The following is a 112,084-nucleotide window of genomic DNA, read 5'->3' as shown; positions in this document are numbered from 1 at the left end:
TTGATTGACAGGTCACTGCACGTCTTGTTGAAAGATGCGTGATTATTGGAAATGCAAACAAGAAAGGCAGAATAAACATCTTTCAAGTGAGTGACACATTGAGAGTATACCCACTTCTCCAGGGACCACTACACCACCGGTTGGTACTAACCACTGCAGACCAGGAACATCCAACAAGACCTGCAGTTGTGGAGATGCTCTGACGATGGACCTGGTCAAAGTCACTCAGTTCCTTAAATTGCTAATTTTCTTGCTTCCAACACATCAGCTTCAAGGACTAAATGTTAGTATATGCAACCAAGTGAAAGGTCTCGCTGTAATGAAATAATCAGTATTATTTCCACTTCCCTGTTGGAGGTCATAATGTTATGGTTGATCAAAACATCTACTACAGTGGTTCCCAACCTTTTTTGGCTCATGATCCCATTTTAACATCACAAATTTCTCGCAACCCCAGACATTCAAAACGGAGACATTTGTTTGCTGAAAGTAATTTGTTTTTGATCATGTAACAGTTTGCTGTAGTATGCTGCAAATAAACGTTAATTTTAGACAACATTTAGGCTATATAATCCTACTATAATGGACGGTTTGCGCGTCTTTGTTTGTCCATCCCCATCTGCGCGTCTTTGTCCGATCGATGTTGCATTCTGCGTCATCACATAAGAGGGCGTTTGTGCCTTTTCCTCAGCCTTCACTGGCCCAATCGCTGCCAAACTCGCCAAATACACAGAAACATTACCTGACTATCTACTACGCACAATTTTATGTCAAATGTTGTGAGGTATACTGGGTGATTTTACCTGGGTGACTGGCTCGCAGCTAACCACAGACAGGGTCCCAGCTCTGACACAATTTTATGTCCGTATTCAAGTGTTGAGAGGTATGCTCAGCGATTTTAGCCTCTCGCTACTTTGAATTCTTCATCCCTGCCGCCATACTCCATTTTCGGAAGTGTTTATGCTGCCGTTCATGACATTTCTACTGCTAGCAGTCGATGCTACAATGTGAAGGCTGCAGTTCACTACCGCTGTATGAATTTAATCATGCTTCACAGACCAAACAAATACATGCTCTTCCCTTCATGCCTCACATGTTGGCTCAAATTATTACCAGCACAATGCATGATTAAATGGTAGTTTACAAATGGATAGTGGTGGCAGATATGTTCTACAGTCTACTCTCGTTAAACCACCCGCCGTTATACCGCCATTTTCGCTCACCGCCGACCAAAACCATTGCACAAAAATCCCCAATGCATTATTCCATTAGCGACCGCCATTTCCGCCTATCGCCATCCGCCAGCCCAGTTCCATGCACAAACAACACTTATACCATTGATTTCCCGACCGTTATACCGCCAGCGTGATTGCCATCAAGTACACATAAATTTTAACAATGCACTGAAACAAACGCGCCAGACGCTGATCGCGACAAGCTACGAGTAGGTCTATGGAACGGCCACCGTTCATTTATCGCAGAACACTCAGTAGGTCAGGATGTCGGGAAGAGGACGTGGGATTAAGCCAAAGCCTCAAGATGATGGGGTGTCATTTCCCGACACGGTATAATAATGCTTAAAATGTTTCCCCACTTTAAATGATCCCTTACAACATAACAGAATCAAGATTTATTTAGAAACGCAATTAGAACGGGTTAACAGAGGCAGCATAGACATCATATAGTAAAGACATGCACATTATGGACGCAACCCGTTGTAACGCCATTTTCGCTATACCGCTAATTTGGCCGTGAACGGAAGTTGGCGGTATACTGAGAGTAGATTGTACTTATCATGCTGTCATACAATGGCACCACGGGTACAATGCTGCTAGTGTATATGATGTACCGTTTTTGGTGTCTGCTACTCAGTTTCTCTTGGAGATGTCTTTGCGGGGCCATGTGGGTGAAGAAACCTTTCCATTGTCTGTTCGGTCTGGTTTTCTGACTGCGACTGTGTCAGGGCAGGTTAAAGCATAGTAACGCATGCGGTCACATGATCGGGTAAATCAAGATATGCCCTCTCAGATATTATATCTTGCGATTTAAATGAACTTCAGTTTTATTAAGAAAAGCGTGTGGTGTTTTAACCCTTTCATGCATGAATTATGAGAACCTTAATCACGATTTTTTATCCCTCTTTAGGCACAAAAATAACAATTCTATTGATTTTTGTTAGCCTATTTTTATGGAGTTACAGAAATGTCCACTCAGCTGGACACCATGCATTTAGTTTTAGAACCAAAGTAACATGTATTTACTGATATACTGTGTCAAAACGATGAAATAAAAACATTTTTAATGCTGCTAATCTGATGTTTTCTCACATTTTAACATACCTGCATGGAGATAATATGAAAAAAAAAACTCGTTAATTACAGTCTAATAACAATGAGCAGTTTTTTTTACTCTCAAACATCTTACTGCAGATCAGGTTTATCTAGACCAGCAAAGTTACAGTAATGGTATGAATGTCAGTGTATGGGATGATGCATAAGCGTCCACTGTGTTGGCTGATATGGAACTAAAACAACCAAATCCATGAATATACAAGAGAACACTTTTGAACAGCTGTCCACTGTAGTGAAAGGGTTAATTTGAATGAAATACATATTGAATCATTAAACATTTTTATTAGTAACTTTTAAATATTTTGATCAATTACTAGAAATTTCAGGTGACCCCATTGGAATCCCAAGTGAACCCCACGTGGGGTCACGACCCCAAGGTTGAAAAACACTGGTGGACTATGAAGTGGGTAAATGAGTAATTTACAATGATTGAATTCTTAATCCTACTTACTTATTTCCTAAAGGACTGTGTGTGTTTTTCAGTGTTCAAAGCTCAATCATTGTTCTAACCAAGAGCTCAATATTAAACTTGGCATTAAACATTACTCATTTCCTCATTCCATGGTTGTGTTATCCTCCTAAGACCCAGGACATGTCAGCAAAGTACAAGCTTTTTTGTTTTTTATGAAGTAAGTGCCTATAGTGGAAACATCATGATGCAACAGTTTTTTCAGATGCAGTTTTTAAAATTTTTATGGAATGTCCTTTGCGGTGGACAGTTTTCTTTTCTTTTTTTTTGTATAAAGTTATGAAACTCTTGTCCACTAATCCTAGGAGGTCAAAAAAGTACAAGGACAGAGACAACTAATCCAGTACTGCTGAACTATACACTATATTTGCTAAGGTTTTTTTGTTTGTTTGTTTTTTTGGTCAAAATATCTTCATCTGCACTGTAAGCCCGGAATTTGTATTTACTAAAATGCTTTAATTACAATGCACTTAAATGATTTAAGTTTTATGATGTTACTATAAAATGTTAAGTATATTCTACTAATTTGTAGACATAGTTGAAAGTACGAAAAAGTTTAAGTTGAATGGAATTAAATCACTAAGTTTTAGTCATGACCACACCTTTTTATCTTTGCATTGCATTGTGGGTATTGGGCCTGTTGTTGAACATGTGTTATTTTTATGTGCAGGGGTTCAGTGGGGTTGTGGTGTTAGTGTTAATTTGGATTTAATGTGTGTATGGCAGTGTTTATTGGCCTTTTTGTGTTTGTTTTTGTATTTTTGTAGAGCTGCACCACGAGTCAGAGCCATAGGAAGAACAATGGCTTTACTGTTCACAAAAAAAAAAACTGTCATTGTGAAATGGGAAACTCAATTGCATGTCAAATTAAAAGCATTTCCTGTACTGGCAATTGTCATCGAGCTAACCAACATTCATGCTACCATATATTAAGCTGAATTATTTTGTAAGTATTATGGTCAGGAATAGGATTTTGAGTTTGATTATTTTAAAAAAAATGTTGTTACATCAATGATAAATTAATCTGGCTGTGATTGAGAGACTAGTCAGTGTACCTAAAATGCTGAGTTGAATGGTTGGATAGTGGGGTTGATTTCACAACAGATTTAATGCACAAATAACTTGTCTTTTAGTGTTTTCTACTTAATAGTTTAAGTTCAATACTTTTAGCTTTAAAGTTGAACCTACTTAAACCAATTGATTAGTCGATCATTACTCAAATCATTTAAGTGCAATCACTTGCCTCAAATTTTTGGAGTAAACTCTGCTTATCAGGGCTTACGGTGTAGCAAAAGACAGGAAATATTTTGTTTCCAATTAAAAAGCCATTACATGTCTGTTAGTTGAAGGGTTGAAAACGACAAATGGGGAATATGAATATGATGCAATTACAGGCACAAAATTCAAAAAAAGACAAGAAAATGTCCCCCAGTGTCAAAAAAAAAAGGCCTAATATGATTATTTTAGGCTTCTTTGGAAATCGTTACAGACAGGAACCAAAATATTGAAGTGAAACAAACAAAAAAATGTGTGTGGTGTCACAGTTGTACAGTACAGCAAAATACTCATTACACACAGCTGAAATACACAACTACATGCACTTTTCACACATCATTTAGAACTTCCTAACACCTTCTCATAGACCATTAACAGGTTTCTATGGACTGAGATTCAATGTCTAAACTGTAGATAGACACAACATTCACTGCTATCAGTCAGTAACGGCTTTTTGATCAACAACAAATACACTGTTTTTAACAGAGCTGGAATAATTTCGTATTCTTCTTTTTATTCCTGTTTATACACATCAGTATTCACTTTTGTCCAGAGTACAATGATTACATACTGAGTCCCAGTTACACTTTATCTAACAAGAGTAAATCACATTGTCACAATCATTTCATGAAAAGAAGTGAAAACCTTTTTTTCCAACTTTATGGACAACAAGTGTAGAAGCAAAGATGAAAACTATTGTAACTTTTCATGATTAAGAATGTCTGGTTATTTTATTCTATGTTTCTTATGATTTTTTCCAGATACTATCAGATAACATGGTCTGTGCAGGCTGAATATTTGCTACTACAACTCTGACGTTGCTCATTTTCTGTTTTTGTGCGGTGCCAAACTATGTTAAAAAACCAGGTTATATCATAAAACCGTAAAACACCTGTGAACATTAAAATAAAAAAAATAGGACCCTGTTTCTCACTGACATGTTCTATCAAGAATCAATAACAAGCTGAATTTGTGAGGTTGGAAGCTTTTCCCCTCTTACTCTGATAAAACATCTATAGAAAACATAACAGAATAGAATAGGTATAACACTTATAATTAAGTGAATGTGGACCAATGAGGGTGGAGGGTGGGGCGGTACTTCTTTTGTCCTTTTTTTTTTTTTTAAGTTAAAGTTTTTGTTTATTAGTTGTTTTTTTTTAAACTGGAAAATTGGACGTCCTGATACCAGTGCTGAGAGGATATGTATATTGAAAATGTGTCCTAATAAAAAGATTATAAAAAAAAAAAAAAACCAATAGAGTCAGTTAGGGAATATAGGATGCCAAGACACAGATGTTTTTAGCATGACTGTAAACCACTACACCAAGTAGTCCAATAAACTCTCTATATTTGCGCAAAAAAAAAAAAAAAAAAAGACGTGGGTGGTACTTTCACTAGAGGAGAACTCAACTAATTAAATCAAAATCCATAAATATGATTTATATCAGTGCTCAATAGTAACTATATTGATACCTCTGACCATTTACATGTTATAAGCTGTCAAAATATGGACCATTATAAGTAAAGGAAAATTTTTTATATTTCAAAACTGTCAAAAATGTCAAAAAAAAAAAAAAAAGGTCAGGGATCAAACCACCAACCTTCCTGTTTGTGGATGACCCTGTGGACGTCAGAATTAAACCACATGGAGGTGGTTTGAGTCAGAAAAGTCTGACTCAAGAGACACCAGAAATTCAAGCACAAACCACATTCAAACACCACTGACCTCTTTCATCACCTGTTCAGAAATCGTGTCAAACATCACGACAAGTATCTAAAGATGAGAAACCCAAAAATACAGCTGCACTAAAAAAAAATGTATAGCTACATATTTTGTTCTCTCCTCAACTGAAAATTTGCACAAATGCTCTAAATCCTCCTGCCAAGGAGGTTATGTTTTTGTCGGCATTGGTTTGTCTGTTTGTGTGCAAAATAACTCAAAAAGTTGCACTGTCTTTTCTAGAAAAGCACTTGGAGAGCGCAGACCTCCGCCAAGGCAGATCAGTGGGCCCCTGTGGCCCCCCCACCCCCGATCACCACCAAAATTTAACCATTTGTTCCTTGTGCCAGTATCAACATTTCCTGAAATTTTCATCCAAATCCGGGGCACTGATCTGCCTTGGCAGAGGTCTGCGTTCTCTGAGTGATTCTAGTTTTATTTTATTTTATTTTATTTTATTTATTTTTTGTTTTGTTTGTTTGGAACAGTGCATATTAGTGAACATCTACAGCAACTGCAGCTGTAAATATGCCAGATTGTTGCTACAGTGCTAATGTCCATCTGTAGTCCTAGGCAGGTGACAAGAAAGACAACTGATCCTATGATCTGAAGTGGGCCAGACCAGTAAAGTAACAGCAAGAAAGGAAAATTACAGTATTAAAGTGTTTACATCTACAAAGCATTCTTTAAAAGGTGAATAACTTGAACAACCTGAAATTTACTAAGAAAAATAAGTGCAATTTTAACAACATTCTGCCTCAGTTTATCATTTACACACATGCATTACAACTGACAGAGCACAGTGGATCTACAAATACACAAAACATAGAGAGTAAATTAAATAAATTATAGTTACTTCTCTTAAAATATTTAAAGTTGTTCATATTTCTTCAGGTTATTGTCATTTTTTGTAAAAGGATAGTTTGTAAATGTAAACATTTTCATGTACTTTTTTTTACACTAAAACTCAGAGAAAATTTTGTAGTTTTCATTATTTATAGGTTATTATAATGGTATTATACTACTCTGATCCACTTTAGATCATATTGGTCTGAATGTGGAACCTGAACTAAAATGATTTTCACACCATTGACTGTTAAAATCTTCAGTGTCATTTTTTAATTTCCCAAATTTATCAAGGGGCCAGAATGGACCCTGTGGTGGGCCAGCTTCGGCCCACGGGTCATATGTTTGACAAATGTATCTTTTATTTTTCCAGTTTATAGAAATAAAAAGCGTTAAATCTAAAATGGCCAATATTAAGATATGAGATTTTGCTTGTATCACACAGTTTCTAAATCTATTCTCTCTTAATACACATGGAGACACTGACTCTAATACGTGTTCTATTAATAAAAACTAAAGCTGACAATGAAAATAAAATAACTGTTTTTTTCCCACAGCATTCATTCAGTTTATGTAGAAAGAGGAAGCTAAATAAAACTCATGATACACGAGAAACTGCATCACCAAGAACTTAACTATGTCATCTCTTAGGTTTTTTTTTTTTTTTTTTTTTTCTACAGCCACAGTGACAGTGGGTTCCTGTGTATGGAAATCTGCTCAGCCACGTTTGGTTTTCAACATCTGATGACACATGCCATTGCCTCTGATGCTAAAACCTTTGAATTTTCATTTAAATGCCTTAAAAACTACTGGAAATACATCCTACTTGCTGTATTCCCAGTTTTGCTCGTTTGTTTTATACATTTTAGGACAATCATCAGTGATAAATGAATAAATAAAGCTAGTAAAGTTGGAATAATTTCCTTTTCAGACACATTCTTCTTTTTATTCGTGTTTATACATATCAGTATCACCTTTGACCAGGTACAATGATAACATGCAGTCCCAGTTACACTTTATCTATCAAGAATAAATCCCATTGTCACAATCATTATCACAATATATATTTCATTCCAACTTGATGGTCAACTGTCTAGTCAGCTGTACAGTGTATATAGCTTAACCCTTTCATGCATGAATTTTCCTGAGTGTTTTTATTCCTCTTTAGGCTTGAAAAAAGCAATGTGATTGAAAAATTTTTATGAACCGATTTTTCATGGAGTTGCAAAAATGTCCACTCAGCTGGATACCATGCATCTAATTTTTAAAGCAAAGAAACATGTATTTACTGATATACTGTGCTAAAACTTTAAAATACATATTTTTTAATGCTGCTAATTTGATGTTAAGTCAGATTTTTGCATACTCTATTGTAAGTTATTAATCACTTTATGGAGATAATATGAAAAAAAAACATTTTGTTTAAGAAAAACAGTTAATTACAGTCTAATAACAATAACAAGCAATTGTTTTGCACTCACACATGTTACTGCAGATCAGGTTTATCCTCACTAAGAACAGCAAAGTTGCAGTAATGGTATGAATGTCAATGTATGGGGTGATGCATAGGTGTCCACTGATTTGGCTGATATGGAACTAAAACAATAAAACCCATGAATATACAGAGAACAGCTGTAGAATAGCTGTCCACTGTAGTGACCAGTATACATGAAAGGGTTAAAGTCACTGCAGCAGCTTTTATGGGTGGGAAATATGGCCAAAAGGTTCTACAAGTATATGTAATTTTCTTTTTTATTTTTTTAATTTCTTTTTTCTTTTTTTTATGGGCTCAGCTGGCTGACAGGCAGCTGTCTGTACTGAAAGGGCAGCAGCCGACACCAACTGTACTCTCAGTCATCACTGCCCACTTTTCTGACACCTTTACTTCTGTACCCTCTTTTATTTGGACATTTACCCCCTCGGAGTATCTCACACTACTTTTTTTTTTTTTTTTCCCTACATGTCTTGACCAGCATCCTAACATCAGGATGGTAGTCTGGCTGCCTTTTGGCACTGAACAAACCTGCCTTGCCAAGGGTAACTTCACAAAGTATATGAAGTGCCCCTTGACATTCTACTGTGTTTATTATGAGTTTTGCTGAACAACATTTCAATGTTGGATCCGACATGGGGGGGGGGGGGTAGAAGGGGAGAGAGCAAGGGAGAAGAAGGTGGCGAAGACCCTCACAAGGACGTATCAACAATACAAACAGTAACAACCATGGTGATAATTATAATGGAAACAGTAACTACATCCAGAACTGAGTAAACTGGACAGAAGAGAGAAAGAAAAAAAAAGAAAACAGAACAAAACTGCAAAAAAACCAAACGGTGAAATACATAAGACCTATGAGATGATAAATATAAGAAAAGAAAGCGTGAACAAAATATCGTTTGCACAAATAATACCAGTAACATATCCACACAACATCAGTTGTTCACATTAATCTGCTGTGACAGAGTGAACGAGGCAAAGAGACTGAGGTGAAGAACACATTTATAACATAATATAATTTTATAACATAATGCGTCATGTGTCTCTAAATTCACATTTGGACAGATTTCCACTGGTATAAACTCCCTTTTGGTATTAGCTCTTTCACTCTTATCAATGTTTTTTTTTTTTTTTTGGTTTTTTTTGGTGTTGTTTTCAATTTCCTTTCTGTGCCCATAAGGAAGAGCCCAAAATGTCATCACAGGGATGACAACTATTGATGATAAAGTGTAACACAATGATCTCAACGATAGAACATATTATGAAACTTCACTGTACACCTTCTTCCATTGTTACACAACACACAATATGAACAAAACTACTGAGACACATTGAATTCAGGTGTTTCATTGCTAGCAGAGGTCTGGACTACAAAATTAAAATAATAATGTTGTAATATAATTATATACACTGAACAAATAAGCATTTTTATTTCATGTTTAGAGTTAATTTTGTTTATATTGTCATTTACACTGATAAAATACTTCAGAGTTTGTAGTCACTTAATTTTATTCAACATTGGAATATTTTTTTTCTTCTTTTTTTATCATTATATGATTGTTATTATTAAGTGTTTTAAGTGTTCTACCTTTACATTTGGAACTATTTGTTATCCTCTGACCATAAATAATCATTTTTAACCATGTGATTGTGACAACTCTCACTAAGGAAAGTAAAATCTGCCTTCAACTAAAAGAAATATCGATTTCACATTTAATGGGATAATTACTGAGGACATCTGTCCACAAAAATCATGGTACATTTTTGCTTTAAAAGGTAAAAAAAAAAAAAAAGTCATTACATCATCATATCACAGTCCTACTGGTAATCTATTTGTTTAAGAACTGATTTCAAGAAGTCAGTGGCATTTATTTGGTGATGCACTGGAAATAAAATTGTGACATGGTGAAATTGAATTATAAAACAGCACCTACTGTTCCTGTTGTGTAATGTACATTGTGATGTTTTTGATTCTTTTAGTATGACACAGTCTCACTTTGTACAGAACTGTTTCCTGTATTGCAGTGGTTCTCAAACTTTTTTATAGTGGAGTACCACCTGAAATATACTTTTTTAGCCAAGTACCCCCAACTCCTGCTTCAGCATTTTTGATTGAAAAAAATGAGGCAAAATTTGTTCCTGTGCCAAAGGTGTCTGTTTATATTTTCAAAACTTTATAAACAAACAACATATATTTAACTGTAATATATGAAAAAAAAAATTAACAAAATTTTGTTTGCAAAATATAAACTGAAACACTGATAAGAAACAATTGGTCATTAATTAATAAATGAACCTTTCATCAACAAAAAATAATTACTTATCTACTCAAGTAAACTCTTTTTAAATAATATAAAATGGAAATGTTCTTCAAATGTTACCAAAGCTTAAACAAGATGATTGACAATGAAACTATTATATGAATGTATTTATTGTGTTTTATATTTCAGCATTAATTCTCATTATTACCTCTGCCAGGGGGTATTGTGATCGCTTTGCTTTGTGTGTTTGCGTACGTGTTTGTTTGTTTGCGTGTTTGTTTGTTAGCAAGGTAACTCAAAAAGTTATGGATGGATTTTCAGGAAATTTTCAGGAAATGTTGATACTGGCACAAGGAAGAAATGATTAAAGTTTGGTGGTGGTCGGGGGGGGGGGGCAGATGGCAGATCTGTCTTGGTGGAGGTCTGCGAGGTCTGCGCTCTCTGAGAGCTTTTCTTGCATATTTTGTATTCAGTACATCAGTACTTTTGTATTTTGTATTCAGTACATCAGTACTAATCAGTACTCATTTAATGTATTTTTCCAAAAAAACTTTCAAGTACCCCCTGGGCTTCTTCCAAGTACCCCTGGGGTATGCGTACCCCACTTTGGGAACCCCTGCTGTATTGTATATTGCCTTGTATGCAACTACTGACCCACAGGGTTAAATAAGGGTAAATAAGTAAATAAATAAACATACCATTAACAAATACCCAATGTGCTTCAGAAGAAAAGATAGACTTTAGATTCTTTAACTTAAACGGCCTGATGCCAGACTATCGCTCAGACAGAAAATGGTCTTTTAGATCTCCTCCTGGCCTCCAAGTTGTTGGGGTTTTTTTTTCTTTTTTCTCTCTCTCTCTCTCTTTTTTTTTTTTTTTTTTTTTTTTTTTTAACTTGTCTTGTCCAGCATCCTAACAGCAGAATGGTAGTCTGGCTGCCTTTTGGTGCTGAACAAATTTGCTTTGCCAAGGGTAACTTCACAAAGTATATGAAGCTCAACCTTGACATTCTACTGTGTTTATTATGAGTTTTGTTGAATCACATTTCAATGCCGGACCTGACATGGGGGGGGGGGGGGCAAGAAAGAAGAAGGTGGCGAAGACCCTCACAAGAAAGTATCAGCAATACAAACAGTAACAACCATGGTCATCTCCTGGCCTCCAAGTTGTCTCAAACATCTTAACAACAATATGGAGAATGTCAGACTTTAGCCGCCGTGGCTGTAATCGTTGGGACAGTCTGCCTGATGATGATGTATATTCTTAAAAGAAACATTTATAGCTCTACTTTTACTCCAAATGCCTTGTCATTTGTTGCCTTAGTTTAGTTTTATGTGCGCATCCACTGTAATTTCCCTCATTTAGTTTTAACATCGTATTGTTTCATTGTATTTCTAAGTCTGGCAAAAGCTGTTTTTTTCTTGCCCTGCTTTCTTCAGTTACTTTATACTGTATATTTGGTATATGAGGCACTAAACTTGAGAAGAACAGTAAGAACCGTTTGAGAGACGAGCTGTTGTTTCACCAAAAATGCAGAACCAGAACAACAGTAGAGATTCTGACTTTGGTTTTCAGTGCGGTTGGTCACTGACACAGAGGGACGATTGTTTGTTTGGGTCAAGCCCTTTATGAATGGAGTATGGTGAAGTGAATGAGTATCATAAACATGCATGGACAGAATTTATGGGCAGTGTTTGCATGACTAAAGTAGGTTTTCAAGTGATACTAAACATGCCTAAATATCCACGGGATGATTTATGTGTCATGTAAGGGACAGACTGAAAAAACACAGAGATGATGACGGTTAAAAGTGCAGAGGTTTTGCCCCATCTGTAGCATATTAGGAATTACTTTTGTCGCAGAAAAAGCAACAAAAAGTGACGCTTTCTATAAACGATAGTGTCATTTTGGGTTACTTTAACTCCACCTACTGAGCCACACACTGACTCCGTGTCCTGAATTGTCCCGGTCAGCCGCTGAGGGAGCACACACATTGGACTTATTGTCTTCTGACGCTCTATCTCTGCTCTGGCTCCAAGCATGTATTCAGTGGGTGAGGGACGGAGGGGCGGATGGAGTTCAAGTTTACTGTCTTTATTTGGCAGATGTTGTGAAACTTCATGGCGAGGGGTGACGACAGTGTGACAGGTGATGTTTGTGGAAATGACCATATGAGTGAGTCAGTCAGCTTTAAACTGGAGTCAAACTGCTGATTTGTGGTATTTGTGAGGAAAAAAAGGAAGAAGAAGAAGAAGCATCTGAAACCAGCACGCGGCAAAAGAAAAAAAAAAGGTAGGACTGTTAAAACTACAACGAATTACACAGACTTAGAAGTTAATGTGGGAGACTACAAGTTAAGCTTCGCCCAGAACACTCTCTGTGGAATTCTTCCTCCATTCCTAGAGGAAACAGGGGCGGGTTCAGACCTGTTGTGTGCGAGCTGTAAATTTGTTGTCAATGAGGAAGTGCTTGTGACAGGTCGAGGAGGCCGGGGGAAGGCGTGGTCTAGTGAGCAAAGCAGCCCGGCGTGCAGGTAGAAGGCATAAAGGCTGGTGGGATCTGCTCTGTTACAGTGACTGTCTGCACTCGGACAATGACGGGTATGCTTCTATTGTGGATCCTCATCCTAAATGCCTCACTGAAGCCCTCAGGTAAGTCACTGGATACTGCTGCCTCCTCTCAACACAATGGCTAATTAATAACTAAAGCCTAGGTTTAGTCTAGCCTCTTCATTCAAAGCACTCTCACTTGTGTTTGGAGTGTCATGTGGGCTTGTGTCACTGGTAAAAAAAAAAAAAAAACTGCTCTAAACCACAAGAGCAGATATAAAACAACATTACAGTTTTCAGAGTTAAACTCAACATGTGTTTTTTGTCACTATTTCAAAACTAGAGGAGTGAATCTGACTCACTTGTGATGTGTTTCGGAATAAATTTACCTTATTATAAGTGATTATGGAGCAAAATATTTGTTTGGCCAAATGCATTTGCTTGTGAAATGTTTTGTTTTTGTTTTGTTTTTTAACTTTATTGGCAACGTTTGAGTATACAGTAGAAAAATTTAAACAAACAACAACATGTCAAAAAGGAAAAAGCATTTGAACAGACAAGTTGAAGAAAATAATGCATCGATTTAAAGATACAAAGCGTAATAAACAAATAATAGTATTAAAAAAAGTAAATAAATAAATAAAAATAACAAATCTGACAAATATAAATACATGCAATAGAGAGTTCAGTCAGTATTAAAGAATTGTGTATAAATAGCCAAGGTGTTAGAGCTTTTTTTATTAGAAATAAATTCTAAAGATTTAATAAAATTTTCAAATTCTAATAGGAAGATTTTAAAATGTGGGTGTGTTTTAGTATATTTGTTTTTATGTATATGAAATTTTCCAAATAATATGAACAAATTTACAATAAATTCTAGATAGTTAGTATCATGTTTAAAATATGTAATTACATTTTGGGATGTTATATTTATTATATTGTTACTTTTAGATATGATATAATTTTCAATTTTGGACCAGAAATTAGAAGAACGTTCACATAAATAGATATGATATAAATATAAATATAATATATAATAATAGATATAAATAAATTGATATGTAAAGCACTTTGTGCTACAGTTTTAATGTATGAAAAGAGCTATATAAATAAAGATTATTATTATTATTATAAAAAGAATAAGTGTAGAGTAGTTTTGTATTTGCTTGTGAAACGTGTGGTTTAAGGAAATACATCTTGTGACATCAGACGACTTTTGTTACATTTGGCAAAAGCAACAACTGGTGTAAATACTGCTGTACACTGTAAATACAGTTATTACTCGGTCACGGTGCTTAACAAGTTACGCAAAATGACTTGGAGTTACTTTAACACACTGCTGATGTTGAGACACAGTTTTGAAGTTGTACTTTGGATCATAACAAAGGCACCACCCACCCAGGTGCCACTGCGTACCTGGCCACAATGACTCAGTGTGATTTAGTCATTTCCTGATCAGGAGTTTTTAGTATGTGTTAAGTATCGTTGTACCATAAATACCTTATAACATCCGGTGAATAGGCTGGTGAGGGTGTTAACGAAACTAGGCAAAAAAAGGCAACAGAACCACAGAACAGACACCTAAATAACAGAGACTCATGTTGCCACCAAATAACCTTAATATGACTAGAGTGATTTAATCTAAAGAAGACAGTCTGATCATTTCACAGTCAAAATATAGTGTAACATTGGTCCAGTCTGGTGTAAAGACACACATGCTGTCTCACACACAAACGCTTTTGTGCAACTGCTGATAAAGGCTATCAAAGGATCCCTTCACCGATAACTGAGACTGTGTTGATACTGTACACATTTCATATTAACATGTCAGAGGTTACTAAATGGAGTTGAGAGTAAATCCCATAATTACTCTACAGGTTGGTTGCACAAGTATTTGAGGAGAGCCAAAAACACTGGAGGGCATGTAAGATGTACTGAAAGTATTTAGCACTAATCTGACTGCATCTTAACCTGCAGTGAAAGATGACATGAGTAGTTTTTTAGTCACTTTCCTCTGCAGATTTTAAGACATACTCAGTCATTTCCTTAACCTGCAGTAGGTTATATATGTCTTAGACAGCCACTGATATGGATTTTCTTTCACTCAAATGAAAAGTTCCACATAAAAAAAGAGCTCCAGCAATGTTTCTCAACCTTAGGCTCTAGGTGCAAAACAGGATCCCTCAGGATACAAATGGGGTCAGAAACCAAAAGACAATCCGGTCTATCACTCTTCAGGTTCCTACTAGTGTTGTAGTATTCAAGATCAGTCTTGGTCTCAAGGCTGCTTTTTTATTTTTTCCTCAGTCTCAGGTGCATTTTTACTCTCGGACTGTGCAGACTCTGGATTTTAAGGCGAGACTGGTTGAGATCACCACTGTTAATTTATTTGTTCAAGCCCACTGATTAGAGTGGGAAAGGATCTATTTCTTTTTTTTTTTTTGAACAAAATTTTATTCATATTTATATTTCAAGCTTTACAATATGTACAATCCTTACATATTCTTAATGTAGAAAGCTACATATCTTTTATAACATAAAAAGAACAAAATAAATAAACAAATAAACTTAACTTCTCGGCAAACTGGTACCTCAAATCAGTGTACTGTTACAAGGTCTTATTTGCATACCTAATATATCTGCCTACAATTTTTTTAATAATTACATAAAAATACAAATAATATCCCCCCAGCGTCAGACTCTCAAATGCTACAAAATCAAATCCAAATGGATTATCAAAGGATTCCACCTCTTCTTGAGGAAAGGATCTATTTCAAAGCAACCAGTTATTGGTTGCTTGATTTGTTTCCTACGGTTTCCCCAGCAACAGCATGGAAGCCCCCCCCCCCCATATAATCCCTGAACGGACCTGTCCAGGGGTGGCAAACATACAGCCTGCAGGTCAAAACCGGCCCGCCAAAGGTTCTAATTTGGCCCACAGTATAAATTTAGAAAGTGCAAAAATTATACTAAAGTTATTAAGAGTCAAAGGTGTCTTATTTGTTTTAGTTCAGATTCCACATTTAGCCGAATTGTGATCTCAAGTAAAATAATAGCATAATAACCTATAAATAATGAAAAATCAAAATTTCATAGGAAAAAGTATCGGTATTGGATCAGTATCGGCAAAACTAATCATAAAAAAATTGGATAAGAAGCAAAAAAAATCCAGAACGGGACATCACTAGCAGCGAGCAATAAAGAAAAGAAGAATATAATATCTGTAAAACCACATGCAAAACCAAATGGAACCAAAAACTGTTCCAAAAAATAAGGCTTGTATATTCATGGGTTTGTTTTGGATGGTGAAGACATTTGAGTGTTTTGTCATTTCGTTGTATTCAGGCTTGGTATGTTTCCATCATTTTAACGCTGTAATTCTGTGACTGAAACAGCTGCTGTTCGGTTGATGGATGCTGGATTTGTGACACAAAAATAAACAAAGAATTGCACTTTCCTGCATTGTGGTGCTTTGAAAAAAGTGCAGAGACTGTTTGTCATTGTTACTGTTTCTGTAAATCAGTCTTAAAATAGAGAATTCTTACCGTGTCCACTCTTCTAATCATTTTTCATTGTATGTACGGTCTTGGTCTTGGTCTTGTCTCAGTCTCGACCTGCCTTGGTCTTAGTCTTGACTTGGTCTCGACCTTTAAAAGTCTTGGTCTTGGTCTAAGAACCCTCTGGGCTCTGAAATGTCTTGGTCTCGGCTGGTGCAGTCTTGACTACAACACTAGTTCCTACATTAACATATTTAATCTGAAAAGATTACACTGGGTTACAAAAAAATGTTTTTTGCAAGTTGTCCAGGTTTTTCAACTGAATTAGGACCATTTTGCACCGCTAAATCCAAAAATGACATCTGTTTTTTTCAATCAGGTCAGGTTTTTTTGCTGATTTGATTTTGAAAAATTTGATCTTCTCACAAAATATAATAATTAATACCAAAATAAGATTGGTGAGCACACTTTATGAAACTTGTGACTTGATTCCTGTTAGGTACAATGATGTATTCACCGCAGATGTAGCAGAATACGTCAGGCTTATTTTTGCAAGATCTTCTAGTCGAAGCCATTTCATTCACCTGTAATATTAAAAAAACCATTAATCATAAATTGGCAAAAGTAAAATCTTCAGATTGTAAGAAATATGAAAGAATTTTGTATCATATGATGTGAAAATGCCCATAAATGTAAGCAAAAATGTTAAAAAGCCTATATGTAGCATAGTTCAGAAAGTTGACCTTGATTGAGCAAAATTAATGTGATTTTTGGATTCAGCACACCAAAATTATCCTAAATCAGCTCAAAAAACTTAAACAATAAATTTATTGTTGACCAGTGTTAGCAACAGCCCGCGAATATTGTTATTAACCCATAAAGACCTAAACATCCACCACTGAAGAAAATCATCTACTGATCTAAAATATTTAATACCTGTTGATCCATTAATCCTATTAATACATGTAAATAATTGGTGTAAAATACAGTTTGCCATCTTTTCATGGTCATCAGATATGACCCATTTGGACGTTTAGAGGCTCCGTAGTTACCGTGGAAACATCATCTTCGACAACACTGATTCACCAGGAAAACCCATGGAGTTGGATCAATGACAGTGGATGGAGACACTGAGTTTATGATAGATTTTGCCACAAAAAAAAAAAACCTCAAGTTTTCTTCAGTTTTCTCTGTTTTTGATATAATAACCCTCAACTTTAATCTGATCTTAATGAACATTTACAAGATCAGCAAATTAAAAATAGGAAAATACCTGATTTTCACAACAAAAAAAAAAAGCAAAACACAGACATTAATATTATAATAAATGCTTAAGAAAGGTTAATTTTATTATTTTTTTTAATTCACTTTTTCATTGACATTCTGCATCAATTTTGACAAAGATATTCATTTTAAATGTCATCAACAGTATATTAGTCTAAATGTCCCATTTTTTAACAATGAAACAAACAAAAAGAACATTAACAAGTAGGGAGTGAATTGCAGTTATTGAATTTACTATATTTAATCTTCTAAACAAAAATAAAAGCATCAAAGTCCGGTCTGCGTGGCATGATGTATTCCATCCAAAAAATTTTTTTAATCTATTTATTTTACCTTTATTAAACCAGGATAACCTCTGAGATTAAAGAGTGTCCTGGCCGAGATGGGCAGCAGTACATTAAATAGTTACAGATACAAACTTTCATACATAAAATGAAAATAAGTTTTCAGTACATAAAAACACATTGTCAAATCAAACCTTCCAAAGTCAACTTTGCAAAAAAATTGCCCACAGGATGAAGATAAGGTGTGTCAGGCAAAACATCTGCAGAATATAAAGAGACATTCAGTTGGGAACTGACATAAAATTAGCACTGGGTCTTTATGGGTTAAGAAAACAAGGATATCAGTGTAATTTCTGCATCAAGGACAAAGATGATTAAGTTTAGCTGTTTGTTCACACGCTTACCACAGTCCATGTTTACCTAAACAGCTTAAGTAACTTCAGTAATGGTGCCACAGAATCCTAGATAAGGCCAGGGCGGACGGCTGAGTCAGAAAACCACATGATTTCTGCATATGTGAGATACTGCTGAATATTCATCCTAATTTAACCACTAATGTGCTTATCTTATCTTGGGGAAAAAAAAACAAAACAGCGCTTCCAAAATCCAAGCTGCAATCTTAGAGGCAACCTTTTAGAAGTACAATCTGGATTTGTTCTTAGCGGCTGTAGACACATGTTTAGTCACATGTTTAATCTGATTTAGAGAAACCGTGAGAATCCAGCAACACTGTAATGTTAAACTGACCGCTCCCATCACATCTCCACAGAGAGCCACGGTCCTGAGTTTGATGAGGGGAAAGACTATGAGGTGGTTCGACCTGTGAGACTTCACACAGTCAGAAAAAGAGATGCAGAGGTATGTTGCATGAACGTTGATGTAATAATATTTATGCACAGAATGAAGACGGCTGCAGCAGAAATAAAGGACATGCATGAATTCTGTCTTAGTAAGCACATTAATATAAGGCACAGGTGTTAAACATAAGGCCCGGGGGCCAAATCCGGCCCGCCAAAGGGTCCGATCCGGAGCGTAAGATGAATTACACAATCAGTGGTGTAAAAATCATTTTAATTCAGGTTCCAAATACAGAACACTTAATCTCAATTGGGTCAGACTAGTAAAATATTATCATAATAACCTATAAATAATGAAAACTGCAGATTTTGTCTTTGTTTTAGTGTAAAAAAAAAAAAAAAAAGTCAAATTACATGAAAATGTTTATATTAACAAGCTATCCTAAAAAATGTGAATAACCTGAAATGTCTTAAGAGAAGTACATGCAATTTTACCAATATTCTGCATGTTATTAAATGTTTTGTGTATTTGTAATTGTAATGTAAGTTGTAATGTACGTGTGTAAATGATAAACTGACAAACTGAGGTAGAATATTGTTAAAATTGCAATTGTTTTTCTTAAGACATTTCAGGTTGTTGATGTTATTCAGATTTTTTAAGGAAACGTTGTAGATGTAAACATTATCATAATGTAAATTTACTTTTTCCACTGTTGTTATTTCACTGGTCCGGCCCACTGGAGATCAAATTGGGCTGAATGTGGCCCCTGAACTAAAATGAGTTTGACACCTGTGATATAAGGCGTGGTAAAAATGTCAAATATTTCTCTTCCCCACAGAACCTCAGGCCGAAGACTATTAAATACGCAATGAGACTGGGAGGACAAGATATTGAAATGCATCTAGAAAAGAACAAGTGAGTTCCTGTTTGCTTCTCCTTTCATTTAAAAGGTCATTTTTAAAGCGTTACTAAAAAGGGTGAACAGAAACAGAATATGAGAGAGGGTTTTAAACTTTGCCATTTGCAGAGCGCACCATGCAAACCTTGAGACTTTTAGACACTTTTCTGATGTGATGTAACATTACCAAGGTCGTCCTCCGCTGTGAGATTATGCACCTGCTTATCTTCAAGGATGTTCAGAACATAGAGGACACCCTGCTCTTTTCTCTCACAGAAAAAATATTAAATCAAAAACACTGTCATTCGAGTCACACTACTTCGAGTACCTCAACACATGCGTTTTCTCAACGTTGACGGTTATAAGTTCATTGAATCTAGTTGCAAAAGCCGGTCTCGACATGATGGGACATCTGTTCAGTATTTCAAACTCTCTCAGTCCAACTTCCTGATTTCACTTCATTTTTTCTTCAGAAAATCTGCACTATAGTTCTGTTTTCATATCACATTCACCTCTGCTCAATGACATTTTGCAGGCATCCATGTCTTTCTTTGCTTATTTGTCAGGCTTTTGATTAAACCAGGGCCAAAAAGACACCGCTACAATTTGGAGCAGATCTATAAATAAATTGCAGATTTTTTTTGGCCATTTTTTAACATTTAATTAATGAAAAAAGGTAAACGACACGCACATCCAAAATTAGAGGTGTGCAGGATCCCAAAAAGTAGGACATGAAAAAATAAAGGAAGGTCCGCACAACCTGTGAGCTCCCAAACCATTTATTTAGTCAAAAGCAGTTTGATCACTAAAAATTCTGTATATTTGTAGACATTTGAAACATTTTATGATTTATGATTGATTGTATGTATGATAAGGTTTAATAAGTTATTTTCTGCTCTTCTAAGATGACGTATATTGCATGTCACGTGCTATTGTGGTCGGACACTGCATATAAAACACCTGTGTATTTTGTATTTGTGGATACTTGGAAATGTTTGACTCTTGATCACTTATAATTGATCATAAGTTTGAAAAGTTTTAATAGACTTTTTTCTGTTATTCCAAAAATGACATATAACGCAGGTCATGTGCTGTGATTAGAAGCTGCATATAAAACACCTGTGTAATGTTGTCTGTCCTCAGTCTGATGAAGGGCCTCGGCCCGAAACGTCACTAAATAAATGGTTTGGGAGCTCACAGGTTGTGCAGACCTTCCTTTATTTTAACATTTAATTAATAATATTAATAATTATGGGACTGTGGGGCCTGTGCAGAGGTATTCGTACCCTTCCAGTTTGAGTTTCAATGTGGTAGTCATGAGGAGATAGGAAATAAGGGCAGAGAAAGAAAAGAACGAAACGCAATAAACAAAACCCATATAAAACTGCCAATGTTGCAGTTTGTCACTTTTAACAGCTCAGCTCCAGGCCATGATGTAAAGTCACTGTTTTTCATTTACGGTGCATTCAATGTCTGATGATCTAATGACTGGGTGATATTTTTAGGGCTTAAGTACTGTAAATGTGTGACTGTGTTTAGAAATGTTGTGATTCATCCTCTGACTGAGAAATACAGTGAGTTAAAAGTTACTAACTCGAAAAAACATCAGCGAGGCTAATTCATGTGACATGGCACATTGTTCTTTCATTCTTGCCTTTCGATCATCAGCGAATTACTCACCAAGGACTACACCGAGACACATTACCTACAGGACGGAACTCGAGTCACCACAACTCCGGATGATATTGTGAGTACAGTGCTTTTCTAAGCTAAATTCACTTCCTCATTTATGACAAAAGGACATAAATCATATGTTACATGACTGTGTTTTGTTAAGAAAATGTGTTATACCCTAGTTATAAATTAGATTCCAGATCAAATTCCATGAAAATGTCAGATTTGATGAATCGTAAGCCTGTGAATGCATCCATCCCCATCATCCATCTCATTCCTCAACAGGATCACTGCTACTACCAGGGGAAGATAGTAAACGACAGCGCATCGTCTGTCAGTATCAGTACATGTGATGGACTCAGGTGAGATTTCTGCCTTTTTTTTTTTTTCTTTTTTTTTTTAAAAAACATGAATCAGACATAGAAGAGCTCACACTATTAGCCACTACTTCCAGAAGTCTGGGTACAAGACAGTATGAACACAGGAGTCATGGGTTTATACACAGCGTCAAACTTTTAATGATTCAGTCAGCTGATAATACTTGTCATAGTTTTTAATTTTCCTTTGGGATAAAAGAAAATAGTGTTCCTCATAAGGACTCAAACACACATATCCCATGTGGCAAACCTGCAACTTATCCACTTGACCGCCACTCAGATATTAAGGTGAGGTTCTATATTACCATCATAGCTGCCAAATAGCATTTGGCCTCATATTCTCACTGTCATTGTTGTAATGTATTTATTTATTAACTATTTGCTTTTGTAATTGTTTAACCTTGTTTTTACTTCTTACTTTTAGCCTCCTCACCCCCTTCCCCTCAAGGAGCCATTGCTCTTTGATCAGGCTGCATTTGTAAATAAGAATCTGTTCTTAATTGCTTGCCTGGGTAAATAAAGGTTAAATAAATAAAATAAAAATATTCCATTAAATTAAAGTCTTTATGTAAAACCTAGAGGTGGAGGAGGCTAAACTGAAGTGTAATGGCCTGAAAAGAGTTGTATTTTGTTACCTGTGACATCTGGAACGGATAAATGATCTGATTCGTATCCGTTCTGGAGTACTCAAAGTGTCTGTATGTCACTCTAGGCCAGACTTTCTCAAATAGGGGTATGTGTACCCCCTGGGGTACTTGGAAGAAGCCCAGGGGGTACTTGATATTAAAAAAAAAAAAAAAAAAAAAAAACATTCAACAAGTGGTGCCAGGCACAACAAACCTCGCCCCTCACACATATTATAGCTTATTTTGGCATCGATCCAGCTGATGTCAACATATCAATTACCTCTATATATGTGCCAAGGTTGAAGTAAATTGACACAAACTGATTTTTTTTTTTTATAGACATTTGAAATTTCACCCATAACAAGTAAATGGAAGAAATAAAGATTTAAAAAATGTATCAAAGACTTTAACTTTTACCTATTTTTCCCAAAATGTAACCACATCTATTCTGCATCACTGGCAGTCTATAAACTCAATATGGTTTGAATTCAGCTGATAGTTTTGCTGCTAACAAACAAACAAACAAACCCAACAAAAAACAATACTCCTTGCCTCCCGTTTGGGGGGGGGGGGGCGGTGTAATGATGAGAATTAATGCTGAAATATAAAACACAGTAAATACATTCCTATAATAAAATTGACTCTCCTGACCTTATTTCATTTCAATATTTTTATTTTTAAATTATTTTTGTCTGTCATGTTGTTTAAGCTTTGATAAGATTTTAAAAACATTTCTATTATTCTTATTCAACATGAGTTTATTTGAGCAGTTAAGTAATACTTTTTTTGTTGATGAAAGGTTCATTTACTAATTACTGACTATTCAATTGATTTTTCTTATCAATGAAAGAGGGCACTTTTCAGTTTATATTTTGCAAAAAAATGTACTTAATTTATTAATTTAAACATATGTTAAAGTTTAATATATGTTGTTTATTTACAATGTTTTTAAAAATAAAAACAGTCACCTTTGGCAAAGGAACAAATTTTGCCTCATTTTTTTCAATCAAAAATGCTGATGCAAGAGTTGGGGGTACTTGGCTAAAAAATATATTTCAGGGGGTACTCCACTGTAAAAAGTTTGAGAACCACTGCTCTAGGCTACATGGAGACACAGTAAAAATCACCCAATCACATAAGGACAAAGAAATGAAACAATCCTGATTGGCCACAGGCATCAAAAAACTGTCGAGGAGTGAATCTTTAACCCTCCATGATCACATGATCCACAAAAGTTTAAGAAGCCACACACACACACACACACACACACACACTCATCTAAACAGTGGCCTGTAACCAGGAAGTGAATATATTTACACAGAAATGAACTAAATACAGTTAAAAACAACTTCAGTAAATGATGACATGAACTACAAGATACTGGATGAGTATTCTATAAAAAAACAACATATTTCTGTGTGCATTTATATATGAATATGTTTAAACAGCTCTTCTTCTACAACTAATTTTAAGTAGCCTATGGACCATCCACCACTGACCTCAATCAGTTATTGATTACATAAAATTAATCAGCAACTATTTTTGTTCTGGTTTATTATTGAAAAGGTTTTCTTTGTGCCACTACAGACATGAGTTTTTCCAACTTTCCTTAGAGTTACAATACTAAAAATTTTAGCTGGAATTACACAGTGTGGGACAAGGAGGCCTCAAAACATTTGTAGATAAAGGACAGTTGGAAAAAACACGATTTAAATTTATTTTTAACATATGCTCCATCAAGGTCAGTGCACCTCTGCAAGCAGTAATACCAGCCTTTAACCTCCTGAGACCCAAGAAATGTCAGCAAAGTACAAGTGTCTATACTGGAAACATCATGATGCAACAGCTTTTTCAGATGCAGTTTTTAAAATTTTTATGATATGCCCTTTGTGATGGACAGCTTCCTTTTCTATTTTTTTTTTTTAATATAAAGTTGTGAAACTCTTGTCCACATAAATGCGGACAGAAAACCCATAGCTGGATCTTAGGAGGTCAAGTCCATCTGTGTAAAACTGAGGTCCATGCAATTTACACCAAGTCAAAGCTATATTGTTCTTCTATGAACTTTTTGAAGCTGCCTCACACTAGTTTATTTCATATTCAGTAATATATGAAATAATTACTTGAAAAAATGATCAGCAGGTGATTTAATACTGTGTAGTTGTGTGCTGTGTTGTCAATATGCATGCTTTAACCTGCTTGAAATGCATCAATTTAACCCTTTCATACATAGTGGTCCCTACAGTGGACAGCGTTTTTTAAATTTTATTATTATTAATTTTAATGATTTTAATTTTATTTTGTTTTATTTTATTATTATTATTATTATTATTATTATTATTATTATTATTATTATTATTATTATTATTATTTAATTATTTATTTATTTATTTAAAGTGGAAAGTTATTCTGCAGCTGTTCTCTTGTATATTCATGGATTTTGTTGTTTTAGTTCCATATCAGCCAAAACAGTGGATGCTTATCCACCATCCCATAATACACTGCAATTCATACCATTACTGTAACTTTGCTGTTCTTGATAAACCTGATCTGCACTAACGTTTCAGTGTAAATCAGTTACCTGTTATTGTTATTAGACTGCAATTAACAGTTTTTTTTTTAAACAAAGTTTGTTTGTTTGTTTTTTTGCATATTATATCTCCATGAAGTGAGTACTGATTAGTATTAGAGTATATTAAAATGTGAGAAAACATCAGATTAGCAGCATTAAAAATGTTTTTATTTCATAGTTTTCACACAGTTTATCAGTAAATATATATTTCTTTGCTTCAAAAATTAAATGCATGGTGTCCAGCTGAGTGGACATTTTTGCAACTCCATAAAAAATAGGTTCATAAAAAAGATTTTCGATTGCATTGTTTTTTTTTTTAATGCCTAAAGAGGAATAAAAACACTCAGGAAAAAACTCTTGATTGAGGTTCTCATAATTCATGCATGAAAGGGTTAAAGAACTGAATGTGTCTTTTTAAAAATAAATATAAGATTAATTAAAAAATCATTGCATTCGTAGGTTATATTTCATATCAGTTATGTGCTTTATGTTGCCTTTTTCAGCTCTGCTCATTGATGTACGTACTGTGACCAAAGAATTATATGTAGAAATAAAAGTGTAAGTTTTATCCTTTTGGTTTTAGGGGATATTTCAGAACATCTGCCCAGAGGTACCTGATCGAGCCGCTGTCTGGAGACGATGAGGGGGAACATGCTGTGTCGCCGTTCAATGAAAAGAATTACAAACCTGCAGTGTGCGGTGTCACCAACACCAGCTGGAGCACTGACTTTGAGCCGCCCACAAGTCGCAGCCGCTCACGATCAGCGGTAACACCATCCCTATCCTTACACCTGAAAAAACAAAAATAACTCATGTATGTATAGTCAGGGATGATCAGTGTGCATCTGTTATTTTCCATCCTCCAGGGACTCTCTATTGTCCAACAGCAGAAGTACCTTGAGCTCTTTCTTGTTGCTGATAACCGAGTGGTAAGTTAAACACATGGAAAACTACTCTGGAAAACAGAAAAAAACACGATAATTTGACCTTATTTGCCATCTGTGATAAACACTGTGCAAAAAGTAATGCGGCTAGAATATGATGACACAGCTGCTGAAACAGGATATGACTGGGTTTCTTTTAGTACAAGAAGATGAAGCAAGATCAGACGGAGCTGAGAAAGAGGATATTTGAAATTGTCAACTTTGTCAACATGGTGAGTGTGTTCTCTTGCATGTTCCTGTGGCAAATTCCTATGTCCTGATCACATATATTCAGTAGATGGTGATTCCACACATATTCACCATGTTTAGTCGCCGCAGAATGATCAGTCTAAATCAGGGGTGTCAAAGTCATTTTCTTCAGCCCAATTTGATCTCCAGTGGGCCGGACCAGTAAAATAATAACATAATAACCTATAAATAATGACAACTGCAGAAAATAACATTAAATGATGAAACTATTTCCATTTTATACACTATCCAAAACAAAAAAAGTGTGAATAACTTGAAAAAAATCCTGAAATTTCTGAAGAAAAACAAATACAATTTGATCAATATTCTGCCTCAACTTATGATTAATACATGTGCATTACAGATCTACCAAGGTATAAAACAGGCAGAATAATGTTAAAATTGCACTTATTTTTCTTTAGACATTTCAGGTTGTTCATATTTGTTCAGGTTATCGACATTTTATTGTTAAAGGATATCAGAATTTAATGTTCTTTGCAGTAAATTGGTGTTGCCATTTTTTTTTATAGGCATAATGTCATATTACACTGGGTTACAAAAAAATGTTTTTTGCAAGTTGTCTAGGTTTTTTCAACTGAATTAGGACCATTTTGCACCGCTAAACCCAAAAATGACATCTGTTTTTCTCAATCAGGTCAGGTTTTTTTGCTAATTTGATTTTGAAAAATTCGATCTTCTCATAAAATTGATTACATTTTTGTGACTTTATCAGTTGATTTGTTATATAGTTCTCACCCAAAATAGGTTTTAAGAGAAAACACCATTGTACCTAACAGGTACAATGGTGTATTCACCGCAGATGTAGCAGAATACGTCAGTCTTATTTTTGCAAGATCTTCTAGTCGAAGCCATTTCATTCACCTGTAATAATAAAAAAAAACATTAATCATAAATTGGCAAAAGTAAAATCTTCAGAACTTATTTATTGCATGAAATATGAAAGAATTTTGTATCATATGATGTGAAAATGCCCATAAATGTAAGCAAAAATGTTAAAAAGCCAATATGTAGCACAGTTCAGAAAGTTGACCTGATTGAGCAAAATTAATGTGATTTTTGGATTCAGCACACCAAAATTATCCTAAATCAGCTCAAAAAACTTAAACAATAAATTTGTTGTTGACCAGTGTTATTTTCTCACATTAAACCAAGAAGAACATTTGGAGTCATTGTTTGTGGTTATTATGCTGTTATTTTTGAGTTTGATGCCCTTGACTGTTAATATCTTCAGGGTAATTTTTGCATTTTGCACTTTGTAAATTCATCTCGTGGGCCAGATTGGAACCTTTGGCAGGACGGTTTTGGTCCCCGGTCCACATGTTTGACACCTGTGGTCTAAATGTTTGATGTTTGATTTTTTCAACCAAAAATCAAAATCAATATGACATTTTTTTCTAGAAAACAAGTAAATACAATAACTAAAAATAGGACTAATGGCCCTGTAGCTCACCGGCATGTTCTATCAAGAATCAATAACCAGTTAAATTTGTGTCAGGTTGTCAGGTTCTGTTCTATTTGCTGTGGTTTGGATGCAGGAGATCAACCTCCCAATAGAAGTGGGTGGTACTTTCACTGGAGGAGAACGCAATTAATTAAATCAAAGTCCATATATGAATTCTATCAGTGCTCAGTAGTAACTATATTGATATCTCTAACTGTTTCCATGTTATAAGCCATCAAAATATGGAAATATGGCCCATTATAAGTGAAGGTGAATTTTTAATGATTGAAAAATTCATCAAAAATCCAGAAATTAAAATCTCTCAAAACTTTGAACAAACTTTGCAGAGATTGTCCTGAGGAAGCTACATATACAGGGGTTGGACAAAATAATGGAAACACCTTCACCTCAAGATGATAATGCCCCAATCCATACAGCTAGAATTGTTAAAGAATGGCATGAGGAACATTCTAATGAAGTTGAGCATCTCGTATGGCCGGCACAGTCCCCAGACCTCAACATTATTGAGCATTTATGGTCAGTTTTAGAGATTCAAGTAAGACGTCGATTTCCACCGCCATTGTCTCTAAAAGAGTTGGAGGGTATTCTAACTGAAGAATGGCTTAAAATTCCTTTGGAAACAATTCACAAGTTGTATGAATCAATACCTCGGAGAATTGAGGCTGTAATTGCCGCAAAAGGCGGACCTACACCATATTAAATTATATTTTGTTGATTTTTTAAGGTGTTTCCATTATTTTGTCCAACCCCTGTAAGATTTGAAAGGAGAAAGAAGAGGAGGAAGAAGATTGTTAAAATCAAGACATTGGGAACCTTAAGTTTGACCTTTCAAGGTCACTAAAGGTCAAAGGTCATGGACCCAAATGAAAGTTTATATATGACTTCCTATCAGTGCACAAAAGTAACTATATTTGGAGAACTTTGTCAAAAATGTACATAATTCACAGTCGGTTGACTTAAAATTGCCCTCATTGTTTGTATTTTCTGTAAGATGGATGATGACGGAATAAACAGAAACTTGAAACCGCAAAAATTCAAAACTCAAAATCTCTCAAAACTGTGAAGGCGACGTGAAGATGATGATAAAGACGACAAAGACAACACAGGCGACAACAGAAATTGGTCTGTGAGATGAAAACTGAAAGAAAGGCTCACAAGCACAAAAAGGGACTCACATCCTCCCTCCATCCCATTCAGCTCATAATAATTAATAATAATGAATAATAATGGATTTGAGTTATATAGTGCTTTTCTATGAACGCATACTCAAAGCGCGTACAGATTATTCATCCATTATTCATTCGCTCTCACATTCTCCCTCTGGTGGTGGTCAACTACATCTGTAGCCACAGCTGCCCTGGGGCAGACTGACAGAAGCATTGTTGAGCCGCATTATGTAATAAATTCCCATTATGTAGTAAAAGTTCAAAATGTAATAAGATTGTCACATCATCTTGTAATAAAGCCGCATTATGTAATAAACTGACGCATTTTGTAATGAACTACCTCAATGCATCATGTAGTAAATTTTTTCGCATTATGTTGTAAGTTATTACAATTTGAGAAATTTATTTCAAAATGCACTTGACACATTTTTATTTTCATCTTTAAACTGTGTGGTTAAAGTTCTGATTACATTACCTGTTGCTCCTGTGACTAATTTCTTCTAAATTGCTCTGAAATTATATTAATTTGGATTGTTATTACATAATGAACTATGCTATTACATTTTTTTAAAAAATAAAAATGTGTCAAAATGCGTTGACGTAGTTTATTACAAAATGCGTCAGTTTATTACATAATGCGGCTTTATTACAAGATGACGTGACATTCTTATTACATCTTGAACTTTTATTACATAATGGGAATTTATTACATAATGCGGCTCAACAAGCATGGCAGCCAATTCGCGCCTACGGCCCCTCCGACCACCATCAAACATTCATACACCAGTGTGGGTGGCACTGGAGGCAAGGACGGTGAAGTGTCTTGCCCAAAGACACAACAGCACATGGATTGAGCAGGATTCGAACCGCTAACCCTTTGGTTATTGGACGACCCACTCTACCATCTGAGCCATGACCGCCCCATAATAATTGGATATAATGTAAAGAAAATAATGTAAAGAAGACTAAAGGAACATACAGTGAATCCACTAAGGGTTCATGTTTAGGTAACAAATCAATGGCAACTAAAGCTAATCAAACTGTGACTCTTTCACTACTATTATATCCCCGAAATTGAGTCTCATGGATATAATGGTTTTACCCCGAATGCCACCACCGCTGGATATCCTTCATGTGAATGTGATAACTAGGACAGATTTGGTTGGATTTCTTCTCCCTTGATAACCAACATAGTGAACCCCTAGTGGAAGAACCCCATCGATTTCAGCTTCTCTGAGTATTGTAAGGCATCCAAATGGGGGCGATTTAGCTGAAAATCAGTTTTTTGGACATAAATAATAGGCCAAATGAGATAAAATTTGGTTCATATTGATCGTCTTCCAAATGTCCATTTTCAATCAATCAATCAATCAATCAAAGTTTATTTCTATAGCACTTTACAACAACATAACAAAGCCCAAAGTGCTTTACATCTAAAAGCATGATTAAATTATAAGATAAAAAACAGGTTAATCAAGTACCGTAAATATGCATAAAACAACAGGAAACAACACACATTGATAAAAGAGACCACAGAGTCAAACCTAATAACGTCTCAGTGCTAAGGGTTAAAAGCCAGTCTAAACAGGTGAGTCTTTAACCTGGACTTGAACAGGGGCAGGTCAGTGAGGACTCGCAAGTCAGGAGGCAACGAGTTCCACAGTTTTGGAGCAGCAACAGCAAATGAACCGTCACCCCACTGTTTATATCGGGACGTGGGGACATCCAAAACCATCTGAGAGGACGATCAGAGGGCTCTGCTGGGGCGGTAAACTGTTTAAATCTCAGATAAATAGGGAGGAGCCAGACCATTTCAAGCTTTAAAAACAAACATTAAAATTTTAAAATCAATATGATGGTGGACCGGGAGCAAGTGGAGGGAAGAGAAGATTTTTTGGCTACCATCCAGAGTTCATATGGGTTCATTTTCATTCACAAGGTGGAGTTTTGTGGGGTAAAATTTGTTCTGTGACCATTATTCTTCCACTATCAGGTCAATGTAGCTCAAATTGAGTTCATATCAACTGTCTAACAATTATCGTGGTTAGATTTATATATAGCAGAGGACTGGGGGGATTTCAGGGATATATTCTTGCAGTCGGACCATGACAGCATAAGCCTAAGTTTTTAGCTGTGATCAGACCATAGTAAAAAAAGATATTTATTCACTTTCTTTAACATAATTGCAGTGTTTGATGTTCCAAGTAAGACAGGATCAGGTTTGTTATAAATGTAGAGAGTTTTTTTGTCTAAAATCTCCTCCAGAGGTTGACTGGTTTTGCATCTGTTCTGCTTTCAGGCTTATAAACCTTTGAGGACCTTTATTGCCCTGGTGGGACTGGAGATCTGGTCCAACCGAGACCTGATCTCTGTGACACCTCCAGCTGGAGCCAACCTGGATGCCTTTATGAAGTGGAGGAACTCCGAGCTAGTCAAGAGAAAAAAGCACGACAACGCACATCTGATCAGGTCTGACCAACCTCCATGAACACAGACTCAAACTACAGGGGTTGGACAAAATAATGGAAACACCTTCACCTCAAGATGATAATGCCCCAATCCATACAGCTAGAATTGTTAAAGAATGGCATGAGGAACATTCTAATGAAGTTGAGCATCTCGTATGGCCGGCACAGTCCTCAGACCTCAACATTATTGAGCATTTATGGTCAGTTTTAGAGATTCAAGTAAGACGTCGATTTCCACCGCCATCGTCTCTAAAAGAGTTGGAGGGTATTCTAACTGAAGAATGGCTTAAAATTCCTTTGGAAACAATTCACAAGTTGTATGAATCAATACCTCGGAGAATTGAGGCTGTAATTGCCGCAAAAGGCGGACCTACACCATATTAAATTATATTTTGTTGATTTTTTAAGGTGTTTCCATTATTTTGTACAACCCCTGTATATGCACTGATCTGATTTATAGGAGGAATAATGTTTGTATGGAATCAAATCCAGCTCTGTGACTCAACATTACTGTTCTTGTCTAATAGCAGAAAGTTTCAAAATTTGGCTTTGTTTAATAAAACGGTTAAAGACTTATCGGTTCATTTCACAACTTGAAGCATGTTTCCGAATCTTGCTTGTGTAAATTTGGTGTCATTGTCAGTTTCCACTTGATCAAATAAGCAGCTCATATTCCATCAAAGGTTCAATGAAAATAACACAGTCAGCGTTCTTTGTTCTGGCTCTTTGAACTGGTATTAATAAGCACCATTGAAAACCTGTTCTGTCACTGATCTTATTACAGCAAGCAAAGCACTCCAACATAATGACAGCTTTAAATAATTGTAGATAATCATGTATTTAAAGACATATTTATTGCCTAGGGCAGGGGTGTCAAACTCATTTTCTTTCAGGGGCCACCTTCAGTCCAATTTGATGTCCAGTAGTTCAGACCACTAAAATAATGGCATAGTAGCCTATAAATAATGACAACTCCACATTTTTTAATGCAAAAAAATACCATTAAATTAAGAAAAACATTTACATTTTACAAACTATCCAAACAAAAAGGATGTGAATAACCTGAAAAAACTGAAGTTTTTGAAGAAAAATAAGAAGAAATAGTAATAAGAAAAATTTGATCAATATTATGCCTCAACTTAAGATTATACATGTGCATTACAGATCAGATCTACCAAAGCACAAAACAGGCAGAATATTGTTAATATTATTTTATTATTCATAATTATTTATTTATTATTTTTGTTTTATTATTAAAGGATATTAGAATTTAATGTTCTTTGCAATAAATCAAAGAGAAAAAATTGGTGTTGCCATTATTTATAGGAATAATGTCATATTATTTTTTTTTTACATTAAACCAAGAAGAAAATTTGAAGTCATTATTTCTAGGTTATTATGCTATTATTTTCAAGTTTGAGGCCCTTGACTGTTAATATCTTCTGCACTTTGCAAATTCATCCTGTGGGCCGGATTGGAACCTTCGGCGGGCTGGTTTTGGCCCTCGGGCCAAATGTTTGACACCTGTGGCCTAGGGGTTAACTCTCCGGTATCCGGGTGCACCTTAAAGGCACACTTTGCACTTCAAGTTAAAAACTTCAGATTATTTTTCACAATTTAAATAAGGTAAGAATTCAAAAGTTCACAAAGAATTCATTTGTGCATGATCTTTAAAATTCTGGCCACCAACTAAAATTTTCACATTGCAAACAAAAGAAAATTAGAAGACTAGCATCTATCTCCCAAGTGTGCCTAAAACGCACTATTTCTTCCATTATAACCACTGTTTTTGATCCGTAAGCCATTAAAGCATAAATCCTGCTTTTACTGATATCTGGGCTTCCTTTGAGAGGTGAAGGTCTAAATTCATTTATTAATGTTGTTAATGTTGCTGTTAATCATTGACATATGCCAGCCTGCAAAATCAAATAATATGTAAACCAATTTTCATGTAGTATTTTGAAAAAAAAAACCAAACATTTTTTGTGTTTTTTGTATCAAAAAATGTTGTGACATCATGATGAAAAGAGATCGTTTAAAGGGTTAAAAAAAATCTAAAATGAATGATTATTTGATATGTATGATTAAGGCTGACCTTGATTTACAAAAATAAAATCAAATTAGAGCAGAAAAATAAATCAATATATAATATTTAATGGTTTGATTTATAGGTGTGCATTTTATGCACACTTGGTGACAGATGCTAGTATTTTTAAACATTTGACCTAGCGCCAAAAATGATAATGCAAATTAACCAATGTTGGAGTTAATCACTGACATATGCCAGGCTGCAAAAATTAAATAATATGTGATCCACTTTTTATGTAGTATATTGAAAAAATTTATTTTTTTGTGTATTTTGCATCCAAAAAAATTTTGTTTTTTTTTTACATTACAAACACGGCATTTAAAGGGTTAAAAAATGTGACAATTATTGAGTATTTGGTATTTTTATTTACGGCTCAAGTTGATGAAATAGAAAAAAATGTAAAAGAATTAAAAACAAACTGTATGAAATTTTTTTTTGGACATTATTCCACAAGTGTGCCAAAAAAGCACACTTGGTGCTTAGTAAGGGCCTTGGTGGACGGGATACCGGAGGGTTCACAAATGTTTCTAACTCAAGATCAAAAAGAGACACATGAGACCAAAACTTACAAAAATTCATCCGGCGTTTCCATTAAATCTACTTTATTTCTGAGTTTTTCTTTCATTATAACAATAGGTGATCGACTTTTAAGATCAATTCAGTTCAGTCAGTTTATTTCAATTATTTTAAGAATCAATAACATCATTTATCCACAACCAGATGTAAATATAATTGGAAAAACAATATTGTATAAAAAAGATGTAAAGTAAGTAAGTAAAGTAAAGTAAATTTTATTTATAGAGCACTTTTCACAGACAGAGTCACAAAGTGCTTTATCAATTCAAATCAGAATCAAATTAAGTTTACAGAGACCCAACAGAATCCTTCAGGAGCAAACACTTGTGACTGGTGACAGTGGCGAGGAAAAACTTCCCTTTAACAGGCAGAAACCTCGAGCAGACCCAGACTCCTGAAGGATGGCTGTCTGCCTTGACCAGTTGGGGTTAAAGAGAGAGAGAGAGAGTAAAGGAGGAGAAAAGAGAGAGCGATAGAGATATAGAGAGACTGGGGGGGGGGGGGGGGTGACACATGGAGTACGTTATGATGAATACATAGAGTGTAATCAGTCTGTGGTGGTCCTGGGTCAGGTGGGAGACTAAAAAGCCTTTTTGAACAGGAGGGTTTTGAGGTGTTTCTTAAAGCTCTCTACAGAGTCCATGGACCGTAGGTGTAGAGGCAGGTCATTCCATAGACGTGGTGCCACAGCTTTAAAAGACCTGTCACCGCGTGTGCTAAAACAGGTCCGTGGAACCATCAGCAGGTGCTGTCCTGAAGACCTCAAGCTACGAGTCGAGCTGTAGGGCTGGATCAGGGAAGCAATGTATGCAGGGGCCTGGCCATGTAGGGCCCGGAAAGTTAGCACAAGAATTTTGAAATGAAGACGATATAGAACAGGGAGCCAGTGGAGAGATTTAAGGATGGGAGTGATGTGGGTTCTCCTGTTTGTGCGGGTCAGGAGCCTGGCAGCAGAGTTCTGGACAAACTGTAGACGGGCCAGCTCCTTCTTGTTTAAGCATGTAAACAGGCTGTTGCAGTAGTCTAAGCGAGAAGATACAAAAGCGTGAACGATCATCTCGAGCTCATTTGTGGACACCATAGATCTGAGTTTGGAGATGTTGCGTAGGTGGAAGAAACAGTTTTTGACTAGGTGTTTGGAGTAGAATTCTAAAGACATGTCCTGGTCAAAGATGACACCCAGATTCCTCAGTTTGGTCTTTACCGAGGAACTCAGGTCTCCAAGGTGATGTTTGATCCCTGGGATTGCACTATCCGGGGCAATGATGAGGGTCTCAGTTTTGCTGGAGTTCAGCTGGAGGCTGTTATCATTTAGCCACTGCTTCAGCTCTGACAAGCAGTTGATTAAGGAACTCAGTTTGTGGGGCTCAGAGGAGTTAAAGGAGCAGTATATCTGGATGTCATCCGCGAATAGATGATAGGAGACATCACTATACTGTTGGATAATGTGGCCAAGTGGGAGGACATAGAGTAAGAATAGGACTGGTCCCAGGACAGAGCCTTGGGGCACACCACACAGTAGATCCGCTGAGTCAGATTGGAAGTTGTTTATTGACACAGTGAAGCTTCTGCCGATCAGGTAAGAGGAGAACCAGTCTAGCACATGACCTGACATCCCTACCAGGTCCCTCAGTCTCTCAATCATTATGGTATGGTCCACTGTGTCAAAGGCCGAGGAGAGATCTAGCAGGACCAAGACCGTGGATTTCCTGGAGTCAGCCGCCATCAGGATGTCACTAGACACTTTTAATAGTGCGGTTTCTGTTGAGTGGCGTTGTCTAAACCCAGACTGAAAAGTGTCATAGATCTGGTGTGTCTCCAGAAAAGCTGTAAGTTGTTTAGACACTGCTTTCTCAAGGATTTAGGCTTTAGGATGTAGGCTGAAGTATTAACTTATTACACCAACCCTTTCTTCATATTAAAGATGTAGCTCTTTAGGTTAACCTGTAACAAACTACAACTATTTTTGTGGTGACTTTTAAATTATTTTTTGTGATTTATCTCCATTTATCATAATATTATCTTTTGCATTTTTTTTTTTTTTTGCTAAAATCAGGCGTTTTCATATCTTTAAATGTAGATATTCATGGAGGCTTCACCTAAATTCAAAGGATATTACATCAAAACAGACAAAACTGAGGAAAAAGTGAGATTTTAGCCAAATTTATTATCGTTAAAACAGACGTCTACATCCAGTCATTAGTCAAACTCAATGGGTTTTCCTGGTGAATCAACTTTGTAGAAGATCACGGTGTTTCCATATTCACTACAGAGCGTCTGAACGTCCAAATGGGTCATATCTGATGACTGAGAAACTGTATTATCTGAATTATTTCACTGTATTGATAAAACTAGTGGTTTTTGTCGCTAGTCGTCTTTTCCCCTATGGTTTCATGAATGGTTAGCTACTTGGCTATAGAAAATAAAATTAAATTAAAGAAACTATAATAGAATATCTTGATACTTGTTTTTTCAACATTCCTGAAACAAAGTGAATAGTATTTGGAAGATCCAGGTTTGGGAAAACATAAGAACAGAGCTTTGAGCAGAAAACAACAGAGCAAGAGAAAGAACAATCGCCTGTTATTTTAATAGGGAAAGTAAATTCACACGTTATTAGCCACATAGCATAATTGCCTAAGTCATATTTTTGGCCAAATTGTGATATCTGCTAAACTTTACTCTTCTAACAGTGCTGATTTATTTTTGCATAATTAGCTATGACCTGAAAAAAATATGATGATGATGATTTATTTATTTATTTAATTTTTTTGAACATGCAAAGAACAAAATAAAAGAAATTGAAGCAAATTAAGACAATAACAAAAACAAAATAACATTTAAATTAACAGAATCTATCTTCAAGTACATGCAAGTCTGAATTTTGCATTTGCAAGAAGTATAAACTTGATGATGATGATAAAATTCTTTATTCAGTCATCACATAATACAACCACTGTCAACACTACAAACGTTACCAACAGGTTAGTGACTGAAAAGGCACAGGCAGAAGCATAATGCTTAATTAATGTCTGTCCTACATAACAAATTAAACTACCTGGCGTTCAATATAGGAAAAAGAAAAATGCAAAAATGCAAACAAACAAACAAACAAACAAGCAAAAACATAAAGAAGTGAAACTAACCCAAAAAACAGAAAACATAACCAACCAAATTAATGGCAATTTAATGGAGAGTAGAAAATTAATTATTTACTTATTAACCCTTTCATGCATGAATTATGAGAACCTTAGTCAATATTTTTTTCTTAAGTGTTTTTGTTCTTCTTTAGGCATGAAAAAAACAATGCAATTTTTTTTTTGTTTGTTTGTTTATTTATGAAGTCACAAAAATGTCCACTCAGCTGGACACCATGCATTTAATTTTTGAAGCAAAGAAACATTTATTTAAAAATCATCATCAGAAAGTGATATACTGTGTGAAAACTATGAAATAAAAACATTTTTAATGCCGCTAATTGCTAAATTGCTACTGTTTTCTCACATTTTATCATACTCTAATATTAGTTATTACTCATTTCATGGAGATAAAATCCTCTTGAGACCCAGTGACAAGTGACAGTTTTAGCTTTTTTACATAAAAAAAATTATCCTGATTGGAAACTGCATAATGCAACAGTTTTCACAGATACATTTTTAAAAATATTTTTATTTATTGATTGATTTTTTAATGGAATGTCCTTTGTTTTTGAAGTAAAACTGTTAAACTTTTGTCCCCTACAGAAGACAAAATGCATTGCTGAGTCTCAGGAGGAATGCAATAAATAAATAAATAAATAAATAAATATTGTTTGTTAATTACAATCTACTAACAATTAGCAATTGATTTACACTAAAACATGTTACTGCAGATCAGGTTTATCAAGAGCAGCAAAGTTACAGTAATTGTATGAATTGCAGTGTTTTGGATGATGCATAAGACTCCACTATGTTGGCTGATATGGAACTAAAACAACAAAACCCATGAATAAACAATAGAACAGCCGTAGAATAGCTGTCCACTGTAGTGACCACTATGCATGAAAGGGTTAATTATTAGATCTTAACAATTGTAACCTTCAAAAATTGCCCTACATACCATTTAAAAAAAAAAAAAAAAAAGATCAGAACCAGGCCAAACAAGTACAATAATATCATAATAACCTAGAAATAATGACAACTACAAAGTTTTATATGACTTAGGCAATTATACTATGAGGTTAACAATATCATAGCCTTGTTAAGTTTTATTCTCTTCTAATAGTTTGGGGTGAAGTTAGTGAGGAGAGGATGAAAAAGTGTAAGTTTCAGGTAACCACAATGGTCACTTGAGTCTAGAATAAGCAGCATGTGAACAAATGTCCGGAAAAGCCAAGTAAATATGTAACTACACAATGACATTTGTCTTAGCAGAACCACTGTTTATAAACACACCTGTTAATAATAGTCTTAAGGAAAGTCCCCATCCAAATAAAATCACAAGTTTAACCTTTTCATGCATAGTGGTCACTACAGTGGACAGTTACTCTACAGCTTTACTCTTGTATATTCATGGGTTTTGTTGTTTTAGTTCCATATCAACCAACACAGTGGACACTTATGCATCATCTCATAAACTGCAATTCATACCATTATTGTAACTTTGCTGTTCTTGATTGGTTCTTGAGTGGAAATCAATTGTTAATATTTATTTTTTTGCATATTATCTCCATGAAGTGAGTAATAACTAGTATTAGAATATGTTAAAATGTGAAAGAACATCAGATTAGCTGCATTAAACATGGTTTCATTTCACTGTTTTCATATCACTTTATGATATTGGGTTTTAAATACATGTTTCTTTTACTTCAAGAATAAAATTCATGGTGTAGCTGAGTGGACATTTTTGTAACTCCATGAAAAACAGGTTAATTAAAAAAAAAAAAAAAATTAAATCACATTGGGGTTTTTTTTGTTTTTTTTTTCATGCCTAAAGAGGAATAAAAACACTCAGGAAAAAAAAAATCTTGATTAAGGTTCTCATAATTCATGCATGAAAGGGTTAAAATGCACATGTATGGTTAGGCTTCACGCTGGAAAAACCCTACGTCAGTCTTTTTCTAAGGAAATCTAAGCTTTTGTGAAAGTGATAAGATTATTGACATGGCATTGGGAAATTACCTTTAACCAAATTAAAGCTGCAAATACACTCTTTCCTGTAAATGCAGCCACAGTCATTGTTTTGTGTAAAGAAAAGCATGGTCTGGATAATGTTTTTATGATCACAGTTTGTTTATTCAAAGTGTTTCTCACGTTTTATTTCCTTTTCTTTCAGCGGTATTGACTTTGAAGGATCTACAGTGGGACTGGCGTTCATTGGGACTCTATGTTCAGGTCATTCTGTCGGAGTAGTGCAGGTAAAGCATCCATGACACCCAGTCCATCTGTTACTTAGATCATGTTTATCCTCCTGAGACCCAAGAAATGTCAGCAAAGTACAAGTTTTTTGTTGTTTTTTATTAACCCTTTCATGCATAGTGGTCACTCCAGTGCACATTTATTCTGCAGCTGTTCTCGTATATATTCATGGGTTTTATTGTTTTAGATCCACATCAGCCAACACAGTGGACGCTTATGCACCATCCCATAATACACTGCTACTCATACTATTACTGTAACTTTGCTGTTCTTGATAAACCTGATCTGCAGTAACATGTTTGAGTGTAAATCAATTGCTAATTGTTATTAGACTAATTAACAGTTTTCTGAAACAAAAAGTTTTTTTTTTTTTTTTTTTTTTTTTGCATATCCTCTTGAGACCCAGTAATGCATTTTGTCCTCTATAGGGGACAAAAGTTTAACAGTTTAACATAAATGCTGTCCATTGCAGAGGACATTCCATGAAAACATCAATCAATAAATAAAAATTATTTTAAAAATGTATCTGAAAAAACAGTTGCATTATGCAGATTCCAATCAAGACCATTTTTTAGTGTAACAAAGCTAAAATTGTCAGTTTCCTGGGTCTCAGGAGGATATTATCTTCATGAAATGAGTAATAACTAGTATTAGAGTATGATAAAATGTGTGAACACGTCAGATTAGTGGCATTAAAAATGTTTTTATTTCATAGTTTTTACACAGTTTATCACTTTCTGATGATAATGTAACCCTGAAATATTGCTTATCTCACCAGGGCTGTGGGTAAGGCGGGTTACAATGGTATTCTTGGTGTTGATATGTTTTGTTGTCTTCTGCGCTAATAATCACCAAACAGCAGGACAGTTTCAGCAAGCTTTATTATCAGCTGCTCAGCACAACATACGCTGCTCGCACTCCATCACGGACTTAACTCTTGTGTCACGCCAAAACAGGTCGTACTACAACCAATAGGCAGGAACCAAAATATTAAGAAAAGGCTAGAAGAAACATAATAAAAGAATATATAATATAAACTGACTAAATAATTAATGAAATAATATGTAAATTACAACATAACAAATGTCAAAATAATAAACAAAAATTAATGATTTGGAAATAAAATAATATTCAAATTAAATGTTACAATAAGTTTTAAATACGTTTCTTTGCTTCAAAAATTAAACGCATGGTGTCCAACTAAGTAGACATTTTTATAGGTTCATAAAAAAATTCAATTGCATTGGTTTTTTTTTCATGCCTAAAGAGGAATAAAAACACTCAAGAAAAAAATATTGACTAAGGTTCTCATAATTCATGCATGAAAGGGTTAAATAAGTGCCAATATTGGAAACATCATGATGCAACAGTTTTTTCAGATGCAGTTTTTAAAATTTTTATGGAATGTCCTATGTGGTGGACAGTTTTCTATTCTTTTTTTTTTTTTTTTTTTTTTTTGTATAAATTAGTGAAACTCTTGTGCACAAATGTGGACAGAAAACCCGTAGCTGGGTCTTAGGAGGTTATTCTAAAAGTTGGCAGTTGAAGATTATTGTAGCCCCAGTGGACTCATGGCTCTAGTAACCTGCTGATACTTTATCTAGTGGTAAAACTGAATGGTTCTGGTTTTTAAATGTCTGCAGTGCTATTAGACCCACTGGCATTTATTTCAATGTGGACATTATGGAGGGAAATGACTCTGAGCGATGATAAGAGGCAACAACTTCTCTTTAAATGCAGAAACCGAAGCAGATCTACATTTGATACTGTATCCCTCGCTGCCTCTGAATGTTTATTTTAGAATTAGATCCAATAATGTAGCTGGGATAGGCTCCAAGTGACCCCCGAGACCCTAGCGAGGATAAAGCGGGTTCAGAAAATGAATGAATCAATCAATCAAATAAAATGTTAAAATGATTGTTTTTCTACAAGATCACTGTCAACTCAGTTCCTTTCTGTCATAAAAACAACACTGAACTTCTTGTACTTTTAGAAGAACTCTGTATTTACTCATTATCAGTACTGAAAAAGAAAACAAAGCAGCTAAAGCAAACAGGTTCTCTATATGAACTAAAGTACAAGGACACATTGTATTTAAATGTTTCATACAAAACAATAATGACTAATGGCATAATAGTGTGGGAAATATTGCAGTGAATGTTTTTTTTTTTTTATTTCATCTTTAGTTTTAACTTTGCTTACATTTTCATCTACGCTTACAAAATGTTTCAGTTTGTTTTTTATCATTAGAATTCCTTTAAATATTCTACCTCTAGATTTTTAAAATATGTCATGTTCTGATTTTAAGCCACGATGATTTTAAGTAAACATGTGGCTTCTTCAACTCTCATTCAGAAAGTAAAATCAGCCTTTAAACTGAAAACAAATATGGATTAGACACTTATTTGTAAAGATTTTTTTTTTTTTTTTTATTTAAGCCTTTCAAAGTCATGTATTTCCTGTTAAACCATGGTACTGATTAACCCTTTCATGAACAGTGGTCACCACAGTGGGCACCTGTTCAAAGCTGTTCTCTTGTATATTCATGGATTTTATTGTTTTAGTTCCATATCAGCCAACACAGTGGACACTTATGCATTATCCCATAAACTGCAATTCATACCATTACTGTAACTTTGCTATTTCTAGATAAACCTGATCTGCAGTAACACGTTTGAGTGTAAAAAATTGTGATTGTTAGACAAAAAGTTGTTTTTTTTGTTGTTTTTTTTTTTTTGCATATTGCATCCATGCAGGAATGGTAAAATGTGAGAAAACATCACATTATCAGCATTTATTTCATAGTTTTTCTCACAGTATATCAGTAAATACATGTTTCTTTGCTTCTAACATTAAACACATGGTGTCCAGCTGAGTGGACATTTTGGTAACTCCATGAAAAATAGGATCATAAAAAAATCAATCGCATAGTTTTGTTTTGTTTTTTGTTTTTTATTTTCATGCCTAAATGTCTAGAAAAAAATCTTGATTAAGGTTCTAATAATTCATGCATGAAAGGGTTAAAGACAGAATGCACAGAATGCATTTAACTAAACTAAACTAAACTGGGAATTCGAATTGGAATCCAGTGAGCCCATGTTTAATGTCTGGATGAAAAAAGAAAGGGAGAAATCTCTCGATTCAAGCCCTTGTAGAATATTGTGTATGACTTCATAAAGGTGTGTCGTACACCTTCTACTACTTTCACAGAGCAAAGCTGATTCATCCAAATTCCAATAAATCAATCACGGCAGTTGTACCAGAAAGATTAAAGCATCACATGTAATAAATACAATATGCACCAATAAATCCAAAACCCTCAGGAGCTACTTTGGTGGTATTTGTAGTAAATGTAAAAAGTTATGAACTGATTCCATCCACATCTGCTCTACTTCTTATTGCAACAGCTCCAGTGTTATATCATAAAGAAGTGGGGGGCAAACGACACCCCTGTGTGGTGCCTCCATGAAGGGCCAAATATTGAGAAGGAGTGTTATTTGTTCCGACACAAGCCTTTGGTGAATCTCAATCCAAAGTCAAACCAAAGCTGCAAACAACAATACATAATTCAGTCCAGTACTTTGTGTAGATCAAGGGATTATTGCCTCTGCAGACAGTAGCCGCTTTTACACAGAGATCCCGGAAAAAAGGCAAGATGGTGATCCTGCCTTTTTTCCACCGCTGACTGATTTCCACAGCCAAGCCAAAAAAACAACAGAGGTGGGACAGGCTGGACTTTTACAGAGAGATGTGTGTTCCGGAATCAAAGGGGCAGAAGTCGCTTTCCCATTGGACATCTGCGCAAAACTTTACCGATATTTACTAAATGTTGAAAAAACAGAAGTGCGTAATGTCGGTTTTTCCATTAAATCACAAATGCAATGATTTGTTTATTTATTATCGCGAGATGACACGAGAAGTCATTCCATAAACATGGCGCCAAACATAAATATGGTGTTGATTCACAGATATATTCATTATCATTAAATATTACTCCTTTATCTCGTACTAAATTTAAAAATGATTGGGTTTCCTGGTGTGTCCACACATACTGAGGCATGCTATATCAGAATTTAATGTTCTTTGCAGTAAATTGGTGTTGCCATTATTTATAGGCATAATGTCATATTACACTGGGTTACAAAAAAATGTTCTTTGCAAGTTGTCTAGGTTTTTTCAACTGAATTAGGACCATTTTGCACCGCTAAATCCAAAAATGACATCTGTTTTTCTCAATCAGGTCAGGGTTTTTTTGTTAATTTGATTTTGAAAAATTTGATCTTCTCACAAAATTGATTACATTTTTGTGACTTTATCAGTTGATTTTTTATATAGTTCTCACCCAAAACAGGTTTCAAGAGAAAAAAAAATATTTTCTAACAGGATGTATTTATTATTTATTATGTATTCACCACAGATGTAGCAGAATACGTCAGGCTTATTTTTGCAAGATCTTCTAGTCGAAGCCATTTCATTCACCTGTAATATTAAAAAAAACATTAATCATAAATTGGCAAAAGTAAAATCTTCAGAACTCGTTTATTGCAAGAAATATGAAAGAATTTTGTATCATATGATGTGAAAATGCCCATAAATGTAAGCAAAAATGTTAAAAAGCCAATATGTAGCATAGTTCAGAAAGTTGACCTGATTGAGCAAAATTAATGTGATTTTTGGATTCAGCACACCAAAATTATCCTAAATCAACTCAAAAAACTTAAACAATAAATTTGTTGTTGACCAGTGTAATATAAAGCACTTTGGGTGTCTAGAAAAACGCTAAATAAAATCCAATCCATTATTATTATTATTATTATTATTATTATTATTATTATTATTATTATTATTATTATTATTAAAGAATTTATTACTTTGTCAAGCTTAAGTTCAAGGGTCTTGTTGAAACTGATATTTATTGTGACATGTATTGACAACAACTGATACAGACATTTTAGTCATGTTAAAATGGATGGAAAGTCTTGCAGGCTGTAGGTGTGATGTGTCCCTATATTTTTGTCCATATAGTGTGTTTTTAATGCAGTGTTGCCAAACAAAACACGAAATATTTCCACAGTCAATTCTAGAGACAAATACCTGATTAATATAATGATGGCAGCCTGTAAAAAAGCCATAACAAGAAAATGGCTGAGCAAAGAACCCCCAACAAAGAAGGAATGGATTGGAATTATTAAAGAAACACACAATATGGAAAAACTAACTTTCTCCTTGAACCACAATTTGGACAAATTTACTAATTACTGGCTAAAATGGACATCTATCCCAGAAGATGTGACGCCCCAATAGGACAACACCTTGTTTTTCTCATGAGAAATACACATATATGTCAATATCTGTGTGTTTTATTATCAACATGTGTAAATATGTATTTCAGGAAAATGTGCACAAATGTTTATGAAAAATGATGGATGTAATTATGTCAGCAGGTTTACAGGACATGATCGGATGCAATATGAGAATATATCTGAATCATCTGACTTGGACCGAAACAGGACAATACCCAAACTAACTCAACCCTCTTATTATGATGGGAGAACATTGTGTCTCATTGACCCATATATTTATCGTTGTACTTTAATTTTTGATACTACCCTGTCTGTGCTTGTTGACGTCTCTTGTTTTGTATGTCTTTACTTTTTGTTTTATTACACTGGGTTAAAAAAAAAAAAATGTTTTTTGCAAGTTGTCTAGGTTTTTTCAACTGAATTACGACCATTTTGCACCGCTAAATCCAAAAATGACATCTGTTTTTCTCAATCAGGTCAGGTTTTTTTTTGCTAATTTGATTTTGAAAAATTTGATCTTCTCACAAAATTGATTACATTTTTGTGACTTTATCAGTTGATTTTTTTATATAGTTCTCACCCAAAATAGGTTTTAAGAGAAAAAAAAAATCATTTTCTAACAGGATGTATTTATTATTTATTATGTATTCACCGCAGATGTAGCAGAATACGTCAGGTTTATTTTTGTAAGATCTTCTAGTCGAAGCCATTTCATTCACCTGTAATATTAAAAAAAAAAAACATTAATCATAATCATGGCAAAAGCAAAATCTTCAGAACTCGCTTATTGCAAGAAATATGAAAGAATTTTGTATCATATGATGTGAAAATGCCCATAAATGTAAGTAAAAATGTTAAAAAGCCAATATGTAGCATAGTTCAGAAAGTTGACCTGATTGAGCAAAATTAATGTGATTTTTGGATTCAGCACACCAAAATTATTAAATCAGCTCAAAAAACTTAAACAATAAATTTGTTGTTGACCAGTGTTATCTGTTTGTTAAAAAATGTAAAACCTGCTAAAAATAAAGTATATATAAAAAAATAAAAAAATAAAAAAAACACAATATATTTTTGCTTTAAGCTAGCAAAAAACACACTAATTTAAGACCAGTTGGCTGTTTTTCAGGATCATAATGACCGAGCCATCGCCGTGGGAGCAACACTAGCGCATGAGATGGGCCATAATCTGGGCATGGACCACGATGACTCCAGCGGCTGTGCTTGTTCTGGTGATAGTTGCATCATGGCTGCTGCCCTCAGGTAAGAAAGGCAACAAACAGCCTCAAAAGAAAAGCATATCTTCTGCTAAATCAGAAAAAACTCTCAAAGAACCTGGAAGCAAAGCAGCACTCAGGGTGTTCTATAGCCTTTGACGTAACTATTGTTGCAACACCGCTTTAACAGTTCCTCAGCAGCACTAACAAAAAAAAGCAACATGGCATTCACAACCGTGTATTTGTCTCAGAGCATGAAGGAATGTGACTTTGGTGTTCATTAGAAGACAATGTGTTGCTTATCATCCCCAGTTGGAACATCCCTCGGACGTTCAGCAGCTGCAGCAGCAACAACTATGAAAAATACCTGCTGAACCGGAGCCCTAGCTGCCTACTGGACAAACCGGACTACAAGACCCTGGTGGCTCCTTCAGTCTGTGGCAATGGATTTGTGGAGATGGGAGAGCAATGTGACTGTGGCTCAGTGGAGGTAAAGCCACTAACATACACTCATTCAAAGAGATCGTGAGATTTGGAATAAATATTGATTAACCCTCTCATGTATGAATTGTGAGAACCTTAATCAAGATTTTTTTTTTCGTGAGTGTTTTAATTCCTCTTTAGGCATGAAAAAAAAACCCAATATGATTGAATTTTTTTTTTTTTTAAATCAACCTGTTTTTCATGGAGTTACAAAAATGTCCACTCAGCTACACCATGAATTTTATTCTTGAAGCAAAGAAACATGTATTTAAAACCCAATATCATAAACTGATATGAAAACAGTGAAATGAAACCATGTTTAATGCAGCTAATCTGATGTTTTCTCACATTTTAACATATTCTAATACTAGTTATTACTCACTTCATGGAGATAATATGCCAAAAAATAAATATTAAAAATTGATTTCCACTCAAGAACCAATCAAGAACAGCAAAGTTACAATAATGGTATGAACTGCAGTTTATGAGATGATGCATAAGTGTCCACTGTGTTGGTTGATATGGAACTAAAACAACAAAACCCATGAATATACAAGATTAAAGCTGTAGAGTAACTGTCCACTGTAGTGACCACTATGCATGAAAGGGTTAATTTGGAGATGATTTATCAAAATGCAAACTGGTTCAGAGGTTGTTCCAGGACATAGATCAGATCTAAACATGCAAAACTGAATGTTTACTATGATTCGTATCCCTGTGGAGATTTGTAAACCCTAACAGTTTACACCTTGAGGCAAATGTTTTCTGACAACACACAACACCTTATCTCCTTTGTCGTGGCTTGAGTCTGTTTCGCAGAGGTTTTATGAGAGTTACGCTTTCACACATGCACCGACACGTGTCTTTTTTGTCTTTCTTTTGTCAGCGTTGGTTTGTCTGTCTGTCTGTTTGTGTGCAAGATAACTCAAAAAGTTATGGACGGATTTGGATGAAAATTTCAGGAAATGTTGATACTGGCACAAGGAAGAAATGATTAAATTTTGGTGGTGATCGGGGGTGGGGTGGGGGTGGGGGGGGCACTGATCTGCCTTGGCGGAGGTCTGAACTCTACAAGTGCTTTTCTAGAAAAAACAGCGTGGACCTCCGCCAAGGCAGATCAGTGCCCCCCCACCCCCAATCACCACCAAAATTTAATCATTTCTTCCTTGTGCCAGTATCAACATTTCCTGAAATTTGTATCCATATCCGGGGCACAGTGTCCCCACATCTTTGGCAGAACTACAGAAGTCTTAATTCTATGCAATCGATGATAATTTGAGATGAATTGTAATATCTGAAATACGACATAGAGTTTCTTTAAATCAGTCCAATAAACCTTTTTTGACTCATGACCCCATTTTAACATCACAAATTTCTTACATTCAAAACAGAGACTTTTTTTTTTTTTTGGGCTAAAATTAATTTGTTTTTGATTATGTAATAGTTTGCTATACTATGTTGCAAATAAACGTTAATTTTAGACCACATTTAGTCTATATAATGTATATTATTATGGATGGAGGCAGAAAAGTCAGGTGTAGATTACTGCACAAAGGGAGAATTTTATTTTCCTTGCTCAGGATATGTACAGTCAGTCCAGCTTGGATTTACAAGGCTGACAATTAATACTGAACAAACAAGAACTCAAACTATGAATTATGAAAGAGCTGCAGCATCTGAAACTGACCACAATGAATATTTGAAAGATAAACAGTACCACAGTGCTTTAGTTTCAGCTTCACAGTTTGTCATGTCTTTTATGAATTGGGATTGTCTCTCTCAACTTACCATATTTATTTATTTATTTATTTTATTTTTTTATCACTTACAAGAAATTTCAGGCAGCCCCACTGAATTCCAGGTGACCCCACGTGGGGTCCCAACCCCGAGGTTGAAAAACACTGCTTTAAATCTTAAGTCAGTTTTTATGACATTCTCATAGTGAGTGTAACTGAATATAAGACTATGATATATACAGGGTGGGGAAGCAAAATTTACAATGAACATTTAGTTGTTTTTTCTCAGCAGGCACTACGTCATTTTTTTTTAAACCAAACATATATTGATATCATAATCATACCTAACACTATTATCCATACCTTTTCAGAAACTTTTGCCCATATGAGTAATCAGGAAAGCAAACGTCAAAGAGTGTGTGATTTGCTGAATGCACTCGTCACACCAAAGGAGATTTCAAAAATAGTTGGAGTGTCCATAAAGACTGTTTATAATGGAAAGAAGAGAATGACTATGAACAAAACTATTACGAGAAAGTCTGGAAGATACTATTAAAGAAGAATGGGAGAAGTTGTCACCCGAATATTTGAGGAACACTTGCGCAAGTTTCAGGAAGTGTGTGAAGGCAGTTACTGAGAAAGAAGGAGGACACATAGAATAAAAACATTTTCTATTATGTACATTTTCTTGTGGCAAATAAATTCTCATGACTTTCAATAAACTAATTGGTCATACACTGTCTTTCAATCCCTGCCTCAAAATATTGTAAATTTTGCTTCCCCACCCTGTATATAAAATGTATTTATTATATTTATGCATTCATTCCTTAAAGTTTGTGAACACATAGCACTTGGTTTTTCTGTATAAATAATTTTAAACTGTGATCAGACTTTCATTCAAGCCTGAAAACTAGATGAAGGAAATGTTCTCGACATGATGTTAAACATGTGCAGTCAAATCCAGACTGGTAGAACATCCCAGACACTCACCTGGTTGTCATCACCTTGGTTGAATGCCGCAAACAAATATTAACACGGGATCATCTTCCACAAAATATACTTTACGTTCTGTTTCTGTCTTGTTGATTTAATTAGCCTTGTTTTCTCCAGTTCTAGGATTTGTATGAAAATCTGATCATGTTACAGATCATATTAACGCAGACAGGTAAAAGAATTCACAACCTTTCAATCACCTCTGTACCTGGACGTCATGTTTATGTAATGTATGGACTACATAAATGACAAAAGTTGAAAGAAATATTATCTTCAACAATTATCAGTCAGAAGTACATTCCAGTGAAAATCATGCAGGGAGGGAAATGTGTTCAGACCTGTGGGCCAAGCCTCACCTCTACCGGTGTTTAGCAGAGACAAAAACCACAGCCTCAGCCACTGGAAGGCAAACCTCCACCACATCATGTGTCTTGTGGATGAAGATGTCAGTCTGTTTTCATAAGACACACGTTACATTTTAACTCACATCACCCATGGATTTGTCGTGCACTACATGATATTCTAAATCAGGTGTTTTATGGGATCTGCTGAAAGTTCTTGGAAGATATGTCTCTACAGTAAGGAGTGTACTGGCAAGAATCTGGCAATACAATACAAATCACAATACTAGGATCATGAGAAGAAATATCGCAATATATCACGATACTGTTAGGAAGGCGATATTTTTTTATTGTTTGTTTTGCTTCTTCTTTTAAAAGATTATTTTCTGGAAGACTAACATCTGCCTCTATCAAACAGTAAAAAGTGCTTTTAGGATGCTTGAAATAAACATTATTTAACAAAACAGTATTATCAGTTCTCAATGTTTTTTTTTTTTTTATATATAAATTTAACCTTTCTTTTTTTTTTTTTTTTTTTTTCCGTTTTGTTTTTTTTTTTTTTTTTACCCACCACCACCCCCCTCTTCGGAGGTCAACTTTATTTTTAATTACAGCTTGTGTTTAAGTAACAATCACCAACTTTTTATTCACATGTTCATCCATTCCTTGCTTGTATACATATACATAGAGGGAGGGCTCATATACACTGTAAACCCCAATAAGTTAATTTAACTCAAAAAATAGTTGAAACTGATTACATCGAAATTTTTAAGTACTGTAACTCTAAATTCTAGTCTTAAAAAAATTAAGTAAAGAGTATGAAAACTTGAGTGTATTAAACTTAAATGCTTGATTTGACTGGAATTGCTATTTTAAGTCCAACACACTAAATGCCAAGTTAATTTAAATTAAAATTTGTTCCAATGTCAATTGCTAGGTATAATCTATTACTTAATATCCTCAGTGCATTGTACTCAATTTCAAGTTGATTTAAATTAAAATCTTCTGCAATATAAATTACTTTGCATAATTATTAAACTTAATAAATTATAGCATGGATGGAAATTAGTAGTGATATGACGTTCACGAACGAATCAAATCTTTTGAACGGCTCTTTGGAATGAATGATGGGAACCGAGTCTTTGTAAAGAGCCGTTCATTTTATTTATTTATTTTTAAGGAGGGAGTATCCAATTGCCTGTCAATTTAGCATCACTGGGGAGGCATTGGGCAGGAAGAGAATGTTCGAGCAGAAAAAAAGATGCAATGATAAATCGCTTTTGTGTTTTGTGCATTTTTTCTGTATCTTTACCAACGTACTGTTCTTGTTCTGAGAATTGCACTACAGTTCAGGTATTTAAGTAATTGCAGTTACTTAAAGTTACTTACACAACTTACTGTTGTGTTTTGTGCAATTTTTTTTTTACGTATGTTTATACACATTTATTGTTCTTGTTTTGAGGAGAGTAAAATGTTATTTCATAAGAAAATGTTTTATTTTCTTCTTCATTTTTAGGCTACAGACTAGTCCACATAATGTACCATGATGTTTTTTGTCAAATTCCAGTATTTGCCTAATGTCACCTCTCATGTCATGTATTTAGCCCACACATTTGAACTAACTACTCTTTTTTATGGTAAGATAATATTTACTGCCGCGCCAGCTAAACACCTTTAAAATTTAATGTCAATCATCACATGTTGCCTATTTAGTCATTAAAACATTGGTGTTTCAAAATAATGCAATGAACATAAAAGAACCAGTCTTTCATACAGTTCTTTACAATAACCAGCTCCTGACTGAACAGCTCCCTTCAAAGAGCCAAAAGTGCCGTCACTAGAAATTAAGCAAGGAGTAAGTCTAATGTAATGTACTAATACAGGAAGTAGTTCTGATTTGGCAAAGTATAAAAATTTCCATTAAATAGAACTAACTGGAGTAGAACAGTAAAGCCATTGTTCTTCCTATGGCTCTGACTCATGGTGCAGGGCTAAAAAAATACAAAAACAAATACAAAAAGGCCAGTAAACATTTCCATACACACATTAAGCCCAAATTAACACCAACACCACAACCCCACTGAACCCCTGCACATAAAAATAACACATTTTCAAAAACATGCCCAATACCCACAATGCAATGCAGAGATTTAAAAAAAAAAAAAAAAGGTGTGGTCATGACAAAAACTTAGTAATTTAAATCCATTCAACTTAAACTGTTTTTGTACTTTTGACTATGTCTACAAAATAGTAGAATATACTCAACATTTTATAGTAATGTAATAAAACTGAAATCATTTAAGAACATTGTCATTAAAGCATTTTAGTAAATACAAAGTCTGGGCTTACAGTGTAGACAAGAGTGAACAGGGACAGGACAAGACAAGACCGTGGGACAAGGCAGCTAAGTGGCGACTGTTGAAAACATAACCAAACATGTGAAAGATATGACAACAAGTAAGACAAGACAAAAACAGATACTGATTACTGAATATATTTAAGCTTTCTGAAGTAATTTATCTTCATTTACTGTAATATTATCTTCTGTGTTTTGCTTTTTTTTTTTTTTTTTTTTTTTTTTTGAAGAACTAGTATTTTCCTATATTTAATTTACTGATAATGTAAATGTTCATAAAATGTCAGATTAAAATTGAGGGTTATCAAATCAAAAATAGGGAAAACTGAAGAAAAAGTGACTTTAACTGAACATAAACCAAGTGTGTCCATCCACTGTCACTGATCCAACTCCACGTTTACTATAGAGCAGGGGTGTCAAACATGCGGCCCGGGGGCCAAATGTGGCCCGCCAAAGGGTCCAATCCGGCCCGCAGGATGCATCAACAAAAATTACACTTAAGACAATCAAGGATGTCGTAGTCGTTTTTATTCAGGTTCCACATACAGACCAATGTGATCTCAACTAAACTAATAGCATAATAACCTATAAATAATGACTCCAAATTTTCTTAGTTTAATGTGAAAAACATAATATTACATGACATCTATAAATAAGTAAGGACAACTCCAAATTTTTCTCTTTGTTTTAGTGTAAAAACTTAACATTAAATGATGAAAATATTAAACATTTAAAAACTATGCTTTAATAATAAAATGCAAAAAACCTGAAATTTTGAAAGTGCAATTTTAATAATTAATTATTCTTCCTGTTATTAAATATTTTGGGCCTTTGTAGATCCAATCTGTAATATGCATGTATAAATGGTAAGTTGAAGTGTAATATTGTTAAAATTGCACTTATTTTTTTCTCAAGAAATTTCATTTTGTTTTTCACATTGTTCACATCATTTTTGTTTGGATAGTTTGCAAATGTACATATTTTTATAATTTAATTTTGACTGCACTAAAACAAAGAGAAAAACTTGGAGTCGTCATTATTTACAGGTTATTCTGTTATTATTTTACTGGTCTGTCCCACTTTAGATCAATTTGGGCTGAATGTGGCCCCTGAACTAAAATGAGTTTGACACCCCTGCTATAGAGCCTCCGAACGTCCGAATGGGTCATATCTGATGACCATGAAAAGACGACAAACTTTATCTTACACTAATTATTTACATGTATCGATAGAATTAGTAAATTAACAGTTATTAAACATTTGAGATCAGTTGATGGTTTTGGTTACTGGTGTATATTTGGGTTTTATGGGTTAAGGCTGTCCACATTTTTCATGTATTTTCTTGTTGTATCTGAAGGAAAGAGAATGAAAAATAAATATGTATGCTCATTTAAACCCTGCAAAAACAACACAGCTAAAGGTGGACTTTAACACAATACTGTATATTAACACTTTTACAAAGACCCCAGAACTCAAATGCTCTGTGTTGTCCATGTAGGAGTGCATGAACCCATGCTGCAACGCCACCACATGTAAACTGAAGGAAGGTTCGCAGTGTGCAGAAGGCGAGTGCTGCGAGAACTGTAAGGTGAGTAAAGTCATTATAGTTGTACATATAAACAATAATTGGAAATTAATGTGAAAATTGTGTTTGTATGAGTTTGATCTGTTAGTGCCCTCAAGTGGCCGTTTGGCAGAATTACAAATAAATCCATACATTTTTGAGCAGGTCTGTTATTATTTACTTTATCTCCATTTGGTATTTTCCCTTTATGACAAATGTTTAATAATAAATAAAAAAATACTTTAAATTTAACAAAGACATAATTTTTTGGCGCAGATTTTCAACATGAAACAAAAGAATTCTTTGTTTTCATGATTATTTCTGTGTAATTTGGACCATTTTTTTATGGTTAACAATTGGATAAATTAGGCATGTTAATGTATTGGTTAAAATTTAAGAAGATAATGCTTTTTTATATTAGTTAAAGTAAATTTTAAAAGAACGAAATATAGAGAGAAATAAGAAAACACAGGAAAATAATTAATTTTTATTTGCATTTTGCTGTATTAGTTAAAAGTGAAGTAGGTAGGCCTTTATTTTAAAGAAATGAAATACAAAGAGAAATTTTTAAAAAAGTATAATTTACTTTCTTTCATATTTGTTTATTTATTTCTGTATGAATTTACTTTTTTTTTTTTTTAAATATGTGTGTTTATTGCGAATGAATTAGTTTTGGCGTGAATTTGAACTCAAGTGGTCATTTGAGAGAATTATAAATAAACCTATGAGTAATTAATTATTAATTATTAATTTAGTTTATTACCAATTCATATTTACTTTTATTGCTAATGGTCTAATGGTAAAAAACAAAATGACAGGACTGAAAATTGAGGGGGGAAAAATTAGTTTTACACAGATTTTTTAAATAAATGAAACCATGACACATGATTTAGTCAAAAAACCTGTGACTCAGGTTACAATAGTTTCAACATTTTCATTAGGTATATTTTAGTTTGAGTTTTTTATTTTTAACCCTTTCATGCACTGTCCACTTCAGTGGACAGTTCTTCTCCAGCTGTTCTTTTGTATATTAATGGGTTTTGTTGTTTTAGTTCCATATCAGCCAACACAGTGGACACTTATGCACCATCCCATACACTGATATTCAAATCATTACTGTAACTTTACTGTTCTTGATGAACCTGATCTGCGTTAACATGTTTAAGTGTAAATCAATTGTTATTTGTTAGACAAGAAAGGTTTTTTTTGCATATTATCTCCATGAAGTGAGTAATTACTAGCATTAGAATATGTTAAAATGTGAGAAGACATCAGATTAGCAGCATTAAAAATGTTTTTATTTCATTGTTTTCATATCACTTTCTGATATTGGGTTTTAAACACATGTTTCTTTACTTCAAAAATTAAATGCATGGATATTTTTGTAACTCCATAGAAAAGAAAAAAAAAACTCGATCGCATTGTGTTTTTTCATGGCTAAACACTGAAGAAAAAAATCTTGACTAAGGTTCTCATAATTCGTGCATGAAAGGGTTAATGGCAGTTTTCATTTGTTCCTAAAGAGGGTTTTGAAAACACTTAGTTAAGTTTAGTTTGTATTAGTTTCAGTCTTTAGTTTTTCTTGTAAGATGAAATATTTGTCAAGGGTGAGATTCAAGAAGAAAAACTGTTGTGTTTTAAAACTCAACACAACATCTTGATGACTTGACACCATGATGCCGGGGGTGGTTGGACACGACATGCTACCGTCTGCTGGTAAAATGTTAGGCTGATGCATGAAATAAATAAAAATGTGACCAATGGCACTGTATCTCACTGTCTTATTCTATGAAGAATCAATAACAAGTTGAATTTGTAAGGTTGTCAGGTTCTGGTCTATGTTATACAGTCCTGTGGTCTGGATGCAGGAGATCAATCTCCCAGTAGAAGTGGGTAGTACTTTCACTGGAGTAGAACTCAACTAATTAAATCAAAGTCCATATACGAGTTCTATCAGTGCTCAATAGTAACTGATATCTGTAACCATCTGTATCAGGGGTCTGCAACCTATAGCTCCTGGGCCAAATGTGGCTCTTTAGCCTCTCTCTATGGCTCATCTAGTCAAAAAACATAAGGAGCATTTTGAAATGAACTGAATGAACCATTACTTTTTAACATTGTTATAAGCTTAAATCAATTCGAACATTGCCCATCTGCAAAACTGTGCAGGCTATACTATATTTTTTAATCTTTATATTTATTTATAACCTCACGCTTCCACAGATCCTGCCTCGGTCCAGGGAGTGTCGCATGAAGCAGGATGAATGCGATATCGCTGAATACTGTGATGGAAACAGCGCCACCTGTCCCGAGGACGTGTTCGCCGTCAATGGCCTCCCATGTGACCGCGGACTGGGATACTGTTACAACGGCCAGTGTCCACAGAGACAGAACCAGTGCATCAAGATGTACGGACCAAGTGAGTGTCCTAACCCTAAGGCGCCCCCCCCTCTGATCACCACCAAAATTTAATCATGTGTTCCTTGTGCCAGTATCCACATTTCCTGAAATTTTCATCCAAATCCATTCATAACTTTTTGAGTTATCTTGCACACAAACAGACAAACAGACAAACCAACGCTGGCAAAAACATAACCTCCTTGGCGCAGGTAATAAAACCATAAACAAAAGAATAATTCACTAAAGAAAAAACAATATGATGATGAGACAAAAATTATTAGTTCATTTAAACATTTTTAAAGATAGATACCGCAAAAAAATTTCTCACTTTTTTCTATACTATTTTATATTTGTTTATTTTTTATAAATTATCTTTTCTATAACAAAGGGAAAAAAAAGAAATACAAACATAAAGGAAACTTTTTTTATTTATTTATTTTCATATTTATTTGTTCATTTGTTTCTGTGTAATTTCCATGTTTTAAAAAGTGTGTACTATAAATTAATTACTCCCCATTTATTATATTGTTTTGCAACTTTTTTTCTACATTTTTATTTATAGAAAAAAAAAACAATAAACAAATAATTCAACAGTAATAATATAAACATTTCCATTTATTTTCTCTCTTATTACTGTATAGTTGATACATTTAAAAATACATATATATACTTATTTACTGTGTATAAATTATGTATTTTCATATTAAAGTTAAAATTGTGGTAAGTAAATTTAAAAAGGAGGAAATGGACATAGAAATAAGAGTGTTCTTTTCACATCTGTCTTATTTTTTATCAGATATAGTCTTCATTATGACACTTAATGTACTATCAATCTCTCAATAACGGAATATATTTTAACCCTTTATTGGACAAGTGACAGGGTCTGTAAGGTCCACCTCTGCATGACCAGTGAGTGTACCTGCTTTGTTTGGTACCATGAAGTAATGGTACTAATGTAAGGAATGATGTTCAAAGGATAATGTGGATGTGAACAGGGGTCTGACTCAGCACTTTTGTTGGTCTAATGTTCTAAAAGTGATGTTCTAGTGTTCTAAAATACATGTTCTTTTCACCTTACATGTGTTTTTCCTGTATTTTTTATATTTACTTGTTGTTGTTGTTTTTTGGGGGGTTTTTTTTGGTCACTTACGGTCAAGGAACCAAATATGATAACTTCATTGACCTTGATTTTCTACATAAAAATAAAAAATTTTGAAAAATTTCACAAAACTGATAAAGTCTTGTTCGGTCCGCCAATGACACACTAAGGTTGAAATGTTGAATTTCAGAGTATTTCTATGAGTGAACAAGAAAAGCGCAGACCTCTGCCAAGACAGATCTGCCCCCCCCCCACACACACACACACACACTCCCGATCACCACCAAAATTAAATCATTTCTTCCTTGTGCCAGTATCAACATTTCTTGAAAATTTCATGAAAATCTGTCCATAACTTTTTGAGTTATCTTGCTAACAAACAAACAAACAAACAAACACGCTGACACACAAAGCAAAATGATCACAATACCTCTTGGCGGAGGTAACTATAAAGGGTTAATGTAACCCGACAATGAGCAAAACTGTAAAAGTGTTTTGTGTTGTGATCCCAGGTGCGATAGAGGCGCGTCAAGGCTGCTACAACCAGAACACCAGAGGAGTTTACTACGGCTTCTGCAAACGACCCTCAAAAGACCACTACATTCCCTGCCAACAACAGTGAGTCCAAGCACAAAACTCAACACAAATCTCAGTCCAACATGGGTTCAAAAAGGAAGATACTGAGCATCTTTCCTCTGCAGGGACATATTCTGTGGAAAGCTCTACTGCCACAATGGGAACGACAGCCCCAACTATGGCCGGATGGTGAGGGTCGGTGACTGCAAGGCATCGTTTTTTGACGACTACACCAAAGACTACGGCCAAGTGGACACCGGAACTAAATGTGGAGATGGAAAGGTAATGGGCTGTTAGGTTAGTTAATGTGGTAACCATAGTTTTCTGAGGTCAGACTGGTGACCTTGGCATTGATTTTACAACTCTGTCCTTCTAATTCTTAAGATAGTCGAAAGATAGTCCACCCAACCCACCGCCTGACTCGCCATAGGGCGGTCGGTGCCATAAAATAGAACTAAGGCACTCAAACTACACACAAATATTGACCATGACTTATGGTTACTGACCTGTTCACACATTAACTTTGACAAAAGGTCAAAGATCAGTGTCACAGGATCAAATTAGTTAAAACCTAGATAAGATAAGATAAGATAAGACTTAATTCCATCTTGGGGGACATTTCACAGTTAACAACAACATACAACAAGGAAGTGCAGAGAAAAGACTGGTAGATAGGGATGGGAATCATTAAGAATTTAACGATTCCATTATCAATATTGCTTATCGATCCGATTCCTTATCGATTCTCACTGGGTGAGGGAATAAAAGAGTACAAACGGGTGTGTTTGCATTAACTGTCTTTATATTTCCATCTCTGCACAGAAAATATAACATATACAGTATGTACAAATAATAATAACAGATGACGCCGGACCCGGTTCAGGGAGGAGGGCATACAGTGAAAGTGAAACTAAAGAGGCTTTACTAATTCCTCTATTGCCGTATTTCTACTACGTGGAACCGGTTTGACTCGGCTCGGCTTGTCTCCCGTTGTTGTGCACCTCATTTCCTTTCCCTTCTTACCTTCGGAAACTTGTATTTGAGGAGTTACGACGTTTGTTCCCCACACCGGAACCGGAACTGGCCTGGCATTCACTCTGCCGCTACATTCACAAGCGTCGCTAAGTAGCGTATCAAATACGTGACATTCCTGTAAATGATTCACATGTTGTGGACAAATGTTTGAGCATATTAGAGGGATTCCACCCTTTTGAAGACATGGAAGCTTTGCAAGTGTTCCAAGTAAGTGGACCTGGTGTCATCTTTTTAGACCGTTTCTGCCTCAACGCCATGTTGGCTACGTTCTGACCAAAACAATGCAGCGTACGTGTGACGTCATCGTGCATGCGCAACGGAGGCGGAATCGATAAGCAGAATCGTTAAGCAGGCAGGCAAATGATTCCAAGGAACCAAGCTACTGGGAACTGGTTCTCAAAAAAGAACCAGTTCTCGATTCCCATCCCTACTGGTAGAAAAACCACAAAAAAATGAGTGAAAAATTAAGTATAAAGAGAAAAATAAGAAATTTAGTATTTATATAAATATAGAGTCAGAATTAAAATTAAATATTATTTATTTACATATTAACATTGTAGTTGCCCATACACATGGTGTGATATGGGGGGGTCATAGTCTACTATGCAGGCGTGGTGGGCGTAGTACTGACTAATGTAGTGATTCAGACTCACTCATTTCAAGGGTTTCTATGTAGTATCGATACTCTAACTTTACAGCAGAGGGAATCTTGTACCAGAACACACTTAGGACCAGAACCACCAATGAATCAACACTATGTATCCACAGACTGTATCACTCACAGAATAAAGTGTAAAACTAATTTTTTACACACGTCTGTATTACGGTATCATCAAGTTTTCTTCCTCAAACTAAAACTCACAGCTGGTTATTTTGACGATCAGTTAAAAACAACATCTTATAATTTTCACGTGCTGTGTCATTATAGCTCTGTTAGCTTAGCTCTGTTTAGACAGAAAAACAGCCACAGTAAAACCACAAATCACCTCTGTTTTCTGTACGGTTTGTGTTGTCAGTAGCTGAACTAAAGATCTGTTTGGAATCAAACAAACGAGGTCAGAACTGTCACAGTTTAGGCTCTGGATCAACAAATGAACATAAATGAATGCTGTGATTTCAAGCATCAAACTCCATTCTTTTCATTTACAGCTGTGTCCAGTGGTAAAAACAACAACAGTTCTTCCGGCTTTTATCACTTTGACATTGTTTTTTTGACTCTTAAAGATGTTTCTTTATGGTTCTCATCCCATCTGGTCACTTTCTGACACTTTTGTCAAAGGCCCTGTGGTGTTAGTTTTCATCATCATCGTAAAAAATTCTCAGTACTCTTTCTAGTTACCACATAAATCCACCGGCCCATCAGTGTGGATATCCAAGACATTGGATATAACATAACATTGGATCTTTGCCATAACTTCACATTTATTTTAAGTACGTTTTTGAAATATTTGAAAGTAGAAATACTACATGTAGCCCCTTTAAATTTTCTTCTTTGTAGGTTTATATGAGTCTAAATACTGTTTCTCAGTTGTATTTTGTGTGAATACAAGTCTATTTATTAATAATAATGATAATAATAATAATAATAATAATAATAATAATAATAATAATAATAATAATAATAATACATCGGCTTTATATAGCGCTTTTCTAAGTACTCAAAGATGCTTTACAATAAACACCCAAGGGACAAACATACATCAAACAGGTAGGCAAAAATATATATATATATTATATTAGATAAATTGAGTTAGATATTCTAAACAGGGGCCAAATATAAATAGATAAATATGAAATGATTGATTTATAGAAAATAAAAGCTTTAAATATGAAATAGTGAAACATATGGAAAACAAAAATATACTCAGCAGAACTTGATTCACTGAATAAACTACTCCTTTTTTTTCCACCTCTAATGTGTACGTATATATGAATGCATTTAACTTCTGTGGAGCTTTAACCTGTAAATTATCTGTATTTTAAGGTGTGCAACCAGAATGAGTGTGTGGACCTCCAGACAGCTTACAGAAATATAAACTGCTCAGCCAAATGCCCAGGCCATGCAGTAAGTACACAACATGTCTTCCGTTGAGAATCAGCTGGTTCTATGTTCACTTTTCCTCATTTTGAGAAAATAGAGTTTGAAAATTTCACCTGTCTGATCTCTGATATTTGGAGAGTTATCAATCATCTTTTTGTGTGGAATAGTGCTGACTGTGGAAGGTACCCTAAACATATTGTTAACATGTTCTAAATCTCCATAGGCTTAGAGATATAAGAAGTTACAAATGGGCATAGAACTTTCTGATTCCAAGGTATGGAAGTTGGCCCTGGTCAACAAGTTCTATGTCCAACATAGGACCTGGTGCCTTTACAGGTTTCACTTATGGTCGAAATCAGGAAGTTCTATGTCCACCAGAGTTGTTTTTAAAAAAGTTATGAACAAACTAAGAACGTTTTAGTCAGTGATTATATGTATTTTATACTGATGTCACAAAATGCAACATAAAAAACCATCCTTTGCTAGTGTTTTCCAATCCACGTTTATTTAAGGTTGACAACTAAAATGAGCACATCTATCCTTTTTCATTAAAGGTAGAATGGTGAATAAACATGTTAGGACACCTGGAGGACCTAAGTAAATTGTGTTAACTCAGTTTTCATGGCAAACAACCATTTTCCAGAATCCATGTAAATCCATGTATCCTTCGTTCAGTTGTTTTTCAATTTAAAACCAAAAATCAAAAAACAAAAAAACAACTTGTTTTTTTTTTTGTTTTTCATTTTCAAAACCAGAATGAAAAACTGATAACGATTCATTTTTCCATTTCCCAATTTTGTGCTCAAATGAAAAATGGAAAAAATGGATAACGCCCATTTCATCCCATTTTGCTATTTTCAATATAGTTCAGTTGTCTGACCCGGAAGTAGTCATTACTAGGGAAAAAATAAACAAACGGATTCATGGCCAGACTGGAGGAATATTTTGCTATAATTAAGCGGCTGTTTGATACGTACAGAAGTGTATTGCATTCACACAAAAAATTTAAAAATTAAAATAAATTTTTTTCAGAAAACAGTATCTCATTAATTCGGAAAATTCCGTTTGTTTATTTTTTCCCCTAGTTGTGACTATTTCCGGGTCAGACAACTTAACTATATTGAAAATAGCAAAATGGGATGAAACGGGCATTATCCATTTTTTCATTTGAGCACAAAATTGGGAAATGGGAAAACGAACCGTTATCTGTTTTTCATTGTGGTTTTGAAAATGAAAAACGAAAAAACAAGTGTTTTTTTGATTTTTGGTTTTAAATTGAAAAACGAATGAACGAATGATACACGGATTCATGTATCATTCGTTCATTCGTTTTTCAATTTAAAACCAAAAAAAAAAAAAAAAAAAGACTTGTTTTTTGTTTTTCATTTTCAAAACCAGAATGAAAAATGGATAACGGTTCGTTTTTATATTTCCTGATTTTGTGCTCAAATAAAAAATGGAAAAAACGGATAACAACCGTTTAATCAATTTTTGCTATTTTCAATATAGTTAAGTTGTCTGACCCCGAAGTAGTCGTAACTAGGGAAAAAATAAACAAACGGAATCATGGCCAGACTGGAGGAATATTTTGCTATAATTAAGCAGCGGTTTGATACAGAAGCGTATTGCATTCACACAAAAAAATAAATTCGGCTCTATTTTTCTGAATTAACGAGATTAACAGCACCTTAATTATAGCAAAATATTCCTCAGTCCAGCCATGATTCCGTTTGTTTATTTTTTCCATAGTTACGACTACTTCCAGGTCAGAAAACTTAACTGTATTGAAAATAGCGAAATCGGATGAAACGGTCGTTATCCCTTTTTTTTTTCCATTTTTCATTTGAGCACAAAATCGGGAAATGTAAAAACAAACCGTTATCCGTTTTTCATTCTGGTTTTGAAAATGAAAAACAAAAAAATGAGTCGTATTTTTGTTTTTTGATTTTTGGTGATTTTTGGTTTTAAATTGAAAAACGAATGAACGAATGATACACGGATTTTCCAGCCATACTTCAATCCTCAAAGGCAGGAGAATTAGTTGTGGAATGTAGGCAAATAATGTGGAACACCATGAACGACCTTTTTAAGACTGAGGATTGATGAGGATTGAAAATTCTACGTACACTCATAGATAAAAGTCGATGAATGAGCCACATTTTCATTTGAACCTGACACCAGACAACACTGCCCACTTGACCAGAATCTATAAGATAAAAAAATTTAAATTAGAAAAAAAAGTGTATAAAATGCAAAAATTGCATCAAAATTAAATATACATTCACAGATAAAACCATTATATCAAATCAATGACAAGTCTGTAAATGAGCCAAATTCTCATTTGAACCTGAGGCCGGGACAATATTGGCCACTTGAGGAAAATCTACAGGGTGTCCCATAAAAGTCTCCATACATAGGAAAAGTAAACGTTTCTTGACATAAACCATTTTTATTTATATAATTTGCTCTATATGACGGCCATTTTGTCGGGAACACATTTCAATGTGTGTCCTCCACTGCTGAAGAACTATAAAGGAGAAATATAAAGAAATACATGTTAGAACCATATGTATTATGTCTCCTATGTATGGAGACTTATGGGACACCCTGTAGTATGAAAGAATGAAAGGATGAAAAATAAAACTTATCCAGAAATGCCAAATTTTACATCAAAATGCCTCATACACTCAAATATAAAATGACTATCAAATATACAAGTTTATCAATGAGCTATCTTCTCAGACCTGACTCCGGGACAGCCTTGCCCGTCTAAAAATGCCAAATTTGAACATTGAACTACTTTTGAGCGAATGTCACATGATCAGGGTATGGCCCCTGATTGGCTCCTCTTGGACACAGAACTACCTGATTTGAAACGAGCGCCACTCAGGACATAGAACTAAATGTTTCTAGGTGTGAGTGTGTGTAGATGTTTAGTTTGGAGCTAAGCACTTTGGGACAGAAACTTAAATGATTTTAGAATGTCCTGATATGCTTAACTCCATTTCTGCAAAAAGTGGACATAGAACCAGCTGATTCTCAAAGGACGACGTCTGTATATAAAGCAGCCTGACTTGTCCAGGTTTGTGCTGTTAATATTATATTTGCTGTTTCGTTCTTCAGGTGTGTAATCACAGAAGTGAGTGTCAGTGTGAACCTGGGTGGCTGCCTCCAAACTGTGACACACAGGATGAAAGTTTCAGTGCGCTTACAACTGGTGAGACAACATAAACAATAACACATTGACTGTGTTAGTGCTGCGCTGAAATTAAACTAATGTTTCACTCTGTTTGTGCAGGGGCGACAGTTGGCATCATAGTGGGAGTTCTGTTAGTTCTAGGTGTCACTGCTGGTATCACTGGGTTCATTTGGAAAAAACGACAAGGCCCCATCCTGCCGACGTAAGTACCCACCACCTCACCGCAGAGATTTGTGTGACCACGTTATGAAACCTTTACAACACTGAACAATCAGAATAATCCAGAGTTCCCACACGTCCTGGAAAACCTGGAAAATGATTGACACATTTCCAGTCATGGAAAGCGTATGGAAAATGAGAAAAAAGGTCAAATGTCCAGGAAATGGTTAAAGTTATCCTGGAAAATTAATTATCCTCTCCCTGTCTTGTGACCTTGTGTGTCTAAACCAGTGGTTCCCAACCTTTTTTGGCTCGTGACCCCATTTTAACCTCACAAATTTCTGGCAACCCCAGACATTCAAAATGGAGACTTTTTTCTTTTTTTTTTTTTTTGCTAAAATTCATTTGTTTTTGATCATGTAATAGTTTGCTATACTATGTTTCAAATAAATGTTAATTTTAGACCCATTTAGTCTATATAATGTATATTATTATGGACAGAGGCAGTAAAGCCAGGTGTAGATTACTGCACAAAGTGAGAATTTGATTTTCCTTGCTCAGGATATGTACAGTCAGTCCAGCTTGGATTTACAAGGCTGACAATTAATACTGAACAAACAAGAACTCAAACTATGAATTATGAAAGAGCTGCAGCATCTGAAACTGACCACAATGAACATTTGACGGATAAATAGAACCACAGTGCTTCAGTTTCAGCTTCACAGTTTGTCATGTCTTTTATGTACTGGGATTGTCTCTGTCAACTCACCATATATTTTTCATTAGTATTTTTTTTTTTTTTTTTTTTTATCACTTACTAGAAATTTCAGGTGACCCCATTTGAATTCCAGGTGACCCTGTTGAGCCGCATTATATAATAAATTCCGATTATGTAATAAAAGTTCAAAATGTAATAAGAATGCCACATCATCTTGTAATAAAGCCGCATTATGTAATAAACTGACGCATTTTGTAATAAACTACGTCAACGCATTATATAGTAAATTTTTTACATTCTTAAAGACACTTTCCCGAGTATTTTTTTTTCAGCTGCCATAGAAACTTTATATTGATCGAAATATATTCAGCAAAATACATTTTAGTTGCAAGTTAGCCACTAAAGGTGTGACGGTTTAGCTCTTTTTTATATCCAGAAATGTTGTTTACATTGTTAAAGACACTTTCCTGAGTTTTTTTTTTTTTTCAACAGGCATAAACATCTTATATTGATCAAAATATTTTAATTTTCCTTAAAAAGGTTCTGTTTAGAAATAAAGCCATTTATTGTTCAACATCAGCATTTTCTACTTTGTGTGTGCATGTTGGAGTGTGTGTACTAATTGTGAATGTAATGCTAATAGGTAGGCTATCATTACCACTACTACAACTACTAATCTGCAGGGCTACTTTAATTAAAGAGGGGAAAAAAATCTACTTGAGTGTCGTTATTACGTAATGAACCATGTTATTACATTTCCCTGAAAATAAAAATGTGTCAAGTGCATTTTGTAATAAATTTCTCAAATTGTAATAACTTACTACATAATGCAAAAAAATTTACTACATAATGCATTGAGGTAGTTTATTACAAAATGCGTCAGTTTATTACATAATGTGGCTTTATAACAAGATGACGTGACATTCTTATTACATTTTGAACTTTTATTACATAATGGGAATGTATTACATAATGCGGCTCAACAGACCCCAAGGTTGAAAAACACTGGTGTTAACTGAGATGAAACAAAGGAAATTGTTTTTCAGTGATTTATTGAAAATGTAGAAATATTTTTAGAGGAAGTGCAGGAGAGAAAGTAAGAGAGAACAGAAAGTTGAGTATAAAATTGTCCAATTTAACAGTTTGTCATGTTAATGAAGTGCTACGCTGTAATCTGTGGGTGTGTTTGCATTATTCTATGATACATTTGTCATAATTATTTTTCATAGATAATAGACTGCACATCAAATGTCTGAGTAATAAGCATAGAAACAATCTGGGGAAATGCAAGTTATAACTGTAGAAAAGAACACTTCCACAGAATGAGGGGGACAGGGGTATGGATTAGTGTATGATGTGATAACTTGTCTCTGTAGCGACTGAAGATGTCCTGGAAAAGTCCCAGAAAATAATTTCAGGGAAAGAGTGGGAACCCTGTAATCCTCATTTTTATTTCATTACTACAGTTCACACACCCCCAGGAAACCTGTAGCAGTGGATAATTCTGCTCATCACCTCCGGAAGAGGCCACCTCCCAGTCAGCCCATGCCCGTGACCCAGGTACCAACCCAGCCTGTTTTTTTTGGGTTTTTTTTTAATATTATGCATTTGGCAGATGCTTTTTTCCAAAGTGACTTACAGGGGAAAACCAATCAAATCAATCAATCAAATTTTATTTATATAGCGCCAAATCACAACAAAAGTTATCTCATGACACTTTATATATAGAGTTGGCCAAAACCAGACTTTGAGCCAATTTACAGAAACCCAACAGAGTCCTCCAGGCGCAAACACTTGTGACTGTTGACAGTGGAAGGAAAAACTTCCCTTTAACAGCAGAAACCTGGAGGATGGACGTCTGCCTTGACCAGTTGGGGTTAAAGAGAGAGAGAGTAAAGGGGGAGAAAACAGAGAGCGATAGAGATAGAGACTGGGGTAGAGGGGGAGAAGGGGGGAAGTAGGGGGAGAGACATGGATGCAGTTGAGGATAAATGAGTGATGACGATGAAGACAGGAGAGAGGCAGGACCACAGCAGCAGGTCCAGAGATGATCCTGTGAAAACCTTATTAATATATTTAAAATGGAATGTCTGAAAGTGCTAGGACAGGAGGTGCTCTTGGAAGAGCTGGGTCCACCAATGTGGAACGACCCATGAAAAGAGCCTAGATTGTCTTGTACAAGGTTTTGGAACCACCAGACAACATTCCCCAAACGAGCAGAGTGGTCGTGGGGCTACGTAAGCTTTTATCAGTGCACCTAAGTAGGTAGGAGCAGACCCACTGAGAATTTTGTAGGCTAGGATTAATGATTTGAATTTGATGTGGGCAGCTATGGTTAGCCGGTGTAACTCAGTGAGTAAGGGGGTGACATGTGCCCTTTTAGGCTGATTGAAGACCAGATGTGTTGCTGCATTCTGGACCATGCATGTGCAAGCATGTGTTATAGATACTGATATTCTGTGTAACTATTCAAAACTGTACTTAACAATATGTGACATTACAGCCTGTCAGACCAAAACCCAAAGGAGCTCCACCTCCACCACCTCCTGCAGGGAACAGACCAAAACCTCCAAGCCAGAACTACATCGCTGCTCGTCAGGTAAGTTTACCTCCACAGTTTGCGCTCAGCCCAATCTCCATCTCCACACTCTTATACCACGAGGCAAGTTCCTACAAAGTGTGCAAGCATTGGTGTCCTACCTCCACTAAATGTACAAACCAAGGATAACTGTGTAGGGAGGAAATCTCCAAACGAAACCATCTGGTACCACATTATCTGCTGCCTTTTGATGAATTATTACAATACATGACATAAGCACCAAGCACCTCTGTCTCACTAGGACTGATTCACAATAAAAAGAATGAATGAATGAATTGTTTATTTTAGTTTGTATATTAATCTTTGCACTTTGTACTATAATTGTAGTAAACATAAAAACCAAAAAAAGAACAGACTAGAAGAAAAAGCTTATTTTTTGTCTATCCTTTTCACCTGATCCACTGCTTACATTAAATTAAATGTGTACAGCATCGAGCATTCTCCTTATAACAAAAAATCACCAACAACCAAAACATATCAACCATCTCAACTTAATATTCTTGAATGATTTTATACGCAATGCATTTTCAAAACTTTGTCAAAGACAAAAACCTTAAATTCATCATCACAGCCACAACCCAAATGCATCTAGACTTCACATTTGTCCTCACTTTAGTCCATTCAAAAATATAAAGACCTCTGAAATTTTAATTATTCTCTCTTAATTTAAATAAATTTTGAATGGTAATCTGTAGTGGTGTAGGAGGTATGACTTTATCCTTGTAATATTATGACTTTTTCCTCAAAATAATATTACTTTACTCTCATAATATTTCATAATTCTCATAATATTTACTGTCAAAGTATGAGGACTTCACTCTAGTAATATTTTATTTTATTTATTTATTTTTTGGAATATTAGAAATTGATTTCCATAATATTAGGAATTTATTTTTCTTTTATTTTTCATTTAATCTTACCTTATTTCCATTGTGGTCCTAATCCTCCTTCGGTGCTCTGCTGTCCTCATTCTTGGACTAAACATACATTTTGTGGACTAAACTGTGGACTACATTCTTCTTCTTCTTCTTCTTCATCTTCTTCTTCTTCTTCTTCCATTAAAAACACTTGTAGTTTTGTGGTTATTTTTTCAGCGGCTAAAAGCTCATAACATTATCTAGGTGGTTCAAAATCAGGACTAAAGAAAGTTGTGTTCAGTCTTAAGATAAACTAGTTTTCATTTGACTTTTTCATTCATTAAAGGCTGAATAAATACGGTGTGATATTGGTTGGTTGGTTTGTTGAGCTAGCTTAGACGCTAGTGATGCTAACGCAGGTCACATGTTCAACAGGCGAACGTGGCTGTTTCTAATTAACCCTTTCAGAACAAGGACATGTTAAGGGGATTTCCAAATTCATTTTTCTTTAATTAACCTTTCTCAAGTGATGTAACGCCATTTCTTACACTATTATCCTTACCATTTTGCATTTTTTCAGTGAAAATAAAATTTACCAATCTTGTGGATGTTCATAAAAGCTCAGAGTAAATCAAAATAGGAAGAAAAAGTCCCTTTTTCAGAAGCGGCTAAAATTTGCTTAGAGGTTGTTTTAGTGTAAATACATGAAAATATTTACATTTACAAAGAGAAAAATTTGGAGTTGTCATTATTTATATGTTATCATGATCGTATTTTACTGATCTGACCCACTTGAGATTGAATTGGTCTGAATGTGGGACCTGAACTAAAAGGATTGTTAATATCTTAGTGTAATTTTTGCATTTCAAAAATTCATCCCAAGGGCCGGACTGGACTCTTTGGCGGGCCAGATTTGGTCCCCGGGCCGCATGTTTGACACCTATGGTCTAAGGTGTTAAGACAGTAGAGATATACTAGTTACTTATGAAACCTTTGTTGAGCATATCACTGTTTTTATTTGCTTTTTTTATCAACTTGAACATAACTATTTCTAATGTGATGTAATGTTTTAATATAGAATGTTCTCTAATATTGACACTTATATGCAATTTTAGTTTCCACAAACTGAAGATAAAATGCTTCTTTGTTTCTAAATGTTCTATGATCGGGGACCATTTACACCACAGTAATGGATGTCTTCATGTGTTTCAGGCTCTGAGGCCAGTTCCTCCACCTAAGGTCTGATGCTGCATCCTGGAGGAGACGCAACAGGAGACTCGTCTTCAACTTCTGCTCCTGATCAGATGCTGCTGAGACAAGACAAGCCCTTTTTATGAAAGGGTCCACTCACACCTGTTTGCTCAGCAGTTTTATTCACTGCAGTGCAGTCTGAAGCACCAACCACAGTTTGTACCAGTGATGTGCAACCTGTAGGAAAGGCAGACTGGATTCCTCATTGTTACTCATAGTCTATCTCCAAGGACCTGTTATTACAGGGATGAACTCTGAGTTTTTAAACGCACATTTTTTTATACTTCAGGCTTAATATTAGCACAACTGGAAACAGCTCTGGCACCAAATGTAAGCCATTTTCTTTTAAATGTTATTTTTAATTTTGTTACAGGAATTGTACAGAATATTGCACATAACTGATTTCACTGTTGAACAGTATTGAAGATAATTATTGTCTCAGAGTTTAACACCACAAAATCTAAATATATTTAATGTTATGGTCTGATATTTCATCAGTCTGGGACACTTAAGGGCTACTTTACACTTTTCGCTGAAAATATTAACCATGAGTTATAATTTCAAATTAAAACTCAGATGTTAGATAATAGTTTTAAGTTAAATATCACCACGATATTTCATCATAGATAAATGTAGGGTGAGAGATGAAAGAAATTTATATAAAAAAGAAAATTATGGGAAAAGTATAGACGAAAAGCTTTTCATTAAGTAAAACTGAACAGGTACAGCTATAGTTTCTCCATCCCTTTGAGTACAAGCACTTGAAATGTACACTTATTAAAAGCTCATATTTAGTACTTAATCAAAAACAGAAACCAGAAATGTTTACATAATGTTTTACATGTTAACCCTCTGGTATCCGGGTGCACCTTTTACGCACACTTTGCACTTCGTTTCAAAAAAACTTCACATTGTTTTTCACAATTTAAATAAGGTTAGAATTCAAAAGTTGTTCATTTTTGCATGATCTTTAAAATTCTGGCCACCAACTAAAATTTGCACATTGTAAACAAAAGAAAATTACCAGACTAGCATCTGTCTCCCAGTGTGCCTAAAATGCACTATTTCTTCCATTTGATATGTATGATTAGGGCTGACCTTGATTTACAAAAATAAAATCAAATTAGAGCAGAAAAATTAATCAATATATAATATTTAATAGTTTGATTTATAGGTGTGCACTTGGTGACAGATGCTAGTATTTTTGAACATTTGACCTAGTGCTAAAAATAATAATGCAAATTAACCAATGTTGGAGTTAATCATTGACAAATGCCAGGATGAAAAAAATCAAATAATATGTGATTCAATTTTTATGTAGTATATTGAAAAAAAAAAAAAAGTTTTTTGCATTCAAAAAAATGGTTTGTTTACATTACAAACACAGCATTTAAAGGGTTACAAAATGTGACAGTTTTTGAGTATTTGGTATTTTTATTTACGGCTCAAGTTGATGAAATAGAAAAAAGTGTAAAAGAATTAAAAACAAACTGTATGAAAATTTTTTGGACATTATTCCACAAATGTGCGAAAAACACACACTTGGTGCTTAGTAAGGGCCTTGCTGGACGGGATACTGGAGGGTTAACTTTCAAAATAGAGATGAATAAACACTATGTAGTCTGTCACTGGTACCCAACTAGCCTAGTATTTTGTTTGTTTTTTATTAAAGGGCATTAAGTCAAATGTCCATTTATTTTTTTTCTAATGTCAGATGAGTTACTGAGGTTTAACCAAAAACACAAAAAAATATTTCAAAGTGCAATTTGTTGCTGCTTCAATAGCGCTGTAGATGATATATATATATATATTTCTGCTATACATTTGGTCATATTGCTGCTTGATTAATATTCATTTGTTTTGTGTATTTACATGTACATATTGTAAAAACAAATTCCAGTCTCAGCACAGTAAGATATATGATTTTTTTTTTTTATGGCAAAGAAACTGAATGTATCACATCTAAGCCAATATCTAAAACTGAACGCTGTTTTTGTCCTGTTTGTTGGAATAAATGAGGCCATAATGACAGTGACAGCAATTATGTTAGAAGCCATGTGGCTGAGTATCTCTATTCACTACCTTATCGCTGCCCATGAGCAAGACATTAATCCCAAGGAGTCCAAGTGAGGAAGTGTGGGGGTGACACTGTTACTGGGCAGCTCAAATTCTATGTACTGTCTGTATAAATGAACATTTCTCAAACCTGAAATGCTTTATCTAAATAAATAATGATATGAAATTGTTTTGCATCATGTGCTACAACCAAACAGACCCCACAAATACAAGACATGCATCTTAAACCTACATAATGTTGTTGTTCATGTTATTTATATTTTGGCCTCTTGGGGGCAGTTTAACCATAAAGACCCAAGCAGCCACTGACAACCAAAACCATCTACTGATCTAAAATGTTCTGAACCACTAATCCTATTAAACCATGTTAATTATTGGTGTAAAATACAGTTTGTCATCTTTTCATGGTCATCAGATATGACCCATTTGGACATTCAGAGGTTCCGTAGTTACCATGGAAACACAGTCATCTTCAACAACATTGATTCACCGCTTCCGTCAGTCTGCCCCAGGGCAGCTGTGGCTACTTATGTAGTTTACCACCACCAGAAGGAGAATGTGAGAGTGAATGAATGATGGACCCACTGTGCGCTTTGAGTATGTGTTCATAGAAAAGCGCTATATAAATCTAATCCATTATTATTATCATTATTATTATTAAAACCCAAGGAGTTTGATCAATGACAGTAGATGGAAACACTGGGTTTATGTTCAGTTAATGAGAGATTTTGCAGAAAAAGTCCGTTTTTCTTCAGGTTTCTCTGTTTCTGATATAATAATCCTCAACTTTAATCTGAGCTTTAACCCTTTCATGCATGAATTATGAAAACCTTAGCCAAGACATTTTTCCTGAGTGTTTTTATTCCTCTATAGGCATGAAAAAAAAAACAATAAAATCGAGTTGTTTTTTTTTAAAGGAGTTATAAAAATGTCCACTCAGCTAGACACTATGCATTAAATTTTTGAAGCAAAGAAATATGTATTAAAAACTAATATCAGAAAGTGATATGGAAAATTATGCAATACAAACATTTTTAATGCTGCAGATGTTTTCTCATATTTTATCATACCCTAATACTAGTTATTTTTCACTTCATGAAGATAATATGCAAAACAAAATTACTTTAAAAAAAAAAAAAAAAAAACCTGTTAATTACAGACTAATAACAATCAGCAATTGATTTACACTAAAACTTGTTACTGCAGATCAGGTTTATCAAGAACAGCAAAGTTACAGTAATAGTATGAATTGCATCGTATGGGATGATGCATAAGCGTCAACTGTGTTAGCTGATATGGAACTATAACAACAAAACCCATGAATATACAAGAGAACAGCTGGAGAATAACTGTCCACTGTAGTGACCAGTATGCATGAAAGGGTTAATGAACATCGACATGATCCATAAATTAAATATAGTAAAAATACCTTTTGTTCACTGAAAAAACACAAAATACAGAGGATTTTGTCATAGAAACTGTGACAAAACACTTAAAAAACTAAGAGAAAAAACATGTTTTGGAACTGCCACAAAAGTACACTGAACAAAAATATAAATGCAACACTTTTGTTTTTGCTTCCATTTTTCATGAGCTGAACTCAAAGATTTAAAACTTTTTCTGTGTACACAGAAGGTTTATTTCTCTCCAGAAATACCAGAATTACCAGAAAATATCAGGTCTGCTGAGAGTCTGAGTTCTTTTAAGTCCAGGTTAAAGTCTCACCTGTTCACTGCTGCCTTTGACTAAAAGGCTTTTGACTTTTTAAATTTTATATTCTCTTTGAAACTCTGCACTGCAACTTTTACTTTAATATGTGTTTTTATTTTTATTTTATTTTGATTTTATGTGTTGTTTTCTTACTCGCTGTTTTTAATCACCTTTTATATGTTTCTTTTATAATGTTTTAAATGTGTTTCTTTTTGTTTCTTTTATTTCAATGTCCTGTGTGAAGCACCTTGAATTGCCTTGTTGCTGAAATGTGCCTTACAAATAAACTTGCCTTGCCTTGCCTCTCAAATATTGTTCACAAATCTGTCTAAATTTGTGTTGGTGAACTCTTCTCCTTTGCTGAGATAATCCATCCGCCTCACAGGTGTGGCGTATCAACATGCTGATCAGACAGAATGATGATTGCACAGGTGTGCCTAAAGGCGGCCATACACTGTGCGATTATTTCAATCGTTGCACGCAGCTCCATCTCAAACTGCGCGAATCAATCGTAAAGTCAGGCTCACGATTCATGTTCTCACACTGTACGGATGCTCGTATGCGACCTGACTGCTCACACTGTAGGACCACACACCAGAGGATGCACCACACGTTCCAGTGTTGGATCCAGAAATACAACGTTAAAATACCAAGGAATCCGCAAGTGCATAGACAATTGTGTATTGGCGTGAGTCACGAAATGGTAGTGCTAAACAAAAACCAGCGAGCTGCTTTGGCAATATGTGCCATTATCTGTGGGGAATCAAAAAAGAAGAAAAGACGACCACATGTTTGGTGCAGGAATTGGTTGGCCAGATGTGGACAGTATGGGCTGCCAATCCTACTGTAAACTTAGAATTAGCTTACAGTAGCTAGGTATTATTGTATTCGCACATGCACAGTGTGAGAATTTGAGGCACGTCGGCTCGTGGCACTGCTTTGACAGTGCGATACCCTCACGAGGAGCGAGCAGGATTTCAAACAGCTCCGTTTTCCTTGCGAACACATGATTGCTGATCGTGAGGTGTTAATGGCTTCTCCTTAGCCCATGCACACTGCACGAAGCACCACACACGATTACAGGCACATCTGGCCCGATCCCAGAAACAGTCACACGAGTGAGAAATCGTCTCTAAAATCGCACAGTGTATGGCCGCCTTTAGGCTGGCCACAATAAAAGGCCACTCCAAAATGTGCAGTTTTATCACACAGCACAATGCCACAGATGTCACAAGTTTTGAGGGAATATGCAATTGGCATGCTGACTTCAGGAATGCCCACCAGAGCTTTTGCCTGTGAACTGAATGTTCATTTCTCTACCATAAGCCATCTCCAAAGGTGTTTCAGAGAATTCATGAAGAAGACTGCGGGAGGAAAATGGTCACACCAAATACTGACTGGTTTTCTGACCCCCCTGGACCACCCAGTACAGTAAAAGTGCACATTTTGGAGTGGCCTTTTATTGTCGCCAGCCTAAGGCACTGTCTAATCAGCATCTTGATATGCCACACCAGTGAGGTGGATGGATCATCTCAGCAAAGGACAAAGGAGAAGTGCTCACTAACACAGATTTAGACAAATTTCTGAACAGTATTTGAGAGAAATAGGCCTTTTGCATACACAGAAAAAGTTTTAGATTGTTGAGTTCAGCTCATGAAAAATGGGAGCAAAAACAAAAGTGTTGCATTTATATTTTTGTACAGTGTAACACTGGGTCTTTATGGGTTAATCCAGTATCATGGGGTCACGATTCAGAGAACTGTAACTACTAAAAAGACAAGTCAAATAAAACACTTTAATTGAATTTTATTCTTTTCTTTCAAGTGATACATCTACGTAAAAGATTTCATGGCCTCGCATGACAAATACGGTACAGTTTTTCACCCCTTTTACATCTATAATAAGATTCTTGATGAACAATATTTTTATACATTCTGAAAGATATGTTTAGGACCTAACAGGAGGTCAGTATACTGTACGGCTCACCCAATAAAGCCTTACCTTTAAAACAGTTTTTAACATGTAAAACCCAAATACTTAAGCTTTCCCAGGTGTCTACAGAACAGAACATTTTTGGAAATTTTAAGGATATCAAGATGACTACGAGCGATGTTGAATCTCCTGGTCTCACCGTGCACACACATACACACACACAAACACACACAGATCTTGAGTTGTGTGGCCGAGGTGGCATGGCACATGAGCGCAAATGCCTGTTATTTTTTTTTTTTCTTTTTTAAAAAACAAAAAAAGAAGAGAAAGAAAGAATGGGTGAATCCACAAGAAAATAGCAAGACTTAAAGCATATATCCCCCCCTGCTTTCCTTTCTGGAGTGATAGAATATAAGAGAATTACAGTCAGGTGTGTCAAAGCACCAGTTGAATTGTATGTCCTAGAAAAAACAAAGCAGGTCTTTAAAGGGTTGGGAGTGTCAGTGAAGAGGGCCGGAGGTGCCGAGACCGGAAGAGAGCTGAAATGTTAAACACTCGAGAGCAGAAAGAAGAGAAAAAGACACACACAACAGCAATCTCAATAAGTGTCAATGGTCCCCGTCTTGGTATGACCACGAGTTAAAAATAACCTCCTGTATATGAGTCAGCCATGGTTGAGATGATTACAGTACTGTTAGGCCTTGATAGACAGCTGTTAGCGTGGCGGCGGTAGCTTTTTTAGTGTCATCCCTGCCGAGGGGAATGACTCAGTCCATTGTATGCGGGCGCAGCATCAATCAAAGCGCTGTCACTTCACTGAACGTCAAATGTTTTCCTTATTCGATATGACAATTCAAAAAAAAAAAAAAACATCTGCGTCCTGTGTAATCAACAGCAGATGGAGACACTGATACAGATTTAGTTGAAGAAACAAAGGAGAGCCCCAAAAGTGCGGCCCGTTTTTTTTTTAGTGTCTGACAAAAAAAAAAGAAAAAAAAAAAAAAAACAACAGAACATCAAATCAAACTGCCATAATTCTGTTAAATACACTGAAATTTCCTAAGTAATAATGATCATTAAAGTCTGTTCTGCCAGCAGTTCCTCTGCTTTGTGGCAAATACGTCCTCTTTTGTTCCAACTGGTTTGTGTCGGTCGGTTACTTGTGTCGTAATCCTCGTGCGCAGTGCTCAGAACCCCAGAGAAGTTGGTTTATACTTCAGTGCGTGAGAAGCAATGCTTCCAACAGGGATGTGGGAGTGTTGAAGGGTCTGGTTGTGGTGATAGAATAAGACGTGCTGTATATCCCTTTTCCATTTTTTTTGTCTCTTTTTTTTCCTTTTTTTTTTGGTTTAGCGGAGCGAGAACATCCTAGCTGCCATCAAGTGAACACAAGTCATATCAGCACAGGACAGCCAGCGACTGCAACTATAAATGCATACAAAGCTTTAATCCTTCACTTTAACCGTTTCATTCACAACCGATAATACAGGAAGAAGAAGTAGTCGGCAAATCTAAAATACTGAACAAAAATCCATTCAGCATCTTTGGGAATCAACAAAGTGGTGAGGGAAATTTAAAAAACCAAGACTACCAGTCTTCATCAATTTTATGGTTTTAGTATAAAATCTCAATTTGCAATCACTTTTGAGTGAGTTTCCCTTATGATCATAGAATTAAACTGACACACATAAAAGCAAACACTGCACTGTATGTAGAACCTCATGTGGCTAAATATCCAGGCGGCTGAGGCTACAGTATCTGTACTTCAACTTTCCCTTACCAAACACGGAGAACAATAAAAAAAAAATAACCTTGTGACTAAAACTCCTGTATAACAAGGGCTTCATCTATCTGTATTGTAAAATTTATAAAATTCTCTTTTTTTATAACTTTGACAAGTATAAGTTAACTTCAATGTACGGTATACATTTGCTGCACAATTGCAAAAGTCGTCATACAATGTTTGTTGCTATTACACGATATATCTAATATAATTCATTTAATAAATAAGATTAGACTCTTCCCCAGATAATCAGATGATAAAGTTTGTGTTTTTCAGCAGCTGAAATGTTTTTTTTTCCAGCTCTGTGGCCTCCTTTTTATCCGCTATTGTTTCCCTGCCCAGACCGTGGGCGAGCAGGGGACGGACAGGCAGTTTCAGAGGAGACGAACCAACAGGGAGCGAAAGAGAAAGAGAGACAAAGAGGGAGACAGAGGGAGACGGTGGGGGTTACGGGTGGTGTGAAGGAGCGAGGCGGCGGTGTTTGTCGTCTATCCATCAGTGCCGTTCTTGTTCGGAGTGTTGGTGTTGATGGTGCCGTCTGGCTGCTGGCCGTCTTTGCGAGGCGGCATCCTCTCATTTATCCTGTCCAGGCCGCGGGCCTCCTCGAAGTTACGGATCTTCCTCGTGGGAGAGAAGCCTTGAATGGCTGCAAGGACGGACAGGAAATACATTCACAATCTGGAAACATTTGTCTCATCACACTACTCCTGATGCTCGTTGTAAACAATTTCCTTTTTTTTTTTTGTTTTTTTTTCCCCTATTGTTTATCTGTTTGCTAAGCATGAAACACAGTCTTATCCTAGCACAGAACAGATGACCACTGAGTACAGCACATGCACAGGTTAACAACGACTAGTAGTGATTAAGCACCAGTGGGACAACGAGAAAACACCTCACACTTTGTACACTTACGGTAATGTCCCGAACAGCCAAGGAAACCAGACAGAAAAAAGTGTGCAAATGAAAAGCAAACTGGTAAGAGACTGTTCAGACATACTTTCAAGTCATCAAGCTAAATATCAATCTGAGTTTAAAGCTTACAGGTGAATCTACAGTGTTATTAACAAAGTCATAAAGGGTACTCTTGCACAACCAGATATCTGCAACAATGAGGCGATTACACTCCTTTAAACGTACAGCAATTCAGATTAACTACGGTGCCTCAATCCAGGTCTGTGGACCCAAAGTCAATAGTAATGGTGTCAAATAACTAAATACACTATGGTAATTTGTAGGGGTGTAAGAAAATATCGGTTCTACAATATATCGTGATATTTCATTTCACAATACTGTATTGATATTATAAAGTACTGTATCAATATTTTTAAGTGTTTAGTCAAATGCAGATATTGTAGAGGTTCATTTTAGTTTTTTGTGTATTATTTTATCGATTATTATTTAACACTTATTAAATAATGTCAATTTTGAACTAATAGAATATGAATGTTTGAACAGGATCTTAAACTAATGTCTGTAAAACATAATTTAAGTTTTAACACAGGAAAATTTGGTGATATAGCATTAGATCCTGTTGTGATAAAAAAAAATGTGTTTAGTATGTGTGCATATTTCTGGTGTAATTCAATTCTTCAAGGAAACAATCATTTTTAAAAAAAGAAACAAAAATAAATTGCCTTTTCAACAGTATCATGATATATCATGATATATCGTATTGTGATCCTAGCATTGTCATTTGTATCGTATCGCCAAATTCTTGCCAATACAGACCCCTTGTAAGTTGGCTAAAACTATTCTCCTCTATACTTCCACTACATTTTTGAGGAAAATATTGTACTTTTTACCACTTTATATTTGTCTGAAAGGTTGCCAAATTACTTTTCAGATGTAGATCTCAAACAATGAGAAGCTTTTAAGCACATTGTTAAATATGAAACCAGTCATTTCTAATCTTTTTTGGCTTCTGTTGTCTGACAAAAAGCACTGTATAAAATTGAGCTCACCCTTCTGATGTTCACCAGTTAACAGCTACATAGAGATGAGTAATTTTTAAAATTTTCCTCAATAAATATTCAAATATCCAATATCTCACCTAAAATCAAATAATACAGACAGATTAGTGTGTCAGGAGTCCGTTTTTAATTCTTTCCATTAATCATGTGATGGGTCATCAGATTTCTCTGGCATTTCTGGACATAAAACTCGAGGTTAAGCGCTTCAAAGGAGCGCCACTCCCAAGAGAAATAACAGGAATATGCTGCGATAACGCTAATGCTTCACTATTAATAATCTAATGATGTCTTACATAATAGCATATCAATCAAAGAGACAAATCTAGTACTTCTACATCAATTCTTTAACTACATTTAGACGCCAATACTTATATATAATAGTAATTTCACTGTGTTGATACTTTTCCTCAAATAAACGATACTTAATACTTTCTCTACAGGACAAACTAGTACATTTAATGAAGTAAAGGGACTATTGAACCACTTACTGCCACCATCGACCAGGAGAGGCAGACAGTGTAACGAAAGCCAAATGGTGTAACAGGATTAGCTCCTGAAAATATCCTGTGGAGGGATGTCCCTGGTCTTATCTTAGCCAGGTCTTAGCAGGCTTTGCTGTGTGGGGAGCCACACTTGGCAACAGAAGCCCATGTGACTTCAGGCTGGAGCTTCTTGTCAACACACCAAGTCCTGAACCTGATACACATCAGAACACAACTACCATTTTGAAGTGGCAGCTTGACTTTTTTTTACTCTATTCTTATGAAAAACTGCTGTTTATTATTATATCTTATTGTCAGTAATTCTTTTATTGCTCGACTCCCACTGTGTAAGCATAAACCACTACCAAAAACCAACAGACACTGATGATGCAAGAGCAACCAGCAAGTAATGTAGCGTAATATAACAACAACCTGTGATATAAGCACATTGGGGACACTACAAAACAAGAAAACCAAGAAAAACAGTACACACTTTAAGGGTGGGGCTGTTTTTAAAAGTGAAAGACACACAAAACAAACACAAGAGCCACACAGCCACGCGTACCTTTTGCTTTAGCTGCCTCAACGGTAGCTATGTTAACAGGAGTTAGGGAGGGGGAGGAAAAGACGAAGTCATCAAAGACAGCCAGAGACAGCAAATACAACATCAAACTCTGTCCCAATATGAGAAACAGATGGCAGAATATAGGCCGACACCCATGGCACAGTCATTATGAATGCAAAAGTCACAGCAGCTGTAAAACACGTTAGTGGGTGGAGAGGTTAGAGAGAAGACGCCTCACGGAGATTTAAGATGGTGCTGGTGTTAAAGGGTCATGAGGACTTAGGTGTGGAGAGCTGAGGGGGGATTTGGCTGAGCACTAAGAGTCTAAGAACGGGGTAGAGATATGCGACAGCAGCCAGGCAGGACGACGCATTTATACAGTACAGGCTCGACGCTCATTTACAACACAGGTCCAACCAGTTTCCACACAAACCCGGATATTCAAACACTACTGTTTGCTACTTCTCATCTCTAATGAATGTTACAACTCTTTATCGGCTAAAATTTACTTAGGGGGTCAAATGAGTGGTAATTTTTGTCCAAAAAAAAAGTTGTAAGAAATGCATAGAACTGTGTTGAAATAATGCTAATACATTTGTGCACAGACTACTACTATTATATGACAGTGGAAGCTATATTTTCAGAAATATTGGATTTTGAATAGCGCGTGTATGAAAACTTTTGCTGGTGAACAGACGTGACATTACCCATGATGATCTGGTCAGTACCAGTACTTTATTAGTAATAAACTTATATACTTACTATTGCTAATTCTCCTCTTATTCATAAATGTTAGTATTGTGGATCTAAAACAGTAACAGCTGAACAAAAACACAAAATGTGGCAGTGGACGGATGTGACATGGTTGTTACGGATCTCATCATACTGATGCTCGGCAGCCATGTCACCGTTTCCACAAATGATCCCTGTGCAAAAACTAGGATCAGAATTATTTATTGTATAGTTTATCATCATACTAAAGAGTAAATAACAATATAAAATTGTTATTTCTTTATAAAAATGCTTATTAATAGAAAACTGTTGATTTAAAAAGTAACGTGTGACATTCTTAATGTATGTATTGGCGTAACATAAGCAGGATGGATCAGCACCATACTCCATATTGCAACCTGTAAAAATAAAACGTGATATGTAGGATAGAATCTTGTAAGAAAAATTGGGGAATCTAAAAGAATAGAATATTTGTTTTTCAGGTAAATTCAGTTCAAATATAACTTGGCCATTTGTGACATGAAAATATAGCATTAATTGTGATGAAATTGGACATTTTTGACCTGAAAACATAGTTCATATGACCATCAACATGTTGCAACAGAACTGAAATCCTGTAAATTTGCATAACTTGCATTTACCAACACAAAGTTCCTTTGGGGATTCACTTAGATTGATTTCTTATGCACAAAGACATAAATAAGACCTCTAAGCAAATTTTAGCCGTTATGCAAGTGTTCTGATTAAAACATCACGTGCAATTCTTCTTAAATGTGCAGGTGAAAGCAGGATATGGAGACATTAGTTAAATAAACTTTTGTGCATTTAAGATAAATGAAATTTAATTTAACAGTTATCACACGTTTTCATTCAACTAAATAAAAACAGACAAATAAAACTAACAGAAATATCAAATCTCCCCCGACGTTTTTCACTCTGAGACTTTCTTTTGCTACGATTTAATGACAAATTAAGACTCCAACTGTTTATCTTGAGGCGCCTATGTTTCAATGAGCAGCTGTATTATTAGGCTTATGAAAAATGAACAGAAACTACAACTAATCCCTTAATGCAATTATTTGTTTAACAATTAATCATCATGATGGTCACAGTTCTATTAACAGAGTAATTAGCAGGTCATGAAATGAAGTCACTACCACTTCTGCTTCATGTGGTGTTTATTGACAATAATGTTGTCAGCCAAGCCTCGAGTGAATCTTTTAAGACTTAGGAATGGATTTATTTATGGATGTGTTCTTTCATTTTAGTGAGTCATTACAGACTGTCAGACGGGACCAAAGATCAGAAAGCGGTCCACCCAAAATGTCAACATTAGTACAGTAGGATCTGAAAGAGCAGCTGGGAAAAAAAACAAAAACAAGAAGGATGGACAAAAATATGCAATTCCTAACTGTCCCTTTGTTCAAACGGGCCGTCTGAAGGTTGAGGCTAGGGAAGTCGACAGAGACAATGACATTCTACAAAAGGTCACAACGTGTGGTCTCTCCTTCGATCGCTCGGCTACTTCTGTAAGCTTCCAGCGTGACTCCCAGCATGTCCTGTGGCGGGAGAGGCCTGGGGCTGACCTTTACATCAGAGGATCAGCGACCACTTCCAGGTGACAGGCTGACCTACACCACCAGCCAGCCCACAGCTCTTCCCCCCGAAACGTTCAACTGCATGGGAGGGGGGTACGTCAAAGTCTGGCCGGGGCTTCCTGTGGGGTCATTGATCCGGACCCTTCAAAGAGACTGGCGGGACAGTGAAGCCGGCCTCCATCACCTCTGCAGCTGACAATATGAGTGACCACTGGGGGAATCTCCTGCTCTTTGTACAGATAGGAACGAACACTTCTGCAGCTACACCCTGGGTTATGTTGGGTCACTGAATCTGCTGTATTAGAGTCTTCTTTCTCTAACCCATCATCAAAGTCCTACCATGATTGAACAATTTTGCAACACTTCACATTTTTCTGATTAACTCCATTGGGGAAGCACTAGAAACGGTACCTTCTTGTCTGCATTTGGCACAATATTCGCAGCAATAAAATAATTTTACCCCTCATAAGATTTAGAAAGGGAATTTGGAATATTTCAGGCAGTCAACAACCAAGTAAATTAAGTAAATAATTGGTATATTAATTACCAGGGTGCTTGCTCTTTATCCAAATAAAAATTCCAGACTTTTTCAAAACTGCTATTTTTTTCCCCAAGACCTTGACTTTTTGTTCTTTTATACTTGTGTGCCAATTTTTTTGGTTGAGATTGTACGTGTTGTGTGTAGTAGAAACTTTCATGCTAATTATTGTATGAATGACTGAATGCATCATTTGCAGTAAATTATGTTTTACTGACAGAAACATTTTCAAAACATATGAAAATGCAAAAGTGCATGGGTATCACACAAACAAGTTTCAGTAAAATCATCGCACTAAAGACCAGTTAGTGAAATGATAAAGTTTTTTATATGCTTTCCTCATGTATTTCTTATCTTACAAGACTATGTGCCTTTGAGCATACTCTAAAATTTGACCATAAGAAAAACTTTTTTCTGTACTTTATTAAGACTTGCACGCAAAATTCCAACTATTCAAGGTCTGGACAGCATTTCAAAATTCCATACTTTTTAAGACTTTCAAGACCTGCGCAAGCACCCTGTATTACTAATGAAGATAGTAGTAAATTGCAGGCATATGAGATTTATTTTATATTTAATGTATAGGGATCTGTGTACATATTACCTATTTCGTTTCCATTCTGTCAAAAAAGTGCTGAGTATGAGCCGGCACTCGTATTAAAACAGATAATTTGACTTATTTCTTCTAGAAATAGAGGCTCAACCTGCTCTGATGAATTCTGACTGGGCTGCACGCTGGATGTGCGTTGCTGGTTTCATATTAGCTTTGTTTTGTTGTCTTGCAGTGTGATCAATACACATTTTACCACAAAACAAAGTTAACAATAACTGCAACTTTCTGAAAACAATGCTACATTCATCATTTTTTTTTTAGATCTGTTACGTCATATTTAGGACATTTTAAGACCTAAAAATCAGATGTTTGGATTCAACCTTTTTTGAAGAACCACAGAAATCCTGTACTTAACGATGGCTAAAGCATAATCAGAGTATCAATTTGTAATCTTATGTTGCAACATTAGTTTTTTGAGTACATGTGCTGGAGGAGCAACAGACTATATAACCTCTTAACATAGAGTAAAGGGAAGTTTGCTCCTAGAGAATACTTTTTCTTGTGATACAATGTCCCTCTGGAGTTGGTGTAGGCAATTAGCAAAGAGGAATAAAAGACACTTACCGCTCTGTAAAGTCTGCTTTCCCCCTGATAACACTCCCATAGGAAGAGTTCCAGTTGGGGTCAGGCCTTTGAGAGTTAACACACTCTCACTTTCCTCCCTAATTGATAAACAAAACACAAGCACAAAGATTACATTTCAGTAAGTGGGGCAGCCTCAAGCACACCTGCTGGTAATGACACTGACACCGACATCAGATTATCAATAAGTATTGATTATCAATTACCAGAGTGCGCACTCACTGTCAGTCTGAGTGATGCAGAGTCAACTCTAAGTGCCCCCAGACACACTGCTAACATGTGTCCTGGTTCTTGAAGTGGGTCAGTGTCAATTTTAGTGGCTGAAGCAATATCTTTAAGGGACCAGTTAGCGGTGTTAATATTTGTGTCAACACACTTTCATACTTGGGTTATTATGTTCGTCATCTTTGTCTCCTGAGTCTGAAAAGACAACTGAAATGAAGACGCAGCCTTAAAATACAAACACTTAGCTTTATTTTTTCCCAACCAGAAAATAGATGCATATTGCTCGTAGTTTACAAAAATGGGAACAGTCGGACTTATTAATAATTTATGAAAACACAAAGACTTTTTTTTTAAACTTCTGCTTCTCTTTTTAAGTCACTGACCCATATGCTCTTGCTCTGCTCTACATTTTGCACATATGCAGTGGTGTGACAGGCGAGCGGCAGCATTAATCTGGAATATGGTCTAATGTCATTATGAAGTCTACTGTAGGTGCATGGTGACTCATCTCCTGCCAGCTCATTAATCCTCACAGGACAACACCGTCTTTTCTCAAGTGACTCCATTCATTTCACTCACACTATGGCGTCTTCCCGGCTCCCTTATATCCAGAGACTTGACCCTCTCTGACCCCCACTGTGATCCATATACATGCTCTCGTGAAAAAAAAAAACAAAACAGGGGCAACATCAAAGAAAAAGCAGTAATGACAGGCGACACAGACCTGAGGACTGAGAAGACTCGGGCCATTTTCCCCACAGCACGAATCTTGTTCCGGATGACCTCCTTACGCATCGCTGAAGTACCACCTGGAACACAATGTAAGCTTAAGACCTAATATACCACTGTCATCTTTACGTACTGCCATTTCTGCTTACATTTGTAAGAAAAACTAAGCAAACCCTGAAAATAAGTGACTAAATGACCAGAAACATAAAGATATTTTGAAAAGTTGACAAAGGATAAACTTTCAAACTTACAAAAGAGCATTGGTTTAAACAGTCACTTTCCACTTATTAAAACATGAGCTGAAAATGCAGACAAGCGCTTGCTTTTTCAGCCTTACCTTCATACAGGTCATCTCCTTCTGACATGAGCTCATCATCAGAGCAAATGTTCAGTACATTCACCAGCATCTCTGTCACTGTGAGGGGCAAAAAATACTGGTAAAACCGATGCCAAAATATGTTAGAGCAGCTGCAGCTTACAGAAGCTCTCCCCTTCTTTTCTTCTTTTTAGTCTTTTCTATCCGTTTTGGTGTGTATTGTGTTTTTTCTTTCATGGGGTCAAATCCTGCTGATATTTTGTGCACAATGAAACCACTTTTACTCCTTTTGTGTTTTGTTTTTGAACAGGCTAGTCAGGAGGGCCAGTTCTGTCCTGGGCTGCCCAATGGACACTGTGGAGCAGGTGGGTGAGAGGAGGATGTTAGCCAAGTTGACATCCATCATGGACAACACCTCTCACCCACTGCATCAGGCCGTGGGGGCTCTGAGCAGCTCCTTCAGTGGCAGACTTCTACACCCACAGAGTAAGACAGAGCGCCATCAGAGGCTGTTCATCCCCACCGCTGTCAGACTGTACAGCACAACAGTGTAACTCCATCTTGTATGTGTCTCATCTGTCCTGTATGACATTTTGCAATTCACTCTGTTGTAAATACGTATATAGCCTGTATGTTTTTTATTACTATTATTACAGCATTTCTGCGGGTATCAGCTAATCTAATTTATTGCTTTTTAATGCCAGTTTAAACAAATTTAATGCCCATGTCCAACTGCAGATACAGTTTTATATATAGTTTTATATATACATGACAGTTTACCATCGACATTGACATCTTTTGCCACAGCATGAACATGCTCACAGCACATTGCATTCCAAGCATCCAGTGTTGTGACTTCGTGCATCAGTCATAAACAATAGCCAATTAAAGGGTTCAGCCTGTCAATCATCACACTATACTTCAGATCAAAATTATTAAATGTTGTCAATAATCGTGAATATAACAATGCTTTTTCCATCAGGTGTAGTTAATTGTTTAATGCCTCTGGACATTGTGTTTAATGACATCGTATTTTAATGCTTTTTAATGCCCCATAGAAACCCTGTATTATTTTATATTGTTTTTTGCACCATCTTTATGCATGCACACTTTTTTCTGTTGCTGCCTTGACCGTTGCATTTCCCCGTCGTGTGATCAGTAAAGTCTAATCTAAATTTAAACTGCTTCAATTAATACTTTGGAGTGTCTTCTCCAAATACAGTACCTCCAACTTATGTTACAACAAAGTATGGAAGCAAAGGTCTCCATGCAAGGTTTTAGCCCAAAAAAGCATGAGGTCAGTTCATTTGTCAGAACTGACAAATGAACTGGCACACTTTCCAAACTAAGCAACTGACCTACTACATGCAAAAATAAACAAGCGATGCATTCAAATACTCCTGGAATCCTGAGGATCATTTCAATGTTCAGTTACTGCGTGTTAATGTGCTATAACCACTAAAACCAGGAAGGACTAATAATGTCATTCTCATTTTTATAATGAATTCAAAAAATTTCATTAAAACTAAGGAAACATACCTTTCTCTCCAACAAAAGGCAAGGACCATGTAAACACATCCATAAAGTTGGGCAACCAGTACGGATGGGGGGAGCAGTTAAACTGCCGGATGTTCATAACATTGTTTTCATATTTTAATACAGCAGCTACAAAACGAAAGAGGAGTTAATGGATTAAAACAGGAGAAAGACAAATACAACCCAAACACTGAGGCGAGAAAGAGAGTAACCTTTGTTGTTGTAGACGTCTAAGTAATTTGGAGCTGAAAAGATTGTGATTAATGAAGGGAATCCTGTGGTCTGGCTTTTTCTGTACATCCGATACCTGTTAAAACACAGAGTGACTCATTAGACACAACATACTGCAAAATACCGAAGAGTAATAGAAAAAACACATGCCTACTTACCCTGCATCCTGTGCTTCATGGGCTCTTATTACTGACAGCAAGTTATTATTTACCAAAAAGTCACAGACTGCTGCATAACTGCAAAGACAAAAAACAAAAAAAAGAGAGACAGAACTGTCAAAACACTGAGTTGAGGTCAGACCTTATTATAAACCTAAACTCTGGAAAGGACAACGTGGGGTCACCTGGGGCCGTTTCACTGGCTATTGTTTCTTTATGTCATTCTTCTCATATTTATTTTCAGCTTGCCATGTCCTCTGGCCTTTCAAGTTGGAGGTTTAAATATGTGGTGCATCTAAACTCTGTTCTGTGGTATTTATGGGCTCTTCTGACCTCTGTAGAGGCTGGAAACTACAGCCAGTGCAGAGGGAAGAAGGCAGTTTATCACAACCCCTGACAGTTATCTTAAACATATGTTTCCTGACATTAACATATGATTTCAGCCTTAAACAGCGCTGCTTCGCATTATTACACACAACTCTCTCACTCCTCCTATCGGCACTCAACAGGCTTATTGTATTTGTGTTTAAATAAGCTTGAGTGGTGTGCTATTAAATTGCTTCCCTGAATCCATGTTCACAGCACATAATTACAAGCAGTACAAGTAGTTTTCATCTATTAACCCATTTCAAGAGTGTTACAAAAGGGATTTAGAAATGATTTGACCCCAAAAAACATGTAGCTTTATTCTGGGACCCATGTCAATGGTCTCCTTTTATCTTTTTTGTTATTATGCGTTACTGTCCCTGCATTTATTTGAGAGTTTTATGAAAAGTAGTATAAATTTCATAGAATCTGTTGTTCTTTTTGTAACACGCTGCTGATATTCAATCAGTCCTGGCGCATAAAAGAGTAATGGCATCAGTTTTATCCAATACCTGAAAAAGTAGGAGCAGCCTCTGACAGAGTTATGGTTGAAGTGCTCAGTTGTCTTTTCACTGCCGTAGTCCTCACCGGGGTCAGCCCAAATCAGGTCACACATTGGCCCAAATGCTGGAGGCTCTTTAAACCTGTCTAACTGTTGAGCAAAAAGCATGCAAACATTTAGGGGAGACTCAACTTTGGTTTTTCGTTCTTTTCCACACATCTTGTTTTATCACTTACTTTCCTTATGTCGTCTAGGCAGTTGATTTCTGGTGAGAGTCCTCCGTGTACACACAGGAACTGTTGATTGAGCAGGGCAGCGAGAGGCAGACAGTCAAAGGCCTCCATACAGGCATCATACACCCGTTCAGAGTATTTAATTTTACCTGCAGCAAACACAAACACACAGGATGGTTTCATCTGTGACGGGGGAATTCATTGGCAGGGATTTACAGGATCAGGTTGATTCCAAATGTGCATTTAAATGTATTCTCTCAGAAAGTAGTGATGTAGGGTTTGTGTAGCGTCCCTTACACAACATTCCTCCAAGCCTAAGATGACCTGGATAAGGGCAGGAGGAAGTCCAGTCCTTATATGGCACATTCCCGTTATATAGAAAACAGAGATGATCACAGCTCTGTCTTATCATTAATTACTAAAGAAACAATGTGAACCAACAAATACACGGTTCATATTCAAGCATTTAAGGTGAGAAGTCACCGAGAAGCCTTCCATTCCAAGAGCAGCGGCATTTTTTAAATTAAATTTGGGCTCCATCCTATTGTGACTAGGTGAAAACGAGCAGAGTTCAGTAATCACAGACTGCTGCTAACCCGCTGTCATAATCAACGTATTCAGCTAGCGTCTCAACATGTTGGTTGTGTACTTGTAATTGCTGCTGTTTTGTGGAGTTTTTTTTTTTTTTTTTTTTTAATGTAGAGGACTGCTTTGTATAAGAAGAAAACAATTAGACAATCAGCCACATTGAATGTTTGTACGAGTCGCTTTCCTTTCGCCAGTGAAGAAAAACCTCAGCTCTTGCTTTTATGACAATCTGTTGCTGATGCGAACGCATATGTTACGTTGATAATATCAGTGATGTGCAAACAAAAACACTGGGACAAAAAAAACCTCTGATGTGAAAACACCTTCACTGAGAATTACAGGGAATGTGTATGCTTGTATTTAGATGAGTCAGTGTCAGGTGGAGAGATTAAAATCTGCATTAAAAGATACATGAGTTATTCCTAAATAAAATGAAAAAGCCAGTCTAGAGGTAGATTTACACTAATGTGAAAAAAGTCAATAAAACATAGCACCCTAGTGCCTCTGAAAAAAAGGATTATTTTTTTCTGCCTCCATTGCTTTATCTGCCCACTTAACACTTAAAATGTAATTTGTAAGCATTACAACTGCCCCCATTGACCACGAACTAAACCAGCTTAAAGTAACGACAGACTGTGCGTGTGTGTGCAGATTAGGTGGCATGTGGGTGGGTGTGGGGATGTAGTGAGTGAAATCTATTTGCAGCTGGCAGGGTTGTTTTTCACTGACTGCCAAAGAGTCTTTGTTTCTCAGTTTGCATACTAATGCTTCTACCTCTGACACACACACACACACACACACACACACACATAAAAAGCGTAACATACACAGTCGTACGCTTAACTGTCATAGATTGAAATCAGCATGCATAACTGTCTGAGGAGCATCAACACCATGCCTGGCTGATCTCCATGCTCCAGCAGTTCATCATCTGCTGCATGAAAAGGAAAAGGGCCTCGTCTTCTCTAATGCTGATCAAGTGCCACATCTTGACAGGACTTCCTGACGCTATGGACACTTTCTGACAAAGGTGATCAACTTGTAGAAAGCCAGTCGTCATAACAAGCAGAGTCAGACACATAGGAGTTAAGACTCTTCTTGTCAAAGCTCCAGGCATTATCTTCGACATGGGTCTGAATTTCAAGAATTATTTTTGAAGTGATCTTTTTTCTATGTTCATGTGAAAATACCTGAGCTCATGTCACTCCAAGCTTTTAGTTTTGTCTTAAAGACAAGACAACAAGAGTCAATTGGAAAGTTCATGTGTTTTTAAATTGCTATTGACCGCAACTAAACTTTAATGTTATGACTAAATTACTGTCTGTTTTCATTTATTACTACCTGTCTTAAAACCTCAATCTCAAATAAAGGTTTAATAAAAAAAAAAAAAGAAATAGAATAAAATAAAAAATGTGTACCACTGTCTTTATTTAAGTGAAAATCAATAAATACGTCTATAGCTTTGTTGCATCCAGGGTCAAACACACAATCTATTAACAATAACTTCTGGTAAATCTACTGGAGAAAAAAAAGGAGAAAAAAAAAGACTTATATGCAAAAGTGAGAGAAATCCTACATTCACGCTGCAAGTAAAAGGCTCACCCTCATGCCTTGGCTTCTCTGAAATCTAAGAGCTGACTGACATCAGACTCTGAAGCGGTACAGCGAAGACTTTCACTTACATTCCTGTTTGAAGGTGAAGTACTCTGTGAGATGTCGGCACTCATGGTTCCCACGCAGGAGGAAGAGAGTGGTGGGGTGGTTGATCTTGAGCGACCAGAGGTAGAGAACACACTAAAGAGGGCAGACAGCGAGGGAGAAAATGTGGGATGAGGGAAGGACAAGGTGTTTACTGACAAATATGTACAGAGACAGAAGGCTTTTGAAATCTCTCCTTGACGGGCTTTGAATGCTACATCTTAGCATTTTCGTTATGACAGAAAATGTGATCATCCTCGTTTGCCTTGCCTACTGGTTCACAACCGCTCACTCAGGTTTGTCAGATGGCGAGCTGTTACTTATCACCTAAAACACAGTCATCGCAGTTTATCAGAACATGAATACAGCAAATCAAGGTTAAATCAGACTCTTGAGTGGAATATGAATAAGAAATGGGCTTTAAAGCAAAATACTATTCAAATATTCCTTGATACTGGGGGCCACTACAGTGTAGCATCTGGAAAAAAAAAGCTTAGAAGTGACAAAGTTAAGTTATTATGTAATACTTCCATTGTCTGACAAAAGAAACAGAAAAATAGCTAAATGAGAACGGTTTGGTTGCATTAAAACATGTAGCCTATGTGAGCACTGACAGCAGGAGGGGACTGCTTTTAGAACAGCTGGTAGAGGAAAAAGAAATTCAATATTTTATCCAACTACTCTGCCTCAAAAAACAGATTTTGTCTTGTTTTTATCCGTACCAATTGCTTTTTTCAGCAATTGACGGCATTTTTGACGACAGCAGACTTACTAGAAAGCAGAAAATGACCATGTAAACATGCAACTGCCATAGGCAGTGCATTTGCCTGAGGCCTTTGAAAGAGAACTTTGGCCTATATTTTCACTCTTTATAACCTGATACTAGTCGTTTTTCTCTATCTGCAAAATTGAGGGAGTTACGGGCAAAATTGGGTATTTAGAAAATCACCTTGAGTCTGACCTTTCGAGGTCATCGAAGGTCGATAAAATTGGTACCAAATGAAAAACCATAACCGACTTTCTACTGGTTGATAGTACAAAGTTAGTCGATATCCATCATAGTTTTCAAGATAGAAGCAGTTTTGTGAATATGCAAATTAGGCGCTTCACCCCTGGCCATATACACATATATATGTGTGTGTGTGTGTGTGTGTGTGTGTATGTACAGGGTGGGGAAGCAAAATTTACAATGAACATTTAGTTGTTTTTTCTCAGCAGGCACTACGTCAATTGTTTTGAAACCAAACATATATTGATGTCATAATCATACCTAACGCTATTATCCATACCTTTTCAGAAACTTTTGTCCATATGAGTAATCAGGAAGGCAAACGTCAAAGAGTGTGTGATTTGCTGAATGCACTCATCACACCAAAGGAGATTTCAAAAATAGTTGGAGTGTCCATAAAGACTGTTTATAATGTAAAGAAGAGAATGACTATGAGCAAAACTATTACGAGAAAGTCTGGAAGATACTATTAAAGAAGAATGGGAGAAGTTGTCACCCGAATATTTGAGGAACACTTGCGCAAGTTTCAGGAAGCGTGTGAAGGCAGTTATTGAGAAAGAAGGAGGACACATAAAATAAAAACATTTTCTATTATGTACATTTTTTTGTGGCAAATAAATTCTCATGACTTTCAATAAACTAATTGGTCATACACTGTCTTTCAATCCCTGCCTCAAAATATTGTAAATTTTGCTTCCCCACCCTGTATAAATATATATATATATATATATATATATATATATATATATGTATATAAATATATATATATATATATATATATATATATATATATATATATATATATATATATATATATATATATATATACACGCTTTACAAATCAGGTAGGTAACAGATAGAGAATTGAATTTCCGATAATTTGGCATTAGTTTGAAATCGCAATGATGAACAGAATGGAAGTTATTAACGATAAATAAATTTTACATATGTTACCATACCAACCGAAACTCGCGCAAAATTTGGTCTATGAGAAGGGACTTGTGCAGAGATATTGTATGTTAAATTTTGGTATGATCGAATGAATATTGGTGATATTACAGCCATTTGAAATTTCAGAAAACTGAGTTCACTGACCCCTTGATATTTACCCCAGGGCACTAACGAGGGCGTGACCCTTATGACGTCATACCATCAGATGCAGAATGGAAAATTTAACAGTTTGGCTTTAGTTTCAAGTCGATACGATGATTTTGTTGGAAGTTACGGTGAAATATCCATTTTTGAACTTTGGCCTATATCTCAGCTGTACTTTGGCCTATTATTGGTAAAAACGAATCAGGTCGACTAAATCAAATCAAATTTTATTTATATAGCACCAAATCATAACAAAAGTTATCTCATGACACGTTACATATAGAGTTGGTCAAAACCAGACTCTAAGAATATGGAGAATCATTTGGTCATGGTTTGATATCAATAATGCTTGAAATGTGACCCCTAGAGCGCATACAGACTAACAAACAAACAGACAGACAGACATACAAACTGACCAATATGCTTGCCCTCCAGCAAGCAATTACAGGCAACGGAATTGTAATTTTTTTTTTTTTTTTTATCTTATTCACTCTTATACAAACTGCACATTGACAGTCTAGAATCTAGATCCAGTTGAATTCATTATGACATTCTCCTTTACTTTTTGTTCTGTTTCTGTTGTCTGTTGGCTCATTTAATCATGGTATTTAAAGACTACATGTTAACCACCAATCATTTTAAGCCCTATATAAAATCTTTAATTTTAGGGATACATGGATATATATGCCAGACATTGGTATCGGCCGATATCAGCTAATTTTGGCAAACCTCATTCTCGACAAAAGATGAGATAAGATGTCTTATCACTGTTGGCAGTGGTAGCTATTTCTTTGAAAGATTCCTTTGTTAGGGGGGGGGAATTTAAAAAAAAAAGACAAAAACAAAAGAAACACAACATCAGTATCGGCATCGACTATCAGCCCAAAGGTTATTTTAAATATCGTCTCGTCAACAATTTTGCACTTTTTGATATTGTCTGAAAACACGAGTGAGTAAAGTTAAGGGAGTTTTGTCCCCGGAAGTCAACGGTATCTCCACAAATGGCTGTAGAAACAGATTTATATCTTCATATTGTGGCCACAGACACACACTCCTGTCTGTGCCATAAATTCTGCAGCAAAACTACTAAAGAACATGAGATCTATTCATCTATTCATGAAAGGGCTGAGGATGACTGGACCCCCAAGAAAGTTTGGATCTGGTATCTCCTGGTTTTTAGGGTTGTATTGTTCATACGACTGAAGACAACAGTTTGTAACAAGCTTTATTATATTCTCACATGTAACTACGTCATATTATGTATTATCTTCAGCTTGTCAGGAAGAGATTATTCAAATAAAAGAGTTACTGTGATTTTTGTGAGCTATGTGAACCCCACGAGGAAGAGTTTTTCCCCCATGGCAACAGCTAATGGGATGCAAATAAAACGCTAAAATAAACTTCCATTCCAAGCTATGCACACGGAGAGGTTTATTTGCTTTTTGAAAGTGATTTATGATTTGTGAAAGGCAAGAAGGAGGGGATTTTAACCAAAAAAAAAAAAAAATAATATGAAACCACAATCCAAATTAACTTGCTTTCTCTTCACTGCTCAATAGCTGTCACTTGCCACTCTCAGCCCACTCCTTCACCATGCACCCACCATGGCCTACTATTAAGTTGCAGAAACAAGGTGCCAAGGTAACCAGAGCCAGCAGGTGTGTATTCACATAACTGCCAATATGAAAACCAGAGCGGAGCAGCTACCTTGTCTTATTCCCTGCCATTATTGGGAGGAATAGTGAAGGTGAATGTGCAGAAGGGTTGTCGGTGTGACTTTTTATGTGCGGAGGCGGAGAAAGGGACATGGCTTGGAGTGGCTGGAGGCTGACATGGGTTTTAATGAGAGCCCTCTGCTCTCTTTTAGCCAGCCACTCTGTGTTTGAGCCTGGAGTGGGCCAGGCAGACAAAGGAAATGCTACAAAGCTTTGTGTGGCAGACATGAACACTGCCTACCTTCACCTCAAACCTAGACACACACATATGTAGATGTCCCTTGTCTGCATATGGCTCTTGCACACATTAGCCCATAGGCACACACTCTCTCAGATCAAAGAGAAACTGCTAAGTAGATAAAGAATGAAATGGATTGATCACATGCACTGGATTTAGACTTTGGCAAATTGCTGCCCTGCAAAGGTAATATGCTCCTTCAATAGGCTACAGTAGCTCTTTAGTATGTTACCTTGGTAACCACATCCTGATATCCTTTCTCCTATATCTGTCTTATGCGTTACTGAAGTGAGCTCACTCTTTCAAAATGCACTGAATTGTCAGTCGTGCTAGTTAGAGGAAATATCTGCAGCGTTTTCTTTGATTTGGAGGCATCTTTACATAAAGAAAACAAAACAGACTGACTCTGATGATTGCTTCAGCTAGGAGCAAACACATAACAGGTAAGCATCAGTGAAGGTCAGCCACTGCTCAAAACATTAAGATATTAAGGCAGGCAGACTGACTCAGGTTTAATTACATTAGGATAATTACTTCACATATCATGTCGAGCACATGTTTGAATTAGTTACCTCATGCTGCAGGATGTTCACTCCTCTCTCATCAGCTCATCTCCCTCACTTGGCAAATACGCTGACAAACCACACATGAACTTTCAGCAACGTTTTTGGGTTGTGAAATTTGTCTCTACGAATGAGAAAATATTCCCACAGCTCAGAGGCCATTTCATATGCTGTTTGTGTCACCTCCTTTCACCTGTGACATTTCATCCACCTGAATGTACTGGCCTCTGCGCCCAGCTGAAGCCCACACATCCTCGTGTCTGGTCCAGAAAAAAAGGCTTCATCAAAACTTTCAGTAGAGGAAAACTGAGAAAATGATAACTGTCCTTTTCTAACTGGGGTCTGGACTACAAAACAATAATGACAAATGTCATAATATAGTTTTATACTGGGATAAATATCATTGCATTGGTTAGTTTGGTTTAAATTGTTATCTTTGCTTCCAAAATACCTCAGAGATGGTTTTTACTTAATTTCTCTCAACATTGATTTTGTTTTTTAATCAATGACTATGATTTTAAATGTTCTACCTCTAAATTTCTAAAAATATGTTTTGTGCTCTGACTGTAAATAGTAATTTTCTACCACAATTAACCATCTACTTTCTTTACATCTCCCTTAGGAAGAAAAATCTCCCATTAAACTTTAAGGAAATATTGATGTTTATAAACTATATGAACAAAAATATTAGGACACATCATGCTCCAGCTGTAACATGTCCTGTTCATGCTGATTTGAGATATAAATATTAATAATTAATATGATATTTATCCTAATATAAAACTATATTATGACATTTGTCATTATTGCTTTGTATCCCAGACCCCTGTTAGAAAAGAACCACTTGAATTCAATGTGCCCCAATACTTTTGTCCATATAGTACATGACTATCAGGGGAACACTTTGTGCCTACAGAGATGTTTTTCCTCCATATTTTGAAAAATCTGTCAATATAACCTTCATTTTGCTTAATATCTTTGTCCACACAACCATGCAAAAAGGACTACAAACTGACACAAACTCTGTTAAACCACTGGAAACTGTGGATAATACAGGACGTAGCAGACACAGAGATTTTATGTTAGTGTTGGTTGGGGCTGTCCAGGTGTATTCTTTACATGATGTGGATTTGGCCATTATGCCAGTCAGACCTGTCTCCTGCTGACCCAGATCTATTGCAGGTCACACACTGATTTACACACCTGATGTTTCAGGTGCAGGTTCATTACACGTTCAGTGCAAAAACAGATGTGCGTAAAATGAGGCGTGATGCTGTTATTTTTTAATCTCTCCATTTTCCCTGTCCACATCGATGCACACAAACCAGAGTTTTTAAAAACCTTCACTTTGGAAAGCTTTTCAGTTTTTGCATAATAAAACACTGTTTATCGATGAGAGGTCAAGAGTAGGAAAAAAAAACCTTTAGGGCCAGTTACTATAGTAACGTAAGCACACACTGATGCCATTAATAACATTTTTTTGAACAAACAGACCTTCTGCAGCCTAATGCAAGTTAGATTTAAGAGTCTTTAAGATTTCTGTAATGTGAAATGAAATTATTTTGATGCAGGCTATTTTGTTTGATTGTTAATATACAATATATATCTCAATAGTTCTTCCTGAAGCAGGTTAAATATTCAGGTGCAAGCCAAAGCCAACAACATTAGCAGAATTCCCTTTAGGTGCCAGAGTTTTTTGGGGGTATTTTAAAAAAAAAATTCAGTTTTGAAAAAACTGGATATGACCCAAAGTTTATGATGGAAGTAAATTTACTCATCTAATTTGTATATTGTAACATCACATGGTGGCAGCCATATTGGACTGTGCAACTTTAAGTAAAACTGATCTTTGAACATATTTACATGGAACTCTTTTTTTGTTTGTTTGTTTGTTTCTTTGTCATCTTATCCTTAAAATAAATGACATTAGTAGAAAGTAAAATGCTGTAAGCTTTAGTAGCTTTTTATCCAAGCAGCAGAGCAGCCAAATCTGTTCTTATCTATCCAAACTAAAACTAAATACACTTTATTTACTAAGTAATCCAGCTCAGGACCACACCTTTAAACTGGATTTTCTTCTTCACTTTGAATAAAAACATGACCTGAAATGACAATTTGGCAACTCTATCTGGAGCTATGGTCTGTTTCATTCAGTAATGTTGCTCTTTGTAAAATTGTGACTTCGGCACTTTAAGGGTTAAGACTTTTTAACGCTAATGCCACTTGAATAAAACTTAAGAGCTACTATAAAATAATAAAGTCAAATGTTGTCCAGAGAAGTGTTGTTGGTTACTCTGGTGCTGGTCTCAGAGATGAGGGTGAAGCCACGGTGCAGACATGGGCAGAACAGGACTGGGACTTGGCGTCTGTTGCTGGGTTGTTTTGGCACTTTGGTGTTTCTCACTCTGCATGTGGGATTGGTTCCCATCATGCCAAGTTTGAACACTTAAGGAGACATTTCCTGCATGCTGCCTGATACTGTTTTAGTCAGTTTTCAATGAATTTGTACTTCCTTATTTGGGCATGTGTTCTGACCATCCTGCCCGCAAACAAAATATGAGTGTTGTTTGTTTAATCTCTATTAGTTTCCGACTTTAAAGTGGAAAGTCAGGAAAGAATAAGCATAAAATCCTACCTCCCATGGCTTAGCGTCTTAAAGACTTTATTAAAATTCTGATTCAAACACATCACAATATGTCAGTAAGGCCTTATTTTTGTGTTAGTGAATTCAACCGGCTTTGTGACTTTTTGAGGATTTCCTGCCAAAATGGGACATGGTTTTTGACTAATCTCTTTATTAATGACATGTGAAATTCAGACAAGAAGAGAAAACAAAACTCCTACTTTGATATCATGGTCTTTATCTAGTTCAAACATTGCACCCAAAGGACTGACCCCCAGCACAGAAAGAAAAAATATTGACTGTTTTTAACATTACTGAACCTTAAATATAAAGATGCATATCTAAAAGGGAGACTGCTTTGTTACTAAATAAATAAATAGCTCATTTTACTAAATATGGAGGCTGGCTATTTAATGTCATCTGATAAAATATAGTCTCTAGTTTCCCAGCATTATTTCAACACCATTCATTCCGACTGGATAATTTCAGCGTCTCAGTGTCTTGTTTTCATTTGTGGTTGAGACTTAAAGCATGCTTGAACCAAAGCATTTTTGTTGTTATGTACACAAGCCATTTTCTGTCTTAAATCAGGGTCAGTGCATACTCACTACAGTCCAGCAGATTAGACCTCTGCAGTCCACCTCTATTCCAACCCTGTCTTATTTTTAACTGTTCCAATCAGCATGTATGAAATGTGCGCTTTGAAGCGGTCGTTGAAACAAACTTTCAGCACAGCAGCTTACATTTCGGACACGATTCTGACCATATGGTACAGTCTTGACCATTCTGTGAATCACACCACCATCCAGCACAGCTTACTACCTTTGCCATCACGACAGAATATCCCTTATAATATCATATGCACCTCGTCTTAGAATCCAAAAACACACTACGAGTTTATATTATACGACAACTTTCTGACAGTAGAGTTAACGGTGCAGAGCATGGTTTAAAGAAGGAGCCAAGGTGAAAAGTAAGAGCTTAAGATTAGGGAAGCTTATTAACTCTCACACAAGAGCAGTGCACTGTAATAACATATTTCAATACAGTGAAAGGTAATGTGGAAAAATATCATGTTGCAACGTCAGTTGCATTTTTTTGTAAAATGTAGGCCAGTCACAACCAAGCTATAACATGGTTCCCCTCAGGTTTTGTGATATTTGACTAAAACTATGCATTTTTTCATTGTTTTGGACTGACACTATTGCAATATTTAAACAACAGCTACAAACTACACATACGTCCATGAGAACTTCCAGTATTTCCTATTACCTTCCCTGTCATATTGTAACAGCCCTTCCTTGATTAATTTATCTCACCATAGTTTCATTGTGAACCAAAACTATTTTTGCACTTCTTATAATAACATAAATCATGTTTAACATTGTGTTTTGCATTGTCACATTGGAAAAGCATATGTGTAAAACCACACTGCAGGGTGGACATCTGCAGCACCGGCAGCTCACTGAATGCTGTATATCTTCACTGTCTGAAATCATCATGACCTTATTAGCTCAGTGGCAGCAAAACATGTCCCACAAGCTCTTACAGGTTTAAGTGGACTAAGCAAACACATTCAACAATAGGGCTGCAACTAACAATGATTTTAATAAATGATTAATCTACAGTTTATTTTAATAACTAATCGATTCATCGGATAAATACAAAAGACTCAATTCTCAAAGATCGGTAATTAACCCAAAGCAATATAAGCTGCTGACAAGTCAATGATTAAATCCCCACAATGGCTTCAGGTATAGTTAGCGAGCACTAGCCTACCTAGACTTGGCTAGAGACTAGCTAGCTATAGTCTTCAACCAGCTACAGATATAGGCTATTAAACTAGTGTTGTATGTATTAGGTCCAGTCAACGATAGGTAATGTTAGTCTGGTGGTCTGATAAATGGAGATGGATGAAAACACTATAATTACGACAATAATGTCTAACTAGCTAGCGGGCTAAAGTAATCACGACGCATAGGCTATCTTAAGTTAGGTTTACAATATGTTCCCAGTGGCCACAGCAGCCCTGTTGGCCCCAAACGTACTGTGCTGTGGGATTTTGGTCATTTTTGTCTCCATATTCAAGTTTTGTTACATAAACAGCGCACAACTTTTCAGCCAAAAGGGGCTGCCCGGCATCTGAAGCTTCAGCCAAGCTGCTCTGTGTTTTCCTCTTACACTACACACAGTGTGTGGGCATGCCTCAATACTTATGAGATCAAGACCCAAGGAACTGACTGCCGAATTCGTTGCCAACTCTTCTAAGAATCGATTTGGATCGATTTAATGTTGCAGCACTACTCAACAGTGACAGACACTTAAGAATAACAGTAAATTGACTGAAATACAGTTGCTAGCCCACCAACACAAACCCTGTAAACAATTTTCTTAGTTAAAAAAAACTATTTACATTGGTATTCAGGCCATTTACAATGACTATTAGAATAATAGGACGATTTGTTGTTTTTTTGATGACACAATGTACATGATTCCTCTTAACAAGTCAAATACCTCACTTCTACCTGATGATGACATGCTGCAGTTTTCAATCTACCATTTACTCAAAGTCAAGTAGATGTCACTAGCCTAGTGCTAGGTTCTAGGCATATAAGCACATCTCCTATCCCGGTCCATATAGATCCAGTTGCAAAATTTAGAAAGGAGGAATGTAGAGTTTGGTGACACAGTCTCAGACAGTCACATGACACCTGCCCCAGTCTCAACAGAAATACACATCTCCAGGAAACCACACTGTTTTTCACGTTGTGCCCTGCAGAGTGTAAAGTATTATGACACTAAATCTCCAGGTAAAGCCCCAATGGTGTTTACAGTTAATTAGAAAAATGGGGATAAAAAAATAAACAAATTTGGTATTTAGCACAGATATTTTTCTTCCTGCCTTCTAATGGCTTCAGGGATTTAATAAATTGAACGAAGAGGACTTAGGGAATCAAAATAAATAAATGTAGAGTACATTCAATTGTAGATTATTATGCAAATTTAAGCACCTCTATGTGTTGCCCGGGCTTTAATTAAAACTGTTTATTGAAACTATTTTATTCCGAAAGCAATTTAAAGTTAAGGAAAACATGAGACCATAGTCTTAGCTGCAGCAGAAAAAAGGCAGGACAAAAAGGAATGATGTGATTCAGTAACAACTTACCTCAATACTGAAGTATCCTCGATCTACGTAGTCGCCGAGAAAGAGATACCGCGTGTTACTGGGTGATCCTCCCACTTCAAACAGCTTCATAAGGTCAAAGAATTGTCCATGGACATCTCCACATACTGACAAAAAAGCGAACACGGTATCAGTCAGTCTGCAACGTGCTACACTGACTTCCTGCAATATTTTATTCTAAAAAACAGTGTCGGTGTGATTTATTTTCATAGTGTCATTTGTAGAGCCATGTTTTGAATCGATTATAACACTTCTACACCCTAATAACACACATAATGCATTCTCATTACTGGCCCACTTCCACAGAGAAACACTTTGCAAAACCACTACACAGCTACACTCCCAGGGCTAATATTTACAAATCCTAACATTAGTAGCACTGTGAAGAGTTGACACTTATGTGGAAATGTGCAAATAATAACACGTGTATTATCACACCCCAACTAAACTAGACTGCATAGAGAAGCTTAATACAACCTCAACGTGGAAACACAGTACAAGTTGTGCTTGTTAACTTTATCAATCACACAACTAAACAAGGACACATTATCTAACTGGCTGGCCTCTAAAAATTAAGAAAGAAAGTCTGAGGTTTAACCGCAATTTCTCTTATTTGCCAATTACAACAGCAGGAGGAGGATAGGGTTAGATTTGGCAGTAGTTGCTGAGTTAGTTTGCTTCATGTGAGAAAAAAGTGAGAAATAAACGATTCAATTTTCCTGAGAAGAGGGTTGGATTTGTTGCACTGAATGTGTTGGACTGAGGCCGTTCAGAGGTCAGCTTAAAGAGAACAGATATTTTCAAGAACACCAAGAACTCAGTGTTCTCTGAAAGCCTGTAAGCTCACTGCTCTGACTATATCCACCAGCTGTAGGTATACAGACACAGTAGCGCAATGGAATAACGTCTGGGTTGGTGTTTACTTTTGTTCATGACAACTGATCTTTTCTCCAACCAATAGACCTAGTAACTGCTTTACCAGTGTAGTAATGGAAATACTGAACTTTCTGCACTACTGTTCTGACAGACAAGATGTTATTCCTCTTACAGTTGTTTTATTAATCTCTACGAGGGGATGATTGTTCTACACAAATGGATGTATAATAGACGTCAGCCCTACCTGTTATAGGCGCCTCCACTTCCAGCATGCACTTCTCCTGGCGAAGAATGTTGGCTCCATCGTTGATGATCTTTAGAGCCACATCCTCCTCTACCCTGCCCTCTTTGACGAGGTGGTTCCGGAGGAGCTCAGCATTGGGCTTGCCATCTTCAAACAGTTCTTTAATCGTCAGTTTATGTTGCGGAGGGTATGGCACAGCTAGTGAAGAAGAAAAAACATCAAAGACTTTAGGATAAGTACAAATTTACATTCTAAGATCTCATGAAAAAATAAGTTAAAACTTAACCTGTGTATAGCTTAATCCATGCACCAATCACTCCAAACAGATTTACTCTCCTCTTCTTCTATTAATTTTATGCCACTAAAATAGTATATGTCTAATTATAGTTTATCGATACACATACATCACATGAACAAGAGAAGCCATTTATTATCGCTGACCACTGGCTGATATAAACAAGGCTTATGCTGTCAGGGGCTGACAGCAAGGGTACTATATCCCTGGAATCCTCCCAATCCTCTGCTATCAATCTATTCCTGATAATTGTTAGACAATCCATATGAACTCAATTTGAGCTACATCGACCTGATAGTGGCAGAATAATGGTCAGAGAACCAATTTTTCCCCACAAAACTCCACCTAGTGAATGAAAATGACCCCATATGAACTCTGGATGGTAGCAAGAAAATGGACATTTGGAAGACGATCAACATGAACCAAATTTTATCTCAATCGGCCTATTATTGCTTGCTTTATGTCCAAAAAACTGATTTTCACCTAAAGCGCCCCCATTTAGATGACTTATAGTACTGATAGAGAAGCTGAAATTGATAGGGTTCCTCCACTAGGGGTCCCCTATGCTGGTTATCAAGGGAGAAGAAATCCAACTAAATCTGTCCTAGTTGTCACGTTCACACAAAGGATATCTGGTGGCGGCAGATCCAGAGACATTTGGGGTAAAACCATCATATCCCCGAAAGTCTAAAAAAAAACCCTAAAACTAAAATTATACTTCTGTTTGCCACTAAGGCATTGTAAACAAAAACTGCACTGGGCAGACTTGACCTGAAGAGTAACTGTCAGTGTCATCAAATGTAGTCGGCCGTATATGAAAGGTTAAGAGCCTTGAAGTAGTTAGAGGCATTACTTCTCTACTACTGAAGTGCCTTTAAACTAGGGCTGGGTGATCTCATGATCTTAATTTGTCATATGATTCCTTTAAAACGATACTGTGCATATTGAGCCTATGTCACTAAATAACAGCACTGTCAAACCTTTCCAACTCAGCTACCATATATATTAAATTGCCTTAATATCATTGTGATTGCAGTATTTTACAGAGTTGCTAGGCTAACCTGTTTAAGTCCATGCATACCGATTCTTTTAACTTCTTTCCATCGTAAAGTTTTTGTTATAGTCCATGTTAACATGCAGAGGTTATGTAACATATTGTTTTTCTGCTGTGGAAGAAATAATGACAACTTCTACAGGCAAAGTCCATAAGTATCCAGTCCAAGTCAGTGCAGATATTTTAGAGCTACATTTTTGGTTCATTATAAATCCCTGGCCAGATGCATTAGGTGGCCACGGTCCATGTAATTATTGGAGACCCTGCAGCGCCACAGACATCCAGTTAAGCAAATGAGAACTAGTGTTTACTTTATCTAGATATTGTCGAGGTACTGCAATAAAATATGCCAAAACAATGCAAAAATGCCGAGTTTCTAGTCAGATAACGACCAAAACTAAGCAAGTCATCCCACACAGCCTAGGCTTCCAGAAACCACGAGTTTGGTAGAAACCTCGCCTACATTTTGTAATAAGTGAGAAAATTGTGATTCAGTTTTTGGATCGTCCAGCCCTAGTTTGGACCGTAAAAACCCCAAATGGTAATGGAAATATTACAATTATGTTTGTTTCCTCCAGTTGTTTTTATAGAGGTGAAAGGAAACAATTCTACCAACTATGCAAAATGCCCAAATAATCACAGTCAGGTGATTATGTAATAATCATGACAAGGTTTTGTGCCCCCCCCCACAAGTAGAAAATAGCACATTTAGAGAGGAATTTAGATGAAGTGCATCTGAGCAGGATACCAGTTTACTGCCAATAATATTCACACAGATATGTAAAAAATGGCACCATAAGTCACACAGCATTTGCTTGAATTATAATCAGGAGAGGTGACATTTTGCATTGAGTGGCAGAGAGAAAAGGGTGCTGTCTCCTACACTATAAGGCCATCATGCAAAGAGATGAGCAAGACAGACAGTCAGAACCCCATACTTCACTTGACCCACTGTCCCTCAGTAATCTGCTCCACACCACCTACACAATCCTTTTACTGTCACTGCAAAAAGGTCAATGCTTTTGAGGCTGAGACCTGAGAGCATCATGATCAAAACACAGGTAAGTACACAACAACTAAAAGTGAACAAGTTATCGGTTTTAAAAGAGTGCTCAGCAGAAGGACAGTCATGAACATCCACCAGCTTTAACCAACGGCAGGTTCATTTAAAAACATATGAAAAGCAAAATGAAGTTATGCATTAAAAGGGTAGCACAAAATCTGGACAGTGTGCAGTGTGTATACAGGATTTGCAACCGCTTTATCTGTTCATAAACACCAAAAGCTGATAGCTGCAGACTATTCAAAACAACAGCAGAGTCTGATCCAAGCCCTGTCACTTCCAGGGCCTGTGAGGTGAGAAAGGATTACAGCTATGTCTAATAACAGGCCAGGAACATGTCAAAATGGGTTAAATTATACCACCAATTAAGAATGGTGTAAAGCTAGTCAGGTAGAAATTTTTAACACCGTCTCTGAGGTGTGCTGAGACATTTAAAGGACAAATGCAAAATTATGCAGGTGTGAAAAAATGTTGCAAAAGTTTGATTCTTGAGGTCATCAAATCCATCCACAGGTCAGTGCACAGCGTACCTTGTGCCGTCAGATGTGACATAAATACCTGTATCAGTGCGGAGATCAGCACTGCTTGTGTGATAAGAGCTGTTTGTAGCAGAGAACCAGCAAAGCAGAGAGAGAGAGAGAGAGAGAGAGAGAGGGAAAGAGAGAGAGAGAGGCATCTGGAGAATGTTGTCACACCCACACACAGCAAATCAAAGTGCAATATAAAAAAGCGTTAATGAGTTTTGAGTGTGGGTGCATTTGCTAATCAGTGATGCGGTGCAGAGGTATTTCTTACTCACGATCAATCCGAACATGAACATTTAAAGATAAACTACTCTTATTAGACTTACATGACTATTCTGCTGATGCTTTGCAGTTTTTGAGAAAAATTTAAGATTTATTGACGGTGAAATAAAGCGAGGACTGCAAAGTGGACGGGATGCAGGCAAGTGAAGCTGCAGAGTTTCGCTTGGCCTGCAGTTAGAAAGCTGGAGTACAGCTCCTTCTTGCCTAACCTGTGATGAGGACAAACTGTCATGCGTTGACCGGTGTGGTATAAATAAACAGTAAGTGCTCGCAGGCCTACGAGGCACGGCCGTGAAGAGAGCTGTAAGCTGAGGTACGGGCCTTAAGAACAGATTAGGTAAAGCCTCTATTAGCGATGGCTTCCAGATTCGGGGCTGTTTACTTAAAAGCCTTGTCACACTGAAGCAAGGCTCCTGCCTGAACAAAGCAGGCAGAGTGGTATACAATATGAGTATGAGATAACCAGACCGTGAAACATTTCAAGCAGCAACCACGCCAACCAAATTTACGAGCATTTGCCTTGTGGCTGGCAGTAATTACCCATGCTGGACAATAATAGCTGGTCTCAATGCCAAAGAACTGAACACTCTAGCCCACACAACAGGAACAAATAATAAGAATATTAACAGTGATGATAGTAATAAACAATAACCATTTGCCTGTATGATTAAGGCAAGCCCATTCTGTTCAAACAGAGATATAACTGAAGCACCGGCTGCTAGTAAACAGCACTATTTAATTCTAACTGTGTGCAAACAACATGCAATCTGCACTCTACTCAAACCAACGTTAGCCGCTCACTTTTCCAACACATTACCAGACAAAGAAAAATGTTTTGTTAAAAATAATGCCTCCGCCCTGAGACCAACTGAGTTCCTATTAGACTCTGCATGACCTAATTAGCATTAATGTTTGATGAACTCTTCAAAACGGCACACACACATCGGAGCGACTGCTGCACTGCATCAACACCCACACCGTCTGGCATGACAACAAACGACTCAAGAAACAAAGACGTGACTATCTACCATCCTGCCCACCCAGGATAATGTTTTGGACAGTGATATGAGCCACCGTCTAGAATATGTTCACTATTGTTTCAAAATCAGCACAATGGGGAGGATTGAATTGCAAAGATGCGGCTGGGTAGAGATGAATGGAGCACACTGTGGCTGCATGAATCATGAAGTCCACTTCAGATTGCTCTAATTATCAGTGAATGCATTACCCTGGCACACTAAATAGCCAGGCCCTGGGTTTATTTGTCATCTCTGCCAGTCAATCACATGGTGTGGTAGTAGCATACACACTCCCCGCTGGCCTCTCTTTGATTTTGACACACAGCAACAATCCACTTCAATTTGTATCAAAGTTAACATGAATGCTGGGCCGACACTACTAGTAAACATTTCAAAAGCCAGACTTAGTGATACCAAGCATTGTGCTTGGTCCCACACACCTACTACAGTGTGGATACACAAAGCCTGAAGAGAAAACATGAGATCATATGACTAAGTGATTGAGCTACCAGGTCAACTGCAGCACTCTGCAGTGAATGAGCTTAACTGTTGACTTACACAACCTGAGCAGCATTAGTCGATGGTTGTCTACTAGTTAAGCCCTCTTACAGCCACAAGATAACTAACACTGGAACCACTGCTGCTCTTGATGCAGCTAGCATATACTGACAATGAACCAATCCAGATTTTAAGACCTATTTTATTACACAGAGAACACAATTAAAACCTTGTTCCCAATGTAATTAGTAGGCAAAAGATTTTTTCTAAGTTGGAAAAAAAAGAGGGGGGTGTGGATTATGCTAATACTATTATATCACATTATTTAAAACAGTTTATAGCACTACTGAAAAAAAATCCAAGTTCAGGAGCAAGATTAACAGCAGAACACAGACAATACTCTACAATCAATGCTACTTTTAGAATATATGTTTCCGATGACTGCAGACAGTATGTAAACAAACACAAACATTTTGACAGACATTAGTATCTACAGCATGAAAGAGGAAAGAAATGAAGACCTAAGGCTGCAAAGTCAGTAAGTTCCACTGCTGTTTTGATGTATTAAATACCATTGAATGCTTTTTAAAACCTATGAAAGGGATACTCTGATTACTGAGGGAAACACTAAAAAACAGCCATGATACAGAAGTGTGCACTACAAGCGGTGCATCAAAATCATAATAACAGCATAGATATCTTTGAAAGGACAGCTTCAAATGATTGATTCATTTTACACTCAATGATCGCACCATGCCTTTATGTGAATAGCGACTAATGTCTGACATTTCACAACAACAGCAGTTTAGAGCACCTGTCATCTCTACATTTCTTCTTTCTCTGTTCCTCCCTGTCACGTTCCTATTCTCTCTCTCTCTCTCCACCATGTGGCTGGCCATGTTGGGAACATCACTGGGGAGATTCTTTCCACAATTAACTCACCCTCTCCCTACTGGCTCACACTTAAGCATTCCAGTCCCCTGGCAGGACACTCTCCCAGTGTCCTTGCAGACAGACAGGGATGTGGGCTGCGTTGGCATTAAGTAGTAGCGGCAGCAGAGGCTGGGGTGGGGTTTGGGTTCTGTCTTGGGAGCTACCTCAGACTTGGCTCTGCCTGTCCTGTCTCGGGTAGACACAACAAATGGTGCCCTGCTCCTCAAATGAGCCACGACAGCCTCAGTATGAAGGAATCCATCTTGTCAAGCTCTGCTGGTAACCTGAGTAGGTCTTATGTATTCTTATGAGGGAGCAACAGCCTCATGAATTAAGATTTCATCCATCCTAAATGTCAAGGAGGCTGAGGACTGATGTAGGACTGCTGCTGCTGCTGCTGCTGCTGAACATTTGATTTCTGCGAGGTGGTGTTGACAGCAAGGGAGGGTATGTCTTTGTAAGGATCCACTAGCACTTGGGCATCTCCCAGTGAAAGTGTTGAGAAGACTCTGGTTTTGGTCATAGTATATTAGTGCAAAGTAAGTAATTACTGATACAGGCCTTGAATTATAAACTGCTAATGCACCCACTGCACTCTTTCCCTTAATAACTCCTGAGTCAAAACAAATAGGTTGCACTGAGCTCCACAAGTGTGAGAGGAAGGGATTTAGACAAGGGTATTACAAAAGCCACAGGTGGTTTTCAACTCATGTGTTATCCAACAGTCAAAAGGTACAGGATGTGAATATAATTAAGACAACACTTACCTTTAATGAGCCGCTCCGTTGTGGACTGTTTCTCCTGTTTGTCTTTCTCTTTATCCTTTCCTGACATCTTTGCTTAGAGTAAAGGCTAATTTCTGGGTTAAAATCTTGTACTGCTCTTTTTGCCAGCTAGCCTGAATACGGACGAGCTAGCACATCAGTCTGACTGTCAGCTCCGTCTTGACTTTCGGTTGGCACTAGTTTTCCTTTTTTTTTTTTTTTTTTTTCTCCCCCCCAAACAAACAGTTAAGATTAGCTAGCGAAGACGCTACAGCACTTCAGGTTTGACTAGCTTTTAACCTAGCTAGCTTGCAGCAACATTAATGCTAGCGAGTAATTACAATTTAGAGTGGTAATGTTGACACTAATATAGCTGTATAAAAAATAAAAAATAAAAAAAATAAATAAACAGAGGCGACTATTTTCTTGGTAATAGTTTTCAAGTATAGCAAATAATACCTGGATATTACCTAGAGGGAGGCTGCCGTTCCCAGCTAATCCGATTTAGTTACTCTTTTGCAGCTAGTTAGCCAGCTAACATGTTAACGTATTGGCAAATCGGCGAACAGGCAAAGACAGCGAAGGAAGACTGACGATACATCTTCTATGTGCACACCGTTTACTGTCAGGGGAAAAAAAACTGAAGCACTGAAGAAGTGTTCCTGTTGGTTAGTTTGTAGGAAGAGAAAAAAAAAGAGAGAGAGCCGAGAGTCCTTCCAAGATGCAGACAGCGTCTTGACAGCCCTCCTCCTCGGATTAAAGTCTAATCTGACAGTGAGTGAGGAGCAGCGGCGGATTTCCTACAACATGGTGGAGCCGATGTGACGTGACTATGGAAACGTAACACGTGGGTTGGGCTGGGGGGGGGGGGGCGTTCATAACACTCAAACTTTACACAGGGGTGACCAGTGCTACACCACCTCCACCTCCACCCCCATAAATACAGGACATGTGCATCTGTCCCACCCCATAAGAGATAAACAAAGGGTCTGTGTTTGATAACCTTTATTTAAACACACTATAAACAAAAAGGTAAGGATGTTTTGTTTTGGTTTTTTTTAGGGGGGGGGAGTCAGTTTTGCCATCTGTAAATAAAACTATGTCTGGTCATTAACCCTTTCATGCATGACTTATGAGAACCTTAGGCAAGATGTTTTTTTCTTGAGTGTTTTTATTCCCCCTTAGGCATGAAAAAAAAAACAATGTGATTTTTTTTTTTTTTTTCATGGAGTTACAAAAATGTCCATGCATTTAATTTTTGAAGTAAAAGAAACGTGTGTTTAAAACCCAGTATCAGAAAGTACGGAAGAGAATTAGGGCCACTGGGAAAAAATACAATAAACTAGGGTCCAATATGTATTTCTTATTATTATTATTATTATTATTATTATTATTATTATTATTATTATAATTATTATGAGGGAAAAAAAAGTCAGAATTTTGAAATTAACGTCAGAATTCTGAGAAAAAAGTCAGAATTCGTGACCAGTGCTGCACCACCTCCACCCCCATAAATACAGGACATGTGCATCTGTCCCACCCCATGAGAGGAAAACAAAGGGTCTGTGTTTGATTTCACCAGGTCTCATTTCATTTCATAACCTTTATGTAAACACACTACAAACAAAACGTGAAGGATGTTTGTTTGTTTGTTTGTTTTTGTTTTTTTTTTTGGGGGGGGGGGGTCATTTTTGCCATTTGTAAATAAAACTATATCTGGTCATTAACCGTTTCATGCATGTCAGAATCAGTCAGAATTCTGAGATGAAAGTCAGAATTCTGAAAAAAAAAAGTAAGCATTCTGAGATGAAAGTCAGAATTCTGGAAAAAAAAAAAAAAAGTCAGAATTCGGAGTTTAAAGTCAGAATTCTGACTTTTTTCTCAGAATAATAATTAAAATATATATATATTACACTTTTTTTTTTATTTTCCAGTGGTCCTAATCCTCTTCTGTAAGAAAGTGATATGAAAACAATGAAATAAAAACATATTTAATGCTGCTAATCTGATGTTTTCTCACATTTTAACAGATTCTTATGCTAGTTATTACTCATTTCATGGAGATAGCATGCAAAAAAACCTTTGTGTCTAACAAAAACAAGTGGTTTACACTCAAACATGATAGTGCAGATCAGTTTTATCAAGAACAGCAAAGTTACAGTAATGGTCTGAATGTCTGTGTATGGGATGATGCATGAGCATCCACTGTGCTGGCTGATATGGAAATAAAATAACAAAACCCATGAATATATAAGAGAACAGCTGTAGAATAACTGTCCACTGTAGTGACCACTATGCATGAAAGGGTTAAAAAAAATGTGTCTCAAGTCACACAAAAAAAGTAAACAAACAAACTATCCACAAGCATCTCAGTCTTGGCCAGAGCAAAGGGGATCTTAGATCAAAAATCACTTCAGATTGTGTATAATTCATTGATCTTACCCTATACTGTTTGGAGGTATGGGGAAGTACATATACAAGTTCATTACAAAGACTTTTTATACTGCAAAAAAGATTCACAATTAAAACCTGCATAGTTTGACAAATAACAGTTGTAGATGCTTGTTTTTGTGTTAAGTAAATTATATATTTTACTGAAATGGCAAGTTTTTCCTCTGTTTTCTCCGATTTGTTGTAATAACCTTTGAATTTACTCTGAGCTTTTATGAACATCTACATGATCAGTGAATTATAGGCTATAGAAAAATACCTGATTTTCACTGAAAAATGCAAAACACAGAAGAGAAAATAGTATATATGATGATAAATCAGTTGGGAAAGGTTAAATGTAGAAAAAAAAAAAAAAATTAAAAGTTATCACAAAAATAGTTGCAGATCTTTAAGGGTTAATGAATAAAATGTCTCTTCACAACATTGGATCATTTAATTAACCCATGAAGACCAAAATCTCCACCTAAATCAGAGGTGTCAAACTCATTTTAGTTCAGGGGCCACATTCAACCCAATTTCATCTCCAGTGGACCGAACCAGTAAAATAATAACAGTGAAAAAAATAAAATTATATTATGATCAGGGGTACGTCTACAAAGTTTCCTTAAAAATCTGAATAACATGAACAACTTGAATTGTCTTAAGAAAAACAAGTACAATTTTAACAGTATTCTTCCTCGGTTTATCAGTTTATCATTTACACATGTGCATTACAATTGCACAAAACATTCAGTAACAGGCAGAATATTGGTCAAATTGAATTTACTTTTCTTAAGACATTTCCGTTTCTTCATATTTGTTCAGGTTATTCACATTTTTTGTAAACGTCTATTTTGGTAATATAAACATTTTCATGTAATTTTACTTTTTTACACCAAAAAACAAAGAGAAAATTTGGGGTTGTCATTATTTATAAGTTATTATGATAATATTTTACTGGTTCTGATCCACTTAAAATCCAGTTGGACTGTATGTGTGTGTATGTGGAACCTGAATTAAAATGGTTTTGACACCACTGATTATGAATATCTTCAGTGTAATTTTTGCAATTTTTTACAAATTCATCCCGTGGGCCGGATTGGACCCTTTGGTGGGCCAAATTTGGCCCCTGGGCCACATGTTTGACACCTGTGACCCAAACCATCTACTGATGTAACTGTTTAATACCTGTTGATCCACTAATCTATCAATACATGTCAATAATTGGTGTAAAATACAGTTTGTCATCTTTTCATAGT

General features: G+C 36.0%; 2 protein-coding genes across 5 annotated transcripts; one reads left to right on the top strand and one right to left on the bottom strand.

Moving 5' to 3' along the window:
- Window positions 1-12,412: 12,412 nt before the first annotated feature.
- On the top strand, window positions 12,413-69,349 carry adam28 (ADAM metallopeptidase domain 28). 2 transcript variants are annotated; one of them, XM_030144467.1, is made up of 23 exons: window positions 12,413-12,709; window positions 12,991-13,068; window positions 18,801-18,889; window positions 19,668-19,744; window positions 21,396-21,474; window positions 21,687-21,763; window positions 25,560-25,743; window positions 25,843-25,905; window positions 26,061-26,132; window positions 31,097-31,266; window positions 39,244-39,325; window positions 45,759-45,892; window positions 46,159-46,336; window positions 53,254-53,343; window positions 55,543-55,738; window positions 57,331-57,436; window positions 57,520-57,676; window positions 60,414-60,494; window positions 63,594-63,687; window positions 63,769-63,871; window positions 66,013-66,106; window positions 67,050-67,145; window positions 69,215-69,349. In XM_030144467.1, exons 2-23 carry the CDS (start codon window positions 13,011-13,013, stop codon window positions 69,245-69,247), a joined length of 2,313 nt encoding a protein of 770 aa, XP_030000327.1. In that variant the 5' UTR covers window positions 12,413-12,709; window positions 12,991-13,010; the 3' UTR covers window positions 69,248-69,349. The 2 variants fall into 2 exon arrangements, with proteins under 2 accessions (XP_030000327.1, XP_030000326.1); XM_030144466.1 differs by having other exon boundaries at window positions 12,896-13,068.
- Window positions 69,350-74,828: 5,479 nt separating this feature from the next.
- ppp3cca (protein phosphatase 3, catalytic subunit, gamma isozyme, a) lies at window positions 74,829-109,174 on the bottom strand. 3 transcript variants are annotated; one of them, XM_030143422.1, is made up of 14 exons: window positions 108,399-109,174; window positions 101,964-102,161; window positions 100,826-100,950; window positions 90,401-90,512; window positions 88,134-88,279; window positions 87,908-88,047; window positions 87,030-87,107; window positions 86,853-86,947; window positions 86,644-86,769; window positions 85,126-85,203; window positions 84,784-84,868; window positions 83,817-83,914; window positions 79,772-79,798; window positions 74,829-77,400 (listed from the first exon to the last, which is right to left on the bottom strand). In XM_030143422.1, exons 1-14 carry the CDS (start codon window positions 108,463-108,465, stop codon window positions 77,243-77,245), a joined length of 1,533 nt encoding a protein of 510 aa, XP_029999282.1. In that variant the 5' UTR covers window positions 108,466-109,174; the 3' UTR covers window positions 74,829-77,242. The 3 variants fall into 3 exon arrangements, with proteins under 3 accessions (XP_029999282.1, XP_029999283.1, XP_029999284.1); XM_030143423.1 differs by having other exon boundaries at window positions 74,829-77,391; XM_030143424.1 differs by lacking the exon at window positions 79,772-79,798.
- Between the last annotated feature and the right edge of the window lie 2,910 nt (window positions 109,175-112,084).

This window comes from Sphaeramia orbicularis, chromosome 9 (assembly GCF_902148855.1).
Source record: "Sphaeramia orbicularis chromosome 9, fSphaOr1.1, whole genome shotgun sequence".
In the NCBI taxonomy this organism is placed as follows: Eukaryota; Metazoa; Chordata; class Actinopteri; order Kurtiformes; family Apogonidae; genus Sphaeramia; species Sphaeramia orbicularis.
Note: the sequence above shows the minus strand (reverse complement) of the source record. Positions and strands in the feature narration are given on the sequence as shown.

What these genes read in the sequence shown, in the direction of transcription:
- adam28 (XM_030144467.1), top strand. Translation starts at nt 13,011, where the DNA reads ATGACGGGTATGCTTCTATTGTGGATCCTCATCCTAAATGCCTCACTG. An exon ending in TTGTTGCTGATAACCGAGTG is followed by an intron (nt 25,906 to 26,060) that starts GTAAGTTAAACA and finishes GGTTTCTTTTAG; the next exon opens with TACAAGAAGATGAAGCAAGA. An exon ending in ATCATGGCTGCTGCCCTCAG is followed by an intron (nt 45,893 to 46,158) that starts GTAAGAAAGGCA and finishes TATCATCCCCAG; the next exon opens with TTGGAACATCCCTCGGACGT.
- ppp3cca (XM_030143422.1), bottom strand. Translation starts at nt 108,465, where the DNA reads ATGTCAGGAAAGGATAAAGAGAAAGACAAACAGGAGAAACAGTCCACA. An exon ending in AGTGGAGGCGCCTATAACAG is followed by an intron (nt 100,951 to 101,963) that starts GTAGGGCTGACG and finishes CTTTTTTGTCAG; the next exon opens with TATGTGGAGATGTCCATGGA. An exon ending in TGAGGCAGCTAAAGCAAAAG is followed by an intron (nt 77,401 to 79,771) that starts GTACGCGTGGCT and finishes CCGTCCTTGCAG; the next exon opens with CCATTCAAGGCTTCTCTCCC.